The sequence below is a fragment of the Hemicordylus capensis genome, chromosome 11, assembly GCF_027244095.1.
Source record: "Hemicordylus capensis ecotype Gifberg chromosome 11, rHemCap1.1.pri, whole genome shotgun sequence".
In the NCBI taxonomy this organism is placed as follows: Eukaryota; Metazoa; Chordata; class Lepidosauria; order Squamata; family Cordylidae; genus Hemicordylus; species Hemicordylus capensis.
The window spans coordinates 23,682,777-23,802,218 of NC_069667.1; the positions used below are offsets into that span (position 1 = coordinate 23,682,777).

Here is a 119,442-nt window from a genome sequence, read left to right on the forward strand (position 1 = left end):
GCTTGCAACCCTGGAGGAGCCGCTGCCCCAAGTCTGTAGACAATACTGAGCTAGATGGACCAAAGGTCTGACTCAGTCTATGGCAGCTGCCTAAGTTCCTAAGCGTGGGTCAATGGCCCTGCGTTGTGGCAGGGGATGATGGAAGTTGTAGTCCAACGACATCTGGGGAGATCCAAAGACGGGGAACCCTTGCAGGCTCTGCATTGCATAGCAGGGGTGGGTGACTCATTCACACACGTCGTCCCTGGATACCGCAGCCACCCTCAAAGAAATGTGTCAGGAGTGCGCCCCATCCCCGCGCTGATTTATGTGTGAATGAGATGTGTAGGGAGGGCCAGCAGGGGGCGCGCGCGGGGAATGGAACGTTCCCCGGGAATCGAAGGGTCACGAGACCCGGCGGGCGGCTTTGCCCTCTGCAAGGCTCGGCTGCAGCCGCCCGGCCAGTGTGCCTCCTTGCAAGCGGCATGGCAGCTGCAGCGGGGAAGGCCCTCTCGCCCCCCTATCCGCACCAGGGACCCGTCGGCGAAAGCGGCTTGGGCAGAGTCAGCTTCCTGGGGGCTCGGCTGCCGCCAGAGGTGGAAGCGATGGCTAGGAGCTTGCGGGAGCTGGACAAGGAGACCTTCCGGAAACTCCTCAAAGGTAAGCCTCCCGCAGCAGGGGACGGGAAGAGAGGGTCCCTGCTGCCTCTCGCCGCCGACGGGGAATGGGCTCCTTCGCCCGCAGCGCGGCCCATCCCGCTTCCCCGCCTGCCTGCTGCGCGCCGCTCGCCTTCATTCATTCCAAGCTCACCTTGGTGATCAGGTCGCCCCTCTGTCTTTGTAGTCGCCGTCAGTGCGCTGGAAGGAAGAGACTGCAGAGAGGCCGTCCGGGCGATTGCCGAGAGCGCCAGCCTGCCGGACGCACAGCTCGCCGTCCTCGTCTCGGGCATGTATCTGCTGCTCCGAGAGGCCTTGAGGCTTCCCACGGCTTCTCTGAAGCAAGAAGTAAGTCAGTCGAGAGAGCCCTGGGTGTGCTCATCGCCTCCTGCGGTCGCCAAACGGGTTGGCTTATAACTAAGCAGGGCAGCAGATGCTGTCCACGAAAGGCCTCCTCCTTTTATTCAAAAATGAGGGATTTACACAAATGCAGAAGATCCAGCCTTCCTGTATCCTCGTCATGCCTCCCAATAAGCAATGAATGGCCACCATTTTTGCTAGAAGTCTGATGATAATAGTGTTTAGCATTTGTGGAGTACAAAGCACTTCATGTGTATTGTTATCCTTGCAACAACACTGTATGTAAGGCGTGTCTGTTGTTGTTCTTTTATTGTAGCTGAGAGGGAGTGGTTTGTCCAAGGCCACCTAGTGGGTTCATGGCAGTAAAGGTAAAGTGTGGCGTTGAGTCGATTTTGACTCCTGGCAACCACAGAGCCCTGTGGTTGTCTTTGGTAGCATACGGGAGGGGTTTGCCATTGCTCTCTCCCGTGCAGTGTGAGATGATGCCTTTCAGCATCTTCCTATATCGCTGCTGCCCAATATAGGTGTTTCCCATAGTCTGGGGAACATAATCTGCTTGGTAGTCAAGTCATTTCCCTGCTGTGTTAGCCAGATTCAAAACTAGGAAAGCCTGATTAACAACTGAATCTTTCAGCCACTCTGGGACATTAGCTCTCACCAATATTATTTGTCTGTTTCCTTGACAGACCTTATCTATCAATATGCCCGTATGTGCAATTTCTAATGCCTTTAACAATCATTGCATCATGAATGGGAGCAATTCTCTGCCTCTTGGCTCTGTGGCATGTTGTGGCCTATTGCATCTAGGCTCCACCTCCGTACCTGACAGGTCAACCTAATTCACCGAATGTGAAAGTGTCTGACTCATTGTGTAAGCTTCAGGACAACAAAAGATCTACAAAATCGTTAAGAACACCTGAGAATATGCATATTCTGTGGAGTCTAGGAGATATTTTTTCGTAGCCTGCAAATCTGTAGTCTGCGTTCATCTATCTAGCTATCTCATTTGTACACTGCCCCAAACTTTTGTCTCTTGGCGGCAAAAACTGTAGTGGCCAAACCAGCATCTCTGCCCAGTGATGTTATGACTGTTAAAGGCATTAGACATTCATGAATTAGATTGCTGGACTTCACATTCACATCTCTTAAGGTGCTTACGTGGGCTAATATTTTGTGAACTCCCAATTATTTGGATTGTAATATTTCTATATAGTAATATATTGCATACAAATTTCTAGATAATAAATATAATTTTGTTTGTCAACAACATCTGGGAATCCCTGTTAGAGGGAACACTCCTTTAAGGAAGGAGGAGAGATCAGTTTCTAAGGGAGAGATGAGCATCTCGCAAACCAGCTTCTCAGAAGTCTGGAAAATGCCGCCCTTATTCTTGTAGACACTGTAAAACGTATCTTTTCTTTTTGCTTTCTGGTTATTCTCCAGGTTTTCAAAGAAGATCTAAAAGAGCTTAGGTAGGTCTGTTTTACTTTGGTCAGTTTCATCCTTGAGTGCTGTTGTGTAAGTTATGAGTGCCTCTCACAACCCTAAACATGCTGCTATTGTTTACCAGGGCGCTTTCCAGATTAGCTGCTCAAAAGCGGCTACATGCCTCGTTCCGGCAAATGGCATTCAAAACCTAAAACCTGCAGGGAGCAGGGGCAGTCTTGCAAAAACTCGGAAGGTAAAGTGTGCCATCAAGTCAATTTCAACTCCTGGCACCCACAGAGCTCTGTGGTTGTCTTTGGTAGAATACAAGAGGGGTTTACCATGGCCTCCTCCCACACAGTCTGAGATGATGCCTTTCAGCATCTTCCTATATCGCTGCTGCCCGATATAGTACCAGCGGGGATTTGAACCAGCAACCTTCTGCTTGTTAGTCAAGCATTTCCCCACTGCGCCACATACAACTCGGAAAAAACACCTTCTTTTCGCTGGATATATGGCGTCCTAGCTCTATATCGAATGACAATGAATGCAGCACTACAAGACCTTCAAGGCCAAGTTGAAGACTGATTATCCTGGAGAGAATCTATCTATGTGGTTGCTAAGAGTCGACATCAACTTGACGGCACTTAATCAATCAATCAATTAGCTCTATATCGCAGTGATTAAATTCGAAACAAGGCATTGGAAATAGGAACAGCACGCTGCTATCCATGTAGGGACTGCAGTGTCATAACACAGGGAGGGTGGCAGCACACTTCCGAGATCTGACGTGACCCCATTGCAGGGTCTGATCTGGAAAGCGCCCAGGAGTGATCTGTCAGGACTTGGGCATGTGGCAAAGAAATCTCTTGCTTTCTAAGGACCAGTAAGTATGAAGGGGCACTTCATCCCTTAATACATATTACCTGAAGTTGATTTTGGTCGGTTTCATTCTGCTGTTGTGTAGTAGGGATGTGCACGGAACCAGGCGGGGGTAGTTCAAAGGTGTGGGGGGCGGGTTGGACTTTAAGGGTGTGGGAGTGTGCACTTATCCGTCCCTCCGCTGCTCCGTTATATATGCTGTTCCTTCGGGGCAGCAGTATATCTCCCTGCTGCCCCGTCTCCTCTTTGCCCCGAAGTACTTGGCGCCACTTCCTGGTACTTCTGGGCAAAGAGGAGACCGGGCGGCAGGAGCCTTTGATGACGGAGCGCTGGTGGGGGAAAAGCGGAGGGAGGGGTAATTCCCCACCCGCCTTTAAAGTCCGACACCCACCCACCCCCGCCTTCGAACCGGCCAAACAGAGGTTGTTCGAACTGGTGCGGAGGCCCTCAAAAGGGTTCGTGCACATCCCTACTGGAATGATGTTTGCTCAGTTAGCAGGAGTAAATTTAGTGCCCCGTCCTTTGGTTCAATGAGCTTCCAGGGCAGCTTATAATAAAACAGGACTAGAAACCATCCCCCATAATCAGGCCGTGGCACATTTTCTTTGCATCTAGGAGCCAATCAAAAAATTTAGGAGCCAGGCAATGGACACTTGACAAAATTACCAGACTTAGTGATGGACGTTGTAGAAGGTGAGGATAAATGTTTTTCTCTTTATCCCCTTTACAAGTAATATCCTTAGCACAGAAACAGGGTTGCCTGGGACAAATAAAGATTTTATGAAATAGCTCTCCCTCTGAATATCCCAGTCTAGGCACCATGGTTAAATTTCTAGGCACCACGGCACCCTGGCGCTTGGGATTTGTCAAACTCGGCTATAGAGAACTCTCTGCAGAGGCTTCTTAATTTGTGCCTACCCATCCCCAAAATATTCCCATAACCACTTGGGAGAGAAAACATCATATGGCCCCATTTGGATATATTCTGCATGCAATAGTTTGCCAGTGAGATCATAGGAAGCCAGGCAAAGCAGCCAGGCATTGTATAACCTGCTGTTGGAATTGCCACTGGACGTGTGCAGCCTGTTTTATAACAGGCATCGAGGTTTTGGCCTGGTTCAGCTCTTCTCTTTGATCTCTCTCTCACATGCACACAAAACGCCCACCGAATCCCTTTATTATGGTAAGACAATTGGCGTTTTGGAGAGAGAGGCCCCGTTCTACTTTTACAACCCTTCCATTGTTTTCACAGGGCAGTGATATAACACTAGTGAAATCCTCCTGTATTCTCTGGGTGTGATCACTTGTTCTAATTAGCAAGCAAAACATGACATTTGTTACACAGACTTAATCAAAGCCTCTGCCAGGTGGCTCAGAGTAGCAGCTTTGCATAAAAGCATGGGCACACTAAGCCTTTGGGACAATGACATGGCAAACAGAGAGACCTAGAGATCCACAGGCAAAGATCTGCCTGGATCCATTTTTATTTTTTTAAATGCTGTCTTTCTCTGTTGATGAGCTTTCATCAACAGCTCCTTTCTTAGTGTTCCTGCCCTTTCAATCCACCCCCACCTCCCGTGTCTCAACTCTTCTGTCATAGGAATGTAGGAAGCTGCCATATACAGAGTCAGACCATTGGTCTTTCTAGCTCAGTATTGTCTTCACAGACTGGCAGCGGCTTCTCCCAGGTTGCAGGCAGGAATCTCTCTCAGCCCTATCTTGGAGATGCTGCCAGAGAAGGAACTTGGAACCTTCAGCTCTTCCCAGAGCGGCTCCATCCCCTGAGGAGAATATCTTACAGTGCTCACACATGGAGTCTCCCATTCATATGCAACCAGGGTGGACCCTGCTTAGCTAAGGGGACAAGTCATGCTTGCTACCACAAGACCAGCTGTCATTCTCCTCTCAGCAACCAGCCACTCGTGTCCTAAAGTCCTGTGTGACTCTTTCCCTCTGCTAAATCAGAATTCTGTTTCCTTTCATAGTAGTCACATTCTAACTGGATTCCTTATCCCCATACACACACCAGAACCAAAATGGCCTGTAAAAACAATAATGTGCCCTTAACCCAGTTAAAACAGCCTCTTCCCAATTAGAATAATAATTTTAAAGCTGGAAAGCACCTTACGAATGCGACAAATATTTATATGCCACTTTTCAGCAAAATTTCCCAAAGCGGTTTATGTAGATATAAATAAATAAAGACGGCTCCCTGTCCCCAAAGGGCTCACAGTCTAAAAGAGAAACATAAGATAGACAACCAGCAACAGCCACTGGAGGGATGCTGTGCTGGGGATGGATAGGGCCAGTTGTTCTCCCCCTGATAAATAAAGAGAATCACCACTTTTAAAAGATGCCTCTTTGCTCAGTTAGCAGGGATTAGCTTAGAGATCTTCTAATCCAACGCCCAGCTCAGTTTGAGAGGTGTTAACGGATCGGTCTGTCAGTTTAAAACTTGTAGTGGTTTGTGTGTTTGTGTCCATGTATATATACCTAATAATGCATATATGTAATGTAACAATACATGTACATAATACATGAAATAAATAATGTTGTTGTTACAGAACACATGTAATATATACACATAATACATATATATAATGTACACTGCATTATTTTTTTTAATGAGTTGAGGAAAGAATCCTTCATATCTGGGTGTGTCTGCCTCAATTTGTCCTCTCTTTAAGGATTCCTGAAGATTTTATCGTGGACTTTGCCACCGTGGCCTTTGGAAATAGGTTAGTGGATTTTATAATTCTGTTCTAGATCATTTCCTGAACCATGTTTTGCTTCAGCCTTAAAGAGCAGTAGAAAAATAATTACAGCCTACAAAGAAAAAACATACCCAGCCTGTTTGGTCGCCCTGCTATAAATGTCAATTATAACGCAGCTGGCGAACTGCTAGTCTGCCTTGCTCCAGGGGAGGGCCATATATGATGTGTGGTGTATTTCTGGGTGACCAGCCCAGTCGTTATCATTGTCCAGCCCACCTCACAGGGTTGTTTTGCTGATAAAATGTGGGTGTGGAGTCTTCTGTGTCCACTGAGCCCTTTGGAAGAAGGGTGGGATAAAAATGTAATTATAATGCATAATTATTTCCCCCTTCTTATAAGTTTGTGTTCATACTGTTTCTAGTTCTTTTCGCTGTAACTTTGTTGCTGTTTTTTCTAGTATTAGTAGGTGAGACCTCTCGTTAGCCAGGTAAAGTCATTTGTGTAGATTACACATAGGAATGTTCAAAAAAATAAAGATATGTAGTAGAATTTTTTAATTAATGTATAAAGGGAAGTGCAGGAACCATTTGAAATGTGTAGGATTTCGACCTCAAACATTATTTATAATATTGAATAATTACTAAGTGTTATAGTCACCTTAAGTGGCGCAGCGGGGAAAGGCTTGACTAACAAGCAGAAGGTTTTTGGTTCAAATCCCCGCTGGTACTATATTGGGCAGCAGCGATATAGAAAGATGCTGAAAGGCATCATCTCAGACTACACAGGAGATGGCAATGGTAAACCCCTCCTGTATTCTACCAAAGAAACCAGCAGGGCTCTGTGGGCGCCAGGAGTCGAAATCAACTTGATAGTACACTTTATCTTTACCTATGGTAAATTTGAATCGTAAACTTGAATCTCTTGGGCATGGTGTCGTTTTGGAAGTTCTGATGTGATTGTTAAAAATCTGTTGAACAATAACAGTCAAAATATGAAAATATAAAATATCCCCTAAAATATATTTTAAGAATATCTTCTTAAAAATAAAAATTCAAACCTTTCCCTGAGCATATTCCAGTGTAAAAACGAGTGCAATCGGCTGATTTCAGTGGCAGGATTGGTATCTGTGGGTCATTGGAAAGTATGAGTTTTTCAAACCAACCAACAGATACTTCAAAATATATAATAGATTTATTGTCCTGATTTATTTGTTTTAAATTATTAAAAGGGCTGAGTCACTGCCTGTTTGTGACAGGTCACTAATACAGTCCGGAGAAGCCATTGTTTTGATAATCCTCCCAGACCTGAGTAATGATCTTCTCAAGGCTGTAATTTCCCAGGTCACACCCAACTCATTTGACCTATTTCTCAGTCCTGGCTTGAAAGATGTAAGTGCAGTGGGCAAGTAGATGTTCACTACTCTGGAAAGTGCCTGTGCCGCTAAGAAGAGGCCTCACAATGAAGAGGGAATCAACAACCTGCAATTGTTTAAACTGAGCAATTTTTGTTGGGCAAGATAGCTTTGTTAGAGGCTGACCCTGCTTGTTTAGAGGTGAAGCTGGGGGTTTAGCTGTATAGCCCTCCCCTTCCTAAGGCCTCAAGGACAGGTAACAATAAATAATTCTGCTAAATTGTTTTGTCTTATCTGTCACTTGGTCCATCTAGCTCAGTATTGTCTACCCAGACTGCTGCTTTCTCCAAGGTTGCAGGCAGGAGTCTCTCTCATCTCTGTCTTGGAGATGCTGCCAGGGAGGGAACTTGGAACCTTCTTCTGCTTTTTCCAGAGCGACTCCATCCCGTGAGGGGAATATCTTAGAATGCTCACATGTAGGCTCCCATTCAAATGCAAACCAGGGTGAACCCTGCTTAGCAAAGGGGACAATTTCAAGCTTGTTACCACAAGACCAGCTCTTCTCCCACACCGTGCTACACCTTATTTCTAGATTACTTGCTGATCAAATATTGTGTTTACCTGAATCCAAGACTAGTTGTAAAAAAAAAAAATAGAGTTCTTGTTAGAAATCAGGGGGTCACCTTAAATTCAGAGTCCTCTTGTAATTCGAGTAAATATGGTACTGTTTGTGATGCTTTGACTCCAGTGCTATTTTGCATGCTGTTTCTCTGTCTTCTCACCGACAGACGGCCTGTTCTTGAAGCCACCATTCAGCAGCGGGCCAATAAACTGCCAAGAATTGAAGATTTCAAGTGGAGAGTGGATGTGGCCATTTCCACCAGGTAACAGAGGTCCTTTCTGCTTGTGAATGTGTCTCAGGCTCCTGTGGCTTATATCTGAATGGGGTTGCTGCCATTCTTTGGAGGTTGGCTGCGGCTGTGTTGGGTTTTGACGCATGTGTTTGTGTGTGCAACATTAGATGGTAAAAGATTATGCTACGTTTTCAGGAAGCTGCCATATACTGAGTCAGAACACAGGTCCATCTAGCTCAGGATTGTCTACACAGACTGGCAGCAGCTTCCCCGAGGTTGCAGGCGGGAGTATCTGGAGATGCCAGAGAGGGAACTTGGAACCTTCTGCATGTAAGCCTGCAGGTGCTCTTCTCAGAGCAGCCCCATCCCCGAAGGGAGAATACCTTCCAGTGCTCACACATGTCATCTCCCATTCAGATGAAAACCAGGGCAAACTCTACTTAGCAAAGGGGACAAGTCCTGTTGCTACCGCAAGACCAGCTCTCCTCCAGATAAGTAGATTCCTCGACCAAGATATCTCTGGGCCTTGCTGTTAGAAGAGAGGTAATCGTTCAGTGGTTGAGCCCATGCATTGCATAGAGAAGGCCCCAGGTTCAGTAGGAACAGAGGAAGCTGCCGTATACTGAGTCAGACCCTTGGTCCATCTAGCTCAGTATTTGTCTTCACAGACTGGCAGTGGCTTCTCCAAGGTTGCAGGCAGGAATAATCTCTCTTAGCCCTAACTTGGAGATGCTGCCAGGGAGGGAACTTGGAGCCTGTATGCTCTTCCCAGAGCGGCTCCATCCCCTGAGGGGAAATCTCTGACAGTGCTCACACTTGTGCACATCTCTAGTGTGCACTGACGGGCAGTAGCTTCTCCAAGGCTTCAGGCAGGAGTCTTTCCCAGCCCTACCTGGAGATGCCTGGAAATTGAACCGGGGACCTTCTGCATGCCAAGCAGATGCTCCTCCACTGAGCTACGGCCCTGTCCCCTAAGGGGAATGCCTCCCAGCAGAGTGTGCTTACATGTAGTCACCTCTCCAAATGCAAATCCAGGCGAACCCTGCAGTTTCAGTTCCCCTGCCTTGGCAGGAGGGGATTACCATTGCCACCTCCTGCGCAGTATGAGATGATGCCTTTCAGCACCTTCCGATATTTCTGCTGCCCAATATAAGTGTTTCCCATAGTCTGGGCAACATACGGGGATTCGAATCCCAGAAATCCCAGTGGGGATTCGAACCAGAGATCTCTGGGTTGCTAATCAAGTCATTTCTTTGCTGCATCATTAGGTGGCTGCCGTGCTGTCTGTACAGTGCCCTAAAAAAAGTCTCTGTCTGTCTGAAAAACATGCCGCTAAAAATTCACCACCCCTGTGTTCTGGGAGAGACGACAAACAACCCTCTCTGGGACAGTGTGGGTTCTATTTCTGGATTTCTTTTTCTCCTTTCCCCCCTGTCTCATTTTCCATTCCTCTGCAACCTTCTTCTGGGACTTCCTGTTTATCATCTGGCGACATGTTCTGCTTCGAGGCATGGAAAGAGCTCCGTCTCCGGCACCCAGCTTTTATGCCTGCCTTACTTTGGCAACATCTGCTGGCAGCAAGAGCATTGCCCACAATGATTCATTTCCCACTCGTCAAATCACCTACTGTAGAGAGCGGAATATTCCTACTGCCGAGTAGGAATCAAACAAACTCGCCTTTATGGAGGGCTAATTTTCTGGCTCTCATTTTGGGGCCGTAGGTCTTTGGATTGTTTTCAGAAAGCTGGTCGGCTCTCTTCCTAGTGTGGTGGGTGTTCTGGAAAACTTTGCGTCGGAATATTTTCCAGTACCTTCAATTCTTTGGGATCTAGCATATTAGAAGGGGAGGTGTTGGGAGGGGAGGTGTTGAGGTGAGGTATTAGAAGGCGTGTGTTTTATACACACCTTATGTGTGTGTATGAGATACAGATATAGCCATAGCGGCTTTTCAGGCTGGCACTCTTATATTTAGCCGTGGAAGAACAGCTGTCCCTTTTCGTCCCTGTATGTAGTAGTGGACAGTTTTCCGTTCCACATCTCTGCATCTTCCTGCACCAGTCTTTCTGTGAAGCACTGCTGTACGGAGAAGTACAGAGGCTTGTAAAATATATAGAAATCAAGCCTCCTGCCAGACAAAGGGAGAACTCTATCTGTGGGGGAAAGGAAGCGGTGTTTCACAAGACAGAGACCTGAACAGCGGAGGAATGACCCTCTGAATATGGCTGGTATTACAGTGCAAGGAATGGATGGATGCCGTAGGTTTCTGGGGAGACTCGGAAGCTCAGTGGTAAAGCCCACACTGCCAGGTTCAATGCCCAGCATCTCGAGCTAAAATGGTTTCATGTAACAGGGCTTGGAAAGACCTTTACCTAAGACTCCGGAGAGCCAATCAGAGGAGTGGGCTAGGTGGATCAACTCAGTATAAGGCAGCTTCACACATTTCTCTTTGGATCTGTGCTATGCTTCTGTCTACCTATCTGTCATTAATTTTTAATGCCGCCTTTCATTGCAACAATCTCAAGGCAGTTTACAAAGCACTTAAAACAATATAAGACCATTAAAACATTTGATTAAGTGCCGTCATGTTGGTGTCGACTCTTAGCGACCACATAGATAGATTCTCTCCAGGATGATCGGTCTTCAACTTGGCCTTGAAGGTCTCTCAGGGGTGCATTAAACATTTGCACCATAAAAATATAAAATGGGAATATAAAAATACGAATCTAACTGTTTTTAAAACATGCACAATCGGACCATAAAGTACAGAGCAGCAGCAGCAACAAGAACAACACTCAGATTTTTTTTTTAATTGCTGTTTTTTTTAATTTATTGGGTGATTTTTTGGGTGAGTGCCTTAGAGAAGGGAGGTCCGAATGTGGGTTAGGCCCAGTATACCTCCACTGGTGTCCTGAATTGACACTCAGGTGAGAGATGAGGTGTGCTCTTGGGTAGGCAAAGTTCAAGAGGTAATAGCCTTTAGCCGTTCGTCAGCTCTGTTTTCTTGCCATGCAGAAATGTATTTCCCCAGGAAATGGCTGTTGATCTCCTGCGTCTGTTCTAGGCACCTTCTAAAGGTTGCCTCGATTCCTAATGGTGACTTCTGTGTGTCCTGCTCTTAATGTGCCCATATAAATTGTTTCAGCTCATTGGCCCGTGCCTTGCAACCATCCATCCTAATGCAGATGAAACTCTCAGATGGGACGGCTCATCGCCTTGAAGTAAGTTTTGCTAATACTCTTTGAAATCCTGTGTAGGAAGTTGAATCGCTGTTGCAGAATGTTTAGCCAGGCTTTTAGTTAAAGTTTAAACTGTGTTAAATTGTGTTTAAATGGTGCAAGTGGCTGGTGGTTTTGATTTTTATGCTTATTATACACAGCCCTCGCATCTGGCCACCCATCCAAATGCAAGCCAGGGTAGGTCTTGCTTAGCAAGGGGGACCATTAATCCTCGCTGCCACAAGACCAGCTCTTCTCCTTGCCATCCGCATTGCTATATTATATTACTTATAATGCACTGATACTACTGCTATGAATATTTCCATACTGCTGTACAACCAAAGTTCACAAAGCGATTTATGCAGAAAAATAAACAAGACATAAATAAGATGGCCCCTTGTCCCCAAAGGGCTCACAGTCTAAAAAGAAACATAAGGCAGATACTAGTTACAGCCACTGGAGGGATGCTGTGTTGGGGATGGATAGGGCCAGTTGCTCTCCCCTTGCTAAATATAAGAGACTCACCAGTTTAAAAGGTGTCTCTTTGCTCAGTTAGCAGGGGCAATAGGTAATTATTATAACTTATTGCTTTGAAAAGTTTTCTGCGCAATTAAAGCAGAAGCACTTTCATAGACGTTTCAAAAGGTGTTTTTAATGTATTCATCTTGCTTACTGATTAAACCTGACAGCCTAACAGATATCCCATCCTGACCAGCTGCTGTCCAAATATTTTTCTCTTCTAGGTGCCAGCTGCAAAATTTCAAGAACTGAGATATAATGTTGCCCTGATCCTGAAGGAGATGAATGACCTGGAGAAAAGGAGCGTCTTGAAGATCCAGGACTGAATACTTTCTGATAAATGTATTTAGAGCTCCCAAAAAGGAACCTCCTGTTTTGTAATTGCTTGCACTGTAATATGGCCTTTCAGATACTTCCTGTAAATATTTCTCAGTTCATGTCTGAAAGCTGCTGTTGGAAGTGTGTATGTGTTTACCCGAGTTTGTTTGTATAAATTTAAAGTGGCATTATCCTGGTTGAGTCCCATTCGCTCCGCCCACCTACTTGCATTCTGAGCCAACAAACATTCCGGCCCATTGACCCACATGGGAGCAATCTTGTCTCCCTTCGGGTTTTTTCTTCAGATTTTTTTGAACACCAACGAATCTGAGTCACCTCAAGTCAATTGGCGCCTCTCGCTTGCCCATAGGCACACCAGTTCTCCATCCATAGGGATCTCAAATTTCACCAATTTTGGAAAGTGTGTGTATGTGTGTGTTGTTGGACAACAACTCCCACCATCCCCGGCCACTCCCAGCAACTTGTTTCAATCTGAGATCCACCTGCTGCTAGGTTCAATATTCCTTCATCAGAGGGTGTTCTCTTCCAGCAGTGACACATTTCTGCAGCTTTTTTTGAAAGCTAAACCTTGTCATCTTGAAAGTGCCTCTCTGGGCTGCTTAAGTGATGATTCACTCAACTGTAGCTCCACATTCCCAGAAAATTAAATAGGCCAATTCTGATGCAAGTCATCTGACACACACACACACACACACACACACTAACACAAACACACACTCTTAATATAAATAATGCCTCGGGCAGCTCTCTTTGTTGCATTGCACTTGTGGAAGCAAAACCTTGGACAGCCATTGGCTGGACTGGTGTGATGACATGGAATGTTCGAGAGAAACATTCCAACAGTTCAGGAAATGGAATGCTTGCAGACCAGCTTCTGTGAGGAAAGGGCAAGGTGTCAGTTTAGCTAGGTGCAAAATCCACATGGGTCCTAAGGCCAAAAGTAGTTTTGTGGGACAAGCTGATGACTGGAAAGAGCTTCAGAGAGGTAGGGAAGCTAAGGAGTAAGGACTGCCAGAAAAGGAAGACTATAACAAGGGTGAAAAACCAGTGGTGGTTGGGTGTCCTATCTTAGTTTAAACCAACCAGCCTGTCTTTATATGCAGCCTTCTGGCTGTTGTCAAATCCATTCATGCCCATCAGCAGTCTTTCAACATTTAGACTTCAGGGAAATGTTGCACAATAAACCAAACCCTCCCATGGAATAACAATTACTTACTGTTTATCGTATCTGACAGGTCACTATAACCACCCTTACTCGGAATATTCTTTAGAAATAACTGCCTCGGCCTGAAGCATCAGTATTTGGGGGTTTGATCGGGGCTTTTTAAAATGTGCAGCCACATGTTCTTCTAAAAGAACATCTGTGCAGTCAAAACATTTGTGTCATTGCAGAAGTTGCATTGTGTTGACTGAGAAGCGAAAAAGTAAAGTGAAGGATCCAGGTTCTCTAGAATAGGGTTTCTTAACCTTGGGCCCCCAGATGCCGTTGGACTACAACTCCCATCATCCTCAGCCACAAAGGCCATGTTGGGGGGTGATGGGAGTTGTAGTCCAACGACATCTGTGGGCCCAAGCTTAAGAAACCCTGCTCTAGAACCTAGACCCTAACCCAGTATCCATTTCTCCTCCGCCTACCAAGGGCGCTTCCTGAAGAGGAAGGGGGATCTTTTGCAACCGCGCTGTCAAATTTCCAGTTCTGAGGATTTCCCCTTGCTCTGTTCAGGCTTCTAAATGTCACGGGAGGGGGCTCTAGGCCAGGGGCAGGCAACGTTTGGTACTCCAGGTGCTGAACTACAACTCCCATCATCCCCACCCACACCAAAGCATGTTGGGGGTGATGGGAGTTGTAGTTCAACAACTGCTGGAGTGCCAAAGGTTGCCTACCCCAGCTCCAGGGCAGGGGTTCCAAATGGAGTAATCGTACCCCACCAGGGGTACTTGACGGACTCCCCAGGGGCACCCAGAGCCCCCTTGCCTCACTGTGCTACAGCCACAGTATTTGTTCCCCATCTGAGGATTGATTGACTGGAAGACGATGCGCGCTCAACTATGTGTCCACTGCAGAAGGCGGGGCGGGGGAGCTTTTGTTGAAAAGCAGGATATAAACATTCATCATATTTGTGTTCAGCCATAGAGCATCTGCTTTGCATGGAGAAAGAACTCCTGGCAAGGCAGAGCTGTGAAAGACTCCTGCCTGGCCGCTGCCAGTCAGTGCAGTCAATGCTGAGTTAGACAGACCAATAGTCGGACTCGGTATAAGGCAGCGTCCTCTGTTAGCACCTTTTGGTCAGCTGAGCTGCCGACAAGATCCAAGAAGCGCACAAGCCGGGCATGGAGGCAATAGCCTCCTCTCCCTTTTTTGGTCCATCACCTGCCCGGTATTCAGAGGTATGCGCGCTGCCCGTGGAGACGGAGGAGGCTCCGCTTTAACTAACCTAGCCAGTAACTGTTGCTAGTTTCCATCCTCTGCGTCTTTGTGGTTTGTCTCATCCTGGCACAAGCGGCTCTTTTAAAAGCCATCCAATCCGAGCTATTGGTCATCGCCCCCCACCCCCTCGTCGTGTGGCAGCAAAATTCGCCGGGTCGCCCCTTCCGTGCCTTCTTTGCAAAGGGTGAGGAGGGGAGCTGGGGGGGAGAGGCCGCCCCGCAACCCGGCTCAGCCCAGCCGGGCGCTTCCCGAGTCTGGGTTCTGCCGCGCACAAAGCGCCCCCGGCCGGGTTGTAAGAGCAAGTTACCCAACGGCCTGGGTTTTGTAACCTTCCCGCAAGGCGGGCGCAGCGGCGGCGTCACACGGCCCGTTCTTATATAACTGCGGCCGAGGCGCGCTGGGGAGAGGGGCGTGCCGCGGCGAGATGGAGCGCTGGGAGCCCGGGGTGCGGCGGCCAGGCGAGGAGGCGGCGGCGGCGGGGACGCGGCGGCTGGGGACCCGCCGTTGCGCACAGCGCTGCGCGGCCGGCCGGCCAACTTGATCGGCGTCCACGCCCTCTGGGGAAGCGCCACCCCTCGGTCGATGAGCCATGAGTACTTCCCAGCCGCGGGAGGAGGAGAAGCAGCCGCCGCCGCCGCCGCCGCACCAAGCAGAGCGGCTGGCAGCCGAAGCGCGCGGCTTGGAGCGCTCCGTCGTCTCCTCCTCCTCGCGGGCAAGGGCGATGCGGCCGCCCGAGTGGCAGGAGCTGCTGGAGCGGGCCGGCTCGCTGGCGCCCGGGGACAGGCTGGCCGAAGCCCTGCAGCTCTGCCAGGTGCGGGCCGAGCAGCTGGGCGAGCTGGCGGAGGGCTTGGCGCGCAGCATCGGCTCCGGCGGCCTCCTGGCCTCGTCCCCGGCGGCGGCGCTGCTGCCCTGGCGGGAGTGGGAGGGCTTCAGGTGCCGCAAGTGCCAGGGCTTCCTCTACGAGCCCGTCTCGCTGCTCTGCGGACACACCTTTTGCAAGAAGTGCCTGGAGAGGGAGCGGGGCAGAGCCCCATCGGCCGCGGCACCGGCGGGCTGCTGCGGCCTCTGCCAGGAAGGCGAGACGGGCCCCCACCAGCAGCTCCGGGTCAACGTCATCCTCAGCAACTTGTTGGCCAAGTGGTTTCCCGGGCAAGTGAAGGCGTCGCGGCTCCGGCACGAAGGGAATCTCTTATATAAGGAGAAGCACCTGCAGGCAGCCCTTCAGAAGTACAACGAGGCCGTCTGCTTAGGTAACTTCCCCGGCGCTCCTCACCGGGGGATCCCTTGCGCCTTTCCCTCTTCCTTCTCTTCCAGGCAGGGGAGTCATTTCACACGTGCATAGACAACGGTCCGGTTTTGTTTTGGGGGGTTTCTTGTTTTTGTTTTTTTACGCCTCGCAGCGTGAACAGACTCGCTAGCATTTCTGTTGGAAGTGATGGGAAACTTGGCTGTGTAGTGTGCGGATCTACGATGGTTTGTTCACACGTGCAAGTCTCATCCAGGGACAAGTGTGCATGTACGGTCCAGCCTTCATCTCTCCCCCCACTCTTCAACTTTTTTCCCTTCCTTCTAATTTTTTTAGACTTCTACATCTATCAGCTGGAAGTCAGTTTGTCAGAAACGGAGAGAAGCTGAGATTCTGCTTGAATCCAGATGTGAAACTATAACTTTAGAAGGTGTCTCGCAACAAGACACACAGCTAACTCTGAGCAAAGAGCACTTTTAAAAGTGGTGATTCTTAGCATGGGGAGAGAAGCTGGCCCTATCCGTTTCCAGCAGAGCGTTCCTCCAATGGCTCAATGGATTCCTGGTGCCTGTCTTATGTTTCTTTGTTAGATTGTGAGCCCTTTGGGGCAGGGAACCATCTTTATTTTTTTTAATGTAAAATTAAACCACTTTGAGAACTTTGGTTGAAAAGTGGTATATAAGTATTCATACTAGGAGACACACCCTTTGTTCTTATCTCAGGATAACCCCCCCCCACACACACACACACACACACACTGTAGTTAAGTGTAGCTTGTATACCTGGGTCAACGCAGCAGGTATATGGTTCTGTAAAACGCAGCAGAAAGGTATATGGTTCTGTGAAATGGTAACAGTAAATGGTCATCTGTATTGGTCCCCCTGCCATCAGCAAGGAGGTTTTATCACACATCATAGATGTGCAGTAAAGTACTAGTCCTCTGTATGTGCTTCTTGCCCAAATCCCCCAGACTACCATGCGTAATGGTCTTGGGTCTTTGCTTCAGTCAGCATTTTTTTTAGCAAATTTTGCCCACATTTAGGCTGGCAATAATGTCCCACCAGTGAGCCAGAAGACTTTGGACAAGCAAAGATGAGACACGCACACACCCTGATTCGTCTCTGGTGTTGAACTGACAAGCTTTTCACTGGCACTAGCTCTTGGTCTAAAAGCAACTGGACACTCGGAAATTAAATGGAGCTTTTTCCGATCAAGTCCCCTTTTGTGCCACAAACAGCTTCACCTATTCAGTTTCTGTGACTGAAAGACAAAGAAGCAGGGCCTCTTTAAAAGCTACATGGCAACCTTGCCCATATAGGGTCTGCTGACTCTCCAGTATCTTGGTCCACTGGTCGTATTTCACCCAGGAGCATTAGGCAAAACTAACCCCTGCTGTAACTGGTCCGTCAGATCTTGTTGTTTTTCTTTCCCACCCATGGTGAAATCCTTGCCTTTGCCTTGAACTTTCACGAACATCTCTGCCTGTGTAATCCAGAAAGTAAGTAGGGCAGGAGAGTAGTGTGTTGCATAAGCTGAGTAGTCCGGTCTAGATTCCCTGCCCCCTTCCTATGGAATGGTTGTGTAACAAGGGAAGCGGCGAGGGAAAATGGGTCGTGTTTCTGAAAGCATCCCACTGGAGGTCTGGTCATATTTGGCCAAATTACCAGTGACTCACTGGTCATGGTCTGTGGACTCAATTGTTTTTTGGGTATGGATTGATGCATTTTGTCCTCAAAGGATTGTTTCCCCCCCCCTTCCCTATAGGGAGGGGAAATCGTGTCGCTTTAAAGCAGCGTGGGATCTGTAGTTACGGAACTTGGTAGAACTCTTGCAGAGACTGAAAGCTTGGATCTGGTTGACAAATGGGTGAAAACAGTTTGAGAGCAAGAGGGTCCCATTGGTGACCTCTCTGGGGATCTGTCAGATTTTTCTCCTCCTCAAAAGGATTTATGAATTTCTTCTGCCTGTAACGAAGCATGCCAAATATTTATGCAATGCGGGTGTAGAATTCCCTTAATCTATGTCTCTAAAATCTAGCACAGGGATCCTTGAACTTGAGTCCCTGGGTGCTGTTGGACTACAACACCCATCATCCCAGCTGCAAAAAGCCATTGCCGCTGGGGATGTTGGGAGTTGTAGTCCAACAACATCCAAGTTTGAGAACTCCTGTTATGGGGGCGGGAGGGCAGCTGTCCCTTCTAACAAAACGCACTGTTTTTGCTGTACCTTGAAGAAATTTATCAATGCTCTCTCATGCTTGCTTAGCAGTAAATTCTCCTTAGTTCAGTGGATGTTGGGTATACTGCTCAGCCAAACTTAGGTCCCCAGATGCTGCAGGACTATAATTTCCATCATCCCCAGCAGCCAGAAGCTGAGAGTGATGAGAGTTGTAATATATCATCATCTGGAGACCCAAAATTGGGAAGGCTTCCTTTATAGGTCTGAGCAGCCTTTAAGGTAGCACAAAAGTGCCGGTTTATTTAGTGAAGTAAAGGAGGGAGGGGAGTAGCTAAGTCACTGCCTGGCTACTCACACACACCCCTTTAAAAAAATTAGAAAAACAACCCTCTACGGGAATATGGGCTGTTCAAGTTGCAGTTTAGAATTAATTTATATGGAGTAGCTTTAAAAAGAATACTTTAATGTCACTTTTCTTGTGGCTTTTTTTAGCCATATTGACAAATTGCCTGTATGCCCTACAGCTGTAATAAATTGATTGACTGATTGATTGACAAATTGCAAATATTCCAAAAGGTCACCAGTGTGTCTAGAGGGAGCCCATCCAGGTCAGACCAGCATTCAAATCCCCACTTGGCTGTGAAGCTTGGCAGTTGACCGCCGACCAGTTGCTATCTCACCACTTGCCCACCTTGCAAGGTGGTTGTGAGAATAGAGTGGAAGGACACTGTAAGTTCCTTGGAGGAAGGGCAAGATAAAAACGAGATGGAAACATGGACCTTATATGCATATCATTGTGGGAAACTTGGATTCATAAATTTCTTGGATAGATCTAGTGCATTTCTCAGGAATCTTTCAAGTAACCATTTATTTATTTATTTGCACTGTGTTTGTGGTATGTCGTTTATGCAGGAACCCCTTTTAAAAAATACATTTTAGAAGCATTGTTGAAAACTGACATAATGACAGGCTTTAATTTTCTACTGACTTCCAGGAACATGCCTGACACCCTGACTAAACTTACTTTGAGTATGTCCCATTGAAATTGACAGGAGAAATTAGGCATGCCTAACTCAATTTCAATGGGACTTCCTTGTGTAAGTTTAGTTAGGATGTCAGCCAGAATGATCCAGTGACCTGGCAGTATTTTCTGCAAACTGCTTCACCTGGCACTTATGCAACACTTGATGTGGTTGTATAAGACAGATGTGTGATGGCACTCGTAACATCAGCATCCCAGCGAGAGCACTCTAGCTAATTTTGAACTTTAAATAATGAATGCTCCCAAGACACTTGAGGAACGAGGCGATTCTGAAAGCGGCGGCTTGCATCAGTAGTGGCGATGGTTTGATTCATAGTTGTGACTGAGTCAATGTTTCCGTTCCTTACAGCTCCCAATGACCACCTGTTGTACAGCAACCGGTCCCAGATTAATTCTACCTTGAAATGTTGTGAAGAAGCCCTGCACGATGCAGAAATGGCCTGTCAGCTCCAGCCGTACTGGTTGAAGGTGAGTTACTGCTTGCCAGGGAAGCGGGACGTGGAATATTTTGACATCTGCAAAGATGCTTACAGTCAGCAAATATAGAAGCAACACTCGCCCCCCTGAACTAAAACACAGATTGATCTTTCTTGCCTCTGCTTCCTGCCCCCTTTTTTCCCCTTAGTGCCCCAGTTCAGACTTTTGCTCGCCATATAAAGATAAAGTGTGCCGTCAAGTCGATTTTGACTTCTGGCGACCACAGAGCCCTGTGGTTGGCTTTGGTAGAATACAGGAGGGGTTTGCCATTGCTCTCTCCCGCGCAGTATGAGAGGATGCCTTTCAGCATCTTCCTATATCTCTGCTGCCCGATAGAGGCGTTTCCCATAGTCTGGGAAACATACCAGCGGAGATTCGAACCGGCAGCCTCTGGCTCGCTAATCAAAGTCATCGCTCCACTGTGGTCAACACTAACTCGACAGCGCACTGTGCCTTTAATACGCTAATATTAAAACCCTTGAAAACCCTTCTTTTCACCCAAGCTTTCTCAGCTTCCTAAATTGTGGGGGTTTTTAATTTCTGGTTTAATTTAAAATTCAAAACCTGATTTCGGGGTTTATAATCACTGTAATTGTTGTTTTAAAATGTTTTTAAATTGTAAATTGTTATATTATTTTTTAATTTGTTTTAGCTCTTTACTGTTTTAGTGGTGTGTCTTAATTGTAAACCGCCCTGAGCCATTTTGGAATAAAAATACCGTACAGTGCTGTGGTGGTGAAGATTGTAAGATAACCTGGCACTTTGTTTCACTGAAGATGCTGTCTGATTATTTTGGGCCTTGATAAAGCTTGCCTGAAGGGCAGATTCTTAGACTTGGAAGCCTTGTCCCTAATCTCAGGTGTAGACTCTGAGTCATTGGCATTGAGAGTACCTCTGAGCATGCAGTTCTGTCTTTCCTCTACTATACTACTACTACTACCCATTCTTCAAGACTGAGCCTTGGCATTCCAAAAATGGTTCTGTCGTTGAATCTGCGATGATGATTTAAACCATTCTCGAGCTTTCAATCTGTATTTGCTCTGTAGCACTTCTCAGTACTCAAAGAACTGTACGAGTCTTGGGGAGCGATATGAAGCTGTCTCATTCAGAGTCCGGCCATTTGTCAGTCTGTCGAAGTATTTTCTACCCTGGCAGGCAGCAGCTCTTTAAGGTCTTTCCCCATCCCGAGATCCGTTTTGCAGTGGAGGTTCTAGGAATTTGAACCTGTGACCTTCTGTCGGCCACCGAGCTACCCAGTTGGTCTTCTCCATCCCCAGAACCACCCTGCAAAGAAGTTCAGGCTGGGGAGGGAGAGAGTTGCCCAAGACCACCCAGTGAGAGATGCAGCCCATTGACAGCTTGAGCTTGGGTCTCCCATGTCCCGTTCGGCAGAGTCTGAAGCCCGCGGCCAGATTAGGCCCAAGGAGGCCCACCTAGTCCAGCATCCTGTTTCCCACCGTGGCCCACCAAATGTCTCTGGGAAGCCCACAACCAGGAGATGAAGGCATGCCCTCTCTCCTGCTCTTGCTCCCCTGCAGCTGGTATTCAGGGGCATCTTGCCTCTGAGGCTGGAGGTGGCCTGTCGCCCTCTGACGTATAGACCTGTCCTCTATGCATTTGGCTGTCAGACCATTTGTTTGTAACTGCGCTGACCTGCGTTATTCTGCAAATTGCTCCGCTTCAGGCTGAAACTTTGGTAGGAGGATCCAGAAAATGAAACTGCTCTTCCTCCTTGCAGGGTCACTTACGGAAGGGACAAGCCCTGGCTAACCTGGGGAAAACAGAAGAAGCTCTGCACGAATTCTTATTCTGCCTGGCTTTGGATGCAGGGAACAGAACGGCCAAATCAGAAGCTCAAAACGTGAGTTCTGCTCCTCTTCTGGACCAATGTTGTGGAGAGAGGAGGTCTTGTGGTAGCAGGCATGATGCATGAAGCCGGGTCCACCCTGGTTGCATATGAATGGGAGATTTGATGTGTGAGCACTGGACGATATTCCCCTCAGGGGATGGAGCCGCTCTGGGAAGAGCATCTAGGTTCCAAGTTCCCTTGCTGGCATCTCCAAGATAGGGCTGAGGGAGATTCCTGCCTGCAACCTTGGAGAAGCCGCTGCCGGTCTGTGAAGACAATACTGAATAAGATAGACTAATGGTCTGACTCAGTATATGGCAGCTTCCGGTGTGTGTACACCTGAGTGTGGTGGCACTGTCTACTCCCTGTTCTTTCCCTCTTTAACCTGGAGTAAACGTAGAAGGTGTGTTTTTTGCTTCTGGGGTGCAGCTGTGCTTTGAAATGGCCGCTGCCGTCATTCCCTATGTAAAACAAATACGAGCTCCGAGGGACAAGGCCTGTTGTTGTCTTGTGGCTGCTTTGCAAAGTGTACAGTGAAGGAGCTGGAAGAACTTAATCCGTGATGGAGAGCTTGCAACAGGTGCCTCCCTCGCTCCCATCTCTTCAGTGGGCAGGTTAGACATCCAGACGGGCAAATCAAATATTTGTGCAATCACCAGTCTTGCTTTCTTTCCACCGTACTCCCTTAAAAAAGAAGTGCATGCTTATTGACTTTGGATGCCACCTTTCCAGCCAGAAGCTGCGTACTGCTTCAGTACAGGCTGCTGCACCCCTGCCCTTGGTACCCAGACCAGGAGAGGTCTCCGGAGCAATTCTCCTCCGGACCATTGCTGCTCACCAGGGGTATTGCCCCTTAACCTTGATATTGTTGGACTGCAGCTATCACGGGTTGAAAACAGGACAGGCCTTCTGAATTGAAAGTGGGGAAAAGATTCTAGCCCAGCCACACTGTTAGGTGCCCAGGAATGGAATGCTGAATTTCCAGCCGCTTGTATTTTTTAACTGTCAAAGAATAAAACGATGAGGTGGTGAGTGGTTCGTGGTTTTCAGACGAGTAGGTGTTCTCTTGACCTTGGCGGTCAGCCTTTGAAACTCTTTGTTTTTTCTGTTGATGGTATGGATTCTCAGGCTTTGTTCTCCAGATGGTGGACTACAGCTCCCATCATCCTCTGCTACTACTGGGGATGATGGAAACTGTAGTCTGAACATCATCTGGGGAACCGAGAATCCCTGATTTCTGGTGTTACCTTGTTTGAAATCTCAAGTCTATGCAATGAATCTTGCTCTGGTGCAGAGGATTAAACTTGATTTGTCTACATGGGATTTTATTCAAAACTTGGATTCAACCTTTTAAAATATATATATATATATCCCGGCTGTCTAGAGAGATTTGGGGTCCAAACTCCTGCTCAGCTTTGACACTCGCAGTGTGACCTTGAGTAGTCATGATATCTTAGCCTAACTTTGCCTCCCAAGCCGTTGAGATGACCAAACCGGATAACCTCATTTGTGCACTCCATCCCGTTTGTGCTGGATTCTGAACCATAAAAGGAAGGATAGAATTCAGAAAATATAAGTTTTAATGCTGGGCAGCTCTGTCGAATCTGATGGTCCAGCCGCCCGACCCAGGTATACTAGCCTGGCAAGTGTTTTCTTAAAAGTCTCTCCGGCAGCTTAAATTGTGCTGTCATCTTGTTGAAATGGATTAGATGAGTCCATCCCACTGGCTTTTGCATCTCCTCCCATAATATAGCAGCTGTTCATCAGGGTAGCCTAAACTCTTTCTCTTGTGTGGTGTTGGCCGCCGTCTATGAATCTGTCTTGATGCTGAGTCAGAGCCTGACTGCTAGCAAGTTTCCAAGAACTCTGGCAGAAATTTCTCCCAGTTCCGCTGCTTGAATGTTAAAAGATAAATGTGACCAAAAATGGATTGTCGTATTTGGATCTTGTGTTCTTAAAAATAGTAGCCTGGGGTGGTCCCGATCCATATTATTTTGCCGTGGTGGGGGTTAAATCTCACCTCCTGCATAATTGTCCTAACAAATACCCCCTGCGGGAAATTAATTGCTCTGAGAGAGAAATATTTAGGGGTGCAGATACAAACTTCAGGGTGGGTGGGTGGGTGTTTGTGTTTGTGTTTGTGTGTGTGCATCTGAAAAGGGCTTAAACCCCTACCCCCTTCTCTTGTGCCACATTTGCAACTTGCCTTGGCATCTCCCCTGATTCCTGTTGTGTGTGGTGTTTAAGGAAATGCAGTGATTTATTCCTTATCCTGCCTAGTCTGGTCCCGAGTTCCTTTAACTGGGCCGGGGGTTGAACCAGGTATGTGTGCAAAGCACCTGCTCCGTTGCTGAACTACGTAGTGAAGTGTGTCTGTTTTATATCGCAGCTTCTGCTTAGTTTATGTTCGTGCGTCCCGGGGACTGCTCAGGAACCCTTCCCTGAGATCCTGCAGCTGTTATCCCGTCACTCTAGACTAAAAGGGAGTCTTTTAAATTCAGTGGGATCTGGAGGCTCCAGCCACAGCCTGCACAGGTGGTTCAAGGTAATGCTCACCTGTGATTCCTAACGCTGAATATGTGCTCATGTGTCGTTGGGGGCGGGGAGGATGCAAGTTTGCTGCTGGGAGTGGATGCCGGTTTAGCTGGCCTTTTGCAGACGAGTCTTCAACTGACTGCCACGAAGCCTGTTAACCAAGTTTCTTGGAGGACTTTATGCTTTCTGACTCTTAGAGAGAATCACAGCGCGTGGCTGAGGAATTGTGGGCGTAGACAGAAGTTTGCCTTCAGTGGAGTCTCGTTTATCAAATGCTTGAGATGAAAAACCGTCTTGTGGCTACCAATGGGTTGCAGAATGAGTTTTCATGGGCTACAGCCTCTCATCTCTCTAATTATTTAATTAATTGGTACGTTAATTAATTGGTACAGATAGTATAAGTAGTATCCAAGAAGTCTATTATCCGTGCAAGGTTCTTGGATTGTGAGTTCCAGGCTACTGTTGAGCTGGCACTGGAGCAAGGAAAGGGACTATTTTTTCTTCATCTCCCCTTCTCCCATGCATTGGTCAACATGCATGATCAAACTCTGTCCTTGAGGATTCCATGACCCTCAGGGACATATTTTGGTGATGTACTTTTATTGAGTCCCCTCCCCCATATTAAATATTTGTTCAACTACTTGGCTGCTTGAACAATCTATCATTGTTTTAAATTGTTTTACTGTTTTAGCTTTGTTTTAAATCTGTGTTATTGTAAACTGCCCACAGAGGTGTGAATTTTGGGTGGTATACAAATATGCTAAATAAACAAACAACCTTTGAGATACAACATGGGAAATAACATACTAAATCAGCTCACAATCTGTTTAGGGCACCAGGGAAACTTGCACAGTAAACTTTTCTGAGAAAAGCCATGCCGATTTTTTGCAAATGAAAAAATCCATGGGAAAACTGTGCAGAAATTTTTCCAATTCAAAATTTTCCAGACAACCCATTATATATTTGCCTGGGAGTAAGGCCCATTGAATGCATTGGAGCTGACTTGCAGGCTCTGTGCTGGTAGTCTGTTATGGCCAAAAGAATCAACACAGCTGACTAACCCTTTGGGAATTGGAAAGATCCAAGGTTTCAGACCAGGTTCTTTGGATCTCTTGGACTGCAAGGATTATTCTTGCAGCTCAGGCTAATGAGTTTGTATTTGCCCTTCTGATTTGGGTGCTTTATATCAAGCCTATGTCCAGGCTCCCTAAAGGACTGCCTTCTTGCCTGCATGCCTATCTGCCCATTTATTAAGATCTTTCATGGATGCCCTGCTCTGCCTTCCCCTGCCGTCCCGAGTACAGCAGGGGGTCGCCTCGCTCTTTCCACTATGGCGCCAAAGTTCTGTGGCCTCTGCTGTGGCTGTCCAGCAACAAAGAAAGTTGCATTACTTTGGAAGGCATGATTCTGGAGCCTGCTGAACAACCAAGGATATCTTTTCTCCTTAGCCTTTTGGACAGAGAGGTGTCCCCCACCCTGGTTTTAGCAGTGCTTCTATTCTATTTATTGAATGAATCTTATTCTTCCTGCTTGTTTGCTGAGTTTCATTTGCTGTCCTCCATTTGCCATCTCATTTTAATGGTGCTGGCAGTCAACCTTGAAAGGTCTTGGGCGCAAAAGGTGGGATACCAGTGGCTTATGCGGGGGCAAAGGTTGGCCTACCTTACAGGGCTGTTTGTACTAGGTCGTGTCGGTTCAGTTAAGGGATTGGAGTACTTGGCATGTGCTTTGTAAATATAAAGGATGGTGATTATACTGGGGGTGAGTGTAGCGGTAGGGATTCTCTTCCCAAGGTGTGATGGAACATTCCCAACATTCTGGGCCAGTCCTCCCAAGATTGCATGGTGTGTGTGTGTGAGGCTTTGGCAAGGATAACCTCCAAGTGATCATCCTTACTCACTTCCATACACCAATCCTTTGGTTGTAGGGCCGTTACAGACACGGTGCCTATGTATGCCAGTGTCTGTCGTGCAAAAATAACCTGCAGACAGACTTGCCATCCTGACATAACATTCTCGTTTGCACAGGCAAATGTGGAGCAAGGGACGAACTTCTCCTTCCTTGAGGATCCAGGAAGCACCTTAGTAAAACCCACTCTGGTGACAGGAAGTCGAAAAGGAAGCTTGGAGGAAAGCCGGCTTCTCTCAGCACTGGCGTCTACCCCACTTATTTCTGAGAAATGCAGACTTTTAAAGAGAAAGCGCTCCTCTGAAAACTCCCCAGGTGCCGATCTGCCTAGCAAGCTTGCAAAAAGGGGTAAGATGCTTAATAATTGTGTGCTGGGGGCAGAAGGGCAGCTTGGCTTCTCATTCATTCATGAAGGAGGTGGTGGGTCCTACCGTTTCAGACTGCCGGTAATTGGGCTGCATTATTGAATTCTCTGCCAAATAAGTCCCTGCATTTCGTAAACTCGCACGTCAGGTTGAGAAAAGGGGTGTAGAGTGATACTAATTTATTACATTTCTGGAGTTTGGAGGGTGGGGGATAATGCATGGTAGAACACCCAGAAAGAGAAACCTTCATTTGCAGTCTGAAGTGGTACCATCCAGAACTCAACCACTTTCTTCTCTGTAACTTGTCAATGACAGTGTGCAGAAAGGAAATCTAGAGGTTAATCAGGTAGAAGAGATGGTATCAATTTTTGGACATCTTCACTGAAAGTCACATGGGTGTATGCTAAAGGAAGATCTAATTTATGTCCTCGGAGCCTATACACGCAGTAAATAGCAGCTGCAGAGAACCTAGATGGTCTTCTGTCTTTCTACCCTGTCAAGTTACCTCTCCTTAGGAAAAGAAACATGGAATAATGCTTTCAACTGAATTGAAACTTTGTGCTTAGCGTGTGTGTGTGTGTGTGTGTGTGTGTGTGTGTGTGTGTGTGTGTGTTTCCCCCCCTCCTCACCTCTTTTGTTTTTAACAGATACAAGCGGTGAAAAAGGATCTAGTCCTGGGAACTGTATTCTCTTTGGATTTGTGGACCCTTCTGACCTGGAGTGTTCGCTGTGCATGAGGTACCTGTTTGTCTTCTTGGTGGGCCAGTACAGAGCCAAAGTGGCCAACCATTAATTATGTATGGAGATAGCCCATGGCATGCCCTCCTCCTCTCTAAAGAGCCTTTTCCCTCCCGCTCACTGGTTTTAATCATGGTTGTAGGTTAGGCAGCACTGCTCTTAACCTTGGTCTGGTGGAGCTGACATAGTGCTTAAGAGAATGACACCTCCTTCATGAGCCCCACGGCTTATTCAGAACTTCTGGGGAGGCCGGCCTATAGTTTGGCTGTTGGTTTACATGAATATCCTGCTCCTTCCTCCAAGGAGTCCAGAGCAGTGTCAATGTTTATGACTATCCTTGCAACAACCCTGTGAGGTAGGTTAGGCTGAGCAAGAAAGTCCTGGCCCAGGGTCACCCAGTTGTTTTCATGGCTGAACGGGGATTTGAACTTGGGTCTCCCCAATCCTAGTTCCACACTCTAACCACTACACCACGCTGGCTCTTGCCATTGATTGGTGCTTATTGAAGTTCATTGATACTGTATTTTAATTGTGTTACGGCATTAATGCCACTGTTTATATGTAAACTGCTGAGAGATGCAGGTTTACGATCATAGGAAGCTGCCACATACTGAGTCAGGCCATAGGTCCATCTAGCTCAGTATTGTCAACACAGACTGGCAGCAGCTTCTCCAAGGTTGCAGGCAGGAGTCTCTCTCAGCCCTGTCTTGGAGATGCTGCCAGGGAGGGAACTTGGAACCTAGCGGCTTCATCCCCTAAAGAGAATCTATTCCAGTGCTCACACTTCTAGTCTTCCATTCACATGCAACCAGGGTGGACCCTGCTTAGCTAAGGGGACAAGTCATGCTTGCTACCACCAGACCAGCTCTCCTCCCTTTTGACAGTACAGTATACAGATCCAATCCGATAGATAGATAAAACCAGAGGGTGGAATTGGTGCCCTTGACTGCCGTTCCTACATAGGCTAGCAGGCAGGTGGCAGGAAGCGCATGCACGAATCGGGCATGGGCAGAAGTCTGAACTTGCCGCATAGATTCATATTGCTTTTCAACCGAATTGCCCATTATGTAATGCAATAGAGATTGCAGCCTGCATTACCTTGATCCGGTAATCCAGTGACCTACTCACCAATTAACAGAAGCTGCTATTAACCTGTTTTGCCTGCCCTAGTAATAAGTGTCATTGGCCTACATCCAGTGAGTGGCTCCTTTAAGCTCCCTTTCGAACTTAACTTGGGAAGTTCCTTTTAAATGCCTCTGTCTATGACGAACGAAGACCTCTTTGCCAAGGCAACCCTATGCAGATGATTTTTTTGGCTCCTTGAACATTTTGACTGCCTCCATGGCCATGTGGGTGGGTGAAGGTGGTGGTTTTCGGTATCTGAATGGAAGTGGCTATGAATTCCTATGTCTCCCATGAATCCTGCTGCAAGATTGTGTCTTTTGTTCCCCACCTCCATCCCCACACCAATTCTTCTGCTCCAGGCTCTTCTATGAACCAGTCACCACCCCCTGTGGGCACACGTTCTGCCTGAAATGCCTTGAGAGATGTTTAGACCACAACCCAAAGTGCCCTCTGTGCAAAGAGGGTCTCTCGGAGGTAAACCCTTTGTGTTTGGAGTTCTCGTCTTCTTGAAACCTCAGAATGGGGATGGTTTGGGAGATAGCTGGGAGCATCAGCAGGCTATATGGGCAGTATGTCTGTCCTTGGACATGGTTATATGTGTAATCCGGGATGTCCTTCAGGGTCACTGAGCTGGGCGTTTGCCCAGGGTACCTACCTGAAGAAGGCGCTGAACCAAGCTTGGTGACTCACTGTTAGTTGCGGGGGGAGGTGTCCTTATTTTATTTATTTATTTTATTATTTATTAGATTTGTATACCGCCCTTCCAAAATGGCTCAGGGTGGTTTACAGCATGTCCTTAACACTTTTCCCAACATTCTACAAGTCATTTGGCTGCTAATTACAGAAATTCCTCTTGGAAATTCCTTTAGGAGGAAAGTGGAGACTGTCCTTTTTAGTCCAGGATTTTAGCCTATTTATTTATTTATTACATTTCTATACCATGCTGTCCATTCAAAAGCTCTGGGTGGTGTACAACAATGACCTTTCCCTTGCTTTGTAATAGTAGTAGTAATTATTATTATTATTATTATTATTATTATTATTATTGATTTGATTTCTATATACCGCCTGACTCCAAAGGCTCTAGGTAGTTCACAAAGAGGAATTAGCTGCATTTGTTCTGTTTTGTTTCAACCTTGTTGTTAACCACCCTAAGGTCTTAGGACAAAGGGCGGGATATAAATATAAATAAATAACATAAAATGAGCTTCCTTCAAGAACCGTGGGGCGCTGAAGGTTCTCCTTGCCTGGGATTCTGTTTATCCTAGGGCCTGCCCTGTGTATATCTAAAATGTTTCAAAACCACAATAAAACTTTACTTGCAAAAGCAAAACAACCGGACCTTTTTGTCCTTTATCTGCCCCGGGACCTACTGACGTGCACGGGGTGCCGTTGCTTCTCGGCAAGAGGCTATAGAGCAGAGGTGGGCAAACTTGGCCATCCAGCGAGCTGCCTTCTGTCGCCCATCCCTGCTAGAGGTCCATCAGCAACCCAATAGCCAGGAAACACAATCCAGTTGTTCTGGACGCTTCTATTGAGGCATACCCCTTCCTTGCAGAATTGTGACCGGGATTCCACTTCTGTTTCAGTGTCTGGCCATAAGGAAGCACTGCAAGACGATGCTGATGGAAGAACTCATTGCCAAGTACCTCCCTGCGGAACTCGCAGAAAGGAAGAAGCTTTACGAAGAGGAGATTGAAGAGCTGTCCAAGTATGTCTCTTGTTCTGCCTTGGGTGGCTTCTCCCTCTTCCTCTTCCCCGCCCTGCGGTGCCCCTTAATTCAGGCATTACAAGTAATTGTGAAAGATGACAGGTTAGCGTGTATCCTTGCAGACTCACTCCTGAACGTTTTGGGAAGGGCAGGGCTTGGGAAGTTAGCTTTGATGGCTAAGCGATAGCCTTTGGCCAGTGTGGTGGGGGATTTGAAATCCAACCCAAGTTGGAGAAACCCCTGGGTTAAAACATTTGGAGTGTTATAGCTTTGATAAAAGGTAACTGAAGGAATGAGTTTATAAAAGCGTGTGAAGTTAGCCACTTTCTGCCCACCGTGCCTAGGGAACGCCTTCCTCCTCTCTCGTAGTACTAGAACATGCATTTGTTTTTAATCCCAGTTAAACTGGCTGTCCGTTCAGGACGGATCCAAGAAAGCAAAGGCTCCTCTCCAATGGGAGAAGAGCTGGTCTTGCAGTAGCGAGCATGAATTATCTCCTTTGCTAAGCAGGGTCTGCCCTGCTTTGCATTTGAATGGGAGACTGCATGTGAGCACTGATTGGAAGATATTCCCCTTAGGGGATGGGGCTACTCTGGGGAGAGCATCTGAGTGCTTCCATGGCAGGAGTTCGCAAACCAAGTTCCCTCCCTGGCAGCGTCTCCAGATAGGGCTGAGAGAGACTCCTGCCTTCAACCTTGGAGAAGCTGCTGCCAGTCTGGGTAGACCGTACTAAGCTAGATGGACCCAAGGTCTGATTTCGTAGACGTCAGCTTCTGATGTTCCTAAAAAAGGAGGTGGTGGTGATGATGATAACTTTATTTATTGGTCACCCCATAACAATTGGTCACCCTATAACAAAGAGCCAGCGTAGTGTAGTGGTTAGAGTGCTGGACTAGGACCGGGGAGACCCAGGTTCAAATCCCCCATTCAGCCATGAGACTTGCTGGGTGACTCTGGGCCAGTCACTTCTCTCTCAGCCTAACCTACTTCACAGGGTTGTTGTGAAGAGAAACTTAAGTATGTTGTACACCGCTCTGGGCTCCTTGGAGGAAGAGCAGGATGTAAAATGTTAGATAGATAGATAATTGTTTTCTGGGCAGCTTACAAACAGAAGCCAGTGGAATAAAAACACAATTAAAAACACAATTAAAAATAAAAAGCTACAATCAGCTCATCAAAGCCCTTCCTCGCTTGTGCCTTTAAAAAAAAGAAGAAGCAATTCTCGGAGCCTAATGCAGAGTTTTGTCTTGCAGCTTGAATAAGAGTGTGCCCATATTTGTCTGCACAATGGCCTACCCCACTGTCCCATGTCCCCTTCACATCTTTGAGCCATGCTATCGGCTGATGATCCGGAGGTGCATGGAAACCGGCACGCAGCAGTTTGGAATGTGCATCGGAGATCCTGTCAAAGGGTGAGTGGTGGAGAGTTGCAGTTTGGGTGGTTATGCTTGTAATTGGGGAATCTCGGCAGCAGCTATAATTAGCAGTTTCCTCAGATCTTTTCCTTCTGTGGTCCACAAAAACCTCTTCCATATGGTTACTGCCAAGCCCTGCCAAATCTTTGCAGTGGCTAACATTGTTGTCAAAAAGACTAAATTTCAATAGGATTTCCAATTGTGAGTTCAGTCAGGATGTCAGCTGGTATCCTTTGAAGAGCATGACCCAATTTGCATAACTTATCACGGGCAGTGGGTTGGGTGCCATGGTAGCATGAGGTCTTTACCTTGTTGCAAAATATGGGGTATATATTTGTGTGTGTTCAATTCAGGGATTTCTTTCTTTCTTTCATCAGCCGTAAAGGCATTCAATATGCCTGTCACTGTAGCTCACTGAGAGCTCGGGTGTCTCCTTCCACCCCTTGCCCCACCCAAGGGTCACTTAGCCTGCAGGCCGACCATTCATCAGGTACAGCTTCACAGTTAACTGCGCAGCTCTACCTGATGAATGGCCAGTCTGCAGGAAGTGCAGCTCTCGGGCAGAAGAGGGAGAGATGGACGAGGGCAAGCCGCTACTGCTAAACCCTAACCATAGTTACAATATTGTCATTTTCACTGGAGTGAAAATGTTCACCTCATCAGTCCTGAGTCATGCACTCTTCCTGTGGTTTTATATCTCTTCTTACGTAATGTTGTTAGCCATCCTGAGAGCTCTGTGGAGCCATGCTTGAGGGCTACAAACTTCGAAATAAACAAACTCCCGTGTCAAATGGAGCTTTTGCTATGTTGGATCAGGAAGCTCTTCACCTGGTCAGATTAAGGGAATAGTCCGAAAGATGTAGCTTTGAAAAACCCTGCTGTGCAATTGAACTTGGCCAACAGAAGAACGCAACCCAAGTTTCCAGGTAGCTGGTAGTGATACTGTTCAGCAGACCTGCAGAACTGCTGCTTTAGGAGGGACAACCTTGTTTGTTTACCTCGGTGCTTCTGCTTCACAGGTTTGCAGATTACGGCTGTATCCTGGAGATAAGGAACGTTGAGTTCTTTGCAGATGGCCGCTCTGTGGTTGACAGTATCGGCAGGAGGAGGTTCAAAGTGTTACAGCACAGCCAGCGGGATGGATACAACACAGCCGATATTGAGTACATTGAAGATAAGATGGTGAGCATTGATTCACTTGAGTGGGGAAAGGCCCTGAACTGCATCTTACGGTGGGGTCTGCTTGGAAGCACATTGCAGGCTAGAGCAATAGAACTTGTTTGCTTGCTATTTATCCCTTGGAGAGCTGCTGTAATATCATACTAGGAGGAGAAACCAGGGGAGAGCGGGCCTTGCAATATAATATGCAACAAATATTTATATACTGCTTCTCAACGAAAGTTTCCAAAGCGATTTTCACAGATATAAATAAATAAGTATGACTTGTGAGTATGCCGTTGTCCCCTCTGCTCAGCAACACAAACATTTAAAAATGTGTAACTTTAAATGTGGTTCTAGCTTGGCCTTTTAACTTTTTTTAATTTTTATGACTTTTACTGAGTCAGACCACTGGTCCATATAGCTCAGTATTGTCTTCACAGACTGGAAGTGGCTTCTCCAAGGTTACAGGCAGGAGTCTCTCCCAGCCCGATCTGGAGATGCTGCCAGGGAGGGAACTTGGAACCTAGATGCTCTTCCCAGAGTGTCCCCATTCTCAAGGGGAATCTCTTCCAATGCTCACACATGTAGTCTCCCATTCAGATGCAACCAGGGCGGACCCTGCTTAGCTCAGGGGACAAGTCATGCTTGCTACCACCAGACCAGCTCTCCTCTGGAGTACCACAGCTTGAGAACCCCTGGCTTAGGAGGAGGTGTCCTGCTTCTTGCTGCTTGAATCCAGCCTGCTGCTCTTCTGAAAAAGCCTGAAGAGGTTGGGTTCCCTTAAAAACAAAACCACCCCAGCCTAGTGCCCCAAATGCCGCCTTCCTTTTTCGGACTCTGTGCTTATTCCAGGTGCAGGGAGAGGAATATGCTGGGCTCCTTCTTCTCCATGACTCTGTTTACGGTCAGGCCTACATGTGGTTTAATACCCTCAAGCCAGCACTGAAGAGTCGTATCCTCGGTCACTTTGGTCCGATGCCTGCAAAGGATGTAGACCCACAGGTAAGAAGCAGGGACTGCTTTTGGTACAAGCTTGCATGCTATGGAGCCCATGTGCTAATTGGGAAATCAGACAGGGATCTGAATCCCAAAACTGGTTCAAAGAGGGGGGGATGTGTGTATGTGTTTGTTACATTTCTAAACTGCCCCTTCCGAAGGGTCGGGGCGGTGTACAACAAATTTTAAAAGACACAAAAACAAACACAAAACCATTTTAAAACATGGTGCTCGAAAACAATATAAAAACCATTTAAAAACCATTCGAAACCAATTAAAATACTTTAAAACACAATTTAAAAACCTTGGAAGCCCAGGCCAAACAAGTACGTTTTTTAGGGCTCTCTTAAAGGCGGACAGCAAGCCTAAACTCCGGATATCTGCCAGGTGTTTGGCAGGGGAAGGGCTTGTTCGCTTGTTCGCTTGTTACATTTCTATACCACCCAAAACTTGCGTGTATTGAATTACTCTATGCCCAAATAATTCAAGTTGTGAGTGACTTGGCTAACACTTGTTTCCGTTTTGGTTTCTGTTTCAGGCCAACCCGAACGGCCCGGCCTGGTGCTGGTGGGTGCTGGCTGTCCTGCCTCTCGAGAGCAGAGCCCAGCTTCCCTTTCTTGCGATGACGTCCCTGAAAGACCGCTTAAATGGCATCAGACGCATCCTTGCCTTCATGTCCCGTGCGAGATCACGATGATGCCACGAGACGACCTGTGAATCCTCTCTGCAGTACCTGTGCTTGAGTCTCACCATTGCCATTTTTCACATGCTGAGGCTTAAAATGCCTTTTGACCCCCAATACACACACACGGCCACCCATTCTGCCCTTGTTCATCACCGGTTGCAGAAGAGAAGTGGAGGCAAGGCATTTGTAATACAAATGAACATTCTGGTCGCTGCGAGGCTTACATTTTCCTTACAAACATGTAGCAAAAGCCACTTGAAGTTCCCTGTGTGAAAGAGCCCTCCAATTAGCTGCAGTAATCTTGGGTAGAGAAGTTTCAGAGTGGAAACTGTTCCAAGCTTATTTACAGAGCAAAAACTGTACTGAACCTTCAATAGTTACTGTGTTGGGACGCATGCAAGGCAGCCCTAAACACGTCTACTTAGAAGTCCCAGAGATTTCCTGGGTCTACCTTTTTTTTTTTTGGTAGCTATGTATAGGACTGCAGCCTTAACATTATTCTTGAGTTGGTTCCTTAGTTGATGCACTGTTAAAATGGATTTCCCTGGTGTGTGTGAAGAACGTGAACCAACCAGAAGAAGTGAAATGGTTTGCCATAAATCAAGGGTTCTCAAACTTGGGTCCTCGATGTTCTTGGACTTCAACTCCCATCAGCCCCAGCCTCAGTGGCCTTTGGATTATGGGAGTCAGAGTCCAACCTCTGGGGAGACCCAGGTTTGCGAACTCCTGCCATAAAACCTTTGAAAGGTTTTCTTTATTTTGTTTTGGAAATAGCTGCATTGAAATCTGGTTCAATATGCCGTCAAAATACTAAGAACAATGCTGCATTTCTTTCAGTGAGTTTCAGAAGTCTTATTCCAAAGGGTTCAGGTTTTATATATCTGTATATAATCACAAATTTTATTGGATAACTTTACTTTTTGCACTATTCTTTGTTTCTAATTGTAAATTGTAATTAAGTGTGTGTGGTTTTTTCCAAGCAGAAAGTTAAGCTGCTCTACTAATTTATGATATTTTATACTGAACTTGGGGATGGGAAGGTATGAAATAAGGAGATTAGGAATACATATATTGCTTTGATTTGTCTTGAACACTTGTGCAGTTCTTTTGCATATCATCAGTGTTACTGTCTATGTATGTGTCTAGTGGCCTGCTGTCTTTATTTTTTCCCTTCAGTCAGTAGGTCATGAATGTTTAGAAACAAATTATTTATTTATTGCTGTCAGGAGCCAGAGATTACTGGATCAAGTCCTAACCCTAATTTTATTCAGCAGAGGCCTAATGCTAAGTGCTAAGGCTGAGAGACCATGAGAGCCTAGAAGGTGGGATGCAGAATTAGTTCCCAGAAAAGTAATGCTTTCTTTTTTAAACAAGTTTCTAGTCCTTATGAAGATACCCTTCAAAGCAAGTGGGCGTCAATGCCTGCTGAAAATCTCATAAGCCAGAAGGGTGGTTGAATAACATTTGAAGGCATTTAGGAGATGGAGTTGCCACGCCTTATGTAACTTGTTAGCATGACTAACATAGTTACAATGAGACAAAGCAAAATAGATTATGCAAAAATAAATTATAAAAATAGACATTTGGCAGAAGTGCATAATCTCTGCAAGTTGCAGAATTCTGCTCTTTATGTTGCAGGGTTCAGATCGCCTGACGGCAAAAGATATTTTTCTTAATGGAGTGCATTGACCTGCCTGAAGTGCAGTTTGCCGTTAGCCATTCTTGTGAATGAGTTGCCTTGTCTGTCTTCAGTGCCATTACACAAGGGTGAAGATCATAGACCCTTGTGGACCTCCTAGAATGGCTTCATGGCACTCCAGGGTTGCTGTTCAACTCTCCACTGACTGCATGAAACTGAATGGGGGGAAGAGGGCAATAGCTCCATTCGAAGCTTGCAATTCCTAGTTGGATGCAGCTGTTAGGAGGCTCACCAATGCCCATCAAATTTGGCTTGCACCATAGAGCTGTGTGGACAGCAGCTCCTGTTATCTTGCACCATGGTTCCACCAACCAAGCAACTGCTTTCAGGTGGAAACAGGAAGTGAAGGTCATGCAGTGTCTTGTTTCTCAGGATGTCCTCTCCAGAGAGGAAGATAGAGACAACTGGTCCTTCCACATAGGAGGTGGCAATGGCATAATTTCTCCCTTTGCTCCCTAGCCAGGTTCTTTTCTGTCTTAGTTCAAACAGCTTTGTTTATCACTAGTAGAAATGGCTGCTGTTAGGCGATGGACTGGCTGCAAAATGGCCACAGCAAGCAGAGCTTTCTTTCAGATGAGGAGTCGTTCAAATTGTTCTGCTTCTGGCCAGAGAGGACATCTTGAAGGGGGGCAAGTGCCCTTTCTTCTGTAGCAGACCCCACAGGTCATGTCTGGGGGTGGGAGGCTTCTACCCCCAGGGCACTATTATCCATTCCTGGGCTCCAGAGTTGTAAGGCAAGAAGGATCCGTGCGAAAGTGTGGGGTTTATCATTCATGTTTTCAGATGCTTTGCATGAAAGCAGCAGGTTATTGCTAAGAAGAGAGGAAAATCATTGGTCTGTTAGAAAGTTTTGAACAATTAACACTGCTTGCTTTCAACCTGTTAAGATAGGGATTCCCAACCTTGGGACCTCGGATGTTGTTAGTCTATAGCTTCCATCGTCACTAGCCACAGTGGCCAAATCACGAGATGTATCTTGTGTTGGTCTTACCAAGAGACAGACGTCTTCCCACAGTATTGCCTCAGTCCTTATAGGATTCCCTGTTACCCCAAAGAAAGCTTAGAGGCAGAAATGAAGCCGGCGGGGGGTGGGGGGGGTCTAGCTCCTTAAATTCTGCAAAATATGTCCATGGAGACCTCAAATTACAAACTGAATTGCAGTACAGTCATGTGATATTTGGGGTGGGTGGACAACACCGAAGTCTTGTGTAGCCGCTGATCTTGTGGATCAGCTCCGATACAAGAGCTGATCCGTGTGCAAAGTCATTTGCACGGTTGCCCACATTTGAAATACCCAAGGGGCAGGCTGATTCTCTTCTCCAGCCGAAACATCTGCCCCGCCGTGCATGCACGTCACCACCTGACTCATGCTGAAAGTTGATCCCTTTAAAACTAGGTCAAGTATTTCTAATATTTGCATCTATTCCAATTGCATTATCAGATGAGCAATAACAGTAAAACTATGAAGGAAGTACCATGCCTTAAATGGGAAGAGTAGATCCTTACAGTTTTCTATTCCCCCCCCCCATATATAAATCCACCCTATTTTGTATTTCTTCTCCACTGAAAGAGTACCCAAGGCAGTTTACAAAAACGTGAAGCAAATAAATCACGAATGGCTAAAAACAAGGCAGAGCAACAATATCAAAGTATGCTCAAAAAGCACCTACAAGCTTGCTTGCGGAATTAAAACAGTTGCAAGCCAAAACAAGAATGCCTCTTAGAGTAGGCATTCTCCAACTTGGGTCCCCAGATGTTGTTGGACTACAACTCCCATCATTCTCTGCCCCATTGTGGCTGTGGGTGATGAAAGCTGCAGTCCCAATAACGTCTGGGGACCCCAGTTTGAGAACCCCACCCTATGCACTCTTACTTAGGAGTTTGGCCATTGTCTTTAGCCATTGTGGCAGGGGGTGATGGGTGTTGTAGTCCAACAATATCTGGGGACCTCAGTTTGAGAACCCGTGCTCTGAGAGAAGATGCATAGTGGGCTTCAGCAGAAGTCCTGCCTTGGGCACTTAAAGATCTAACTTCTCAGAGTCCTGGCCACAAGCAGAACCAGCAGATCTTGCAAACATGTTTTCTCAATCTCTTGAATTTGATCATCCACTGCTCGGAATCTTGGCAAAGGTTTTTGTAGAGGTTTTCTCAATATGTGTTGAGTGCTACAAGCACGTACCTTGTGAGTTAACAAAAGCCTGTATTTGATGGAAAGCTGTAAAACCTCTTCCAGGTTCTATGTTTTCATTTACTTGATAAGGTGTCAAAAGTCAGGCAACAGTACAAATCAGTCTTCCCTCTCTCGGCAAACTTCCTGAGTTGTCAGAATAGCGAGTTTCCTTGTTCCATGCTTCCTCTAATCGCCCTTCATTCTCTCTCACTGGTGTCCGCTTGGTAGTGGAGTTGTCCACCCTGATACTCCTAGTCTCAAAAGCCTGCTTGCAAATATATCCTCCGGGTGCTTTTCTTTGACGTGGCAGGGCCTCTCAGCCCAAGTCTGAGGCTTGTTTTCCACTGCATCTGAATCTTGCAAGCCATGTGGCATTCATGCTGATTGGCAGATACCCCAAGGGTGGATGGGGGCATGGCAAGATCAGCTGGAGAGGTGGTCCTTGTGGCAGGAAGATGCACAGAACCCCTGCCCTGCGTGGCTGGTGGCTGGTTTGAGTAGTGCTCTCTCTCTCTCTTTCTGATTGGTTGCAAAAGCACCAGACAGTATGTGTAAAAAGATCTTTTGAAGAGGTGCCCGTAGACAGTCCAGATGGAGCACTGTATTTACCCCAATACAAGATGACTGTGAATTTAGGATGAGTCCCTTTAAAAATAGTGGTTAAATACAGGTTATACCTATATTTATCCAAAAGGAAGAGGATGCTGAATTTAAGATGACCCCCTGATTTCTAAAATCAAAGACCTAGGTAGGGGGGTGGATCTAGACTTGGATTCAGGTAAATACAGTAATTGCATTGGATCCCACTTGGATTCAACCCCTCATGCTGGTGGTGTATCAATTGGTGAACACATCCATCATCAAGTCAAACCCAGTCATATGATAATGGCCCACTACCTAAATCTCCAGTCTGACATGACAGCCATAGGCTCACAGTCCAAAGAATGGCATGAAAACACCTATAATTGGAATTTTAACTTCTTGTGATTCTACCAGTAGAACTTGATTTTTCTCTCTTGCCTCTGATGCAGCTTTTTTTCAAGCAGTGGTGTAATACGCAGATGGCTTTTCTTCCAATTTATGAAGAAAATACATTGGAAGCATGTATTCTTCCCGAAACAGCATTTTTAGTTAGTTCTGCTGTGTGTTTGGACTAAAAGAAACCAAAGATGCATGAAACCAAAACTGTGTGTGGTTTGAGTCTCTCAGTTAATCTTCCATATGCAGTTGGAAGGAATTGCAGTGCTCCTGTCATAGTCCAGGGATTCTCAAATTTGGGTCCCCAGATGCTGGACCACAACTCCCATCATCCATAGCCACAGTGGCTTTGGCCATTGTGGCTGAGGATGATGGGAGTTGTCTTCCAGCAATAACTGGAGACCTGGTTTGAGAACCCTTGTGTGATACAGTTGTGTGTTCACAATCTCTTCTCCAGGTGGGCCCTCTCAAAAGATGGACTTCTGTGTGCATTGTGCTGAGTGGGGCCAGATATGTTAGTAATGGAAAAAGCCAAGCTGTACTGAGCCATATTTAACTTCTTTGGGTCCCGTGTGACTTTTTGCTAGCTCCTAGAGTTGATGTGAACAATTCTTTTGAAGGGATCTAAACACGAAGACTTCTGTCTCTTAACAATGGAATTGAATCGGCAAAGATTTCTTACATTTGGTTATCAGCCCAATATAATATGCAGTGAACAGATGGGATTCTTTGTGGCTTCCCAAGAGGTATGGAAGATCCATGAATGTCTTGAGTCTCCATGGGCTGCAGAACTAGGTCAGAGTATTGGCAAATTAGGTGTCCATTCTTATAAATAAAATACGGTGTGCAAAATGTGTTTCCAGTGTTGCCAGCATACAAGACAAGAATGTTTGACCCCAGACAATCCTTCGTATGGTTGAGTAGAAGTCACAAGGGTTGTGTTGTTCTTGAGTTGCACTTACCCACGAGCTTTCATAACTTGAGAGTGAATGAACTCTCGGATTGAAGTGCCTGTTTGGTTACTGGGTGCCGTTCTTTAAGCTTCTCAGTCTTGTAGCCATAATAACTTGTTTTTGTTTGTTTCGAGGGGGAGAATTTTTCAAAATAAGCTCTTGACACTGTATTCTGAGGAACAAAAGGGTTTACAAAGCAATGTTGTAGCAAACATCATGTGATTTTCTGGCAAGACATGAAAGTCAAAATAGCCATTTCTTGCAGAACACTCATGAATGTGGCATCGGGGTGTGTGTGTGTGTGTGATTCCTTTAAATGACATGATCCTTCTAATGCCAGAAATACTATTGAGCCATTTCAAGATAAACCTGTTGGGAGCTTGTATATTTCATCTCTTTGTACTCAGACCTTTTAAACAAACAAACAAACAAAAAACCTTTTCTCTTGCACTACAGTGGACTTGAAGTGAACAGAAGTTAAACTCTTTATCATGATTCAGCTACCTCTCTCTGTAATTATTTTTTCCAGTTGGTTCACATTTGTCGTGTTTAAGAAGTTTTGCAGTCTAGTCAAACCTGTACATGTGTTGTGTTGACGTCATTGCATTGACAGTTTGTGTGACTAGTGGTTTGCTAATTAAAATGGCACATGCTTACTCTTTAAGTCTGTGGTGTGTGGATTAATGCAGGCCAGGGGTTGTGTCTGTGTGGCTTTTATAACCTGACTGGCTTCTGTGGGTGTTGGCATATTCTCATTGGTGGTGGTGTTGAGTCAGCATTAGGTCGGATTTGAATTTGCTCTTACAAAGCATCCAGGTTTGTGCCCACCTCCTGGAAAGCACTTCTACTTTTCAGGAGGAAAGCATTGTTGTATTGCCTCTATTCATTTTATTTTATTTAGCATATTTTTATACCGCCCAAAACTTGCGTCTCTGGGCGGTTTACAACAAATGGCAGACAATGACAACTAAAATATTTGTGTACTGCCTTTCAACAAAAGTTCACAAAGCACTTAATGCAGAAAAATAAGATGGTTTTCTGTCCCCAAAGAGCTCGCAATCTAAAAAGAAACACAAGGGACCACTGGATTTTGGTCTTCATCCTGCCTTCCACAGGAGGCCAATCAACCAACAGAACTGGTTTAAACCAATTCAATAAGCCACAAGAAAAACGTTTTAAAACTCATAAGAAATATAGATAAGCATTTTAAAAAATGACTCGAGGTTAAACACAATTCAACCAAAGAAAACCCACCAACCACTCAAAACATTAATAAGAATAATAAATAAGCATAAAAAATGGTTCAGGGTGACACTTTTATATCACAGGAACAAAGGAAGTTGCCTTGGCTTATACTGAGTCAGGCCATTGGTTCATCTCGCTCAGTATTGTCTACACAAACTGGCAGCAACTTCTCCAAGGTTGCAGGCAGGAATCTCTCTCAACCCTGTCTTGGAGATGCTGCCAGGGAGGGAACTTGGAACCTTCTGCATGCAAGCATGCAGACGCTTTTCCCAGAGGGGCCCCATCCATCCCCAATGGGAATATCTTACAGTGCTCACACATGTCTCCCATTCAAATGTGAACCAGGGCAGATCTTGCTTAGCAAAGGGGACAATTCATGCTCGCTACCACCAGACTGTTATTCCTGGATACAAACTCGACAGAAAGGACAGGGAGGGGTGGATGGGAGGTGGTGTAGCATTGCATGTTAGAGAAGAGATAGAATCCAACAAGCTAGAAAACCTAGAAAGCCTGGAGTCCTCTACAGAATCATTATGGGGGACAATTCAAGGACTGGAACGAAATGTGTGCCCTCTGGATCCAAATGCCGAGAGGGCTGTTCTTGTGAAGACCAGCTCTCCTCCCTTATAATATGGTATCTTTTTGGTATTTGTACAGGAAATGTGTACAATTTTTTTTCCTTGTACAGGAAAATCTCACACGTTCTCTTGGAACTCCGGCTCTGCTCCGTTCCACACTCTTGTTTAGTTTGTCCACACAAGGAATATGGGCGTCAGGAGATAAAAGTTGATAAATAAACAGACACACCTTTCATGAAAACATCGTATGTGGGGGGGAAGTGGATAATTGAGCAAGACTGGCTGGAGGAGGGGTTAGAAGTTACATAATACAGTTACATAATATGGGTAACTAAAGGTTAGAGAGCTCGACTGAAAACAACTTTCGAGGGGTGTGTGTGTGTCTGTGTGTGTGTGTTTGTTTTCCAGAGCAAAACCCGCACATTTCCAGGCTGGCCAAAGGTTGCCTCTATTCTGCGGCTAGTTGGAAGCTGTTTACAAGAACATCGGAGCAGAGTAGCTATTCCTTTGCCACTTGAAGGCAGCTAGTCAGCCACCATCTTATGGGCCAGCAAGTTATTCTATGTATTCAAAATACTTACAGTCCTGTAAGTGAAAACCATTTCCCAAAACGTTATATTGGCATAACTCTACCAGATGGATTAGCGACAATACTTCTCTCCAGACCTTTTGTATTGCGAAAGTTGTGGCATTAAAAAGAGAATGGCAAGAAAGAGCTGATGTTTCAACATGTATATGTCGGCTTCAGTGTTCTATGTCCCACTGTTTAAAATCCACACTCTTAGATCTGAAACTTTCCCCAATATAATTAATCCATCATGAGTATTGCATCGCCATTGTGTCAACTAATTCTACCAGATGTTCTTGAAATCTGCGTTACAGCCTCTCACTGCCAATATCTGGAGTTTCTAAAAAAACAGACTTTTCTTGTTCAACAACTGCCTTCTCTCTGAAGCTATTAAAATCCTATTAGGTACTCTAGTTGTACATTAAGTAAGATGACCGTGTTTGAGGCTAAATGTGGATAAGAAACCAAGGGCGTTTCTTCCCCCACTCCCCCTGTAGCTCCGCGAACCCAAAATGTTCCCGGAGGCTGGGGCATCCTCCATAGCAGATCCAAGGCAGGGCTTGCAGTGGGAAGGGGGAATTGGCAACCCCTCCCACCATGAGCAGAAGCACTTTCTGCACAGGCACTGGTCTCTTCTGATCCCAGCCTCTAGAACTATGCTGTGTGGTATATTATTGGAGAGGAGAGCTGGTCTTGTGTAGCAAGCATGACTTGTCCCCTTAGCTAAGCAGGATCTGTCCTGGTTGCATTTGAATGGGATACTTGATGTGTGAGCACTGGAAGATATTCCGCTCAGGGGATGGAGCCTCTCAGGGAAGAGCAGAAGGTTCCAAGTTCCCTCCCTGGCAGCATCTCCAAGATAGGGCTGAGAGAGGTTCCTGCCCGCAACCTTGCAGAAGCCGCTGCCAGTCTGTGAAGACAATGCTAAGCTAGATAGACCAATGGTCTGACTTGGTATATGGTAGCTTCCTATGTTCCTATTCTGCTCCAAAGAGATTATAGAAAGGAAGGAAAGAGATTATTTTAGTGAGCAAAACAATAGCAGGTTGGTCCAAGGATCATCTTCTTCTGCCACTGAATATTGGCAAATATTGGCCCTCTTCTGCACCTTTTCCAGTTCTACAATGTCCTCTTTTAGATGTGATGACCAGAATTGTACACAGTACTCCAGGTGTGGCCGCACCATAGTTTTGTATAAGGGCATTATAATATCAGCTGTTTTATTTTCAGTCCCCTTCCTAATGATCCCTAGCATGGAATTGGCCTTTTTCACAGCTGCCACACATTGAGTCGACACTTTCAACGAGCTGTCCACCACGACCCCAAGATCCCTCTCCTGGTCGGTCACCGACAGCTCAGATCTCATCAGCGTATACGTGGTTGGGGTTTTTCGTCCCAATGTGCATCACCTTACACTTGCCAACATTGAACAGCATTTGTCACTTTGTCACCCACTCACCCAGTTTGGAGAGATCGTTTTGGAGCTCCTCACAATCCGTTTTGGATTTCAATACCCAAAAGAGTTTGGTATCATCTGCAAATTTGGCCACCTTGCTGCTTACCCCTACTTCTAGATCATTTATGAATAAATTAAAAAGTACGGGTCCCAGTACAGATCCCTGGGGGACCACACTTCTTACTTCCCTCCATTGTGAAAACTCTCCATTTATCCCCACCCTCTGTTTCCCATCTTTCAACCAGTTAGCAATCCACACATGTACTTGTCCCCTTATCCCATGACCACTAAGTTTCCTCAGGAGTCTTTGATGATGAACTTTGTCTAAAGCTTTTTGGAAGTCCAGGTAGACTATGTCAACCGGATCACTTTGATCCACACACTTGTTGACACTCTCAAAGTTTTGTGAGGCAAGATTTACCTTTGCAGAAGCCATGCTGGTTCACTCCCAGCAGGGCCTGTTCTTCTATCTGCTTTACAGTCTTATCCTTGAGGATGCGGTCCATCAATTTTCCTGGAACGGACGTTAAGCAATCTGGCCTGTAATTTCCCGGATTGCCCCTGGATCCCTTTTTGAAAATCGGTGTTATATTTGCTACTTTCCAGTCCCCTGGTACAGAGCCCGATTGCAGGGATAAGTTATATATTTTAGCAAGGAGGTTGGCTATTTAACATTTGAGTTCTCTGAGGACTCTTGGATGGATGCCATCCGGCCCTGGCGATTTATTTTTCAGTTTTTCCAGACAGTTTGGAACATCATCTCTTGTTATTGATCGGTATTGTATTGGGTCTGATACTCCCTTTTCAGAACAAGTGCTGAAGAGACCCTACAGTATTCACATTAATTCATAATTCCCCTCAAGTTATCTTTGTTTCTGTAATTCTGTTAGCATGCAGGATGTCTATTCATGACTTCCTCACACCATTCAAGTAATCTCTTGCCCTTTAAATATCTTATCTCATTGTTCATGTTTGCTACAGCCAGTTGGCTGCTTTGTATTCCCCCGCCCCGCCAGACCAAATCTTGTCTTGGTTCATGTTTATAGGCGAAAAGATTGTCTACGCGTCAAAATCTTGCTCAGGCAATCATCGATTTTCAGTTTACAGCTAGTTAAAAAATTAATGGCTTTCTGGGTTTAGCCACCTGAAGGCACCAGAAAGTCCCATATGACAACAGTATTTAATAGCAAACAAAATATAGGAACCATACAAAAACAGGTTGTCCTGAAACGCAAGGGTTACAAAAACATATATACATACTGTGTTTTTAAAAGACAAAGACCATTAATAAAAAAAAAATGCATTGCTTTTGGTGCCTTTTGCCAAGTAGAAGGGCGAAGAGGATTAAAGGTTAGGACAGCAACCCAAAGTTAGCGATACCAAGGAAAGACCTGCACAGCATCAAACAGGAATTGCTGTAATGCCAAGGTAAGCCTTGCAGTGCCAGTTTCTTGGACTGTGGGGGAAGAATTATTCTTACCTTGTGCAGGTAAGAATAAATTCTCCAGGCTGAGCGGTGGGGGGGGCGGAGTTTTCCCTGATAATGAAGCACAGTAGTGGAGCATCTGCTTTGCCCATGGAAAGTCCCGGGTTCAGTCCCTGGTGGCACCTCCAGCCCTTTTGCCTGAAACCTCAGAGAGCTGCTGCCAGTCAGTGTGGACAGTACTGAGCTAGATGGGCCAAGGGTCTGACTCAGTAGGAGGCAGCTTCCTGTGGTGGCCCTCTGTTCCTACTCACGCAACCAGCTGGAGCTGGAGCACACCACACTCTTCACCTGCCAGGGCATTTCTGGCCAACTCAAGCGGGCATGATGTTTCTCCCCTTCACAGCAAAATGGAGCAGTACCAAGCTCAATCCTGGATGGCAGGCTCAGGATTCACAGGAAGGGATGCATTGCACAATGACACCCTGGGGACACACACAGCTTTAAGTCAGTGCTGCCATCTAGCCCTCTGCACAGGTACAGACACACCTGCGTCGAGAAACTGGTCTTGAGCTGGACAGGACACACGACTGGGTAACTGCATCAGATTAGCCCTCTAGAGCAGGTGTGCACAGCTGGAGGCTCTCCAGCTGTGGGACTACAACTCCCATCACCCCAGCTGCCGTTTATTGTAGTCAGGGATGATGGGAGTTGAGGTCCAGAGTTCTCCATTAGGGATGTGCAATTTGATTTGCTCACGAATTGATTCAGGTTGAATGGGGGTGGTTCAATTATTTTACCAAGAATCGGATTGCCCTGAAAAGAAAGGGTCAGATTCGGGATCAAATGGAATCACCCCCAATTCGACCCGAATCTATTCAGACGCAATTTTGAGGCCCATTTTGGTGGGGGAATGGGCCTCAAAATGGCACTTCTTTCCAGCGAGCAATGGTCTACCAATTGGGATTAGCGGGTTGATGAGCCCTCTGAGGAGGGCTGAAGCACAGAGGCCGGAGTGGAGGGTTGGTGTATCTGCTCATCCCAATGGGCAGACCAGCTCTCCCCAGACAGAAGCACCATTTTAAGGCCTGATTTCCCAGCAAAAAGGACCTCTAAATGGCATCCGAATCACCTGAATAGATTCGGGTCGAATCGGGGGTGATTCGTCGAGGCAGCTGCCCAAGTCAACTACTTCTGATGATTCATTTGGAGGGGTCTGCGATTCAATTTGAGGTTGAATCAAAGAGCAGATTACGATTTGCACACACCCCTATTCTCCATTAAGAATAAGATGCCGAAAAATGCAACAGGCAAGAGGAGAGTTGCTAAACGGCCCCTGAGCAGTTTGTTCCTTTCCAAACAAGCCACTGGGACCACTGTAAAGCCTGGATGAACCAATTAACAGCTTCCTGCTCTACAGTGGCAGGCAGGGCGAGATCTATTTGGCTGTAAGCACCCAGCTGCTGAACAGCAGCTACTAACACTGGCAACTCTTCTGAGGAAAGAGAGTTGGACACTGAAGGAAGAACCGCCTCCAGCCAACTTGTCTCCTCTTTTTCCATTAGAGACCCAGGTTTTGCAGCAATACCATCGGGAAATGCATGGATTCGGATTACTGAGCTCTTGAGCCATTCGGCCCACCATGGTTTCCCCATTGTTGGGAGATGATGCCTCTGAGCAGCAGCCGTGGAATGCCCTTAGAAGTCTGCAGCAGACCCGGTTTGCAGCATCCAAGTGCCGTCACACCGTGCCTGTTACCCACCGTCTTGGGTGTAGCTTAAGCGTCTTAAGAGAAATGTGTGATCAACTTTCAGGATCCTTCTCAGCAGTCTTTGATGCCAGTGTTGACACAGGATAAGTGAAGTTTCCTGGAGGAAAGCTGGTTGTGTGGTAGGAAGGAAGAACTGTCCCTGTGCTAAGGAGAGTCTGCCCTGGTTGGCATTTGGAGGGGTGACTACATGTGAGCACTGGACAATATTCCCCTGGTTGAGCAGCTGCGTCCTTTCAGAAGGTCCAGGATTCACTCCCTGGCTGGATTGGGAAAGACTCCTGCTGGAAGTCTTGGAGAGTTGCTGCCAGTCAGTGTTGACAATACTGAGCTAAATGGACCAGTGGCCTGACTCAGTATATGGCAGCTTCCTAAGTTCCTGTGTTACAGTGGAAAGTATTCAGTGTATTAATTCTGATGGCAGCCTTGGGTCCAGTCTTCAGTAGAAAGCCATCTTCAGGGAATGACAAATTAAAATACGTTTTTCTCCCTACCCCACCCAACGTAAGACTTCCACTTCAACCCTTTAAAAAAAAAATACTGCTCACAGTGAAGACATTGTTATACACCAGGGATTCTCAGACTTGAGGCCCCAGGTGTTGCTGGACTACAACTCCCATAATCCCCAGCCACAAGGCTATTGTGGCTGGGGATTATGGGAGATGAAGTTGAACACCGCCTGGGGACCCAGTGTGAGAGCCTCCATTATACACTATTAATACAGCTATTGGCAGTGTAGACAAAAGACTCCTGAAGAGCTACTGGACAATCTGGGGCATTTCGCTCCATGCCTTGGCCTTCTTCTTCGCCAGTGATAGCCACGGGGGCTCAGCAGGGCTGCACGAGGATATGGAGAGGCTTGGCGGTGGCCTCGTTTCCTTTCCCACCCGAGGCGCTTCCTGAGGGGACGTCCTGACCGGCGCCTCTGGAAAACAAAAGCAAGACAGCGAGCCGAAAACCTTAGCAGAGTTCTCAAGTCCCTTTCCCTCCCGGAGTCTGCAGTACAATTATCAGGCCAGGTTGTATTTAAAACAGAAGTTGAAGCGACACCTGAAACCATGACAGAAGAACACGAAGACCGCCCCAGCTGCATTCCACCAAGAGGTGAATGGAATTTAAGGAAATCTTGTACATAAGAGGGCACAGGCTGCCGAAGGCTGGAGGCAAGAAGCTGTTGCTTGGTGGTAGAGCATCTGCTGTGCATGCAGAAGGTCCCAGGTTCAGGGCTTAGCATCTCCAGGTAGGGCTAGGAAAGACCTCTCTGGCCTGCCATGAACTCTGGCTGAATGGATGGGCAACAGAGATTGAATCAGAGCTGCTGCTAGTCATGGTATACAAGCTAGATGGGCTAAAGGTCTGATGCAGTAGACGGAAGCTTCATAGGGTTCCTGAGGCTGTTCCTCAGATGCCCCGTGTTGACGCAGTCCAAGTCCCTTTGATTTTATTGGCCCTTAACAGCAGTCAAAGAGCTGCCAATTGAACCAATAATCTGGTTAAATTTATGGGCTGCAATTCCTTTGGAAGTGCAGTAAAAATGCAGCTCTTGACAAAGTTTTTGCTGCTATTATAAGTTATAAATTGGTGTGTCCTAGTCCTAAACAGCCTGGAACTGGGTTTTCTTAATGACTGCCTTAGCCTAAGCCCCCAAACCAGCTTCACAGGCTCACACTCTGACCTGTCATGAGCTCTGATTCAATGGATGGGCACCGGGGCCTTCTCTGTGGTGGCACCGCAGCCCTTGAATGCTCTCCTCAGGAAAATCCATCAAGTCCCTTCCTGCTCCATTTTGCAATGGACCTTAAAAGACCTTGTAAGACTCTGTATAGCTGATTTTACATTCTGCACTGGCTCTTGAATCTGTTGTTCCTGCCTGTTTATTTTTGTGATTTTGTTATTTTAAGGTTTTGAGCCACCTTTTGAACATGTTTTGTTTTATTTGTTTTTTAAGTGAGAGACACATTTATTAAACAAATAAATAAATGTACACCACAGACACGATGCACAGGCAGGGTGTAAAGATGGAGCACTTCCCAGTTGCCAGGTTAGGTACCAGCTCACATCTTCTGGGGCATTAGAAGGCAGAACAGGAGCTGTGTTACAGTAAGAGACTGCTTTGGAGCTCAGCCAGAGAGCGTTGCTGACCAGCCATATGGGTGTGGATGACAAACAATTTTTGTCAACCTCCCCTTCCTCTGAAAGTGCTATTTAGCTGCCAGGAATGTGTGCCTGAGGGTTACAGAGCCCTCGGGGACATATTCCCAGCAGCCAAATAGCTCTTTCAGAGGAAAGGGAGATCAGTGAAATTGCACCCTCTCCCCCTCCATGCACCTTTTCACTGCTTGGCAACCCTCTCTGGCTGAGCTCTGAAGCAGCCTCTTGAGGGAAGATAGTTCTTATCACACCCTTCTAAAAACAGCAGGACACGAGAGTCACGGTTTACATGCCTCACTCTTCACTTGATATCAATGCTCCAACCCAGAGGTTCTCCGCCTGCGGTACACCAGATGTTGCTGAACTACAACTCCCATCACCCCCAGCCACAAGTGGGAATGAAGGGAGTTGTAGTTCAACGACAGCTAGAGGGCTAGTTTTGCCCACCCCTGCTCTAACCCTAATGGAGACATCATGGCCCTCTTCCATTCTCTCTTCAGGCTGAAGCTATCAGCAAACAAAGCCAGACACAGCTCAAGCGCAAAGCTCTGCTTTGAACCACCCATTTTCCCAGGGCATGCTGGGAAGGCACATGCTGCAGAGCCACCTTGCTGGAGTCCAGCAGGTCTCGATCGGGTCAGTACCTGGATGGGAGATCACCTGGGAGCCCTGCGTATATCAGCTGGAGTTCCATGATGGAAGAAAGAGGAGATAAAAATGTAATAAAATAAAATCCTTCTCCTTTGCACCTGCCTGCCCGCCAAAACCCTCTTCTTGGACATCCAGCTAGATCAAAACATCTGGGCAACCCAGAAGCTCGTATACAACGTCGTGAGCGTTAGCTGGACCTAATAAAGATACTGGCTGCATTTCTGTGCAGAGTAACATGGGCGATTCTCAACCACCGTGCTGCGGTAGGCATTTAACATACTGCCATCAGAGTTGCCCAAGAGCACTCACATGTCAAACGACATGATCGCATTTGTGCAACGATACTTCCAATGCTCTTGTGCAACATCGCAGGCATGGCTTGAGATCTCTGCAACGGCATGGTTGGTTGAGAACCGCCTGTGTCATGCTGCGCAGAACATCAGCCATTATTCTACTAACTCTGTGAATTTGGATCTAATGGCCCAGCGTGGCTACCTGGTCTCGCTCCAGCTCGACGCTCTATCGGAATCCAACTCACTTGCAAAACTCTGAGACCCCCTTTCTCGTCTCTGTTTCCAGTACCTGTTGTAGTGGATGCCGTCATCTTCAGCTGCTCTGTGGTCTTATGGCCACGCAGATGAGGAGTGGTACTCTTTTTCAGTACGTTCTCACCAGTAGGGTTTCCTTGCTAGAAAGCAAAAGCAAGAACATGGTTTATACAATGCAGAACGGATACTACCTTCAGTTTAGGAACTTCAGTTTTTAAAAAAGATCTATTTGGTTGTGCATATCTCACATCAAGCTTATTCCTCAGGGGTGTAGCAAGGTTGGAGAGAATGTGTTGAAGGAGTAAACATGGTTGACTTCCTTCCCTGCCATGGTCACACAAAAAGAAAGCTCTGTCTGAAGCCTTCCGTTACTGAACAGAATCTGATATCCAGCTCTATTACTTCAATAATTGGAACCAGGGCTAAAGGCAGGATTCCTATGGCCTCACCTTTTCCTGCTGAGAAGTGTCCGTGCGCTTCTCTCTCTCTTGCTTTGTTTTGACCAAGGGCTTCTCCTCCTTGGGGTGTCCTTTGGCAAGAGGGGAGCCCTGGAAACCCTTCTGCTTTTGCTTGGCCACTGAAATCCACGTCGGTTCAGAAGAGAGGGGTTCCAATTGGGCAGCTGCAGTTTGCTCTAGGAGAAAAGGATTTATGAGAAGCTGGTCAGTCTTTCATCTTAGAACTGCCTGAGCAAGCTGCGTGCCACACTTTGTTCCCCATTGCTTTTGCCCCATCTTCTCCCTACTTCTGGAATAATTATTCTATCCAGACCCCTTATTAAGCAGGGAGGCAGCTAACCTTAGGCAACAGCTCAGAGAGCCTGATTAAAGGGAAGCAGATGGACCGGTGTCATATTTACCCGAATCTAAAGTAAAGTTGTGCCGTCGAGTCGGTGTCGACTCCTGGCACCCACAGAGCCCTGTGGTTGTCTTTGGTAGAATCCAGGAGGGGTTGACCATGGCTATCTCCTCCCGCGTAGTGTGAGATGATGCCTTTCACCATCTTCCTATATCGCTGCTGCCCGATAAAGGTGTTTCCCATAGTCTGGGAAACATACCAACGGGGATTCGAACTGGCAATCTCATGCTCGCTAGGCAAGTTACTTCCCCGCTGTGCCATTAGGTGGCTTGACATGGTTTTTCTCAATTTCTTTCCTGTTAAATATGTCATCTTAGATTCAGAGTCCTCTTTCTTTGGGGTAAATCTAGATTATACCTATATTTAACCTCTATCTTTTAAGGCATGGTCTTACATTCAGAGAAGCTTTCCATTCAGGTAAATACGATATTTTGTTTACAATTATGGTACAGACCAGGGATTCTCAACGTTGGGTCCTCAGATGTTACTGGACTTCAACTCCCATAATCCCCAGACCCAATGGCCTTTGGTTGGGGATTATGGTTGCTGAAGTCCAATAACATCTAGGGACCCAGAACGCTGAGAATCCCTGGTGTAGACCACCATGGGGGACACCATTTTGACCTTCCGCCTCAGCAACTAACACATTTCGGGCCACCTCTAACCCTGTTTAGATGTGGTGGGGCGGGGGGAACAGACACGGCACTCATGGACAGCATCCCAGAGTACACCCGGAAGTCTCGCCCCCCAGTGCAGAAGCACCACCCTCCCCACACTCTTCACAGTTATGGCATTTGCCTGAAGAGGCAAACACCATAAGCGTGATAGCGGGCGTTTCCATGGTTGCATGGCTGGGGCAGTCACAGAAACGCCCGCCACCACGCTTACGGCGTTTGCCTCTTCAGGCCAACGCCATCGCTGTGAAGAGGGTGGTGAAATACCTGGAGATTTCCCCATCGGCTGCTTAGTTGCCGCTTCTTCCAGTTTGGCCTTGGAGACGTTTTTCTCGTCCTGGCAGCCAGGTTTTGTAACGGAAGGTTTCACGGCGCTTGGAAGATTCTGGAACGGCTTCCTGGAACCCGAGGACTTCAGCTCATCTTTAATGGAGACAGAGGGGCCTTCAGAAGCCACTAACGGCAGCTGTTTGGGAGGCTCGTGACGTTGCTGTTCAGTTTGGTATTTCAGCAAAGAGGACGTTCTCCTCAGCTTAACCCCAAAGGGACTCTCATGGTTCGGGGAATCCACATTTGCCCATTCCATGGCAGCATTCAAGATGGCCGCAGCGTTTCGATGATCCCTGTCAAGTCTTTCCAGACTGTTCTGTAAACTCCCCTGTGCAGCAGTATCTAACAAAGGCATTGCTTCAAACAACTCTGGACTTATGGGTGAAGATGGGGAACCATCTATGGAACCTGAGCCGCCTGAGAGGGACCTTTGCCAGGCTGGGGCAATGGTGAACCTGACCGGCTTCGCAGACGCAGACCTGGATGGTGTCTTCACTGTCTCATCTGGAGCTTTGCTTTTCTCTTCTATTTTCACACCTTCTCTCTGGTCTTCTCTGGCATCATCATCATCATGAGGGCTACTCTGAGGAGCCACCTCAGCAGATCCTGAGGCAGCTAGATTTCCCACAGAGGAGTTGCCCGTCTTTCTGGGGACATCCGTCTCCCAACTGTCTAGGCCACTGTTCAACAAAGGGCCATGAAATTCCACTGGGAGAAATGGTTTCTTGCCCCCTGCATTCTGAAGCAGGTGACTATCTACATTGGCATCCAAGATGGCCGACTCTTCCTGCAGCACTGGTGTTGGCTTCCCATGGTCTTCAAAGGGTGGAAGTTCTGTCTCTGCTGGCTTCCCTGCATCTTCTTTGCCTGGTGGACCTGCGACCACAGGTGTCTTTGCTTCCGAGGGAGCTTCCAAAGTGGGTGAAAAAAACTGTAGAGCGATCAGTGCAGGATCTGTTTCGAGAGAGACAGAACTGTTCCCCTCACCAGGCCTGTCTTTGGCCCTGTCAACATGTCTTGCCTCTTTGACACTCCTGGGGTACTTTGTCTTTTGATCTACAGGTTTTGGGCAGGTCATTTGGCTCCGTTCTACTGATACATCAACGTCCTTTCCCACACCATCAGCATACAAGGCAGAAAGCTGTGCATCAGAGAGCCCAGAAGTTTCAGTTTCAGTCTGTAAAGATTCAGAAGTCTCAATGGCCTCTTTCCCAGAGTTTTGTGCATTCAGCTTGAGACTGTCCCTTTGACCCCAAGTTGTTTTTACCCCCGCCTCTTCCATCTCTTCTTCACGCTTTGTGAGGGAAGACCCCGCACTTGGACAGGCTGCCATCACACTGGCCTTTAAATCTGTTCCTATACAGTTGTGGGTCTCCGGGGCAGGGAGACGAATCCTATCCACACCAGGACCAGCATTCCAAGAGTAACGCAAAGGATCCAGAGTCCTCGTTGTGGGAAGCATATTGTGAGTCCAACTCTCACTTGCATTCAGAATTGATAAGCCTATGCAGAAAATAAAGGGGGGGGGAGAAAAAGAGGGTGGTTTTTGGCCTTTGGAACTCACACAAAGTTTCTTCTCCTCTGCACTGTCTTGTGCACATGCAGGTTCATACACACACAGCCATTACCTTCCCATTCTTTCATTTGGCTGCCCGCTTCAAGCAACTTCACACAGCTTCTTTTGCCTTCAGCAATAACAGGGAGGCCTTGCTCCGTTTCCAGCAGTTCCACCTGGCGTGACAAAGAAAGGGATGCTTGGAGAACAGGAAGAGGAGGACCCCTTGATCTTTGAATTAAATGTGAACAAGAGCATCTTTCCACCAATGAAAGAGTCGTTCGCTCATTAATTTTATACTGTTTTATCCATTTTACTAATTTTGTCAGCCGTCCTAAACGGTATTGCCCTGGACGACAGCATATAAACATTTAAAACAAACATGTAAACCTGTCTGCCTTTTTACTCCACTGACCCATCGATTATATTCAAATTGAAAATGTAAATTGGACCCAGTGGATCTATCAGTTTTAAAACTTGCCCAGCTGACCCATCCATTTGATTTTAATGTAAACCACCCTGTGCCACTTTAGGAAGGGTGGTATATACACTGAATACAATAAATTAAAAAAATGTGTATTTAAACACACATGGATATAACCAAAGCCATAATATAAGGTCCATTTCACTATTTTGAAGGAAACCAATGGCAATAGTTTGTGGTGGTGGGGAACTTGCTGCCCTCCTGGTGGCCCAATAACCTGCCTCCTGAGGCGACTGCTTCACCTGGCCTCATGAAAGGGCCGCCCCTGTCTAGACCAGTGTTCCCTCTAACAGGGATTCCCAGATGTTGTTGACTACAACTCCCAGAATTCTCAGCTCTAATGGCGTTTGCTTGGGGGTTCTGGGACTTGTAGTCAACAACATCTGGAAATCCCTGTTAGAGGGAACACTGGTCTGGGCCTGTGTATGCTCTGCACAGATTGCATGACTGTTGAACATCATGTGCGAATAGGGCTATTGTCTGCAGTGATACAGCTTTCCCTAGTTCCTCAGCATTTTGCCACCACAATCTAGTACAAAGCTAGATTGACCAGGCCTTCCTTCTAGTAAGGGACACTTCTCAGAGCAGAGCCACCTCTGAAGAGTGTAACGAACAGGAGGCTTACAAGGTAGACTCCCTCGCCAAAGACGACACTCACAGCATGATTCTGGTTTTTACTGGCAAAAGCTTTCTGCTTCCGTGGATTTATCGCAATCCTGTGCTTGGCTGCGGAGGTATCCAGACAGCCCAGTGGAGTGGCCGGGCTGTTGAAGTCAGCGGGAAGCAGGCGGCACCTTGGCGAGGCGGGGCGCGTGGGGGCCACGGAGGAGAGTGGACTAGTCGGCCTGGAGGAGGCTTCTGAAGGGACCTGAAACATCAGACAGGCAAGGTCATGTGCTTTCCGTTCCTCATGATTATTGTGCTCAACTCACCTGCCCTGAGTGGGTTGAAAAGCTAAAATATTCAGACACACAAACAAGTAATGTTAGATTCTTTGGACTACGAAGGGCATTTCATGGACTCCATGAGCCCAGACACGTAGATTGCTGTCCAAGAAGGCCATTATTCCCTCGGGGGCAAGCATGACTTGTCCGTATAGCTAAGCAGGGTCCGCCTTGGTTGCAAATGAATGGGAGACTTGATGTGTGAGCACTGGAAGAGATTCCCCTCAGGGGATGGAGCCACTCTGGGAAGAGCATCTAGGTCCCAAGTTCCCTCCCTGGCAGCATCTCCAAGATAGGGCTGAGAGAGATACTCCTGCCTGCAACCTTGGAGAAGCCGCTGCCAGTCTGTGTAGACAATACTGAGCTAGACAGACCAATGGTCTGACTCACTTCCTATGTTCTTGGAGATGCTGCCAGGGAGGGAACTTGGAACCTAGATGCTCTTCCCAGAGTGGTTCCATCCCCTAAGGGATTCCCCTTACAGGGCTCACACTTCTAGTCTCCCATTCACATGCAACCAGGGTGGACCCTGCTCAGCTAAGGGGACAAGTCATGCTTGCTACCACAAGACCAGCTCTCTTCTCCACTCCTCGGAGGAAAAGCAGGATATAAGTGTAAAAATAAAACAAACAAACAAACAAACAAACAAATGTGGTGCCCCGCCTTGGGCACACAGAAGTCTGATAAGAGGGATCTCTTCTTTACCTGAATGACCTAGGGATGATGGGCATTGTAGTCCGACAGCATCTGGGGACCCAGCATTGGGAACCACTCTAATCTACTTCACAGGGGGTTACACAGCCATGAGCTCCTTTGAGAAAGGATGGGACACGCATGGGATAAAGATGCATCAAGTGAAAGGAGCTGACGAGCAAAAGCAAGCCATTATACTCCGCAGTGGCTGGCACAGCCTGATGACACTGTAGCATCCAGGGAAGCAAAAATAATCCATGGAGGCTCTGGATGGTGAACGACTGAAGCAACTGCTTTTACATTGATCCATAGCGCAGGGAGCCCTGCCTCTCCAGAGGGGGCTCAAGGCGGTGTACAGATTCAAACGGAAGCCCTAAAAGCAGTGCAGCCATATGACAAACACAAACGCTCAGACCGCCGCCACCACAAAGAGAGCCACGCGGGGTAGGCAGCACGGGGTCCATGTTAGGAAGCTCCGTGCGTTCATCTCAACGGCAGGAAAAGCCGTGATTTACCTGCTCATCTTCACTGTCTGTCCCACCTAAACTCAAAGAACTCTGGCGCTGGACAAGGTTGCAGGACTGCAGGAGGAAATAAGGGAGAAGGGTAAGTCAAGGGAAGCATGATGGATAGCATATAAAAGGATGGTTATGAGAGAGTATAAAAGGGGGAAACAGGAGGGGGTCAACACAGCATCCCCCCCCCCACATACACACACGAGGCTGACCACATTGCTGACTAGGACTCTGAGCAAGCAAAAGAGACACCGTTGTGCATGTGCATGTACAGTCAGGGCCTCAACCTTGCATTAGTTGATAAAGACCATTCTGAGCAACTCAAAATGCTCCAGATTCAATCTTAAAGCAGCAGGGGGTTTAAATCTTATTTTGCTACTAGTACTTTTAAAACCTGCAGATGGCAGCATCATCTCAGAAGAAGAGATGTTCCTTGTTGCGGGGAGGGGGCGCCGGTGATGCCTTTTTTGCTTTAGAACCAATTTTCTCACGTGCAAAGTTGAGATGTCGATGTACTGAATTCATCAGCTAAAACTCATGGGATTCATCAATTAAGGTCTCTTTGCTCAGGCGATAGCCCAATTTAACATAGTAGATTTGCAATAACCCATGACATGAGTATGGCATATCTAATGGCCACCCCACTCGGCTTCCAATTCCACATGTTACCACTGCATGATGGGGGGGCAGGGTACCAAACAACTGAACTGCAGAGACAAGGATGACTTGAGCCCATGAATATAAGTGAGGCAGGAACCAGTGCGATAGATAGATAGATAGATAGATAGATAGATAGATAGATAGATAGATAGATAGATAGATAGGAGTGCTGTCAAGTCGGTGTCGACCATATCTCACATTTCTATTACCTCTCATGAGCAAAGTGCTGATGCATACCTTACTTGCAGAACAGGTCAGAACATCATGGAGGGTGGAGATTTCTGGAGGGCTTCTGGGTAATCCGTCATCCTCTGAAACGGCACCTGCATCTTCTGCTTTCTTACTGGTGATCATTCGAGGCGGTGATCCAAGCTGGAAATTCTGTTGCAACTGAAGCTATTGCGGTGCAGGGAAGAGAGAGAGCAACACAGGCTTTTTGAAATCCCTTTCAAAAAAACATAGGAACATAGGAAGCTGCCACATACTGAGTCGGACCCTTGGGTCCATCTAGCTCAGTATTATCTACCCAGACTGGCAGCGGCTTCTCCAAGGTTGTAGTCAGGCATCTCTCTCAGCCCTTTCTTGGAGATGTTGCCAGGGAGGGAACTTGGAACCTTCTGCTCTTCCCAGAGCAGCCCCATCCCCTGAGCAGAATATCTTACCATGCTCACACAGGTAGCCTCCTATCCAAATGCAAACCAGGGCAGACCCTGCTTAGCAAAGGGGATAAGTGGCCCAAAGAAATCATATTACACCCATTTTAGAAGAACGACAATGGCTGCAATAAGTTTCCGGGCAAAATACAAAGTGCTGGTCATTACTTATAAAGCCCTAAATGGCTTGGGTCCGAGGTATTTAAGAGAACACCTTCTCTGGAACATGCTTCCTAACAAAATTTAAGTTTCCCCTTCCAAGCTTCCTCCCTGGCAGCATCTCCAAGATAGGGCTGAGAGAGATTCCTGCCTGCAACCTTGGAGAAGCCGCTGCCAGTCTGGGTAGACAATACTGAGCTAGATAGACCAATGGTCTGACTCAGTATATGGCAGCTTCCTGTGTTCCTATGTGCTGTGCTCATGGGAACTCGCTTCATTTGCAGCCTCTGAACTGCTCTCCCGGTACATGCCAGCCAGCTAAGCGCAGCTGTGGCTATGAAAATGATAAGGAAGCTGTTAAGGAAAGCTCAGTGTGTGTCCTGGGAGGAAGGAAAGTCCCTTGCAGCAAACTGTGTCTGCAGCTGATAGCAAGAGAAAGGACAAAGATAGACAAATAAGATACTTAAGTTCGGGAGCACCTCCCAACCAGCCCTTTGGTTCCTTTGTTTTGTTCACGTGACCACAAGCACTTCAAGTGGGATGAGGAATAAAGACTCCGTTTTAAAAACAAAACTCGTGAGTCAGTTTCCTGCCAGTTTCCAACCAGACAGAGTTTGTAATTTAGACCAGGATGGGCTAATTGCAGTCTTGCAAGATCTACTGATTTGCACATATTTATTATAGTGTACAGTTCAATTTCTGTACCGCCTTTCATTAAATTTCTCCCACGGTGGTTTACAAAAATTAATACACAATAAAACGCCATCAAAATCACAATAACACACTGAAATCAGTTAAGACCATAAAAACCACAAACATACCACTATTTATAGTTTAACTATGAAGCTGGGGGGCATGTTCCCTGCCTCTGGTGACTGCAGCTATCAAGAACCAAGGATGTGGAGAGCTGGTCTTGTGGTGGCAAGCATGAATTGCCCCCTTCGCTAAGCAGGGTCTGCCCTGGTTTGCATTTGAACAGGCGCTTAGCGTGTGAGCGCTGTAAGATATTCCCCGTAGGGGATGGGGCCACTCTGGGAAGAGCACCTGCATTCTTGCTGTGTGTGTTGGGGCAGGGGGGATTTTCGTTGTAAGCCATCTTGAGTTTCTTTTGAAAGAAAGGCGGGATATACAATTTTAAATGGACTTAAATTATCTGAGGAGGAGAGCCTATGCTCAGATTCTCAGATTCTAAGTTCCCTCCCCGGCATCTTTGGTCAATAACCATAACTAAACCGGACACTAAACTGGACACTAAACTAGACACTAAACTAGACAAACACTAAACTAGACACACCTCCACTGAAGAAGTGATGAGAAGCTACAGCCCTTGAGAGAGCTGGAAATCAATCCTCTTACCTGCAAGCTTTTCACTTTCCCAGGTAGATTTTCATGCGAACATGTTTTCCCCACCACTTCAGGCGACGACTCAAAAATGAAGACGCTGTCATGCGATAAGGCTTTGCTACCCATGCTCCCTTTGGATCTGAAAGGAGGGGAGGAAAGGTCTGTTTAGAATCTGATAGAGCTCCACATTTTAAATGTTGTTTAAATAATATTTTGCTGCTTTCCCCAAAGGCTTCCTATGTTGTTGTACAATAACAACAATGTATCTTTATTTTTAAACGAGGAAATGTTATGATATTATGGACACATCACTGGAACACCTGGGGAGAGGGAACCCACAGATATGTGGGTTTCACTAAAATGTGGGGGGGGGACTAAGAGAGCAAACTGCCTCAATATAACTCAATGAAATGGAACGTCTACGGACTCAGAGGGCAGTTAACAGACAATCAGGTGGCCTCAATATAGCTCAATGCCTCAATATAGCTCAATGAAATGGAATGTCCATGGACTCAGAGGGCAGTTAACAGACAATCAGGTGGGCAGAGGTAACGCAACTCAGCAGGGGGGAGGAGGGGGGAGGGCTTGAACAAAAAGAGCTGGAAATTTCTCAGCTTGACGAATACTCCCTCAAGACAGTTACAACCCCTTCTGTTTTCCGAGGATGAAAGGTGCCTAAAACTTTCACCCAGCTCAGTTAATACATGTGCACCATGCAACGTTCTGTTGCAGGTCCATACTTGTTGTTTTAAAATTTTCTACCCAGGGAAAAGGGAAAGCAGCAAGGCACCATTTCGCCTTTCTTTCTGTGTAAGCCATCCATGGGGAGAAGTGCTGGATAGGGGCTGCTGTACCCTAGAATCTTCCACCCCAAGCAAACCTGTTCCACCCTGCTTCTTGGTAGGGCCAGCCGGAGCAGAAGGATGGAGTTCTTCTTTCTCCCACCAACAGGGCCTGGGAGCTGCTTAGAGCATTATAGGAACATAATTTCAGCCAGCATATGACCAAAACAAAAAATACCCCTCTTGTGCTAATTAGTGCTGTCTGGACGAATTTCAAACAGCAGACAGTCAAATCCCGTCTCTCAGCACTTCTGTGAGCTTAAACAGTCCAGAGGATTTTTCAAAATGTTTTTTTTTGGCTTGTTTTTGTTTTTGTTTTTTTTAACCACACTGCTGTTTTGAGGTACGTTGCAAACGGAAAAGAGGAAATTCCTGACATTCTAGCCCCAGCACTGCCACTGGGATCTGTTTGTGTGCACTGAATTGAATGAAATGTGTCGCTCTGGGACAATTCCTGCTTTTAACCTGTTGGTACAAGATGGCTGCACGGCCTTACCCTGGCTCTTTCGGCAAATGGAGGAGGCTGGAATCGAGGTTCGGGGCGCTGACATCGCTACTGGACTGGCTCGGCTTCAGATGGCCTGCTCCCACCGGAGATGAGGGCTCTTTCCGCTTCTTCTTCTTGGCAAAGAAGTTCTTAAAAGTCTGAAACTTGGATTTTTTCTTTCCTGCAAGAGGAATTAAAAACCTCAGAGTGCAGTGGAAAAGGCGTCAAAACTTTGACACTCCTTGGAAAGACACAATTGTGCTGTAATAGAGCATGCGCTTTGCATGGGGATGATGGGAGTTGTAGTCCAACATCTTAGCTTACCTGAAGCCAGCTTAGCTTACTTCCTGATATGCTAGTCGTCTACTTACAGGGAGGGTTGGTAGTTGGTGTTTTAGCCAAGAGAAGTATACCCTGCCGGCAGCCTGAAGTGGTATAAGCCAGTATGGATTCTGCCACCTCCTCCTGCTCCTACGTAGACCAGGCCCACAGATTGCAATTTTGTTCAAAGGCAACTGCAGTTTAATTTACAAAAACCAGAGTTTGCAATCATGCCGGGATCAGGCCACAGTTTGTTACTCTGATTTGAGGGCAAACTATACGCCATATATGATGTTCAACACACATACAGTCTCCGTACAGTGTACACATGTGTATGCATGTACAATTATTAAGGACGCACACAAAACTGGTCTACCTGGTTCGGTTCTGGCACCCCGAACAGGGATCGGGGTTCTGGCTCGGTTCGATTTAGCCAAGCTATCTTTATGATAGGAACATATGAACAGCCCTGCTGGATCAGGCCCAAGGAAGCCCATCTAGTCCAGCATCCTGTTTCCCACAGTGGCCCACCAGATGCCTCTGGGAAGCCCACAGGCAGGAGCTCAGGATTGTCTACCCAGATTGGCAGCCGCTTCTCCAAGGTGGCAGGCAAGAGCCCAGCCCTATCTTGGAGGTGCCCGGGAGGAAACATGGAACCTTCTACATGCAAGATGAAGCTATGAGAAGAATGCATGCTACTTCCTTTTAGGGCGAACACTGATGCTCCTTGATTAACGATCAGCATCTTTAAGCTGCAGCTCCCTTGCATATTTGTTGTTGTTGTTTTACATTTTATATCCCGCTCTTCCTCCAAGGAGCCCAGAGTGATGTACTACCTACTTATGTTTCTCCTCACAACAACCCTGTGAAGTAGGTGAGGCTGAGAGAGAAGTGACTGGCCCAGAGTCACCCAGCTAGTTTTTTTTAAATGGCTGAATGGGGATTTGAACGCGGGTCTCCCCGGTCCTAGTCCAGCACTCTAGCCACTACACCATGCTGGTAAATAAAGCGAGATGACAAAAACTTCCTATGTCTCCAGGACGAGACCTCTTCGCTGCTGTGCTGCACGCAACTGGGATACAAAGAAGTCTACAGATGAGCAGAGCGTTTTCCTCTTAGCTCAGCACACAAGCTAACGGGGGACGAGGTTAGTGAGCACACTCCATATGCACAGCTGGAAGGCCTCTTGGCCAAACAAAGCATCACTTCAGCGAGGGTTTGTCTCCCCGGCCCCTGAATCATTTTGCCAGCATGGCCGTCTCTCTCGGCCTGTGCCAGCGTGTGTGACTGCATCAAGACGGTGCTGCCATCCGCAGTGGAGGGCGTCAGACACTGGCCACTTTGAGAAGGCACACAATGGCTCCAAGGTGCCACTTGGCTTCTCTCTGCCCTGCTCTGGCGGGAGAGAGGAGTCGGCCACAATGGCAGCATTTAACAGGATTTAAAGGACACCCTTGGATGCCGAGTGTGATCACCCCACTGGTCTTGGGGAATGAGAGAGAGGAGACAGGGAACGCTGGAGAAGTGTCCGTCCATTACCGGTGAGCATGCACATTTGCTGAGCTACGCAGATTCTGCATACAGAAAGTTCCAGGTTCCCTCCCTGGTAGCATCTCCAAGATAGGCCTGGGAGAGACGCCTGCCTGCAGCCTTGGAGAAGCCGCTGCCTGTCTGTGTAGACAATACTGAGCTAGATGGACCAAGGGTCTGACTCGGTGACAGCTTTGGTCACCATATCTTAAGAAGGATATTATAGAACTGGAAAAGGTGCAGAAGAGGCCAACCCAGATGATCAGGGGGCGGGAGCACCTTCATCATCATCATCATCATTATTATTATTATTAATTCGATTTCTATACCGCCCTTCCAAAAATGGCTCAGGGCGGTTTACAAAGAGAGATAACAAACAAATAAGATGGCTCCCTGTCCCCAAAGGGCTCACATTCTAAAAAGAAGCATAAGACACACACCAGCAACAGTCACTGGAAGTACTATGCTGGGGGTGGATAGGGCCAGTTACTCTCCCCCTGCTAAAAAAAGAGAATCACCACGGTAAAAGGTGCCTCTTTGCCCAGTTAGCAGGGGCTAGGCTACAGCATCTGGGGCTCTTTACCTTGGAAAGAGACAAGATCAAGGTGTATAAGATTATGCATGGAGTGGAGAGGGTGGACAGAGAGAAATTTTTCTCCCTCTCTCACACTAGAACCAGGGGTCACCCCTTGAAAGTGAAGGTTGGGAAATGTAGGACCGACAAGAGGAAGTACTTTTGCACAGAGTGCATGGTTGATCTATGGAATTCCTTGCCATGGGATGTGGTGATGGCCACCATCTTGGATGGCTTTAAAAGGGACTTAGACAGATTCATGGTGGACAGGTCTCTCAATGGCTACTTGCCTGGTGGCTCTGGGCCACCTCCAGCCTCAGAGGCATGATGCCTCTCAATCCCAGTTGCAGGGGAGCAACCGCAGGAGAGAGGGCGTGCACAGACCTCTTCCCTGTGGGCTTCCCAAAGGCATTTGGGGGGCACTGTGTGAAGCAGGATGCTGGACTAGATGGGCCTCCTTGGGCCTGATCCAGCAGGGCTGTTCTGATGCACTTATAGCATACGACAGCTTCCTATGTTCCAAAACGGCCATCAGAGTTCCAATAGATTTACTTACTTGAAAATTCCTCACCTGTTTCTTCTGTCTCCGGCAGCTCCAGGACATCCACAGGGCCAGTTGCCATGATACAATCGCTGAAATATCCAAGTTAGGAAGAGCCACTTCAGTTGGAATACACAATATTGCTTCTAAAACCAGTGAGAGTCTTTAATAATTTCATACCCAGCCAAGGAGCAGAACATTGTGTGATGCATTTCTGCAAAAAAAGCTGTGCATACTAAACGGGGGGTGGGGGGAAGGAGGGGCGAATTTTGCAGATATTTCTGCGCTGGAGCCAACAAGTCTTTTCCTCACTTTAAAATAACAGCCTGTTCTTCAGCCAAAACTAACAAACAGCCTTGCTTCTCGAGAGGCAACATCCCACTTCTCGGGAAGTTGGGATCAACGTTTGCATTAGGAGAGGAGCCATTAAATGCCTAGCAGCCGTTTCCCTCCAAACTGCTAATAGAGGAACCTCACAGATCCGATTTCATATTAACGTTTTGCATTTTAGACTTTAAAGCATAAGAGTGATTTTTCACGGCAAGGGGTGCCAGAAGCTGAAAAACAGAACATGGCTGCTAACACAGCAATCTGAGCATTCATGGTTTCAGGATTTTTAACCTGACCAAGTGTCTAGCTCTCAAGAAACTTTAAAAAAGGATGTGCATTTCCAACTTTAAAAACTGGACAGAGAGACCTTCAGTCATCGGGGCACCTTCATCTCTTCCTCTGCTCTGTGCCTAGAGTTGCCATGTCCCCCGAGATTCTGGGTTCTACCTGGATTTTAAGCATCTCACCCAGATGGGGTGAGCGCCAGGGTGAAATCAGAACTGCAAACTGCTGTGCTTGCAAGGCAGGCCCTGTTTGCCTTCTTGGCTGGTGCAGTCAACAAAAAGCGTCAGGCTTCCACCCCTAGACATTAACCACTTGGGTTTTGTTCAGCCCAGGACCAGCAAAAGTGGTTCCTGGCAGGAGGCGAAGACGTGACTCAGTCTGCCTGACAACTGGATTTAAAAGACATCTCGGACTTGGAGGACCTCTCCTGCTTCCTCTTAGGAAGCAAAATAGGAGGAACTTGGTTTCCTAAGAAACCAAGAACCGCATCCAACCTGGTTTAATATTATATTGTGCGTTGCTTTTTAATCAGTAAGGTTAAAAAGCAGCACACGATAATGTAGATAATAATGCTCAGCATTTTTAGAGAGTGTTAGCATGTTCACAGATATTATTACTACTAATAATAATAGCAAGAATATTTATATATTGCTTTTTAACAAGAGTCTGTCAAGTGGATTACATAGAGGAACAAACAAACAAACACAAACTCAAAGAAAGATGGCTCCCTGTCCCCAAAGAGCTCACAATCTAAAAAGAAACATAAGGCAGACACCAGCAACAGCCACTGGAGGGATGCTGTGTTGGGGTCGGATAGGGCCAGTTGCTCCCCCACTGCTCACACTTTAAAAAGGTGCCTCTTTTCTCAGTTGCTCTAAATCTTACAACAGTCCTATAAGGTAGCTATCCCTATGTTGCAGATGGAAAGAGAGAGAGAGAGATTTGCCTAAAGCTCCCCTAGTGAGTTCATGGCAGAGGCAAGATTCAAAGCAGGACTTCTCTGTTCACAGTCACAAAACTCTACTAGCTGCCACGCCCACATTTTCTGCAAATGCCACCAAGCAATGCTGTGTACACTTGCATGGAACAGAAATAAATAATTCTGCACCAAGAACATCTGCACCCTGTGGCAGCAAGACCTGAATTTAGCAGCCCGTATAAAATTGGTCAATTACGCATTAGTCAACTTGGCATGATTTATTCTATGTTTTAAATGTTTTGCATAATTTATTCTGCTTTTGCTTTTCATTGGGAGGGACAAGAAATGGACACTTCAAATTCCTGTAAGGAAAACTTATACAGTTTATATAGTAACAAGTATATACTGAAACTGGAAGATCAGAGACTTGCTTTTTAAAAGAGAGAGAGAGAGAGAGAGAGAGAGAGAGAGAGAGAGAGGAAGGATTCTGCACAGTCATTTTTTTCCTGAACTCTGATGGAAGTGAAGCATACACCCACCCCTGATTATAGGCCACATAGGGATAAGACAGTGACACTCAAGGCCCATTCACAAGTTATGTTCAACACTCGTACAATGAGTGTACAGTGTACACAGGTACAGACCTGCATACAGGTACAGTCATTCACATATTATGCTGGACGCTGGATGCAAGTACAGCAGTATGCTTCCTATCTGTACACTGCATTTGAAGGGCTTGTATCCAGGTTAACTTTTAAAATGAACACACATACAGTCATTCACACAAACAGAAGTACGAGCGTACAGACATCGATACACCCATACAGCAGAATTTCTGAATCGGGCTCATGTCCCCTTAAGGAGCATACTTGAAACAAACTAATGTGGCTAACATGACCAGCAACCCTTCATCATTGTAAAGGGCCCGCCAGGGCTGCTGCATAACTGAAAAGGTAATCCAGGAGGTGTAGTGCAGGGCTGCCGAGGAATGGTGTGAAATTGTGCTCCTTGTAGCATTCCTTCCATTGGAAACAGTGGGTGCACAATTGCCCGGAAGGGGTTTTGAATCATTCCGTAGCAGCCCAGCCAGACGACACCATCAGCGCTGCCTTTCAAGATGCATTCAGTGGATCCTCTAACATTGACGGAGGGCTGCTGCTGGTCATGTTGGCCAATGGTTCAAAAAAATCTGATTAGCACCCAAGGGCTTTTATGCACTGCAGGTTTTACCGCAAGTTTAAGGGGAGGCTTTACTGCAAACTCAAAGTTGTCCCAAAAAACCTACACAAATAGTGGAATTTTTTACCCCGGATACAAATCGGGTTGCACTCTAACGCGCTGTGAACAACCCAAATTGTGTGTGAACTGCTCCCCGATAACTCGCAGGGACTTCGGGGTAAATCTGGCCAATATGTGAACGCAGCCCCTCCATTCTGAAGGAGATGTGGGTTAAAGGGCTTCATGTGAAAAGCTTCCTGGTAACATCTCATATCGATACAGCTCTTCTGTTTGGATCAGCACATAACCTCACGTTCCTCCTGAAGTCTGCTCTTTCCCAAACGACACCAAATCTATGAGAAATCTCCAGGGGCAGATCAAAGAGCAGGAGTAACCCAGGGCATGACAAATCCCAGGCACCAGGGAGCCAGGGCACCTAAAAATTTAGCCAGGGTAGCTAGTCTAGGTTATTCAAAGACAGAGTTATAGAATAATATCTTCATTTGTCCCAGGCAGGCCTTTTCCTGTTCTAGGGATGTTATTTGTAAAGGGGATGATGAGAAGCCCATTTGCTGCCTGCCCATCTCCATCACTAAGCCCAGTAATTTTGTCTATTGTCTGGCTCCTGAATTTTCAAGCTGCGTCCTCCTAGGTCCAAAGCAAATGTGTTGAGGGCCTGGAGTTACATATTTAACTTACAGCACGAGCTTAGGCTCACAGGGAGCTGCCATATACTGAGTCAGGCCCTTGGTCCATCTAGCTCAGTCTTGTCTACACAGACTGGCAGCGGCTTCTGCAAGGTTGCAGGCAGGAATCTCTCTCAGCCCCATCTTGGAGCTGCTGACAGGGAGGAAATTTGGAACCTTTGATTCAACAGCACATGGTTGTTCATGGAAAACTTTGTATTGATCAGGGTGTGCAATTGACTAGCAGCTCACGTTCATCAAAACCTTATGGAAGAGAGAGAGAGAGAGAGAGAGAGAGAGAGAGAGAGTGAGTGTGTGTGTGTGTGTGTGTGTGTGTGTGCAAGTAAGTAAGTAGTAAGTAAAACAAAATCTAATGCAAAGCAGCTGCTCTGGTGGCTTTCTTTCCCCAAAAAATGTAATGGGAGGAAATGCTTTTCATACAATTACACGGGCTTAGCCAGAGAAGCCAAAGAGAGCTCAAGAGATGGCAAGCAGCTTCGGCAAAAGAAGTGAAAATATATAGGTTGGCACCCTGCAGCCAAGCTAGGAAACAAACGCCTCATTGAGCCAGCAATCTTGAATTTCTGCAGAGCGGCTGCACCGATTTCACAGAGTTCCCTTCCCCACCCGCCACCTACAGAGCACCATCTCTTTGGCACAAATCACCAAATCACCAAAAGAGCTGGTCTGGTGGTAGCAAGCATGACTTGTCCCCTTAGCTAAGCAGGGTCCACCCTGGTTGCATATGAATGGGAGACTCCATGTGTGAGCACTGTAAGATATTCCCCCTCAGGGGATGGAGCCGCTCTGGGAAGAGCAGAAGGTTCCAAGTTCCCTCCCTGGCAGCATCTCCAAGATAGGGCTGAGAGAGATACTCCTGCCTGCAACCTTGGAGAAGCTGCTACCAGTCTGTGAAGACAATACTGAGCTAGATAGACTCAGTATATGGCAGCTTCCTATATTCCTATGTTCTGAGACCCAGCCAGGCCTCTAACTGGCACTGTCTCACGCCCAGCTTCTGGTGCATGCACAAGCAGGATGTTAAGCATGAGGATGACGGATCAACCACAGTAACCTAAACAAGGAGCTCTCAGGTGGACCTTCAGACGAGGGTAATTGCCCCAAAAGACACCAACCAGAATGGAGGCCTGATCAACTTGTCAGTTCTTTCCCTTATTTTGAGCCTGGTGTTTTCATAACCCAGGGTTAGCAGTGAAAAACCGTAATAATATCGCCTTCCCTCCACCTCCTTTTCGCCAAGGTTGCAGGATGAGGAGTCTTTCCCAGCCCGTCCCGGAGATGCTGCCAGGGATTGAACCTGGGGCCTTTGCATGCCAAGCAGATGTTTTACCCCGGAGTTGCAGCCCCATTCCCCAAAGAGGGAGACACACAGCAGCAGCTAACACTGAATTAAGTGCTGCCCCCCCCCCAAGGAAACGTGACCTGCAGTGTAAACCCAACCATTCAACATTCCCTGTGCGAAGTTTCCACCAGTTTGTTTCCACCCAGCTTGTGGTTTTATAATTTCAAAAAAGCAATGTAGTTATCACCCCTTCCCAGGCTATTCCTTCCACCCATTATTTGAGGGATAAGGCACTGTACAGAGCTCAGTAAAAGATGCTTGGGGTTTTTTAAATTGCCAGGAAAGGCCCTGAGCTTGCCTTGGAAAGAGTCAATTATGTCTCAATTGGTAGGTTAAAAAAATAGCTCAAAGCGGGGAGCGGGAGGAGGCCGTTTCGACAGATTGAATTTCCCCAGCCTCCTCGAGTCCAACTGGATTCAATACAGATGTTTAGCGGTCACGGGATTCTGAAAGGCCCACAGAGGGAAGGCACTCCCGGAGAGGATTCCCAGAAGGTTCACTTGGCCATAGACATTTGTTCCCTCACCAAGGGAGAAACCGCCACTGCTGCCCCCAAAACAGCCAGCGGCCCTTAAACCTCTAGAGTGCAAGGCAGGCACTGTGGTTTCTGAGGCCAGGAGATCTTCCGCCAACTTGCCAAGCAGACAGACAACACACAGCCTCCGAATGCTGAAAGGGTCACAGATATGGGGAAGGGGGGGGTGCCTAAAACTGATGCTGTATTTACAGCACAGCGATGGCCTTCCAGCTGTGGTTGGACTACAACTCCCATCACCCCCGGCCACAGTGGCCAACAGGCAGTGGAGATGGGAGTTGTAGCTCTGATCAACAGTATCAAACTGATTCGATTCGGGAGGCTTTGCACGTTTGCATCAATCCCTGGAACGGACTTGTTTAGAGTCGGTGCCAGAAGCCGAGAGCCTTCGGTGCAGACTTGTGCACCAGGGAGAGAGGTCTCCTTCCTGGTGCATCAGCATGGCTAATTGCAAATTGTTGTGGCGGCACAGAGCAGGGGTGGTGGGGGTGGTCCTGAACTATCTAGAAGCAGCTCTGGATGCTGGGCGAGAGGATGGAGAAAGGAAAAATAAAAGATTGCATGGTGTGTCCATGTTGGGGAAGCAGTGTGTCCCAATTATTTCCCCCCAGTATAAGTATGCCTTGAAGCCACCTAATGGCGCAGCGGGGAAATGACTTGACTAGCAAGCCAGAGGTTGCCGGTTCGAATCACCGCTGGTATGTGTCCCAGACTATGGGAAACACCTCTATTGGCCAGCAGCGATATAGGAAGGTGCTGAAAGGCATCATCTCATACTGCGCGGGAGATGGCCATGGTCAACCCCTCCTGTATTCTACCAAAGACAACCACAGGGCTCTGTGGTCCTCACGAGTCGACACCGACTCGACGGCACGCTTTACCTTTAAGTATGCCTCAGGATGAAAAAGGTTGGGTAGCACTCGTGTAGAGTGATCTTATGGAGCAACAATGACCACAGGGCACAACTGTTGTTTCCCAACTCTATGTTAAAAACTGGAGTTACTGAAAAGTTGCAGCCCAATACCCTTGATCATGCGGTGGCTGAAATAAGCCCTTGGGTGACACGTGTCATTTGACATCATTTGCCAGCTTGTAGAAGGTGGTGATGCTACTAGGAAGTGTGGAAGGAGGGGAAGGAAAATACAGGGAGGGCACATTATTAGAAGCCGGTCTAATTCCTCTGTCTGCTGAAAGGCCCACATGCCCAAAATTGTGTGCAGCTTCCGACATGCTATATTTGTCCTTGAAAATTGGCAGTTTGTGTGGAGGATCAGCAAAGCCTGAGCAGCTAAATGGTGCCATGTTTGCAGTGAGACACTGTGTAATTTAGTTATGCTGAGAGCTCCAGCCAGACAGGAGGAGACCTGAAAGGAGCCCCTGTAGTTTAGCACAAACTGCCTCTGCCTTCCAGAAAAGGGGGGTGAGGAGGGCACATTGCCTTTAAAAAAAAAAAATAAATCTGACCAACTTTTTGCTGGTGTAGAGTATGCACGCTTTGGAATTACACCAAACTCCTCAACAGACAGAATCAAGTGTGTGTGTGTGATGAGGAGTACTGTGTCACCCCGAAAACTACACCCCCATCCCAGTACAGCAGTGGGATAATTAAAAGTTAAAAGATAATTAGAACTGCACCCCCAGCAATTAAAAGTTTTGTGTTACTCTTTAGGCCTCTCGATAAAAATCTCGCAGAACAAAGTCCTTTGCCACTATTTATTATTTTGTTTATATTTATATCCCACTCTTCCTCCAAGAAGCCCAGACTGGTGTACATGGTCATGTTTATCCTGTGTGGTAGGTTAGGCTGAGATATTCCCCTTAGAGGATGGAGCCACTCTGGGAAGAGCAGAATATTCCAAGTTCCCTCCCTGGCACCATCTCCAAGATCGGGCTGAGAGAGATTCCTGCCCGCAACCTTGGAAAAGCTGCTGCCAGTCTGTGTAGACACTACTGAGCTAGATGGACCAGTGGTCTGACTCAGTATATGGCAGCTGCCTATGTTCCTACACAGCTTGCCTAGTACAGACCTCCCCAGGGTCTCCCCTTACGCCAAATAACTCCAGCATGCCCAGGATTTGGGGTCCCCCATATTCCAAACAATATTTCTTGGCCACTGGAACATTAAAACAGAATGATGATGTACATATGATCAGTTACACCATTACACAGAACTAGATGCCTTGAGTTCAGGGGTTCTCAAGCCTGGTTGTCCAGATGTGGGTCGATGACTCCCACAAGGGCAAGGTCATTGGGTCCCCAGATGTCATTGGAGGGTGATGGGATTTGTAGTCCAATGACATCCGGGGATCCAAGTTTGAGAAGCCCTGCATTAGTTGACTTTGGGTTTTTTTGTTCTGTGTGAGGCTGTGTGTAGGTACAGACACACACACACACAGTATGGGGGAAGAAAGCAGTCTTTTCCCAAGTCATCTAGACCTGTTTGCTCTTTTCTCTGACCGCAGCTCTCCCGGGTCCCAGATAGAGATATTTCTTAGATCTGTGGTATGAAAACTGGCTGGACACATGTCAGGAATCAGGGAATGCACACATGCAAAGTATCTGCTTTAGCTCTACCACTAAGACACGGTTCATCTTCCCCGAAAGGTGAAAATACTACCCCACCATTGATCTTTTTTTTAAAAAAAAACAGTCCACTAAATTTATTCCCTTCTTTGTTTACGAGTTGAAAACAGAATGGATGTTCTTGATCCTTGTCACCATAAACAGCTGCAGTAACAATACTGAAGGGAAGAAGAGCTCGAGGAACTAAACAGGAATTAAGATATGTTGATGGTTATGACAATAGCTAACCTTTATTCAACAGCATGCACTAAAACAGATTTTAAAAGAGCACAAACATAACCTTGCTTTCCCCCCCCCCCTATTCTTTTTTTCCCCTTTTTGCCACTTGCAAATGGGATTTTAAAATGAGGATTTGGGGTATTTTAAGTGAGGCTGTGTTTTACAGCATGACACACAATTTGAAGGAACCTTCCTTTTTAATGTTTGCAGAACAGTCACATTTTCAGCACCACCCAGTGTTTTAAATCCATCTGATTAAACACAATTGGAAACCTTATTCCCCAACAACCACCCGCGTTCTCTAGATTATTTCACAAACAGCTTAACTTCTTTGAATGCATCTTCTCTTATCAAATTAATCACGTCGAGAAAAGAAATCCTGGAAAATGACATTAAGACAAACTTAAAGGTGTTCTATTTCAACACTCTACTGTATTGCAGTCTGCAATTCTAGGCAATTTCCAGTCAGGGTGGGACTTACTTCTGAGTAAACTTGCAAAAGATTGTGCTGTTAACAACCATTATCTACTACCATACCAAAAGTGGCACTTCTGGAATAGCAGGAGAAAAGTTTCTTTCCGTGAGTTACCTCTATTATGACAACAATAATTTGTATTTATGATTTCTTGAGCAACTAAGAACTAGGCACTCGTCTAGAAAGCCAATTTAAAATCAAAGAGCCTGCCTGCAGGCTTACAACCAATTAAAATTTATGAGGATAGATAAACATAGTTCCATTTGTTTACATGCAAATGGGACTGTATTTAAAGGTTAAACAAAATGTAAAACTGTTGCATCTGTATTCCAGGGCCCACTTGTGCCAGTTAACTTTTAAAGAAAACAGTGGAGGGCGAGACTCAGGTAGGAACTAGCAATGTTATAATTAAGGTCACTTACTTGTTACTCTTCAAGCAATTGTAGAACCCCGCCATTCTCCCTTTTACATAGCATGCATCTATTTAACAGCACCTCATAGATACATAAGGGACGCTTCCTTCCACAGGGTGCAGCATCTAGAATCCAGCCTGCTTATGCACTAGTGCAGGCACAAAAGCCAGCGTGCCGATGTGATTACTAGCCAGATAAAGTTCCTGATCGGAGGCCCACAGTCTCTGCTGAACTAAGTCCAAAGAAGGCTGTGCCTGCTTCACACATGAGGATGGATGGGTCCACTCCCCCTTTTCCTGTCTCTCTCCAGCACTATGAAACCACAGCATCTCCAGCCCCGAAAATACCATCTGTCTGTTCTTTCTCGGGGGCGAATAAGGGAATGCACTGTCATTTGCAGAAAGAAGAAACCCTGCAAAGAGTCCTGTTTAAAATGATCATTGCTGTTAATGCAGGGGCTGAGAGAGAGGAGGCAGAGAGAGATGCTTGCCGATCGTTATCCCGTGGCGATGAAAAAGTCACTGGCTGACAGCCTGACTAAGTTTACCCGAGGATGTCCCACTGAAATTAAAAGGACAAGTTATTCTCTCTGCCTCCTCTCTCAGCCCCTACATTCTACGAAAAGTAAAGTGTGCTGTCAAGTCGATTTCGACTCCTGGTGCCCTCAGAGCCCTGTGGTTATCTTTGGAGGAATACAGGAGGGGTTGACCACGCAAGCAGGTAGATGCTTTTCCCAGAGAGGCCTCATCTCCTAAGGGGAATATTTTACAGTGCTCACACATGTGGTCTCCCATTCTAATGCAAACCAGGGTGGACCCTGCTTAGCAAAGGGGACAATTCATGCTTGCTGCCACCATTCATGCTTGCTCTCCTCGACAGCATACCCATCCCTCACGACAGCAGAGTAAAAACAAAACTCAGCCAGCTAGGAAGGCCTGAACATGGCTCTTCCTCGGAACACAAATCCCATTGTTGTTTCAAACTGACACATTTGTCTGATGCCACGTTCAACTCCCGGTGTCAGCAACAAGTGTCAGGGACTGGCACAGCTCAGCACCAAGGCCTAACCTGCTGCCGCCACCAATGAAGCATCCACATCTGCTTTCGTTCTGTGGGCGGCCGCAGCTAGGGCGGCGCTTTCATGAGGCAAGATGAGACTGTCGCCTCAGACAGCAAATTATGGGGGGGGCAGGAGGGTGGCAAAATCCGCCCCCCCCACTGCAATCAGAGCAGCTCTTTGGGACCAATCTGACCTTTGCAAGGAGCACACACACACCCTCACAATCCTTGCGAAGCCTGCAAGAAGCACAAGGATAGGAGAGGCGTCTGCAGGCAACGCTGCTTCCTCCTGACTCCCCACAGCTTCAAGGGTCAGTTTTGAAAGTGGGCTGGCCTCCACCACGGCTATGGGGCAAGGCCATTTGCATGGCGATGCTGAACGGGGCTGAAAGGAGGATGCTGCAGTCCGACACCCACACTTTTGGGGAGAGTGTCGGCAGGGGGAAATGGAGGAGCAGGGATGGGCAGGTAGGAGGCACCCACCCTATTCCTTAAAGTAAACACACACACACCCAGTCTCTGAACATGGTCAAACACTGACATTTCGAACCAGTTCGGAGCTCCAGAAAAGTAGATTAGGGATATGCATGGAACTGCATCTTTTGCCGAACCAGTTCCGAACCAGTTCCATGCTGAACCAGTTCCGTGCATATCCCTAATCTACTGTCACGTGCTCGCCTGCTCACGGTGGGAGGGGTGGGGGGTGGGTAGAAAAGTCAAGGAGGTAAAAAGAGGCAAAGAGGAAAACTGACATGTTCCCTAACCCACCCATAGGAACATAGGAAGCTGCCATATACTGAGTCAGACCCTTGGTCCATCGAGCTCAGTATTGTCTACCCAGACTGGCAGTGACTTCTCCAAGGCTGCAGGCAGGGGTCTCTCTCAGCCGTATCTTGGAGGTGCCAGGGAGGGAATTTGGAACTTCTTCACACAAGCATGCAGATGCTCTTCCCAGAGTAGCCCCATCCCTTGAGGGGAACATCTTCCAGTGCTCAAACATGTAGTCTCCCATTCTAATGCAAACCAGGGTGTTCCCTGCTTAGCAAAGGGGAGAATTCATGCTTGCTACCACAAGACCAGTTCTCCCCCCAAAAAACTGGAGTCAGTTCTGCCTGATATAACAACAACAGGAACAAGACCGCAATCTCTGGGCTCTTTGGACAAAGAGCAGAATATAAACGTAATAAATACACAAATAAATAATCTCTCCCTCTACTCTTGCCGTAATAAGCCAAGCAAACACAAGCCCAGCTTGCAAGTTTGCAAAGCCAGAAGCCTCAAGAACCATCAAAAAGTAATTCCCAAGGATGGCTATGACTTGCTGGCATACTGTATAAAAACTCCAAACTTGAGTTCCAATCCGAATTTTTTTCTGGCAGCATTTGAACGGGGAAAAGCTGCCAGCTGCAAAATGTTACCAAAAGCAGAATTCAATAAGAGACAGATTTTTTTTTCTTTAAAAAAAAAAACAAAAAACCTGGAATACAGTGGCAGGATAAAATTGTTCTCCCTGCTGAGCGGATGACAGAACAAGAATTATTGATTGCACAGCCGGATCCAATGAAGGCAGAGGGGGAGTTTTCCGAGGGTTCGCTGGCTTTGCATTATAGCCTTGGGGGATCAATTCTCTGTCTAATGAGAGCCATATTCCTTCTTGTCAAACATAGCAATTTGCCTTAAATCGTATATTTTCTCCCTCCCCACCCCTGCCGCCCATTTCTGATTTTCTGCAGACTTCAGGACTGTGTCTTCTCCTACAACTATAGCTCCTTTATCGGCCCAGTGCCTGTTTTCACATCCTATATACTGACTGCTGGGATATGCCAAATTGACAGCCACTTTTGGAGTTGACTTGCCCGCAGCTTTATTTGGCTGGCACGATGCTCTTTTGTTGATACACGGTGGACACCCTTCCTGAAAGGGTGAGCAGTTCCAGTTGAAGGGGTAGTCGCTGCAAAAAGGGTCCGTTTCTTGGAAAGAGAAAGCAAGGAGACTTGCGGGGAACATAGGAAGCTACCTTATACTGTGTCAGATCAGGGGTGCACAACTTAAACGTCCCAGTGGGCTAAAAACAACCAGCCGAAATGCATTTTCAGAGTATGGGGTATTGCAGTCAAATTCATTATCAAGATAAATATTAAAGCAATTACTAGTTAGTTGTGGGTCCTTCCTTCCCCCCCAGGGGCCCTCAATTTTAAGCAAGGATAGGGGCCAGAAAATAAAGCCCTGTCCTTGCTCAGTCGGTAGGCACCCGACTGTTCCAGCCCCACACAAATGCCAAATTTGGAGGCTCCTGCTGTTGCTGGCTACCTGGGCCATCAAAAATGTTCCCGGGGGGGGGGGCAGATATGGCCCCTGGGCCTTATGTTGTGCAGGGCTGAGTCAGCTCAAAACTGTCTCTACACCAGGGGTGGGGCACCTTGGCCCTCCAGCTGTTTTTGAAATACAACTCCCATCATCCCCAGCCTGTGGCTAGGGATGGTGGGAGTTGTAGTTCAAAAACAGCTGGAGGGCCAAGGTTCCCCCCCACCCGCTCTACACTGACTGGTAGTGGTGCTCCAAGGTTTCAGGCAGGAGTCTTTCCCAGCCCTACCTGGAGATGCTGCCAGGGATTGAATTTGGGACTTTCTGCTCCTGAGCAGCAATCCCATCCTTTCTGTGATATTTACCAACACACACTGAGCCTGGGAAAACAGGCAAGCACCCAGGCGGACCTTGCACCAGTTCCCCTCAAAGCAACGAATAACCGGTTGGGACCCCCGTGACCATGGCTGGTTGTTCTTCCAACCAGCTCCAAAATTCAACCCTCCATCTCTTTCCCTGAAGACGGGGCAAACGAACGACTCCCCCAGGCCTCAGTCCCCCCGAGTACCTGGGATGTGTCCAAGCCCAGGAGCGAGCCAGGCGACGGCAGAAATCTTTTTAAGCAACTACAAACCACCGGGCAAGCCGCCTCTTCACCTTCCTGTAAGTAGCGGAGTGAAACAAAGAGAGGCTCAAATCGCTTTGCAAGTCCACCGCATTTCCGCCACAATACGGTTTGTCTTAGAAATACATACGGCCAGACTCCTCCCGACGGGTACGGCTGCTTCTTCACATCTGTCCCTGAAAGCCTTGCTTTGCTTGGAGAGCCAAGCAAGGCGAGCGCGGCATACCCAGGACTATCAACATGTTGCCTTCTGCCATCTGGAATTCGAGGGTCAATTCCAAGCTGGCCGGCTGTGCCGCGGTTCCAAAAGGCTGCTTAGCATGGAGAGGGAAGAGAGTGTTGTCCAAGAACAGCTCTGCTTGCAGTATGAAGCAAGGACTCTCTTGAAAGGAGCTGCTTTCAGTTCCTCCAAGGCCACAGGGAAGGAAAGAGGCAAGCTCAGACAAAGCCCAGGTTTATTGACTGAGGATAAGGGTGGAAGTCGGTAAGAAGAACACCTGGGTTGGAAGTTGAAATTCAGATCTGTACATGTCAGCGACATGCACAGAGACTTCAAAGGTGGCCTGTAAGGCTGACCTAGACTGCAGTTTCAGATGCTCTTCCCAGAACAGACCCATCTCAAAAGGGGAATATCTGCTAATAACCCCTGCTACCTTGGCAAAGAGGCACCTTTCAACATGGAGATTCTCTTTATTTAGCGGGGGAGAGTAACTGACCCTATCCACCCCCAGCACAGTACCTCCAGTAACTGTTGCTGGTGTCTATCTTAGGTTTCTTTTTAGATTGTGAGCCCTTTGGGGACAGGGATCTATCTTATTCATTTATTATTTCTCTGTGTAAACTGCCCTGAGCCATTTCTGGAAGGGTGGTATAGAAATCGAATAAATAAATAAATAAAATTAAATTAATATCTTACAGTGCTCACACATGTAGTCTCCCATTCAAATGCAAGCCAGGGCAGACCCTGCTTCACAATGGGGACAATTCATGCTTGCTACACCAAGACCAGTTCTCCTCCCTTTTTGTAAGGATAACAATACTCTAAGGACGCCGTATGAATTGCAATGATACTGTATGCAGCACACGCTGAGTACATTGAAACACTCTATAAATCAGTAGGATTCTTAGCTGAGAAAGGCACACGCAGATGCATTACTTGCTGCTTTAAAAAAAAATCAGGAGTCTCCAATTGTTAGTGTCAACATAAAGAATGAGTCTGGCTCCATCTGAAAGACTCATGTGGCATCAACTTCTGTGGCATTAAGTGCTCTGCGTAATTGCAACATTGTACATCAGGGGTTCTCAAACTTGGGTGCCCAGATGTTGTGGCCTTTAGCCGTCATGCCTGGGGATGATGGGAGTTGTAGTCCAACAAAAACTGGGGACCGAAGGTTTAGAACCCCTGGCTCACACGACACCTGGAAGAGACCAGTGTGAACAGCTTTTGCTCAGCAGATTTCAGCAGTAGGTAGTGCAGAGGATTGGAGATTATCCCTTCTTGCAGGAGAAGCCTCAGGGGCTCTGTCTCACTGCAGCATCTGTTGGCCATAGGACACCTCAACCCCACAATGGCATACATTCGGCAATTTCAATGTGAGCAGGAGAGATCTGAGTCTACAGTACTAAATGGACAGAGCACATCTGCACAGGAAATGCATACAAATCAGCACAAGGACTGCAAATGCAATGTCACACACACACACACACAGGTCCAAGAAAGTTTGCATGCAGGAGGTCCCAAGTTCCCCCCACCCGGCAGCCTCTCCAAGACAGGGCTGAGAGAGACCCCAAGCTGCAAACTTGGAGAAGCCGCTGCCAGTCTGTGTAGACAATACTGAGTGAGATGGACCAATGGTCTGACTCAGTACATGGCAGCTTCCTATGTTCCTAGCAGCTTAAGAACCACCAACTGCATTCTCCCCCCCCCCATAATATTCCATATCAGATGGTGGGGGAAAAGGCCACCATCCACATGGGCATCTGAAGCTGTCACCCAGATGTTGTTGGATGACAACTCCCATCATCCCCAGCCATAATGGCTGGGGATGATGGGAGTTGTAGTCCAATGACATCTGGGGCCCCAAGAACCTATGCAATGGATAAGACGAGGAAATGGAGGAAGCTGGTGTTGAATTGGCCGCTGACAGAATGCTAAGGATTAGCCATTAGCAATCTGTGCATCAGGTTGATTTCTGCTTATAAATGAAAGCAACCTCCCCCCGGGGCAATCAAATGCATGTACGAGAGAGAGAAAGCGGTGTGTGTGTGTGGGGGGGGGGAATTAGAAGGCATCTGGCCTCACGCTCGGGTAAGTGGCTGCCTCACTAATCCTCCCCACCCCCGCCTCTCATTCTTAAAATAGACAGATGGAGCCTTTTGACATCTTGAGCACTGACATCCCTGCCTGCATTAGCACTGCCTGCCTCAAAGATTAAATCCAATGGGGTGTGTGTGTGTGTGTGTGTGTGTGTGTGTGTGTGTGTGTCTCTCCCCACCCCCGGACAAGAGATTTCAGGCTCTTAAGGAAAGCACTTTGCGTTCCAACATGCCCTGTACTGTCTGGTCCTCTTCTAAGCTGGGGCGACTCCGGAGAAAGAGCCTCTGCTTTCTAAAGCTCTGGCCAGCAACTGGACTCCCAGAGGCCACTTTGGGACGCAGGGACGGAGGGCCAAGGCTCACCCCCACCCCGTCCGCCGCAAGTCCTATTTCATCCCTCCATGTCCTCTAAACTGGCAGTATTTGGCCCTAGATGGGTAGCTCTGGGGAGGGACGGCCCTTTAATAAGAGGCAGATGCCCCAGGCGGCCAATTCCTGGGGTGGCAGCAGGGTGGCAAAACACCCCCTCCCGTCTTCACTGGAGCAGCTCTTTGGGAGTGATCCGGCCTTTGAGAGGAGCGCCTCTCCTAGTGCTGCTGGCAAAGCTGGCAAAAGCAGCTACTGGCCACCTTCTCTCCCCCTCTGCACTTTCTGAACTTGCAAAGTGTTGGCTTTTTTAAGGGGGCTGGCCCCCACCTGGGGCACGGGGCAAGGCGGCAGGCTGCACCTCTGCCAGCAGCAGCTCATCTCAATGAGCCGGGGGGGGGGGGGGCGGACGCCCAAGGAGGGCGCTCGGGTTGCTCCTCTCCTTCCTGCCCTGCCTCAAGAGACGCACTGCCTTCAGGCGGCCATTCACCGGGTAGAGCTGTGCAGCTCTGCTACTACCTACCTGTCCGACTACAGGCAGAGTGGGAGAGAGAGAGAGAAGCAACCCGCATTGCCTCCTTGGATGCCCCACAGGCTCGTTCGGCCAAGCCACTGTGGACCTTGGCCAAATCTCCGTTGAGAACATCGTGACTACATGCTCCACAGGCAAATGGCACTTCAGGACTATTTTAGAATGCTGAACCTCCACGTCTGATCTGAACACTCTCTGAAGGAGAGCTTGGTCTTGTGGTAGCACGCATGCATAGTCCCCTTTGCTAAGCAGGGCCTGCTCTGGTTTGCATTTGAATGGGAGACTACAGGTGTGAGCACTTCCTGGGTGTCAGACTACAACTCCCATCATCCCCTGCCACAACATGCTGCCAAGTTTGAAAACCCTTGCTTAACTATTGGCCACTGTGGCTGGGGATAATGGGAGCTGTAGTCCAAGAACAGCTGGAGGAGAGCTGGGCTTGTGGTAGCAAGCGTGCATTGTCCCCTTTGCTAAGCAGGGTCTGCTCCGGTTTGCATTTGAAGGGGAGACTACAGGTGTGAGCACTGTAAAAGATTCCCCTTAGGGGATGGGGTCGCTCTGGGAAGAGCAGAAGGTTCCAAATCCACGTTCCCTCCCTGGCAGCATCTCTAAGACAGGGCAGAGAGAGACTCCTGCCTGCAACCTTGAAGAAGCCGCTGCCAGTCTGTGTAGACAATACTGAGCTAGACAGACCAATGGCCTAAATCAGTATAAGGCAGCTTCCTATGTTTTTAAGATTGTGAGACCTTTGGGGATATTTATTTATTATATCTCTGTGTAAACCACTTTGGAAACTTTTGTTGAAAAGCAGTATATAAATATTTGTTGTTTGTTGTTGTTCTATGTACTCTCAGCCTTCCGGCATACACCTCCAATGCCTGGTATTGAATGAAAAGTAGTCGCCACCCTTTCCCAGGGACTTGTGACTAGTTCTCACTCTGCAAACTCTCTCCAAACAAAAATGCGACGAGAAACAGACTTTGCGAACACCCAACCCCATGCAAACAGATCCAAGTCACAATCCAACACACACACACACACACACACACAGTGTGATCCGTGCAAGGAGGAGCCCACCACAGGGTCCAGCTCCGAATGCACCAGCTACAAAGCCCTGGAACCAGAGGAGTCACAGCACCAGCAGTTCCTTGCGAGCATGTGCAGAGTTCCTCTGCCTCCCTTCCGAGCCACCACCGCTACAGGGGTACCCGGAGCAGAGAGGCGACTACTCCGGTCTCCACGGCAGCCCCGGAGAGCCCAGCAGCGCCTCTCTCTGCCTCTCTTCGCCGCTTAGAGCATCGATTAATGCCTCGACCGTGTAAAGCGCTGGGGGTGAGGTTCTTCCCAGGAAAGACAGCGGCGTCTACATTCCACAAACCCCCCCAGCCGCCCCATCCCACTCCGCGCCAGCCCGCGCCTTCTGCCCGCGCGCCTGCACTGGGTCGCATCCTTTCCTGAGCGGGGGCGCCCTCCGGGGGGGCTCCCCACACACGCTCCCCGAAGAAGCCCAGGCTCGACCCCCAGATTCCATCCTCCCTGGGGTCCAGGACCTGAGTCGCTCCCTGACCGCCCCCCCTCCCGGTGGGAGCTGCTTCTTCCTTCCTTCCCTGCCTGCCTCCCTCCCGGCTCGAAGCTGCCGCTGCCAAGAGCCCCCTGCGAGAAGGCGCAGCGGGTGATGGGGGGCTCCTCCCTCCCCGCCCGGCCCGGCGCGCTGCTCACCCCGCGAGCGTCGGTCTCCGGGCGCGCCTCCTGCCCGCCCGGGGCGCCTCCGGCGGCGGCTCTCTGCCGAGCTCCTCCTTCCCGCAGCCGGCCTGTGCCTGCGGCCGCCCAGCAGACACGCCAAGCGGAGCGGCGGCGCAGACGCCCCGCCTGCTCGCTCGCCTCCGAGCCGCGCTGGGGGGGGAAGCCGCCGCTTGGCCAGGCGGGCAGGGGGGCTCTCCTCGGACACGCCGCCGAGAAGGAGGAGGCGCCTCTTCCTTGCAGGGGTTGCTTGTCGCTCGCTGCTGGGGGGAACGGCTGGGCAGGGGGGCTCGCCACAGACCCCGAGGGCCCCCAAAGCCTCCTTAGTCTGGCCTGGGTGGTGTGGACACCCAGCCAAGCCTTGATTGATTGATTGATTGATTGATTAAGTGCCGTCAAGTCGGTGTCGACTCTCAGCGACCACATAGCTAGATTCTCACCAGGATGATCTGTCTTCAGCTTGGCCTTGAAGGTCTCTCAGTGGTGCATTCATGGCTGTCATCATCGAGTCCATCCACCTTGCTGCTGGTCGTCCTCTTCTTCTCTTTCCTTCCACCTTCCCCAGCATGATGGACTTCTCAAGGGAGCTGGATCTTTGCATAATGTGTCCGAAGTAAGATAGTCTGAGCCTGCTCATTTGTGCCTCGAGTGAAAATTCTGGACGGATTTGTACTATGATCCATTTGTTTCCAACTTTGGGGCTCCTGCAGATGTTGGCCTGATTGATTGATTGGTTGATTGATTGATTAAGTGCTGTCAAGTCAGTGTCAACTCTTAGTGACCACATCGACAGATTCTTTCCAGGATGATCTGTCTTCAGCTTCACCTTTCAGGTCTCACAGTGGAGCATTCATGGCTGTCCTAATCGAGTCCATCCACCTTGCTGCTGGTCGTCCTCTTCCAAGAGAAGAAGCCAAGCATGATGATGCTTAATTGGCAGGGCAGTGGGGCCTCCAAAGGCCTTTAGGTCCAGGCTCCGAAACGACCTAGGTGCACCTCTGCTGCTGGGGAGCCCAGCAGATCCCGGGCTTGTTGTGATGTGCAGCTGGACACATTTTGGGCAGGGAGCCAACAACCCACTCACCGCCCCATGCGTTTGTCCCTCGCCTGCTCCCCACCCCATTTCTGCTTTCAGAAATCGTAAGATTTCTTACAACAAGAAAAACAACAAACAACAACACATATATACCGCTTTGCAACAGATGTCTCCAAAGCAGTTTTCAACAAATGTTTCCAAAGCAGTTTACATTGAGAAACAACAAACAAACAAATAAGAAAGATGGATCCCTGTCCCCAAAGGGCTCACAATCCAAAAAGAAATATAAGATAGACACCAGCGACAGTCACTGGAGGGATGCTGTGCTGGGGGTGGATAGGGCCAGTTGCTCTTCCCCTGCTAAATAAAGATAATCACTAAAGAAATAAAAAATAAAGGAAGTTCTTACAAAGATGGGTTTTGAGCAAGCTAAGAGGGCACTTAAGACAACAGGTGATAGATTTGGAAGGTCAAACAAATCAAGTTTGCCTTCCAAGAGATGTATTCCTGAGCAACCAATTTCCTACTTTAAGGCCAGCGAGCTACTTGAATCAGATAACGGTGTCAAAATTTATAAGACCTTTGTCCCTTGCCCATTTTAATGCCTTTCCTGCGGCCGTATTAGAAGTACAAGAAAATACCGTACATAGCTCAGCTTTGCCCCTGTGCTACAGGTGCAATTGAAACACCTGCTTACATCCTCCTATACTCTTTCATAAGGATATCCAAACTTGTTTTATTACCCCCTCTCAAGTAAAATTGTCCAGGCCACCCAGATCTAGTTTACCTTTAATATTGACCGTCCGCCCAGAATGATTTAATTTCTTTAAACGTTGCAAAATGTTGCTTAGCAGCTTGTAAAATGTATTGTTTTAATGTAATGCCATGTATAAACCAATCGCTTTGTTTTATTTATTGTCTGCTGTGTCCTGCTGGTCGATGACCGTAATAAAGGATGGATTGGTTGATTGATTGCACTACAACTCCCAGAATTCCCTGCTGCAACGGCTTCTGCTTGGGGATTATGGGAGTTGTAGTCAACGTCTGGGGATTCCTGTAGGCAAGCCCCACCACCAAGAACCCTTCTATGGTTCTTCTGTCACCCCAGAGGGCTTCTCCCCATGGCACCTCCCACCTTCCGGCCCTTTGCAAAACCGCTCCCCCATTGCCCGCTTCCCTTCCGCCCGCTTCCGTTCTCTTTTCTCAGCCGCCCGGAAACGAGACCGCGACACCATCGTTCCGCCTCAGCGCAGCTTTCTTGTCCTAGCTGAGCTTCCCCCGCCTCCGGCGCGGCAGGGAAGTCCGCCAGGCGGCGGCACTGAGCAGACGTGTTTTTTTTTGGGGGGGGGGGATTTCGTTTCCGTGGGCTGTGTATACTTTAACGTGCGGCATGGCACCGGGACACAACGGGCAGCGGCTGCTTTGGTGTGCCCGGAGGGCGAGGAGGCATGTTGAGAGCTTTCTAGCCACGGGAGACGCCGGTGTCAGCTTCCGACGACGTGCGTGTTTCCTCGCTTCAGAGTTGCAGTTCGACCTGCGGACGGAGGCCATTCGCGTGTGCCGTGCGTGCGCACGCGGCTCTCCCAGGCTTTGCCCTCAACAAACATGGCGGCTCTGACCGTTCATTCTAAAGCAGTGGCGCTAGCGACCAGCCAACGAGCGCGAGGGATAGAGAGGCATAAATCCTTTTGCGCCTGCGCAATGGTGGCTGCGTGAGAGGAGGGAAAACATAGACTGATTCTAGTTTCGTATCGTTTGCCTTGCTAAGGGTTCCTTTAGGGTCCACTTTTGCATGGCGGGTGGGTTTTTTTGGATGTGCCCTCTGGAAGCAGCCGCAGTTTGAGCGAATGCAGATGCAAGCCTCTTCTCATCGGCCTTGTGCAAAACGTTTCTGTCTCAGGTCAAGCAGCCGGAGCTGATTCCAGCATTGAGTGGGAGGACTAGCCATAAATGTCAGCGTGGATGGCAAAACCCAGAGGATTCCCATCCAAGACGTTTCCATGCACATTTTATGCAAGTCTTACATTCCCTATCGAGGAGGGATGAGAATCAGCAGAGGCAGCAAGTAGCAAAACCCAGGACGCTTGATGGTCGCAGCTCATCCTAACAGGCCAAGGGGGCACCGAGGGAGGGTCTGCTGCCTTCACGTCCCAGCTTTTGGGTTGCTTCTCTCTCCCCAACTCCGCCTGAGAGCCGCGCTGATTGCAGGCTGTCCCTTGATAGGACAAGCAGCTACTGCAGATAGGGGGAAGATTTGCTTGTATGGTCCTTTTAACCATTGCTTTGATTGGTGTGTCCTGAGCATTGTCCAACCATCCAGCTCCCATGTCCCCAGCTGAAGTGGCCCTCCTCCCTCCCCCAACTGCCACCACAGAATGGCCAGGGGCCATCTTCCTCTGAGGGGAGGAGAGAAGAAAGACTTAAGGCCCATGGGAAGATGCTGAAAGGAGAAGGCAATGGTCAACCCTTCCTGTATTCTACCAAAAGATAATCACAGGCCTCCTGCGCACCCACACCCCAACATTGCAGTTTTGAGATAATCATACTGGTCGTCTTTAGAAGGCTGTTGGGTTGATGACGTTCCTCAAATAGAAGGCAACTCTGAATTTAAGATGATTCCCTTTAAAAACACAGGTAAGGAAGAGGACTCTGAATTTAAGATGACTCCCACCCCACCCCAGTGTATAATAGCATCAAAGAACTTGAGAGAAACCTAGTCTTGGATTCAGGTAAATACAGTATAAACACCTTTTTAAGGAGGCTTTTTAATGCTCCATTATTATTTTGTTCTATCTGGTAGGTTCTTTAGCTTGTTATAATTTTCAGTTTTAATTTGAACTGAATAATTGCGGTTTTTAATCTGACTTTAAAAAAAAACATTAGTTTATTTTAGTACTTTTATTGTATCTGTGTCTATCTTATTGTTATGAGCCGCCCCGAGCAGTAGCGCACTGGAGGGGCGGGGTATAAATATTTTAAATAAATAATAATAAATAATAAACACTTCACATGTTCTAGCTCAATTGGTCAGATGCTGAATTGTGCTTCTGACATTAATAGGATTTAAGCAGCTAGCTAAGCACTCAGTTCACTTTGGGATTGAATGTCAGGTTTTGTCTGAACCACAAGCCAATGCTAATTTATCCTGACCCTTGTTCTTCTGATTTTTTTTCCCCCACACACACTTGGATCCAAAGAACTGTGGGCAGCAGAAAGAGACCTGCCAGGACAGTTCTGCAAATGCTTACATAAGAGTTCACTCCGTTCCCTAATGAGCAGGTTTGGTGGCAGTTTTCATGTTCCTGCTTGCCCAGGTTTCACAAACGGTTGTGCAAACTCCCACCAAGAGAACATATCCAAAGGTGCTCTTGGGATATACTTTCACTTCCCTTGCTCAACATTCTAGCTGGAAGGGAGAGGCAGCCTGTGTGGAAAGACACCTCTGGATCCAACCCATGGTTTTTATGCTTGATGCTCCTCTCTCGAACTGCCTGGAATAAAATAAAATGCTTAATCTCTTAACCAGAGCCACGTACTTCTAGTTTTATCTTTTCCTCTTGATTCCACACCTGTATTGGGCAACCTGTGAAGTCAGAGGTTAAAAGCTCGTCAGCATTTAAGATGGGAGCTGGCATGCCTAGCAAGGGAGCACCAGTGTGGCGAGAAAGCAGGCATGGGTTTTGCCCTGTGACTCCCGGGGGCCCCACATGCCAGTGACGCAACGCCCCTTCTCTGTGATGTCAGATCTCCAGAGGGCCCACACGAGCCTTCCAGAGTTTATTCCCTGCCAACGTTTGCTGGCTGGGTGCATTTAGGAACATGTGAAGCTGCCCTATCCTGAGTCAGACCCTTGGTCCATCTAGCTCAGTATTGTCTTCACAAACTGGCAGCGGCTTCTCCAAGGTTGCAGGGCGGGTGTGTGGGGTGGGGGGGGGCTCCACCCCCCTCCCTCCACCCCCGCTGCAAGCTCTCGCCAGCGGCGGGAGGCGGGGCCTACGCAACACAATGCCAGCCCCGGCCCGCCCCGTCCAGGCTTGGCGCCACCCTCTCGCCATCTCTCCCCCATTGCGGCTGGGGAGCTGGCCCGCCCCGGCTCCTCCTCCTCCGGGCTCCGTGCGCCCGCCCTTCGCTCGCTCCCTCCTGCTTCGCCTTTGCCCGCCTGCTCGGCCTGGACTCTTGTACCGGATCCCTCGGAGCGAGGAGCCGCCGCAGAAGCAGCAGCAGCAAGAGCCCCGTCGAGCGCCAGGCAGAGGCGGGCGAGCCCGAGAGCGCAGAGAGGCGAGCCATGGCGCACGAGGACGCAGCGGGTGCCGGTGCCGGTGCCGCCAGCGAGAGCCCGGAGGCCAGCAGCCCGGGGCTGCTGCTGGAGATCGTCAGCTCCCCGCTCAACCTGAGCCTGCTGGGCCTCTGCCTCTTCCTCCTCTACCAGATCGTCCGCGGCGACCGGCCCAGAGCGCAGCCCGACGGCGAGGAGGAGCCGCCGCCGCTGCCCAAGCTCAAGCGCCGCGACTTCACGCGGGCCGAGCTGCGCCCCTTCGACGGCGTGCAGGAGCCGCGCATCCTCATGGCCATCAACGGGAAAGTCTTCGACGTCAGCCGCGGCAGGAAGTTCTACGGGCCCGGTGAGAGAGAGAGAGATCCCCCTCCCCGCCCGCGGGGCAGGAGCGGGGCGCGCGAGGGGGCCGGCGCACGTCCAGCCGCTCTCCGCCCCCCGCCCGGCTTCGGGGGCTGCAGCGCCCCGGCTGGGTGCGTGGGAAGCTGGGCGCTTATGTAACGCTTCAGAGACAACGTGGGTGTGCTTGCAGTCGCCCTCCACAGAGCAGCCCTGCAGGGTAGCCCGGCGGGGGCCCCACAGGAGTGCTGGGCTGCACACCCTGTGCCCGGCGGCGGATGTTGGACTACGGCCCCCATAATCCGGGGTTGTGCCCCCCCCTCTCAAACTAGGGTCCCCGGATGTTGTTGGACTACAACTCCCATCATCCCCGCGCCACAACGTGCAGGCTCTTTGAAAACCTTTGCAGGGTTGTTGGCTACTGAGGCTGGGGGTAGATAGGAGCTGTAGTCCCACCACAGCTGAAGGAGAGCTGGGCTTGTGGCAGCAAGCATGACTTGCCCCCTTAGCTAAGCAGGATCTGCCCCTGGCTTGCATTTGAATGGGAGACTCCATGGGTAAGATATTCCCCTCAGGGGATGGGGCCGCTCTGGGAAGAGCAGAAGGTTCCAAATCCACGTTCCCTCCCTGGCAGCATCTCCAGATAGGGCTGAGAGAGACTCCCACCTGCAACCCTGGAGAAGCCGCTGCCAGTCTGGGTAGACAATACTGAATTCGATGGGCCAGAGGTCTGACTCAGTAGAAGGCAGCTTCCTGTGTTCCTACAGGTGGACATCAGTCGTGCAGCTCTGCATCCTGGCTTGTCCAAAAGCGACTTGTAGGGCAGTCCTCTGTAACTTTACTCGCAAGCAAGGCCCTCTGTTCAGGGAGGAGGGAGGCATGCCTCATGGAAGGCGCACGTGCACATTCCTGGGCCTCGCTGAACACAGTGGGACTTGCTTCTGGGTAAACATGTAGAGGGTTGCGGCGCTGTTTGGTTTCAGGGCGGAGAGGGGCGCTGCGCTGGATCTTGGCAACTCCCCTGTTTTTTTGTGCTCATCGCAACCTGGTCCTGGGTCTGTTTTGGCCCAGGATGTAATCCTGCTGCTATCAGCTGGGACTTGCCAGTAAGCATGCATGCAACAGCAGCCTTGGCCATGAACTTTGTCCGTCTGGAATAGCTGCTGCCGCTACACCTCTTCATTCCTCCTAACCGCAGAATTTGAACCCTCCCTTTGTGTGCATTTGGAGGAGGAGAAAACTTCACTCTCACTTTGTCCGCCCTGCATGCCTGCTAAGGGATATTTATTCGCCCTGGATGTCAAGTAGGACGGGGTGGTGATGTTTCGAACCCATTATATCATCCATGCCAGGCGTTCCCAACCTTGGTCCCCAGATGCAGAGAGGAGAGCTGGTCTGGTGGTGGCAAGCATGACTTGTCCCCTTAGCTAAGCAGGGTCCGCCCTGGTTGCATACGGATGGGAGACTAGAAGTGTGAGCACTGCAAGGTATTATGGGCCATTCTAGGAAGAGCTTGCATGCTCTTCTTGCATGCAGAGGGTCCCAAGTTCCCTTCCTGGCAGCATCTCCAAGATAGGGCTGGGAGAGACTCCTGCCTGCAACCTTGGAGAAGCCGCTGCCAGTCTGTGAAGACAATACTGAGCTAGATAGACCAAGGGTCTGACTCAGTATATGGCAGCTTCCTGTGTTCCTTTGTTGTTGTACTACAACTCCCATCAACCTTTGGCCATTGTGGCTGGGGATGATGGGAGTTATAGTCCAACTTCTGGGGACCTCAGGTTGGGTGCTCATGATAGATGCCAAAGATTGGCCAATTTTTCCTAGATAAATTCATCTGGGCCAGCGTGGTGTAGTGGTTAGAGTGCTGGACTAGGACCGGGGAGACCCGAGTTCAAATCCCCATTCAGCCATGAGACTTGCTGGGTGACTCTGGGCCAGTCACTTCTCTCTCAACCTAACCTACTTCACAGGGTTGTTGTGAGGAGAAACTCAAGTATGTAGTATACCGCTCTGGGCTCCTTGGAAGAAGAGCGGGATATATAAAATGTAAAATCATCATCATCATCTGGAAGGCCTACCAATCCCTGGTCATCTGGAAGGCCTACCAATCCCAGGTACTAATTAAGATTAGAATCTCCATTCTGCTTGCAAGCAGTGATTAAAGTGGATTACATGCTTTGTTGGAATTTTGGGTGTTGCTTGTGAGTGAAATGTCTTGCTGGGACTCATAACATTTTGCCCTCATTTTCTCATCTTCACCTCTGTAAATGTGACTAAACTCTCCAGCTGTTGCTGAACTACAACTCCCATCATCTGCAGCTGCCGCGGGAGATGATGGGAGTTGTAGTTCAGCAACAGCTGGAGAACCGAGGTTCCCTCTCCCTCACTAGTGGCTCTTTCTCTTAACTCTTCAACCTGCCTGGTTGTGTGTTCAAAAGTGTGTGTGGAGGGGTAGTTAAATTGTGTTGGGTTTGATGAGGGTTTTCTGACTAATTCTGAACTGGAATTTCCCCCCACGCAAATTTCCTCTTTATTTGCACAATATTTGCATTATATTGTTTCCTCGCCATCAATTCCTATGCAATTTCTCCCCATGCCCTGAATAGATTGTGATTCAATTTGGAACAGGGGATGATGCCCCAGGCCCGGCAAGAGGGAGGGTTGCCTTATCTGCAGCCCAGCCTCCTCTCTGGTCGCAAGCGGACTGTTTGTGCAATCTGTGTGGGAGCTGCTGGGTGACGGATTGCCCCAGACTCGGCAGCATGTTGGCCTCCCGGCCCAGGCTTTTGCTTTCTCCCCACCACCACCCTACAAACCAACCTTGGGCAAGCTCAAAGACCAGAACAGGCCTGCTTGCATGGAGCGATATAAGCGGCACTTCAGGTTTTAGTGGGGCAAGAGTCCCCTGGCAGCCTGCAGAGTGCCACACATTTAGCCCCCCCCCCGAGTTTCCCCACTGCAGATCACTCCCTCCTGGTGCTGCTTTTTGCCGTGAGAGAAGCAGCCATGGCAAATAAAGCTCCTGCTTGGCTTGCCGAAGGCCCCCAGGTCTGATCCCTGCCTGGCAGCGTCTCTAGGTAGGGCTGAGAGAGACTCCTGCCTGAATCCTTGGAGAGCCGCTGCCAGTCAGTGTCAGTCCTGGGCTAGACAGCTCAGTGGCCTGGTCCGGGATCGGGAAATTTCCTGGCTGTGCACCACTTTGGCCCTCCAGCTGTTTTTGGACTACAGCCCCCATAACCCCCTGGCACAGCAGTCAGGCATGATGGGAGGTGGAGTCACACGTCTGCCGATGGGCTGCAGTTGGGTGGCCCTGCCAGGAAGGCATGGTGTACTTGGTCCTTCTGGGCCGTGTACTGGAGTTCTCTTCTGCGTTATTCACACAGCAAGCCTGTAAGGTAGGCCAGGCTGAGAGAGAGTGACTAAGCCGGGTCCACCCAGTCAGCTCCAGAGTTGAGCTGAAATTTGAACCTCCTTTCGCTGGTCTAGCAGGACTGCAGCGTTCTTTCCACCCACCCTTTCTCTCTCCTGGGCGCGCCTTAATTCTTCTCTCTGGCCTCATGTAACCAGCCTCCGTGTGTCACAATGCACACGTGCTGAGGAAATCGGACATTATTTGGCATCCAGTTGACAGGGCAAGCCACCACATGGCGCAGCGGGGAAATGACTTGACTAGCAAGCCAGAGGCTGCCGGTTCGAATCCCCGCTGGTACATTCCCCAGACTAGGGGAAGCATTTCTGTCGGGCAGCAGCGATCTAGGAAGATGCTGAAAGGCAGCATCTCATACTGCACGGGAGGAGGCCATGGTAAACAACAACAACAACTACTAATATTTATATACCACTATTCAACAAAAGTTTCCAAAGCGGTTTACATAGAGAAATAAATAAGATGGTTCCCCTGTCCCCAAAGGGCTCACAGCCTAAAAAGAAACACAAGATAGACACCAGCAACAGTCACTGGAGGTATTGTGATGGGGCTGGATAGGGCCAGTTGCTCCCCCCCTGCCAAATAAAGAGAATCACCACGTTAAAAGGTGCCTCTTTGCCCAGTTTGCAGGGGTTAACCCGCTCCTGTATTCTACCAAAGACAACCACAGGGCTCTGTGGTCACCAGAAGTCAACACCGACTTGATGGCACACTTTACCTATTACATGGCAGCCCTTTGCAGGGCTTTCCTGGTGTACTTTCTGGCCCTGCCTGAGTCCTAATTTCCCCCCTTTCTCTGCACCTCAGTCCTTGTTTCCCCACCTAAATCCTTGGCTGTTTTCTCTTGTGAGAATACCACACATGCACGCACGGGAGGTCTGGAGTTCGTCACCCCCGAAATGCAAGCTTTCGTGGTTAAAAATAAGTTTCTAGCCCTCTTGATTAAAGAGAAGCCATGTGGGGCAAAGTTCCCAAGATGGGGATTTGGTGGGGCTCTCCGTTGTTGGGGAAGAAGCATTGAAGTTTTGGGGATTTGAAAATACTCTCTGTTCATGGGCCCCCACAAGAGCTGAAAGTGACCAGCAGTATGATGTTACTGATTTACTTGGCTCTTTTACTGTCTAAAGTCCTTAGTCTGCCAGGATTGCAGTGGTAAGAGATGGGGACCTTGCCACAAACAGCAGGGTTATCTCAAGATTTCTCTAGAAAGAACGGCATTGGAAAGATGACTGAAAAGGCAGGGCGGGGTGGAGAAAGAAGAGTCACAGTTAAATCTGAGTACAGACAGAAATGCTAAATGGTTTAAGAATAAGGTTGGGTAATAGGATCACTCGTGCAGCATCACCGCTGCCTGTCCTTTCTCTTGTGAAAACTCGGCTCTTGTCCTTGCTCAGTATGACTCAGCAGTACATCTGACCCCTGGTCTGAACTCCAGCTCAGAACCTCTGCACTGGAGCACAGGAGTAAAGGACTGAGCAATGTCATCCCACCCAATCCTAGTTTAAAGGGAGGGAGGAATTCACATGCAAGAGCAGCGGGGTGTGTGTGTGTGTGTATTACCATTATGCCTTCACTGCACTCTACATAGGAACATAGGCAACTGCCATATACTGAGTCAGACCATTGGTCTATCTAGCTCAGTATTGTCTTCACAGACTGTCAGGGGCTTCTCCAAGGGTGCAGGCAGCAGTCTCTCTGTGGCAGGGAGTAAAGCAAGTTGTTAGAGTGGCCTGATTTGGAAAAACAGACTTGGGAAGAACTAACCTCGGGTTTGAGCGATAGAACCTCTTTTCGAGGTCCCAGAAAGAAACCTTCAAGGAAACGGGACGGAACGGGTGCCCTCATACTAGGGAATTGGGACGTTCCCCTTCTCGTAATCAGGTTAGTAAACCTGTATGTCATTTATGCAATGCTCCTGCATAGGAATAGGGAGGGAAGACGCAACCAAGAGGTTCACGCAGATGAGACAGTAAATCTCTTCTGGAAAAGTTTGTATGGTTATGTGCAAAAAGACAAGAGTATCTCTTCTAAACAGCAATGGGACAAATTGTGGAAATGGACGTCAGACGTAACCCCCCCGATTACCTGATGTGCCTTGTAATCCCCCACCCCCGAGTTACAGAACTGCCTGCATATACTTTATAACCCTGTTGATTTCCAAATCCTTGTGTGTAAATCTTTGTAGATATATGATGTACAAACAACCACTTTGTATATAATTGTGCTTTGGCAACGTACTGTATGCTTTGGTAGTTTGTTGGTTCAATAAAAAAAATCTTGTCCTATTTAAAAAATAAATAAATCTTGTCCTATCTTGGAGATGCTGCCAGGGAGGGAACTGGGAACCTTCTGCTCTTCCCAGAGCGGCTCCATCCCCGAAGGGGGAATCTCTTCCCGTGCTCACACTTCTAGTCTCCCTTTCATAGGGGGGATTTTAACTGGATCAGGCACTGGTCATGCCTGGACCCAACTCCTAACAGCTGTGTCTTCAAGAGCATCCACAACAGAGTGGTGAAAATAACAACAGAAGAGAGGGTCTTGGGAAAGGTTTTGTGTTTTATATTTGGGGATTTTTATTGCCTCCCTTGTGCATTTTATGAACACGTTTCACGTTTGTGCATTTTATGAACCTGCACAACATAAGGCCCGGGGGCCAGATCTGGGCTGCGGGGACATTTTTGCTGGCCCACAGGTAGGAATACCCTGCAGGCGTAAGTTGTGAGGCTTACTCCTAAGCATGCATGGGATTGCAACCTGAAAGCAACAGCCATTTAGGAGAGAAGAGGGCATGAGATTTGTTTGGGGCTGGCATGCATTCCAAGGGCCCCACTGACTGAGCAGGGAGAGGGCCTGTTTTCTGACCACTATCCTTAGTTATAGGTTCCTTGGCAAGAGAAGACGCATCGGTAACTAATAATTGCTTTCATTAATATTATGTTTATAAAACTGAATGTAATAATGTGCTGAAAATTGACCTTCGCCCCCAAACACCATGTCGTGCTTGGTGCTGGCCCACTGGGGCAGTGTTGTGCACTCTGTCGTGGGGCCTTCTGCACCACGGAGCTAAACCACCACCACTCCCGTCCCTGCGACCTTTGTCGTCTTGTCCACAAAAGCAGGGAGATATCTCATATCTCAATATTCTTCTCTTCAGAGGGCCCGTATGGGGTTTTTGCTGGAAGAGATGCATCAAGAGGCCTGGCTACCTTCTGTCTGGATAAGGAAATCCTGAAGGATGAACATGATGACCTTTCTGATCTGGACGCAACGCAGAAGGAGACCTTGAGTGACTGGGAACAGCAGTTCACATGTAAGCATTTTTGTATCTTGTGTTGCCTAAGACACATAATCCCATAAGCATCCTGCCCCACCCCCATCCACAAGATCACACAACCCAGGGCTCCGATCTGCTCTGTGCATTTATTTTTAACTGACCATTTGATTGATTGATTGACTGATTATTAGATTTTTATGCTGCCTCACCCGAGGCTCTAGGCAGTTCACAAATATTCCAAGCTGAATGTGGCTTTCATTGATTGATTGATTGACTGATTGAGTATCAAGTCGGTGTCGACTCTTAGTGACCACATAGATAGTTTTTCTCCAGGATGCTCCAACTTCAACTTGGCCTTGAACGTCTCTCAGTGGTGCATTCATTGCTGTCATGATTGAGTCCATCCACTTTGCTGCTGGTCATCCTCTTCTTCTCTTTCCTTCAACTTTCCCCAGCATTTCACTAGCTTTCACTAGTCATGATAAAATAACAGCACAAGGCTAACAAGAACTGCTCTTGCATGAATGCTAGCATTATTTGTTTATTTATTATTTCTATGCCACTTTTCAACAAAAAAAAGTTATCAGAGTGGTTTCCAGAGAAAAAGAACCACAAGAAGGCAACTCCCAATCTTTAAAAAGCACAATGGAGACACCAGCCATAGCCACTGGAGGGATGTTGGGCTGGATGGGACCAGTTGCTCAATATAAAGAGCATCACCACTCTGGAAGGTGGCTCTGTGTCCAGTTCGCACAGCAGTTGTATATGGTTCTTTGTGTGAAAACCCTTGTTAAGGCTGTTGCCCAATCAACAAAAGTTTTGTTAAGCATATGAGTTTAGGGAATGCATCAGATTAAAGTTGCATCCGAGTAAAACAGTTTTGAAGCACAAATCCTGCTTTCGTTGTCATCACAGCCATTGTTTTAGAAGAGCCCTTGGGTGGGCTGGTGGTGGGGAATGCTTCTTAAGATCGTGTTTGCTGTCTGCAGATTTTACAAGTATTTGCATTAGAAAACAAGTTGCTCTGATAAGAACTAATCTGCCTACTTTCCTTTCACGATAATCTTAATTGAGAATTGTCATCCTCACAAGGTAGCCCACTTCAGCCTTAAAACATTCACACATCCACCATCTTTATTTGAGGCGGATGACATCATCACAAAGTATGCCATTGAGGTGTCCCTATGTGTCACTCACTACAACTGTACAAAATGTGGTCCAAATCAGTTAGATGGCCCTCAAGTTAGCCCACTTGTGCCGCAAACATAAATGTGTCTGCCATCTTGAATCAGGATGGATGACAACATCACAAACTACCACTGAGGTGTCTCGATGTGTCCCTACAACTGGCATTGTGAAGTTGATAGAGTGTGGACACACAGACAGACACACACAGAATGTTGGGTGATCTCATTAGTGAAAAATCTTTTTTTCTAATCTTGCATTAGGAAATCTGCTCATTAGTCCGAGCACCTAGTCTATCGAAAGATTTTTAAATGATTAATCAGGTTGCTTAATTAAATGTTGCAGTCCTATTTCTTGGAAGATGCAATCTAGATTATGATGTGAGGAAATCAAATTGGTTTTCTTGAAGTTAAATTAAATTAGCCTTCTTGCTCTTCTCTGTAAAGTTGTTTAAAAGCTGGTACCCAGGCTTTCTGCATATTGAGGGAAATAATGTTGTCTTTTTCTTCGTGTGTAGTTAAATACCACTATGTAGGCAAACTGTTGAAGGATGGAGAAGAGCCCACTGTTTATTCGGACAATGAAGAAGAAACAAAAGATGCTAAAGATCGCAAAAATGATTAGCAGACTGAAGAGCAATCTGGAGGGGGCGTTTGGGGAGCTTTAGAGGACCTTTGTGTCACATTCTAGTTGTGTTTCAACCCTTTTGAGCGCCCATCAAGCCCCATTGGTAAAAATGGCTTGCAGCGAATTGGCTATAATTAAACACATTTTAATCTATCTCACCTTACCGGCCAGCACTGAGCTTCTTAGATCAAAGCTGCCTGGTCCAAACTGGCATGGCAGGAACAAGAAGAGGGAAACCCACCAAAGTCGTGGAGAATAAAAAAGTGAAAATGCTCAAACCTTGATGCTGTGTAACTTCCATTCACTTTGTGGTGAGTCACAAAGAGCTTCCCCATTGAGGGGACATTGCACTGCTATAGTATTTGATGGATGGTGTCCAAAGTGAACTGTAGGAGTAAGCTAAGATGGTTTTCTCCCATTTCCACCCCCCATAATTTGGTATGGATTGATGGAGATCCACAAGTTTTCCTACAGTATCCTAGTCCATAACTAACATTCCTTTTCAACAGTAGCCATTTTAACAACTTGATCTCAGTTAACCAACCACTGGGCAGTTCCAAGGATAATGGAATCAGGTATGTTACCACTTTTTCAATGACTGTAGTCATAAGCCGATATACCCGAGTAGGCAAGAGACTATCTACTATAAGGCCATATATTTACAAAACCTTTAATTATACTGTCCGAAACGTGGAAAATATATTGGCAATGGAATCAGAATTTTGAACATCCTTTCTGATTCTGTTACTCATGTATTTTGCACATGCAGACAGTATTTAAGGGTTTTGTAAAAATATGGCCTTATAGGAGGAAGAGTTCTCTTGGCAGTGCGTATATATAATATTAGCTGTGCTTGTGGCTGCAGTCAATGAAAAAGGGGTGACACGCCTGATTCCGTTACTCTTGGAATTGTCCCACGGTTCCATTGGAACAACACACTCAAGTTTATTCTGTCTGTTGCAAGTTGCTCCTTTTTGGAGTCCCTCTATTTACACAGTATCCGGAGCATTGTAAATATTCTTATGTAGGGGTAATACAGTTTATTCATAATGTATAAAGGTTGAATAAAAGCATTTGCTGTTTTTATAGAGAGATGTGCACCCGTCAACAACTGAGTGGTTTCAGAATAAACGTTTGCTTAGAGTTGAATATCACTTTGCTGTCCATTCAGAGCTATGTAACCTGTACAGCGATTGCCTGCTTCATTTACCTGTAACGTCAGCTTTCAGTACTGATTATACTCACAATCTGATGTATTATATTTACAGTACAACAGTCGTTCATGTGTATTCTGAGAAGGATGTCCAACTGAGTTCCATTAGAACATTGGTTGGCTAACATCAGCCCCTCAAAAATGGGCGCTCCCACTAGTGAGTGGTTTGAGCTACTAGCTCCATCTGGAAGGGACATTCCAGAACAGTATGGGGGTGGTTCTTCATGGCTGTTGATCATTTGGCTTTTTCTTGTCCGCACCATGCAACACATTGCATCAGAGAAACAGCTCAAAGAAGCAAATGTGTTTCACTTAGAGAGCAGGGGTGCATTGTGGCAGGGCGTGATGGGAGTTTTAGTCCAACACCACCCATGTTTAAGAACCCCTGACTTCGAGGAAGCAAAAGAAATCAGATCAGGCCAAGGGATCAACCCCTACCCCAGAATGTTCTAGTACAAGCAGGAGCAGAAATCTACCACTGCAAACTCTGAACAAACCAGGACCGTGGAAGAAATAGATTCAAAACTTGCAGCCAGGCGAGTTTCGGTGAGAGGGAAGAATATCTTCCTAGCCGAGAACTAGTTGAGCAGCGGAACAAAGTTATTGGAGAAAGTGGGGGAACCTGTTTCACTGGAGGCTGGATGACAAGTTTGTTTATGATTTAACTTACTTTTTACTTTAAAGCTAGAGTCCTGGCGTGTCAGGTATGTTCTTAGGAACTGGTGAAACTCCTTTGAAGCCTGATTGCAAGAATGGCATGCTTATCTGCATTATCTAAAAGACAGCTGGCTAAGATAGGGCACACTGCTTAGAGGTACTGCTAAGAGGACATTTTTTGAACACCTCAAAAAGTGAAAGGTGGTTGGATTAACTGATTTCACCTATTATGAAACATCTTGCATTTGCTGTACCAATTTGTAAGTGTATGTGTCTGTCTGTCTTGTCTTCTTCCCCTCCCACTTTTTACATTTTTCATAGAAAGCAATAACTGTCAAATCCTTGAAAGAATTTCTACTGATCAAAAGCCATTTTAAACACTAAGCACGGTATTCAGAATCCCCATCCCTTTTCCAGAAAAATAGCTTGGTTTCATAGATTTTTTTTTTGCCTGTTGGTAAAACACTAGGCCTTAAAGACAGATATTTAGCTGAAGTGTCATGACCTACCTCTGGGCGTTCTAGGCTAATTAATGGTAAACTAGAATGATATTTAGTGTTGCTGTGTTCCTCTTTTTAAAAAGTCTCTGATAATCCTTGCCAAGCTGACTTTGGATGTCTTTGTTTCAGATCAAGGACAAAAAGCTTGTACTTGATTTTTTATTTTAGACAAACAATAAAATCTTCCTAGAAATGTGACACTTCTTTGCTTGATCTAAAATGAAACGTAGTATTTTAGAGCTTCTCTTGACAGTGTGGCCATGAGCTATTTGTAATGGAATCTCTCACGTGCTCCTTCCTAAGCCTTACTCTATCTCCTGCACTGTGAAATAAATATTAATGATTAGGAAACGATTGCTCATCTCAATCTTTACCTTTTCAGTGGAGGAATCGAACGCGTAGAAGGTTGACGCGAGTTCTCAACCTGAGACAAGAAACTCTGCAAAGTGGGGGGAAATGGTATATCTGTCTATAAGATGAGATGCAATCTCACTTTTCTTCTCCATCTTAAATGCCTCCAGTGATGTACTCTGTTATCTGGAGCTCTTACTCACTCATCAAGGAATGAAGTAAAGCGAAGCAGGCCCCTTTCAGGTCGATTCTGGGACTGTTGAGGCTAGCAAACTTCCAAGTTATTCCAGTGTACTTTGGGAGAGGTGAAGGAAACAAACACCACTCATATTTTCTACTTCAGGTGTCCACACCTTTTGGGTTGTCTCTTATTGGTCTAGAATCCCTGGTGTTCTGGGTTGGGGCCAGCAACAGAAGATTAAAATGCACGAGAACGCTTCAAACTACAGCTGGCTGCCCCCCACACACACACTATATCACTTTCAAGCAGCATTTGGGGATTAGCTAATATGCTTTGAATTGCATTCCTGAAACAGACTAGGTGAAGAGACAAAATAGGAGCATAGGAAGCTACCCTGAGCCATTTTTAGAAGGGTGATCTAGAAGTCATATTATTAAATAATAATAATACCTTCTACGGAGTCAGACCATTGGTCCCATCTAGCTCAGTACTGTCTACACTGACTGGCAGTGGCTCTCCCAAGGTTTCAGGCAGGAGCCTCCTTGTCTTACTTGGAGATACCACCAGTGATTAGAACATAAGAGCAGCCCTGCTGGATCAGGCCCAAGAAGGTCCATCTAGTCCAGCATCCTGTTTCGCACAGTGGCCCACCAGATGCCTCTGAGAAGCCCAGAGGCAAGAGCTGAGGGCATACACTCTCTCTTACTGTTACTCCCCTGCAACTGGTACTCAGAGGCATCTTGTCAATAAGGCTGGAGGTGGCCTATAGCCCCCAGACTAGTAGCCATTGATAGACCTGTCCACCATGAATTTATCTAAATCCCTCTCAAAACCAGCCAGGCTGTTGGCTGTCACCACATCTTGTGGCAGAGAATTCCATAGGTTGATTATACATTGTGTGAAAAAGTACTTCCTTTTGTCGGTCCTAAATTTCTGGGCAGTTTCATGGGACAACCTCTGCTTCTAGTGTTATGCGAGAGGGAGAGAAATTTCTCTCCATCCACTCTCAGTACACCATGCATGATTTTATAGATCTCTATTGTGTCTCCCCTCAGTTTTTTTTTCTAAACTAAAAAGCCCCAGGTGCTGTAGCTTTGCCCCATAAGGAAGGTGCTCTAGGCCCCTGATCATCATGCTTGCCCTTTTCTTTCAGTTCTGAAAGGTCTGAACCTGGGACTTTCACTTTCTGCATTCAAAACAGATGCTTTTCCACCGAGTTATGGCCCCATCCCCAGATCTTTGCCAGTGATCATAAATTATAATGTATCATTTGGCTCTGTGCAGCACATGGTTTACTTGGAAGTAAGTCCCAAAGTGACCAGTGGGCTTCCTCTCAGGAAGGTGCATAGGACTGCAGCCTTGAAGCTTGGCAGAAAAATGACTCACATCTCACAGCAACTTTAACGTTCTTTCCAAGTCACGCTGGAAGATTCTTAAGCCTCCAGAGTCTCAAATCCATCACTCATTAATGGCCTGTAACCAGTGTTACATAACCAGTTCCTACAGGAACCTGAATCCTAGCACATTTATGTAAGCATTTAAAAGCTGAAGAGCTGGAAATCCTCACACAGAAGAGGAGCTAGTAAGAAGAGATCCTTGTTCAACGATGGTAAACAGCATTGGAGAAATTATTGTGGAGACATTTTGCCAATGTTTGGCAAAGCCATGAGACCGGTTATGCATCATTCAGAGTTATTTGGAGGTTCACCCCTTAGCAAGGAATGAGTTTCGAAGCCAAGGCACCATTCCAGAACAAGTGATATTCTAAAGGCTTCTGAATATTCTCAGAGTGACTCACCGATAGGAAGCTGGGATTTTAAATCAGAAGCACGTGGATTCCATGAACTTTCGAACCCCACGTGCTTTAGAAATTCTACACCGACAGTTTTAATGGCTTTTAAGCATGTGGTCAAGTTTGTCGGTATCTTGCTGCATAAGCAATAAGAAATTTGACCCCAGGGGCCACATTTGATTAGATTAACACTAGGCACTGAATTCTAGCACTCCTCCAAAATTGTCCCTTTCCTTCCATCCTATGCAACGCTTGCTAGTCTCAGAGATGTTCAGTCTCTTGGTCAACCTTCAGTTCCTGGGTGGAAAACAAGATGGCAGTACTCAGCACTCAAGTCTTACATGCAAGACTAAACACCTCCAAATGATAAGAGGTGCAGTATGCGATGTTTACTACCAAAACTTACAATCAATTGACCCCATCTTGCAAATGTTTTCTAATGATGTTTCAGTTTCCAGTTGCATGACAATGAAGACAAAGTTTGATTCCAAAATTATTAACCCGGGGATGTTATTTGTCAGTTTAATCCATCATAAATTAACATTTGAACAATTTTACATAAAATAAATACATTTTATTTTTCATAATTAAGACACCACATTTTTGAGCAGTACAAGTTGAATCAGAACAGGTCTACAAACTTGCTTTTCAATAAAGGTTTGTGAAAGCTTCCTAGAAAACATCCATAAAGTTATTTTCACAAATCTGTTTTATTTGAACTTGACCAATGAGTTCAAGAAGTTATGCCACCAGTCAAATTGTTCAAGGAGAGAAAGCAGGAGGGAAATTCAAGACAGTTAGTGTAGACATTAATATTCCCAAACCATAAAATGAAACTGTTTGCTCAAGATCTATCCTTTGGTACCATATGAAATTATTGAGCCTGTTGGACTCCATGGGGCCTCTGGTTGCTATGGGTCTCCCACAGCCACCCCACCCACCCCCCAGAACAGGAAAAGGTGAGTGAATGAACCAGGGGGCCTCCATGTTCACATACAAGTGAGATCTCCATGGTGCATTTCTTCCAGCTGGGAGGATGGGGCGAAGGAGTACGCACACCAGCCCGAGGCCTGCTCCCAGTTTCAATCCAGGCACGAAGTATCCCTCTAAATAGGGCCAGTGGTTTTGTGTGGCGTTGGAGGGGCATGAAAAACTAATCTCGCCATTGGATTCTAAGGTGCAAAGGCTGCCCTTACCATTGCTTGAAGCAATACAAAGATCTACATGAGGTGTAAAAAGTTCACATCACTCTGTTGCCAAGCTCTCAAATCAAATGCATTTGCAAGTATGATGCAATGTATTGCATGCAAACATGGCACTGGTTCTTGTGGTGCCACTTTTCTCCAGACAAAGGAGGGGAAATTTACTCGCATATTTAGCACATGAAAGGAAGCACAGGCTGCCAGCCACTGCATCTGAATATTTTCTAGCGGGTCAAAGTTCACAGGATTTGTTGGGGGGGGGGGGGAGAGACCACGAACAGCTGCCGTATTCCCCCAGCACTGCATCCCATTTTTACTGCTGTAGAGTGAATTCAGGCGTCTTCCTATGAAGAATGCACCTACAAACATTTAAGATATGAACGTAGATGCAGAAATTGGTTACAAAAAAACCTAAAGGCCTGGGAGGGGGGGATTTCTGTGCCTGTAAATTACTACATAATGAAATGCCAATGATCTATTGCTGGGATGCTGCTGAACGGGTTTTCCTATAAAACAGCTAAGTGAAACTTTTAAAAAAAATGCAGAGGAACAAGTGCAAAAGAGTATGTTCCGATAAAAACATTTTTGTTCGCTACATTGGGAAGTGCACTCAAAGTTTATAAAAAAAGAATAGATTTAAAGTAAAAACAGGCTGAGAGGCCAGTGGAAAAAACACCACCATTGACCAACATGACACATACACACACAACCATCTAAACACAGACAATACCTGCATACTTTGGTTTGTTACTACTTTATTGGAGCAGAAGTTAACAAACAAGGATGGGATGCGAGGTAATATGTCGCATGAAAGTTACCATGGCATGTAATAAATCATATTAATGAAAGCAGAAAAAGAAGGCGGTTCTAAAACCGAACCTAAAATTTGTTGCAGTTCCCCTCCAGGTGGAATACTATTCCATAGCAGTTAGAGCCGTCCGCTGCGATCACCTAGCTGGCAGTCCTCGGAACGACTCACTTTCCGACCTTATCCCTGAATTCTTAGCCCACTGGTTCTAGGTTGTATACGTCTTTAAGCAATAACTGAATAAGACAACTTCTGAGACCCACAACGTCAAGCGGCTCTCCAGAAGGTCAGTTGCTCACAAGGTCCCAAGGCCAGCCAGCACTGAAGATGGCACAGCCTCTCCCACTGCTCAAAGCACACACACACACACACAAACAAACACACACCCCCACTGAGCGCTTCCTAGAACAATTAAACCCAGTGGAAGCAAAAGAAAATGTCCCTGGCTTGTAAAGAGCCTGGAGAAGTCTGCAGTTCTTTCCTCGGATTCCGTCTAAAAAAGCAGAAGGGGAATAATCCGTTCTAGAACACTTTGGGGGCTGTTTAAGCAAGGGAAAGGCAACTTTTCGAGGGACAAGGTGGCTTTTCACCAACAAAGCTGACAGGTTTTGTCAGTCGTCATTTTAGCTTAGCTATGCCCATTGCAGCAGCAACCCTGACCTACTCCACATGGTGCGAATGACTAGGGTCAAACCATCTATGATGCAGGAGATCCACAATCAGATCTCCTGATTTGAGTTTTTTGTTTTGTTTTTAAAGAGAGACACAAAATGTTAAAGCAGCAGAGGATGCTTCAGTCTGGACTGCTGCAATGGGGATGTTTAGCCCTCTCTGCAGTCTAAATCGCAAGCTGCTATTGACCACACAGCACACAAAAACCAACAAAAGCATACAGATAACTATTGAGTCTGTATTTCCCCCCTGCAGTGTGCTAACAGCAGTTTGGGGTGGGAGGATTTCCATCAGAGAAAGGATTAAACACCTTTTCACCCCAGGCACTGCTGCTCTGATGGAAATCTGAAGGTCTCCCCACCTCTCAGCCCTGGTGGCTGCCTTACCTTTGTTTAAATCAGGAGAGCGAATCATGCATCTCCCATGTCTGACCCTCAACTGCAGTAGGCTTGGGCAGAATTACAGGGGCACAGAGGCCTGCAGCAGGGTACCTCAGTAGGTACCCACACACATGGTGCCCACACACAGAGAGCATTCAAAAAACCCAGCAGGGGCTGTCCCAGCACACAGCAGCATCTGGCCCAAACCACCTAGTGCTCTGGATTAAGCTGTGTGAATGGAGGCGGAACATCTCCAAGCACAAGGACTGCAGTGAATCAAACCCATGTTCCTTTTCTGCCTTGGCTAAACATCCTGTTTCTTCTCTCACACCATCCCCTTTCTGACATCGCGGAGGAGGCACTTTCTTTGTAAAATTAAAAGATTGAATCAGTATACAAGTAGTTTTATGCATAACTCCTAACTGTACAGTTACTAAAGAGCAGAACTCACATTCTGCCGTCCCCCCCGCTGCCCGGGACTAGAGGGGGGCCATTCCATTTACCTGGCTCAGACTCGGGAGTAATTCGTTCACAATGGCTTAAATCATGCACTTGGATAACATTTATTTTGGTCCTCATCCGTACAGACATCCAATCTCTCAAGGTCGATTTCTGCCACCTCTTTTTACCAGCTAGATGGTTTAGTGTGCTGTCCTCTCTCTCCCAGCATGCACAGAGGAGCCTAAGCCAAAGACCTGTCTCACCGAAGAGCTAGCTTTGCAGTTCAGTTCCTTAAGAATGGTATAAAAGGCCCTAGATTGAGCTTCCTCCTTGAATGGGCTCAACATCCCCACAGTTCTCCAGGACCAATGGCATTAACATCCTCTTCTAAGTTCTGCGCCACAGATTGACTCTGGGTATGGGCTTGTCTGGACTAGTTCAACAGGAAACAAAGGCCATCCTTCGGAATCTGCTTCCGCCTCTCTTCTTAGCCGCAAGCCCCCTGCAGACCAGGAGAGAGTTGCAGCAGAATCTCAAGAGCTGGGCATACAGGAGATGCTCCTACCTCTACAACGGAGGCTTGCCAGTTGCCCCGCCCTAATCCACCCAGTTCTTTCTGCCACTGTTATCTACTTGTACATCCTACTGTTCTATACCACCTCCCGGAAGTGCCCTAACCATCACCTTTTGGTGCCAGCTTTGTAAGCTCTCTGCCTCCCTTCCATTTCCAGTCCTCTTTCACCAGTCACAGTCACGGCTACCTGTCCCTTACCTGCCTCTTGGTGAGCTTCTTGAAACTGAGAGGCACCCAAGTGCATGGCATCTTTTGCTTTGACTCCTCTTGTCGTGGCATGAAGCTTTTTACATTTCATCTTGTGGTGCAACATCTTGCTACACTTTCTCTGCATCTTGCCGAGGGACTCCAGCTCTCCACAGTGGTTTGTTTTAAAGAAGTGAGGTTCGTTATTGGGCAAAGGGTCTCCGGAAGACCTTTTCTTCTTTTTCTTCCTCTTCTTGCCAGTTTCTCTTTCCTCTTCGCTGGACAGCCATTTAGTTTTGTGTCCTTCGTGCCCGATTTTACTGCTGGATCTCTTGAAGGTTGTTTTAAGGCTTTGCCCAGGATGCTTTGTCGGGTCACAGCATTCCAAGCTTGAGCAGAAGCTGCGTTTGCTGCCTTCGCCATGTTGGTCGCTGCGAGCAACATTCTGGACACAAATCAACAATTCTCTTGCCCTTTGCCGGTTGAGAGGCCAGGCTTTGCAACTACTTCTGCAGCCCCCGTTCCTTTTATCCATTTTGCTTTGCGACTCAGATGCCTCACTAAAATATTCAGAATCGCTGCTGATCTCTTCCAGTAAATCCTTCAATTTATACATGCGGCCAAATGCCTTGTGTGATGGCACGATTGCCATTCCAGTATTTTCTTGGTGGGGTTTTTTATCATAAGCAGTGCTGATGCTTAGTAGGAAAGGACTATCTGATTCATCACATGGCACTCTATTGCTAGCCTTACTCAGAGAATAATCACCCCACTGTACTGGACAGGTTTTAGTAAGTTCTCTAGTACCTGCCTGGCTTTTCAGCACGACCTCTGTAGGCTCAGTTTCCTCCTCTATTACCTCCCATTTGTCATCATCATCATCATCATCTCTAGACTCTCCTTCCTGGAGGTTTGATGCAAACCTCACTTCCGTGACGCACGGTCCATCTTTATTCTTCAGGTTGACCTGAAAGCAGTTTCCATCATCGATGACTACCCTCTGCCACCAAGACTCAGGTGCTGTGCTTTGCATCCCTGGACAGACCCGTGCATATCTTGGGGTCTGGTAATAGTTTAGTAAGTAATGTATGAATTCCTCTGTTTCATACACCTTTTGCTTCCTGCAGTTGCCTGTGTTTGACACCTTGTGGCAATATCCCAGGTTCAGGCTTGGATAATCCTCTCTGGCAGGCTTTAGGGCTGGGCAGTCTTGAGTGACCGTGACCCGCAACAAGCTATGACAACAGTCCTTATCCGTTGAGCAGCTAGTGATTGTTCTGGCTGCTGACTTGTTCAAAACTGTCCTCGTGAGGGGACGAGGCGATGTAGACAAGTCAACTGCACCATCATTGTCATCGTCATCCTCTTCCTCATCCTCCCCTGAAAGGTGGGTGTTATCTAATTGGGCTGATTGACACTTGGACTCTCTCTTATCCTTCAGCTCTTGGCTTCTGAGATAATGAGAGTCTGTCTTCTCCTTTAGTGCATTCTGAATCTGAGGTGCAGAAAAACAATCCTCCCTTTCATGTTCACAGTCCAACAGAGGCTCCCCTATTTGCCTGGACGACAGCACAAAATCCTTCAAAATAAAATTTGAGACACAGAATTGCAGCACAGCTGAACAAGTAATGCCAGCAGAAAGCAAACAATGCAATGCAGCCTAACTCTCAAAGTTAACTTGCATGCAGCCTGGGCTGGCCCCAAACCCTCTGGTGCCCGAGGCAAGGAATCCAAAGGGCACCCTTTCCCTGGCAACATGAAGCATCACCCACCAGGAGATTCTTCTGCACAAGAGCCATCAAAATGAACGGAAACTCTCACGCACCTGCTGATTTCCCCTCAGGTGTGCTTTCCCTCAAAAAAGGGGATCAAGCAGGAGAACTTCCAGACGGACTGTGCCCAGGGAGTCAGATCTATCTGACACCATCAAGAGGACTCAAAATAGACCCCTCGAGAGACAACACACTCAAGCTCCCCTCATGGCAGAGCTGCTTCCGAGGACTAGGTTTCCAGGCAACCCAGTTTCACCATGAAGAAAGTATCTTTTGATTGCCAGTTCATAAAAAGCTTATGAAGTCACCCTAATCGAGGTGGCTTGCCACTTCAAGGCGGCGGTTTTGCAGTTTCCAGAACACAGAATTGTTGTAAACGATAGTCACCAGCCAGAAAGCAGCAGCTAAGTTGCCCTGCATGGCTGTGGACTATCTTTTTAATATTCTGAAGTAATCACTTCAGGGTGCTTATCCTGAAATAATGGCCTCAGTTGACACAAACTAGGGTATTCATCAACCCCACTCTGATGAGTCACTGAGCCCCACTATGGAAGTGGGAACTCCACCAACAAAAAGTAACACCACTGCCAGCATTTCTATTAATGTTTATCACAGGATGAAGAAGAGAAGTGGATCAAAAAAAGTCCTGATCTTGCCAAGGAGTGACTGACTCTTTCACAACACACTTAAATCGCAGATTCACCCCTTGAGCACGTGACCCAGCCACCCTCCAAGCGCCAGAAGATATGGGCCAGCCCTTCAAAATGAGGTGCTTTGGATGGGAACAGGGAGGCCACTTGCCCACTCGTGGCAAGGTATCTCCTTATAAATGCCTACAGTTATTCACACCCTATTAGACAGATTTTTAAACTTAGAATATTTTTAAAAATATTCTTACTTTTATTTGGCTTAACAGCACTGTAAGCAGCCTGATAGACTCCACTCTTCTCTGAGCTAGAAGATATTTCCTCTCTTCCCATTCAGGCATATTCTCTGGCCACAACTCTTCTCCAGCTGTTACCTTCTGTTGCTTTCTTGGGCGTTTTTCATCCCGATCTATCTGTCTTTTTTCCCGTCTCTTGAGCTTAGATTTCCTCTTTCCTTCTCCAACTTTTTTTTCATCATCATCATCACGTCTTTTTCTAGGCAATTATTAATATGGGACAATTTAGATGAAAAAAAAAACATTTGACATTTTTTTAACCCTTGGAGGGTAGGAGGGACGATTTTAACGTGCTCATAATGAGGATTTCCACTCTATTTGCTGTTACAAAGAAAGGGGAACAGCTCCTAGAAAGTGTGCATTTTGAGTCAAAAAACAAACAACCCACACATTTCCAGAGAGATGCAGAACCTCCTTCTCTTGGAACATCTAATACTCCTAACATTTGCTTACACTGGCTGACATATCCCACAGTCTAATGTGGGCAGTTCTGAATACCTGCATTGCTGCGGGCATATAAAATGCACGCCCATATTGCTGTGCAACAGGGCTGTTCTGCTACTCCTTACCAATACACAACTGGGATGTATAGGCAATAACGGAATAATTGGGAATACAGAGTAAGCTTTGGGAATAACACAAGGCACATTGCAACATGTGATGGTGCAAAAGTAAGTAGTAGCAGAAGAGCTACCTGGCAGGGGAGACATCTTGATCATGAAGGTTTTCCCAGGGTGAGGATCACCCATTGCACTGCGGGTGTGCTGATCCCTGCAATTTCCCCAAATGTGGGAAACTTGACGGCATAATTTGTGGTTGCACAGCAATCTGCCTGTTGCACAGCAGCTTGGGCATATGTTTTAGATGATGCCCGCAGCAGCACAGCAGTTCAAAACCACCTGGGCTGGGCTGCGAGACATGTCAGTCATTATACCTACAGCCACACACTCTAACAGCAACTTAGCTAGCAGTTACATGCATATTAAAGCTTCTCTGAGATGGAAGGTATTTCCTCTCTTCAGGCATTTTCTCTGGCCACAGCTCTTCTCAAGGCTGTTACCTTCTATTGCTTTCTTGGGTGTTTCATCCTGATCCGCCTGGCTTTTCCCCCAATGAGACTCGAAGACATGCCTGTGGGCTGTTTTTGCAACCTGTGCCCTTCGTGAGTGAGTACGCAACTTGACTCTTCTTTCCTTAGTCAGAGCTAGAGATCCAGCCTTCTCACTTTGCTTTGGACCTAATGGGCATCCAGCGTCCATATATCCCACTTTTCTCTCTGGCCCAGGAGAGGGTCTGAAGACAGAGGATGCCGTTCTAAGCAGTTCTGACCTTCTAAGCTGTCCGAAAACCATATGCAAGCCACTGAGCTCTTCAGAGGAAGAGCAGAGCAAACATGAAAAAAGTGATGGGTTTTGATTCAACAGGGAAGCAATTCTCAAACGGTGTGCTGGATGAGAACTGCAAGAGTGCCACGATAAATGAATGAGCTAAATAATGAAGAGGTTGCCTATACCACAACCACACGGTTCACTACTCTGAGCCTGAACCTCCTTCCAGTCAGCCATTGCTAGGGGTGCGTCATGCTGCCATGTCTCTGGATCATGGGTACAAATTGATCATGTTGGTGCAGAAATGCAGCAGAATTATCTGGCTTCAGAGGCGGCTTGCCTAGTGTCCATCGTAGTCCCACCTGAAGAGCATTTCAGTATAGTGCCCTGAGGGCTGTGTATAGCACTGCAATTCTGTGGGAGCACAGAATTCAACTCTGGGCACAGAGCTCAGCTTTCTGAGAGTCTCTGCCTGTCACTGTTCTGGGTTTGCCTTCTTCCAAGCAGGGGATCCTGCCTGACCAGTGATTCATGCAAAAACAAAGAAAGTGGGCTCCTCTGGAATTCTGACCCTCACATTCAAAAAAGTAAAACTTTTCAGGTGCAAGAGTGAAGCATGCCTCCACTTATAAATCAGAGAAAGTGTTTTGCAGCTCTTTCATCCTTGCAGTCAGAGGCTGCTCTTAACACAGCCAGAGACTTACACCCAGCAGCAGAATGCACATGCGCAGGAAGAGGGAGCGATTCTCACTGATCTCCCTTGCCTCCAGGTGTGCTCTGTTCCTTCCAGAAATACATCTCTGAGGGCTACACAACTGTGGTCCCTCTAATTTTTTTATCTCTGTGCAGACGTGTTTGGTTCTGGGCAGCAATAACAAGGCAGTGTGTGCGCACATATGCATTCAGAATGGGGCCTTCCTAATTCAACCTGAGAGGATCTAAAGTTAACTGAGCAGACATCCAGAAACTTGTGAGTGTGCGCACATGCGCACACCTTAGAGGGAACAGTGCTACACAGCCTTCAGGTACATACGTTCTGGAGGGCACAGAGCACTTCTGGAGACAAGGGAAATCATTTAAAAAATCACTCGCCTCACTCCCCGCACATGCGCGTTCCACTGCTGGGGAAGCCTCTGGCTGTGAAGATGCTGTTCTTGCTGCTTCCTCAGTCCGCTGCTGAGGATGCCAGCCACTATAACAGGGTTTTCTTAACATTCTGTGGGACCAAAACCATTTCTGAGGAATATGATAAGCACATTCTTTTCCGCAGGGAGATTCTGTAAATCCATTTTTATTATTCAGGAAGCAGTTCTCGTATGCAGCCAACATAACCTAATGAAGCCACTAGGACATCCCAAGGCTGAAAGGATCTGCATTTTATGGCCTGGAAAAGATAAAATTCTGTGGGTGTTGGATGTGGCAGAAATCTAGTCTTGCCATTTCTGTCTTGAGCATAACAACTTTTGTTCCAAACTCAATGGAGTAGGTGGATCCCAGGCCTCCCTGCAGAATTAAAAATTAGCTCAGGTGCTCAGGTGTATGCTGGCACTGAAGAAGCCCTCTGGAGAGCCAAGAAAGGCTGAGAAAACAAGTAAGGATAGGCACCAACATTTGCACTCAGCAGCTAACCCTGAGCCCTTTGTGGATAACACAGTGTCCTTTCTTGGAAATTAATTTTACTTTACTTAAGGCGGCATAATACAGAATTGCAGTGACTGAGAAACAAACGTGTAAAGCAGCTACGCTCCTGCAATTCGTCCTCAGCGGATTTGCAAACCAACAACTGATTGCCTTCTCCGTTAAGACTTAGTAATAAAGGATGTACTGCCTGTTTACAGTATAGGAGTTAAGCTGTTGGCCAATCCCAGCAACAATTGGCCAACAGTTCAAATATCACCCGGGCCCTCTTTATAACATCTTTTAGGTTCCTTTCAGACCGAGCCAGGATGGAATCATTACGGTCAAGAAGACAGTTTGGAATTTGCTGGCTTTTCAGACTGCAATGCTGGCTGATTGACAAGACATGTTTTCAGTGGCTGAACCAGCAGGAAGTAGCTAGATGGTAACTCTGAACCTGAAGTTACCTCAGTACAGATCTTGCTATCATTTCCTCCCACGATCTAGATACATTCTTATGACTTCTATGAATATGGACAGCTGTAGAAGTGATAGGATGCCTGTGTGTGTTATCAAGCTTTGGTTAGTCTGCAACCTTCAGCTGAAAGCACCTTAGCTTTTGTCTGTTACTATCCTGCCTGTAGCACATTTCAGACCAACTTACAGAGGGCTGTGCACAGCACTGAGATTCTGTGAGAGCACAGAATTGGGTCCTGGGTGCAGAATTCAGCTCCCCGATAGTCTTAGCTCATCTTTTCTCCGAAAAAGACAAGGCAAATCTTCCCAGGGCAGCTGAGAGTCTCTAGTTCTTAAGCTGGGAAGGTATGCTTGAATGTGTGGGGAATGGCTCCTGAGATTCTGGCAGAGAGAGTGGTGTCCAAATAAAAACCTCGAATAACTGCGGGCAGGTTTTCAGTGCTTTGCAGTGCCCATTGCCTCTTCCCATGATTAGCAAAGCCAGAATAAATTCTGCAAAGAGTACAAACTGCAAAATGTGAAGTCATGCAAAACTTGCATAATGCATTCAGAGCATGGGTGCCAGCTTTCCTTGGTGCATGATTTGAACAGCCTAGGTGCAAACCTTTGGTTTCTTTGGGGAGTCCAGGCAGCTCTGAACACACCCTTGCCCTCTGGAGTTTTCCCATTAACAGAGCACAGCCAACCATTTAAAAATTAAGTTCCTCACCTTTCAGTCCCCTTTTTCCCTCTATTTTCCTCCCTCTTTCTCTCTCGTTCTAGCCCTTGCAGTGTCAGTCTTTCCAGGTGTCTCTGGTTTATAGCACTCTCACTGAAGTGATCGGTGGTATCGGACGTCACCTGTTTCAAAATAAAGAGAACAAGAACGGAGCGTTGCTCACTTGGCCACATAAAGCCCACAAAGTCTCTAGATTCAACCTCAAAGACACCAATGCAATACAGAGAGCCTGATAGCACCAGGAGGGCCTCTGAAACACTGGGTTCAACTACCGCTCATTCAGGAGAAAGGACCTTACTAAGCAGCTCAACAAAGGCAGCATGTATGTTGTCAATGGCAGGCAGATTTCTATTCTTCTCACAGTGCTACTCAAATACATTCAAATCTAACCACCTACAACAAAGTGAAATGTATTTTGCATCACAAGAAAATAACGGACAGTGATCCCAATCCAGCAAGGTGACATATTGGGGCAAACAGTAGTACAATTTCATCCTAGTCACTCTGTGTGCCAAACTGCACTGTGCTTTTATTTGGGGGTAAAGTTTAAAGAGCCTCTGCTGGAAAAGAGTTGAGAGGCTCTGTTGGAACCACAGCTAAAAATGATACAGGAGTAATAGGCAGGTACCTATGGGTCATGGCCAAGTCTTTGAAAGACTTTCCCTCTTGCTTTCTAAAATGACTATTTGTTGTCTTTGAAGCCTCTTCCCCATTTGCTCAATATCTCTCTCTCTCTCATAAGCTTGTTTTCCACGTTGGTAACGGGAAAGGGCAGAAATTCCCAGTAAAAACTGTCCATGCAACTAAGCCACTTACATTAAAAAATAAAATCCAGGCAACTTAGGTTGCATACATATGATCCTCATCAAACTGCATTAGGCATTTCTCCTGAGTCCACCATACAACCATTCATAAACTTCTTTTTTTAAAGTCCTTTTATTTTATAGTTGGTAATAATGACTTGACATTTTACATCCGAAGAAGAAAATAATTCCAGAATACAAGAGGTCGCATGTTACTCATAGGCAAATTAATCATACATTAATCATCAAACATGAAAATAATGTTGGAAGACATTCCAATTAGTTAGACCAAATAAAAGCATATTTTACAGGCTGTGTAACATGGGAATCGTTTTCAGAATCCACTCATAAACTTGAAAGGTACAGCAGCAGATATCCCAAACAGAGTGTGGCAGTAGCAGAGAGAGAGCCATTGTGGAAAAACAGCAATGTGTCTGGTGCCATTGGAAGGACTAACCGATTTATTGTTGCATAAATTTAATGATAAGGTTTTGTGGACTAGAGCCCACTTCACATCAGATGCAAAGCAAGGTGATGAAATAGACTCTGGCCCACAAAAGCTTATGCCACAACAAAGCTGTGAGTCTTCCAGACTTTTTGCTGTCTGCTTCACAAGCTCAAGCAGCTGCCCTCTAGAGTCTACGGAATACTTCTTACCTTGATGTTACACGCCAGAGCTTTTCCATCATCCCCTTTAAACATCAGCTTCATTCCCTTAAGTGTCTCCATAGCTTTGGCAAAAGCTGTGGGCTCCTGGTATTGGACATACGCTTCAAACGTCCGTAGACCACGAAAAGTGAAGTTATTCACATTTCCTCCCATCATCTCTTCTCTGTAAGGATCAAGCATGGGGATATCTACGTTCTTGATCTTCCCAAAACTCTCAAACACTGCTCTCAAGACATCTTCGCTTGGCGTTTCACTATCGGAGCCTTTTAGTGCAAACCATTTGCATGGCAATCCTTCCAAATGGATGCAACCAGGAACAGCCCGGCTTTGCTCAGCAAAGTCTTCGTCCAGCAATTCCCCATCATTCAAGATGGGTTCCAACTCCTGAGAAGCTGGAAAGTCTGGAGGCTCCTCTGTAGCAACCACTTGCAAGTCATCTTTAAAACCATTCAGTTTTATCATCTTGCCATGAAGCTTCTCCTTCAGGCTACAGACCAAGCGCTTGGTTTCTGCCTCTCCTTCAAACCGGATGAAACCCTTTGTGCTCTTTGAAACCTTAACGCTGGTAAACTGGTCTGGGCAAACCATATTCTTCAATTTGTCCATGACTTCCCACTTTGAGAATGCCCAGGTCGGTCCAGTGTGTTCTGGGAGCACCACACTGATGGTCAGTTTTGCAACAGGCTTAAGGTACAGCCGCTGAGAAGCACAAAGCTCCATAGCTTCTGAAGGGTCACACACTAGAGTGATGGTCATGGTGTCCAAATTCCCTTTAGAAAGACAATTAAAAGGGGGGGGAGTTACGCAAAAGAGCAAATAAAATGTGCTCCTTCTAACCCACTTGGTTTCCAGGACAAACAGAAACTCAGTTCCAATAGACAGCAATAAGCACAGCTGCCATTTATGCCAGTCAGGGGTAGCCTTTCCCTGAAGCAAGGTGAGGCGGTCGCCTCAGACAGTGGACAATTAGTGTGCCAGCAAGGAAGCAAGAGGACCTCCTGCCCCCTGAAAGAGAAAGAAGGTGGGTATGTGCAAGGGAGCAGCATTTAGCTCTCTGCCTCAGGCACACAGAAGTCTTGAACCACCACTGATGGCTCGACCGTTTCCCAAGGTTATGATAGCTCACACAGACTTTTTTCCTGCCCGATCCTTCGCACATTTGCTAGGAAGGAAGTTCCTCTAATTTCAGTGAGACTTACTCCCAAGTAAGCAAGGATCTCAACCTCCCCCTGCTACCGCAACATACCAAGTTCTAAACACTAAATGTTTCTTTCAAATTATAGACAACCACTCTAAAGCAAGGGTGGGGGAAAGATTGGGGGGCAGGGGTAGCATTTTGTGCAACATCAACAATCCCAGTAGGATCTCTTAGTGAACAGCAAAAGAAGTGCCTGAATTTAAATCTGAACCACCAGCAAAGAAAGCTCTGCAAATAATCAAAACAAAAATGCATTCAGAAACTGAAAAATACATTACAGGTGGGTACATTTTTATGCCACCCCACAACTGATTTGAAAACCTTTAAACAGAATGTAAAATATACAATACAACAAATATTTATATAGCTATGGAATATTCCAGTACTTATGGAAGAATATTAACAAAGGCATCCAACCTAGTCTTAATAAATCCTAAAGCAATCTGCACAAAGATCTATTTTCTAAAAACATGGCCCTCTGTAACTGGAAATGTTGACATAATTTAGACTAGAGTTTCTAACATCCAGGCATTTCAGGAAAAACTTCCACATATTACCAAACTATTTCCAATACATGAGAACATGTAAACAGTACAAGCCAAATATTTTTGTTTTTGTAAGCATATGACCATTGGCTGAAAATAGCACCATTATCAACATTCATTCTGTCATATCATTCCCAGAGCTAAAGCAATGCATTTTTCACATTATATGGATAGACTCAAATTTCCATTAATATGGCACAGAACGACAACTATGTCAAGTTTTAAGACAAATACTTGTATTTATTCCTACAAGTGTCAACCAAGTTAAGGCACAAGACAATGGCTGCACTCTACCTTAATGTAGCTTAGCAAAATCCATTCTTCAAAGTACATGCAGTAATTACACAATTACACACCTTGGAACATAGTATACTACCAAAGGCAATTTAATTGGTGGTGAAAATTCCAATTACTGTTTGGATCTTCTTGACATTTCTTGGCTTTTTTGAATACCAGTCATGACTCCACACTTTAGCATGTTTCCCTTGTTCCCTGGTCTTCCCATTTTGTTTTCAAGCTTTGTACTGGAAATTTGTATATATATTTCACGCTCATCCCTAGAATACTATGCTTCTCAATGGTATTTTTGAACTCGTCAAAGGGTAGCAACAACATACTACTCTATCTTGTCTTTTCAACAGGAAAGGGTTACTTACAAATTCTAGTAAGCTCACTTCTGAGACCTCATGGCCCAAATTGCAGAACTCAAGGGAGATTCAAGCAAATAATAAAATGTAGCCGCAGGCAAAGCCATCATAGCCTGTTTCCATCCCTTCAAAAACACTTTGATCACAGATGCACACCCACAAAATATGTTGTTGATCAAAAACTATTTGTCTTCTTTCTTTCTTTTTAATAAACATCTCAAAACAAAAAAATATACACACTCAAGTTCAAACTGAGAAAATTGTAATAAAAACTAAATTCACGCAGAAGACAGCTGCCTTGGGGCACATCTACACAACCAGATTGTGATTTCTGAATAGGTTGCTAAGGGCCCAGCAATGGTGAAGAAGATTCAACCACAATACCAATCAGAACTCAGTTATGCACTAGTTCCCATGTGCAAATTTAGCTTAGCATCAGGGAAGAGACTAGAAAATGGCTCATCCTAGCAATAAGTCCTGGTGAAGCAAACCTTAATTTGCCCCCGTCTGCCCAAACCGCTCACGGTGGTGATATCAGAAGGGAGACTGAAGAGGGATTTGAGGAGAGTGGGGTGGGAAATGAAGGGGGCTGTCAAGAGCTGCAGGCAAGCCTGTAGCCTAATGGTCCAGCTGCTATCCCACTCATTATGGTCTGATGCAATTGCCCTTTCCAAGGCTGGCATGAAGGCTGCCCTAATTGCATCATCCTGCCGGGTGGGTGGAACTACAATTCAACGGCTCCTTCCCAAATACAGGTTCTGTCCTATTTTGCTGCCCACCTCCCAGAGCTCTGTCAAAGCCCAAGTCTGTGCATCTTCTGGAAATCCTTTGGGCTGGCTTTTAATGGCTAGGGTTAAACAGGAATCAATTGTGATTCTAATTTTATACACAAAATGTTTTTGTGTTACTTTTTTCTCAAGCGAGTTGTTGTCAACCTCCTGGAGGCTCCCTGGGAGAAAGCGAGAAAGGAATAGGAATTCATCCCATGCTCCTCTTCCTCCTTCCCACTGACCAGCTCTCTCTTTTACCCCATATTCAAGCCCCCGTGATGCCAACGCAGCCTCTACATTGGTCTTCTGCCCTTCCTCCAAAGTAGTGGGGGCAGGATATGTGCTTTTTACCCCCTTGTCCTAAGTCAGGCTGATGTGATCCTGGGGAGCCCATGGAGCGACGGCAATTAGGCCCATAACGTGAGTGAGAGCTTCCTCGTAGAGCTGCAGGGCCAAGCCAACATCTGAACGCATCTCTTCTCTAGGCCTGATGACACCACCGCGGCTCTCTCTCTCTCGCTCTCTCTCCGAACTTCAAGGTAACACACAGCCAGTGAGCAGCCCTCTGCTTCTTCCTACCTGCTCCCACCCAGAGCCCATTTCTTCTCCTCATCCCGCTCAGGGGTGCCGCTATAACTGAGCAGATGGGTCCAAAGGACCCAGCCCCTAACCCCCCCCAGCCCTGTTTCCTTCCCTCACCCCCAGGGGCCACCCACTGCGGAGAGGGGCAAGCCCCCTCTCCCCCTCTCCCCCACCGGCTCCTCATCCCATACAATCCCCTCTCCTTGCAGCCTATCCCTGCAGCCCGGCTCTGCTCCCCGCAACCCACCCCTGATGCCTGGCATGGGGCATCCCCTGCCCCACACTGCCCGCCCCACAGTGACACCTGCGGCTCTCCCCACCTCAGCATCCCTCCCTCCCTCCCAGCCAGGTACCCCCTCCCTCCCCCTCCCACCCCACACGCAGCCCTGGCCTCCCCAGCCCCTCTCCCCCACCACTCGCCCAGCTGGGCCCCAGGGCTTCCCAGAGCAGCCCAGCCCCACACACCAGAGCCCCCCAGCTGCCCGGCTCCACGCACAGCCCCTGGCCTTCAGCGCGGCCCCCTCCCTGACCCACAGCGGGGCCTCTGCCTTCCGCACTGAGCCCTCACTCACCCCCCCCCACCAGCCATGGGGGGAGGGGGGCGCCCCCTCATCGGGGAGGGGCCCCTGCCGTGGCGGCCCGGCGTGTCCCTCCTCTCCAGACGGGGCTCCCTCCCGGGCCCCAGGCGCCAGCGCCCCCCACAGCCCCCTCCTCCTCCTCCTCCAGCCCAGCCAGCCCCACAGGTCGCAGAGCTCTCCTCAGGCCCCGGGGAGGAGCTGCCCGGCCTCGGGCCTGCTGCCGGCCTCCCCCCTCGCCCCACCGCCAGGCCGCCTCGGGTCGCCCCCTTCCCCAGGGGCGGCGTCTCCTCCCCCTCCTCCTCCCCCCCACCCGCCACTCCTCGGCCGCCGCCATGTTGCGCCCCCAGCCCCAGCCTTGCCGCCTCCTCCTCCTCCTCCTCACGGCCGGGCCTACCTCGGCCGGGCCTTGCTGGCGGCGCTGCTGCGGCTGCCCCTCCGCCCGCTGCTGCTGCTGCCACGCCAGCCCGGCCTCCCTCCCTCTCGCCGCCGCTCCAGCAGCAGCAGCAGCAGCCCAGCAGCCCCCAGCGGCCGCCGCCGCCGCCACACGCGCTTCCTGGTCCGGCCTCCCCGGGGCGGAGCGCCGCACCACCGGGCGGCGGCCCTGGCTGCTGGGCCTGCCACCGCCACCACAGCGCCTCGCCTCGCCTCGCCTCGCCCCCCTGGGAAGCCTGCGAGCCCCACGGACTGAGCCCGACCGACGGCTGGCTGGGGGGCGCGCACACGACTCGTCCTCCTCCTCCTCCTCCTCCCCCTCGGTGGGGCTGGGCTGGCTTCTCTTCGGAGGAAGAAGCCCCCTTCCAGGGCCCGCTGCAGACTCACCAGCGAGCCCCACTGCTGAGCCCCTCCATGGGGCGCAGCAGGCTTCACTCTTGCTTGGGACGCAAAGGCGCTTCCTTTCCCTCCTAGACGCACCCGAAGTGTCAGCCATCAAGCTATGGAAACCATGCCGGGAAGTGCTTTGCGCTCTTCCGAAGCGGTGAAACTGACAGGGCGCATTCAGTTTCCCAAGCCAGAGATTTGTGCTTGCCTGGCAGGTTTTGGTGTTTGTTTTTGTTTTTAAAGTGCAATATCCTGCAGTAGAAATACAGTTCTCCAGACTCCACAAAATGTGGGAGAACTACAGAGGAAAGGGATAGAGCCAGTTTGTTCCCATACATTATCACAGTCATCCTTACAACCATCCCGTAAGGTTGCCAGGATTCCCATCCACAGTGTTCCCATCCACAACAGACATTTGTCCAAGTTTGTTGCCGAAATTTGAATTTGTCTGCGTTGGTTGCCGAAATTCCAATCAAAGTTTTGCCAGCTCACAGCTGAGACCACTGAAGTGCTCTCTCTGCACAATGTCACTTTGCTGGAAAGGACAGGGCAGGTCCCCAGCCTCATCAGCTAAATAGATATGTGGGGTGGGTTTGAATCAAAGTTATTACATAAATGCAGCATGCATTCATATTACATAATGCCCAAGCATCATCAGGAGATTACGGCTTGACTTTCTCGGAGGCTGCTGAGTATTAACAACACCCGCACCTCCAGAAGAATAGACTCCATCCCAAACCATGGATTTTGGAGCAATCCGCTTCGGATATGGACTTAATCTCTTCCTGAATACAAGGATTTTGATACTGGTGGGGCAGGTTTTCTAGTGTCAATCTCTAGGGCACTGTTTCCCTGGAGCAATCCCCTCCACCAGCCTGTGAGCCTGTCCCGTTTTTGCAGTGAGGGTAACATCTATTAAATGTGTGCCATCCTGTCCCCTCTCACCTCTTGTGGGAATATCGATGAACCACACCAGGGGAGCTGCTCGCAGGCAGCTCTTTAATTTTTGAGGGATGCTGCCGAAGCAGAAAGAAACTGCCTCAGTTCTAAAATAGGGCCTTGCACAGATCTGGCTTTACACTGCCTTCCATCAGGCAACTAAAGATCTCAATCCCGGTTGCAGGGGAGGGAGGGAGGGAGGGAGGGAGAGAGAGAGAGAGAGACCACCTCTTGCCTGTGGGCTCCACAGAAGAATCCAGTGGGCCCCTGGGTGAAACAGGATGCTGGACTAGATAGGCCTTGGGCCTGATCCAGCAGGGCTGTTCTTATGTTGTTAAAGATCATCCACACCTGCCCTCTCAACCTGCAGTAGCTAATATCGAACTCGGCGGGTGCAAATGCACTGAAGCCAGGGAGCCATTCATTTGCCGTTTCAATGGTTGTGT

The 119,442-nt window shown here is 47.5% G+C and overlaps 5 protein-coding genes, 1 long non-coding RNA gene and 1 pseudogene across 21 annotated transcripts; 5 read left to right on the forward strand and 2 right to left on the reverse strand.

Annotated features, from left to right (window-relative positions):
- Positions 1-343: 343 nt before the first annotated feature.
- Positions 344-12,464, forward strand: COMMD5 (COMM domain containing 5). 3 transcript variants are annotated; one of them, XM_053274393.1, is made up of 8 exons: positions 344-639; positions 823-983; positions 2,439-2,467; positions 3,918-3,995; positions 5,990-6,040; positions 8,156-8,251; positions 11,364-11,439; positions 12,180-12,464. In XM_053274393.1, the coding sequence occupies exons 1-8, from the start codon at positions 465-467 to the stop codon at positions 12,279-12,281; spliced, it is 768 nt and encodes a 255-aa protein (XP_053130368.1). In that variant the 5' UTR covers positions 344-464; the 3' UTR covers positions 12,282-12,464. The 3 variants fall into 3 exon arrangements, with proteins under 3 accessions (XP_053130368.1, XP_053130370.1, XP_053130371.1); XM_053274395.1 differs by lacking the exon at positions 3,918-3,995 and having other exon boundaries at positions 345-639; positions 5,942-6,040; XM_053274396.1 differs by lacking the exon at positions 3,918-3,995 and having other exon boundaries at positions 348-639.
- A 2,561-nt stretch (positions 12,465-15,025) lies between these two features.
- On the forward strand, positions 15,026-40,617 carry LONRF3 (LON peptidase N-terminal domain and ring finger 3). Of its 3 annotated transcripts, none has more exons than XM_053274345.1 (12): positions 15,026-15,972; positions 19,538-19,656; positions 21,404-21,526; positions 23,904-24,059; positions 26,077-26,305; positions 26,970-27,060; positions 28,545-28,659; positions 29,775-29,896; positions 31,150-31,308; positions 32,331-32,493; positions 33,325-33,474; positions 34,007-40,617. In XM_053274345.1, the coding sequence occupies exons 1-12, from the start codon at positions 15,312-15,314 to the stop codon at positions 34,163-34,165; spliced, it is 2,247 nt and encodes a 748-aa protein (XP_053130320.1). In that variant the 5' UTR covers positions 15,026-15,311; the 3' UTR covers positions 34,166-40,617. The 3 variants fall into 3 exon arrangements, with proteins under 3 accessions (XP_053130320.1, XP_053130321.1, XP_053130322.1); XM_053274346.1 differs by having other exon boundaries at positions 33,331-33,474; XM_053274347.1 differs by lacking the exon at positions 23,904-24,059.
- A 4,344-nt stretch (positions 40,618-44,961) lies between these two features.
- On the reverse strand, positions 44,962-81,965 carry KIAA1210 (KIAA1210 ortholog). Of its 8 annotated transcripts, XM_053274365.1 has the most exons (13): positions 72,541-72,782; positions 63,521-63,597; positions 60,549-60,720; positions 59,223-59,349; positions 57,292-57,450; positions 56,395-56,460; positions 54,901-55,110; positions 53,832-53,934; positions 52,141-53,706; positions 50,791-50,975; positions 50,376-50,481; positions 49,787-49,824; positions 47,788-47,916 (listed from the first exon to the last, which is right to left on the reverse strand). In XM_053274365.1, exons 1-12 carry the CDS (start codon positions 72,573-72,575, stop codon positions 49,799-49,801), a joined length of 2,832 nt encoding a protein of 943 aa, XP_053130340.1. In that variant the 5' UTR covers positions 72,576-72,782; the 3' UTR covers positions 47,788-47,916; positions 49,787-49,798. The 8 variants fall into 8 exon arrangements, with proteins under 8 accessions (XP_053130336.1, XP_053130337.1, XP_053130335.1 ...); XM_053274361.1 differs by lacking the exons at positions 49,787-49,824; positions 72,541-72,782 and adding an exon at positions 81,914-81,965 and having other exon boundaries at positions 44,962-47,916; XM_053274362.1 differs by lacking the exons at positions 49,787-49,824; positions 72,541-72,782 and adding an exon at positions 81,453-81,605 and having other exon boundaries at positions 44,962-47,916; positions 63,536-63,597.
- Positions 81,966-83,852: 1,887 nt separating this feature from the next.
- On the forward strand, positions 83,853-86,036 carry LOC128335646 (uncharacterized). The gene is made up of 2 exons (XR_008311668.1): positions 83,853-85,238; positions 85,707-86,036. It is a non-coding gene; the product is annotated as an uncharacterized LOC128335646 (long non-coding RNA).
- Positions 86,037-86,546: 510 nt separating this feature from the next.
- PGRMC1 (progesterone receptor membrane component 1) lies at positions 86,547-98,348 on the forward strand. Its single transcript, XM_053273972.1, has 3 exons — positions 86,547-87,131; positions 93,703-93,858; positions 95,525-98,348. Exons 1-3 carry the CDS (start codon positions 86,795-86,797, stop codon positions 95,629-95,631), a joined length of 600 nt encoding a protein of 199 aa, XP_053129947.1. The 5' UTR covers positions 86,547-86,794; the 3' UTR covers positions 95,632-98,348.
- Positions 98,349-100,821: 2,473 nt separating this feature from the next.
- Positions 100,822-118,206, reverse strand: LOC128335494 (A-kinase anchor protein 17B-like). Of its 5 annotated transcripts, none has more exons than XM_053273877.1 (6): positions 118,058-118,206; positions 112,907-113,688; positions 111,438-111,568; positions 107,385-107,505; positions 104,604-106,170; positions 100,822-104,333 (listed from the first exon to the last, which is right to left on the reverse strand). In XM_053273877.1, the coding sequence occupies exons 1-6, from the start codon at positions 118,164-118,166 to the stop codon at positions 104,206-104,208; spliced, it is 2,838 nt and encodes a 945-aa protein (XP_053129852.1). In that variant the 5' UTR covers positions 118,167-118,206; the 3' UTR covers positions 100,822-104,205. The 5 variants fall into 5 exon arrangements, with proteins under 5 accessions (XP_053129852.1, XP_053129848.1, XP_053129850.1 ...); XM_053273873.1 differs by having other exon boundaries at positions 107,262-107,505; positions 118,058-118,204; XM_053273875.1 differs by lacking the exon at positions 118,058-118,206 and adding an exon at positions 117,633-117,923 and having other exon boundaries at positions 107,262-107,505.
- LOC128335765 (uncharacterized) lies at positions 107,993-108,143 on the forward strand (annotated as a pseudogene).
- Positions 118,207-119,442: the final 1,236 nt, after the last annotated feature.

Coding starts and splice junctions, on each gene's coding strand:
- COMMD5 (XM_053274393.1), top strand. CDS start 465: ATGGCAGCTGCAGCGGGGAAGGCCCTCTCGCCCCCCTATCCGCACCAG. Junction 2,468..3,917: donor GAAGATCTAAAAGAGCTTAG/GTAGGTCTGTTT, acceptor CTTTGCATCTAG/GAGCCAATCAAAAAATTTAG. Junction 3,996..5,989: donor AGTGATGGACGTTGTAGAAG/GTGAGGATAAAT, acceptor CCTCTCTTTAAG/GATTCCTGAAGATTTTATCG.
- LONRF3 (XM_053274345.1), top strand. CDS start 15,312: ATGAGTACTTCCCAGCCGCGGGAGGAGGAGAAGCAGCCGCCGCCGCCG. Junction 24,060..26,076: donor GCCTGCACAGGTGGTTCAAG/GTAATGCTCACC, acceptor TCGTTTGCACAG/GCAAATGTGGAGCAAGGGAC. Junction 33,475..34,006: donor CAAAGGATGTAGACCCACAG/GTAAGAAGCAGG, acceptor TTTCTGTTTCAG/GCCAACCCGAACGGCCCGGC.
- KIAA1210 (XM_053274357.1), bottom strand. CDS start 72,575: ATGGCGGGGTTCTACAATTGCTTGAAGAGTAACAA. Junction 60,721..63,520: donor AACAGGTGAGGAATTTTCAA/GTAAGTAAATCT, acceptor TTCCTCTTGCAG/GAAAGAAAAAATCCAAGTTT. Junction 57,451..59,222: donor GGAAAGTGAAAAGCTTGCAG/GTAAGAGGATTG, acceptor GCACCGCAATAG/CTTCAGTTGCAACAGAATTT.
- PGRMC1 (XM_053273972.1), top strand. CDS start 86,795: ATGGCGCACGAGGACGCAGCGGGTGCCGGTGCCGGTGCCGCCAGCGAG. Junction 87,132..93,702: donor CAGGAAGTTCTACGGGCCCG/GTGAGAGAGAGA, acceptor TCTTCTCTTCAG/AGGGCCCGTATGGGGTTTTT. Junction 93,859..95,524: donor CTGGGAACAGCAGTTCACAT/GTAAGCATTTTT, acceptor CTTCGTGTGTAG/TTAAATACCACTATGTAGGC.
- LOC128335494 (XM_053273873.1), bottom strand. CDS start 118,166: ATGGCTGACACTTCGGGTGCGTCTAGGAGGGAAAGGAAGCGCCTTTGC. Junction 111,569..112,906: donor CTCTGGCGTGTAACATCAAG/GTAAGAAGTATT, acceptor ATTTTGAAACAG/GTGACGTCCGATACCACCGA. Junction 104,334..104,603: donor AGAAGCTCACCAAGAGGCAG/GTAAGGGACAGG, acceptor CCTGGTCTGCAG/GGGGCTTGCGGCTAAGAAGA.